The 134,436-nt window shown below is 43.3% G+C and overlaps 1 long non-coding RNA gene across 1 annotated transcript; it reads left to right on the top strand.

The window, feature by feature from the left end:
• The first annotated feature begins 37,465 nt into the window (after nt 1-37,465).
• Nucleotides 37,466-99,118, top strand: LOC134516672 (uncharacterized). Its single transcript, XR_010071397.1, has 5 exons — nt 37,466-37,605; nt 84,035-84,136; nt 84,215-84,555; nt 94,080-95,020; nt 98,491-99,118. It is a non-coding gene; the product is annotated as an uncharacterized LOC134516672 (long non-coding RNA).
• The last annotated feature ends 35,318 nt before the right edge of the window (nt 99,119-134,436 follow it).

Raw genomic sequence — 134,436 nt, 5'->3', positions numbered from 1 at the left:
AGCATCGTTTCAGGGGCTGGGAGTTCAGGGCGTGCTGAAATCCACCCCTGCAAGCTTTGAACTGCAAGTAGTCATGTAAATTGTCGGGCTCTTGAACGTTTAACTGCATTGTTTGGACGGGGGGAGTCAGGACAGACCGACAGACCCCCAAAACAGGGTTTGTGGGGACCTGGGGGAAAGCTGCTCGTCATGGTGAGACGTTTGCCGGGGAGGAAGGTTGTCTTGGACAGGCAGGTTGGTAGATGGGTGTCCAGAGCCAAAGGAAAACAGTGGATCGTGGATAGAAAGAACAGAAGAGAGCTGCCCTTTAAGAGGTTGCACCAGGTTTGAGCGCTGTAACCCACAGAGGAATTTACTGCACTTGGCAGCAGTATCGGCTGCGTATAGCAACACTTTTAAGTGTGCGGTGGGTGTTATTCTCCCATATTCTTCCCATCCTATATGCTTCAGTAACTTGATACATCTATCGGATCCTCTCAGCCCTCTCCTGTCTATGCCCTGGAGCCGCTGTTGGGGGGGAAACCCCATCGGTGTCTGCAGGGAAGAGGTCTTTTCCCCAGAAAGACCCCTTTGCAACTTCTCAGGTGTCTGAAACCAGACTTACTCTCCATTTCTCACTCTCTCACCAGAAAATCGGTGCTTCTCTTGGTGTTAATTCTTGCAAATAACTTTTACTGTCTAATTTTAATGCCTTTTGCAAGTAGCCCATCTAAATATTCAACTGATTCCTGTGGAGATAGTTCAGGCTATTGGGAAAATAATGTGCCTTCCTAGGATGTCTTTACTGTCTGCTAGAAGCTGTTCAATGTTTTGGGTAAAATGTGTTTAGAATCACAATTAGTTCTCTCTTCCTGCCCCCCGCCTTTGTAGGTGGTTAGGTGATTAGATGAAGGAAATTCATGACCATAATATGTCCTGGCCTAGACACTCCATGCAGCAGCCTGCACTTTACAGACTGGTAGCAATTCAGCCTCCTGGTCATCATTTTTTGCAGCAGGGATGAAATACCTTTATTTCACCGACAATGGGACTGCCGGGATGATTCTGGGCTGTGGATAGCACGGGAAGACTTCCTCCAAGAAGCCATGCTTTCCCGATTACACCCGCTCAGACACTACAATATCAATGCACACAGTTTCTGCTCCTTTCTTGTATGCTCTGGAGTCTGTGCTCTATGAAATCATTGGGGCTACACCTTAAAACCGACGAGGGAGCCTGTGGTGGAGCTGGGGATGGACACAAGTCTCCCTCCCACGTTGCTGCTCTGCTGCGTGGTCCTGGAGAAGCTGGTCCTCGGGGCTCTTCACATCAGACATGTTCTCTCACCTGGTTTTCCCAGCAGGACCCATGTGCTAAAACACCCTGTGCGTCTTGGTTGACGCTACTTTCTATAACAGCGACGCAGCGCACCCCCAAATGGATTTTCTGCACCGTTTTGTAGCCTGGTTTGGGGGTTTTTTTTTTGGTGTTTTTTTTTTTTTTAATTTTCCCGCTGCGGCTGGAGGCTGACGAGGTCTGTCCTCTTTATTACGCCTGCTCGGCCTCAGCCGGGCAGGGATTTCAGTTGGAGCAGTTTAACGAACCTCGGCGCTGGCCTCATTGTGCTGCATTGTTTTTGTGGGTGTCTGCACCTTTCAAGCGAGCTCCAATTAGAAGAGAGCTGGGGGCGGCGGAGAAGAGAGGTTGAAAGAAAGGAAGTAAATAGAGGCAAAATGATTCAGCTTTCAGCAAATCTGCAGCCTGTTTGTCAGCCAGATGGAGCCACGTAGTGGATGGCTTTGCTGCAGCCTGGCCCCCGAGCAGGTGGGTATTTTGGAAACGATGAGCAGTTTGCCCCTCTAATTTGCGGCCGCGCAGCTTACACCGGACATATGTTGATTACAACTCGACTCGGCTCCTGCTGTTGCAGGAATCACAGCGCGTTCGCCTTTCCCCACCGGCTTTAAAAAGAAATTGCTGGAATGAAAACAAAGAGGAAAAGTTACAGACACTTGTTGCGCTGGAGTGGGAAGGACAAACGAGGGTTCAGAACCACCCGGGCACCATTTCGCTTAAGTACTAATTGCTGAGTGCCTTTCATTAAGAGACCATCGTGGTTGTCCCAGCAGCGTTTTGAATGTATATGCAGATGGGCAGATGGTCCTTTGCTGTAGTACAGGCAGGCGCATCTAGTGTTACAGATGGATTATTACGTTGATTCATTGCTAAAAGAAAAACTTGTCTCACAATGGGGCATTCGTTTGAGCACGGTTCCTTCTCGAGCTTATGTTTCTCCTCAGTATTGCCAGCTTTCACTCCATGAAACAAAGTTTTCAATCAGCAAGTCTAGTGTTTCCCCTTCTGTGCTGCAGAGAGAGAATGAAAAAAGTTAAAGAGCCTGTCTAAGAGTAAAATGGTCCTTTTAGGAACCTAGAAGGTGCTTTATAACTTCAACTGCCGTTGGGCAGGGAGGGCACCTTTTGTAAGTGGTGTTTACCCTGCATCTTTCTAACCTGTGCTGAACTGTGATCCTTCCTAGGTCAAGTCCTCCAACATCACTGGGTTAGGAGGAAGATCTGGGACAGACACATCGTGTTGTCCTCATGGAAGAGGAATCAGTCTGAAGCTCAAGGTAACTTGCCCAGAAGATATTTTAGCTTCAGGCAGTGGCATAGCTATTGGATTGATAGATATGGGTCAAAATGATCCACCCTTGTGGTGGTGGGATGAATATGGTACTTCCACAATGAATACTGAGAAGGTGTGTTTGTAAAGACTGCATGGTATCTTGCCTAGTTATTTAAAAGGATACATTGTGCAGTGCGGGGGCAGAGGCAATGTGAGGCCTGCCCTGTCCCAGGTCCGAGAGGAACAAGACAAAGAAGCAAGTGGATGGTTGGATTGTGGCACACCATGGCTCTCCTTGGGCTGGTGCCAAAACCAGCTTCTGGGTCCTCCCACGGAAATCTTCCCGGGCTGCACATTTTGTCACAGTCTTGTCAAAGGTAATTCTTTTCCCCGGGACATCTCCATGGGACGCTGGAGCCATGGCGGGAGGAAAGTCAAGCAACAGGCTCTAGAGCCACTTGTCACCAGCTGCGTTGCAGTTGTGACAAGAATAGCAGTCTTGTTTCACCCTGGTCCCAAAAAAAAGGAGGGAGGGAAAAGAAATCTCATTTTCTGCTTGACCCTTATATCTTGATGCTGAATTTGTATCCATTAGAGAAACTCATCTCCTGCTCGTTATCTATCCAGCCTTTGTAACATGGTGTTGTCATCCCGAGCAGAGCTCTACCAGAGGTTTGGCCACCGAGAGAAAAATAAATAGAAGATGAACTTGCAGATATGAAATCTGGAGCTACATCTGCTGCTAACAAGGTTATTCTAAAGCTGGCTGGCGTTGCCCGCTTTAATAATGAAGCAGCAGCAGAAGGTCCCAAGAGTAAGAGCAGAAATTGCCCCACAGCTGAGATATGTGCCACTGCGGTTGTGTCAGCCTCCAGAAACAATCTGGCCTGAGATCACACCTTTCTTTCCCTCTTCACAAGGTGTGGTTTAACACAGTCATTGCCCCAGGGAGGTCTGGGGAGTTAAAAAATGCTCTGATCAATGGCTTTTCTCCAAATAAAGGGGGGAGTTGTGTGCTAAATGCTGAAAATGAACCTCAAGTGATGGCTTAGTTTTGCCAGTTGTTACCTGGGCGGATGTGCCTTCCACCCAGGCTTGATGCAGGATTTCTGGGTTTCAGATGTGTCTGGACAGTCAGTAAACACCCAAGTGTCTGGTTCACAGCTTGACCCAGTGATACCTGCTTGAAATTTGGGTCCTAACGGTCCCCTCCCGTACCTCTGCATGGGCCTTGGTGGTGGTCTGTAGGGATGGGAGTTCCTGGGGACTCCAACCTGTGATGAAAGCCTGCAGATAAGGGGAATCTCCAATGAATAAGCAGAACACTTACCTGCGGTTGCAGAACAGACAACCATGGAAGCCAGCAGGATTTGGGATAAGCACACATACAAAATACTGGGAAAAAAAACTTACTTAACATGAAGTAGCGTTACACAATACAGGGAATGGGATAATGTCCTTAAACCAGAAAATGACCTTTTGGTTTTAGTTTCTGAATGATATGGGCCGGCATTATGCAACAGTTGACCTGTCTGTAAAACAGGGGAGTTGATATTTACCGATGTCCTCAGGACGTGAGTCATCGATTAATATTTGCGAGGCGGTTGGAGGACTTTGGATGCGTGGCTTTGCAGGTACAAAGATATGCGTTACAGCCTCCTCACCGTCAGAAAATGCAGCAGCGAGTGCCTCTACGTCTCTGCCCACAACCACACGTGCCCACAAACAGCTTTCCTAAAAGAACGGTGTGGTTTCAAATGGGTGAGAAACACAATTCATTGTTAATTAGTTAGCCTTACCCTAAAATGCCTTACGCCTGGGAGACTTTGTGGTCACGCTACGGATGCATTTGTCATATTCAAAGCAGGAAATGGTTTCTGCACTGGACATACGGGGCCAGGCTGGATGACTGCTGTGCATCTTCTTGGCCTCGGTTTCAGTGAATCTGTGTATCCTATCAGAGCATGAAAATGTATTTGCTTCAATATGCTAGCTATATGTAACACCACTAACTTCGGCGGTCCCCACCTCCTCCAGCTGTCTGATGCTACCGGTGTGACGTTATTCCCCGAGCTCCGTGGGAGGCTGTGAAGAGCAGCGATTCTGTAGACAAAGGAACCTGTCTGGGGCAAGGTTTGATAGAAGGTCTCTGCCTTCAGCAGCTCCCGCTGCGGCTTTTATGACCTGATTTTTCAAAGAGCCTCTAAGTTCTGGGGAAAAACCAGGCCTTTTATTTGGTGTGCCTAAATGGGATTTGAACTAGTCTTTGAAAACCTGGCCCAAATATTTCTTCTATAATTAAAAAAGGGGAAAATTCTACTTCTTAGAGTTATAATTGTCAAGGAAATTCTGGTGTCTTTGTTATCTGAGGCATAGCCCTTGAGACTTCTCACATCTACATTTTGCTGAGAGGCAGTATCTTCCCATATGGCTCAGGAAAACAAGGCAGTCAAAGCAAAGACTGAGGGAATCACAGGACAGCAGTGGTAATATCTTCTGCAGAGCTTATAGTGATCTCATTGCTTTGCCCTCTGATTTAGTTGACTGTTTTCTGAAAAAGATAGAGTGAATAAATCAGGATTTGAGGGGGGGAAACAAGCAGCCCATCAGTTTGAGAAAAAAAGGCAGGAAAACCAGCTGTTGCTAGAATCTTGTTCAGTGCTTTCTCTGTAGGAAGGAGACCCCCAGCTCTCTGCAAAGGACGGGCTTGAGCTGGCAACAAGCTGGGACGTCTCTGTGAAGGTGGGAGAGAGCACTGGGGCTCCGCTGCCTTTGAAACCACCTTTGTGTGAGCAAGAACTGGAGCTTTCCTGCAAAAAAGGTAGGTCAGTGTTTCACAGAGAGAGCTGCTGAGAGCAAGTGGTTTGCAGCTAAACTAGGAGATGAGTAAGTAGGTGTTGAAATTGCCTTATACGTATCCAGGTCAGGATGCGAAAAGGGGAGATATTTTCTCCTCTGCTGCCTTGTAAGATCCAGAAGCAACATCTGCAAAGCAGCAGTTATGGTCATGTTTGGTAGGGTCCCATCCACCCTGGCTGAGGTCTCTTTTCCTCTAGGTGATTCACACCATCTAGAGCTGCCATCCTGCTTTCCTCCTTGCGGAATCCCGGTTTCCAAGCTGTCGGCCTCATTGCATAAAGGAAGACGCTGGCTCAGTGCGTTAAGACCATGCTGAACATTTATAATGTAGAATAAAAAAAGTAAAGGTGAAATGTGCAGCCCAGGGCTCCCGGTTCTTTCTTGTGTGCTCCTGGGAATGGAATTTTTGTCCATTGGACTCGAGCTGCTCTAAAAAGCACAGAACAAAAGCTGATCTTAAAAGTGATCCGCAAAGGAATAAATGGCAGGCTCACTCTTTGTTATTCATGTATGGTGCTCAAAGAGCACTTGAAATGGTTGGGATTTTCTGCTGAACATTTTCTTTTTTTTAATTCTGCTTGGGTTTTGGGGGGTTTGGGTATTTGTTTTAGCTGTGGCTCAGGCATATGTCCCTCCTGAAAAACATTATGGCTGGGCTGGGAAACCCATGTATTAGTGACGTCAGGGGGCACATGTGAGTGAAATGGGCATAAATGGGAAAAGCTGGATGGTTGTGGGGTGATACTCTCCAAGAGGCAGCCTGGCTTTTGTCTCTTACTTCATTTTATTCCTGCCTGCCCCGTGCTCTGTGCCATGCGATTTACGCACTGAATCATGCTCAGCAGCCGTATTCACAAGCTGGCATAAATTTATTTTCGTCTGCTGGCCAATTACACCAACTGCCTCAACTGTTGTTTATTTTCTTCTGTTGCATCCTCTTGAGTTACTGTTAACAGTGTCCCTTTTGAGAAGAGATGAGCTTTTTGGCAGGGGGGCCTGTCGGCCTGCCAAACTAATGGACCATATCTGTTATCTAACTAGTTGTAAAGGCTCCAGTTTCAGGACAGCTTGCAGTTGCTGTGGCCACCTGTAGTGCATTGGCAGGGGTGGAGACCACTGCCCATGTGAGACGTGTCACCCCATCTCAAGAGTGTCCTTTGGCACCAACCTGCTGTCTGGGGCACACTTATGGGTTTTGCCTTGGAGAACAACTGCCCTTCTGTGGCTAAGAGTCTCGCCTCCCTGGGGCCGGGTGGCACGAGTCCGTCTGTGCCAGGGGAGCCTCGCTGCCCACGTAGGGGACCAGGAGGTCCTCTGCACACAGCTGCTCTGGAGGCTGCTCCTCTGGCAAGAGAGGGACCTGATCACAGGGAGGTTGTGGGAGGGAAGAGCCCTGCAAGGTGACAACCCTTGGACTCCCAGGGCTGGGGAAGAGATTAAATTAAATGAGGAATTAAACAGCCTAAAATCCAGATTAAGGTAAAGATGTTTTTCATGCAGTGCAACAATAACTCTGTCCTGTTTTGAGTAGCACCTTTGTGTACCAGTGGTGCCAGCAAGGGTGGGGTCCTACCTTTGAAGGATGCTTTGGGGGTGCAGCACTTGCACCCTGCAGGATCTCCTGCAAATCCTTCTCTTAGCTTTGTAGGACACGCTGGGTTTTGGCCAACAAAGGCTATTTGTGCCTTGTCTGCATGCAAACCTGGGTCAGACCCCGCTCACATCACCCCTGGCTTGCAAAATACTTCAGCTGTCTGAAAATGGGTCTGTCACTTTACTGTCTCTCTGGTGCCATTTGCTCTGTTTGCTGTGGGTTGTTTACTGCCTGCCTTGGAGACTCATCTGGGAATTGGAAAGCTGAGCTGTCTCCTTTCTTTCCCGACAGCCGGGGTGTCCCTGTGCCAGCAGACGTGGCAGGGTGCTGGAGGACTACAGCCTCCCTGAGCCACAGCTACAGCCAAAGGGACACTGTGCTGAGACCATGTGCAGATGCTGGACCTGGGAGGGGGCTTCAGACCACAGCCTGCCTTTGCAGGGCTCTAATTTGGGAGGAAAGCATTGTCTTGCTGGTCAACAGAGCATCTTTGAACTGTGCTTGCTCACCCACGCACTCCTTGTTGCGCCACGGGGGTGGTTTGTGCGTTCACCTTTTACACTGGGGGCCTCAGAAGGGCTTTTCCTGGGCATGGCAATGAGAATGTTTTAGCCAGTTATTTTGAACAGAAGCGTTCTGGACAAGGAAAAGGTTCCCTCAGCTTCACCTGGGGAAAAGCCTTTGCTTCCCTCATGGGTGATGGCTGTTGCTGAGGCTGTGGGAACAAGGCTAGGGCTGGTCCTCGGGGTCTCAACTCTGCAGGTTCGCGCAGCAGCAGCTTTGCTGGTAAGCGGGGAGATGGGGTCTGTGCCATGGCCCATTTCCATTTCCTTTGGGTGAAATCTTTTTTCTACCTTTTTCTCCCCCCCCCAAGCTATTTGACCTTTTGTTCACCACCCTGAGGTCCCTGTGAAGAGCACTGGTGCACAGGTGCAAGTTATCTGTGCATCATCCTTTGCAGCATCATTGATGGATCAAATCCTGACTTGCCCCTGTAGAGAAGGAGCAGCTTTGCACTTTCTCCCGAATTTTCTCCCATACCCTGAGAGAGGGAGGATAGACATAAGGTTTGGTGGCCAGGTCCTCTTCTCTCCAGAGGCTCTTGGCTTTTCTCTCACAGGTGGGCAGCCCAGATAGGTCCTACCTAAGACACTGACGACAGTCATGGCTGTTTGCCCATCTGCTCTGCCCAGTGTTTGGTGTTACAGCGACAGGGGACAACAGAGCTACTCCACCAGGGGTTCCTTGTTGGGAGGTGGGGCTGTGGCCCCTTACTCCATGGGGGGACACAGTCCAGCCTGCGGGGGGAAGTGTTACTCAAGCCCAGTGTCTTGCATGGGGCAGTGCTGCTGGCAGGGCAAGGATGTGGATCTTGGTGGCCAGTTGGGCTGGTATCCTCTGCACTGAATGAGGGGGGACCATCTTCCTCAAAGAACTTCATTATGCCAGGCCTGGAGGGGTGGGTAGGGAGACACCACAGGCAAGTGATTTGGTTAACGTGTGGATCTCCTCGCAGAACCTCCAGATCCCTGCACGTGCTCCAAAGTCTGCACTTGTGCTCGTAAGCCAAGTCATCACGAGCAGATTTGCCTATTTTGAGGGCAGAGTGACTCCTGGGTTTGCAAACCAAGGTTTGGTTCCTATTAACAGAAGATCTAAACCCAGAACCCAACGGGCATGTCTTTACTGCAGGAACAAGGGCTCGGCAAGTGCCGCAGCAAACGCTACCTCCTTGCAAATGCAAATGGGACAGGGGAAAAGTCTTCCCATAACTACTTGGCAGCACGCCTGAGGTTTATAGGCTAAAAGCATTCACATGTGAATGTGACAAGCAAACGCGGCAGCCTTGAGGTGTGAGATCTTTGTTCCCTTCGAGTCACTTTCACGAGAAACCCTGCGTGATCCCATGGCAAAATCGCCCCATTTCTAGGTGTGCTGTTGACTCGACGACGTTCATAACTCCACTGGACTAGTGGGTTCCCTGCATCCTTTTAACTGGCAGCTTTTCAGTGTGCATTTGCCTTCACTTTGAAGGCTGTGACAAAAAGCAGCTCTCTGTATGCCTCCTCCGAGAGGTTTTGCTATCTGCTCCCCAGCAAGTGTCAGGACGTGCAGGCAAAGATGGGCCTCGCGTTGCCAAGTTTGGAGTCATTTCCTCCTCCCAAGTGCTCGAGGCTGTCTGGAGCAGAGGTTGTACTTGAGGCTCATCTGTAGCCCTCAGCAAACTTTTCATAAACAGGAAAGAGCCCCGGGGAGGACAAGAAGACAGAAATCAGTCCTGCTCTGATCTTTTGTTCTTCCCCTCCCCTTTTGTCTTAAAACTAACAATGCGTCGCTTGATTTGCTGCACTGAGAGCTGCCAGATGGAAGTAAAACTCCTTTCTCCATGAGCGCGTGGCGGTCCTCGGCAAGGCCTGCGGCGCGCTGCTCACTGCACAGCCATGGCCAGACCTTGGTTGCAGCTGAGGAAATGCCACCTACTGGACCCACTCCCTGATTGCAGCAGACATGCTTGCAAAAAGACTGTGTAAGAGAGGAAAGTAGGTACAACCACAGCCGCTGCCTGGGAGAGGACTCCTCCAGCCATCCCAAGGTACAGGGGTGGTACCATAATTCTCAAGAGCTTACCACAGCAAGTTCAGCACAGATTAATTAGGGGGAACATAAAGGTGCTACCAAGTGACAAGGACCTTCGCTCTGCAGCTGGGACATGTTCTCTTTCCCAGGCTTTCCAGCCTGGAAGAGCAGAGGGAACCCTACCAGAGGGGTTAGACAGCAACCAAGGCGTTATCTCAGCCCTGTGTCACTTTTTGTTTTGTTTCCTTCCGTAATGTCACTGCTGTGAAGGGGAGGGAAGCCTTTTGTTTATCAAATGTTCTATCCAGATTTTCACTGCAGCCCACCCCCCCACATGCTGGCAGCTTCCCTGAGTGCCAGAAGGCAGTCGGGAAATCTTCCCAAGCTAACGAGGCTTGTCCTGCTCTGAGGGGGCAATGGACCAGGGACTCTATGGCAGAATGCAGCTCTCTCAAAGTAGATCCCTTCAAAACTGGAGAAAAGGGCTGGTCCTCTCCTGTGAGATCTGTTCCTGGCCCTTCAAGGCTACTGAAAATATAGACAGATGAGGAAACGAGTGGTGCAATGCAGTTTGTCCTGGAGACAGGAGGCATAGTCTAATGATAAGGTTACCCAATGGGAGCAAGAAGTAGGAGCCAGCTCTCTGCTGAGTGCCTGAATTACCAAGTCTCATTTCTCTCCACCTGGCATCTTCCTAGCCCCATGAGCCTTTCCTTTGTGGCTACCTGTTGGGCCAACTTCAACAGGACATGCCTTGATCCAGCAGTGCCAGTACCCTTGTGCTCAACACACCTTCCTGCTACATGGGGATTCGAATCTTTTCCAGGTAGAGGAGGAACTCTGGTTTCTCACATCCCAGGTGAGCTCCTGCCAGTGAGCAATACCGCAAAATGAAGCTTCCAGCAGCTGTTTTCAGGTACAGTGATGCCTCAGGTGGCTTTCTGTAACTCACCTTTGTCACTTGGGGCTGCACCCACAGAGGATCCTGACTCCTCCTTGGCAGCTAGAGTACCACTGAAACCATCATGGGAGTTTCCTTCCAAGACTCTTTTCTTCCACTCTTCCCCAAGACCCCAAAGGGGTTTGTGAGGGTTTGGATCCATTACACGTCTGCAAGGCACTTGGCTGTAGAGAGCCACATCATGAGGTTATTATACACTGTGTGCGCCTCAGTGGGGGTGAGGTGGTTAATGACTAACTTGTAAAGCTGCTCAGTGCATGGGTGAACTGAGTAGGTGTTCTCAGAAACAGCTGTGCCAGTTTCACCTGTCAGGATGGGCTTGGGTGCTGGCCAACTTTCCTGTCACTCTCTCTGTTTGCAAAGCTTTGCGGGGTTGAGTTTTGGTTTCTGAAACCCGTCAGGCACAAATGATGAAACTCAAAAGCAGCATTTCTTGGTTTTGCAGGACTCTATACCAGTGCTTTGTTATTCTGTAAGATGCTGAAGTCATAGTACTACTGCCAAGAAGCCCCGATCTGTGACTTACACATTGATTACACCAGGAGGAGAAGCCCAAATCCATTTGGATGATCCTCATCATACCAAGAGCTCAAGGGTCTGTATCTAGTGCCTGGAAAGCTGGGCTTGAGTATGGGTGGGAGCTACTAACTTGGCCATTTTGTCATTCTAGCTTTTAATCTCCTACATCATAAATTTTCCAGTGTATTTATCACTTTGCATGAAAATCTTTCTAGACAGGACTGTCCACCAAATATTAATATGTTCAGCTGTCACAAAAACATTCTGAGGCCGAGACGTGCAGAAAGTTCTTTTTGATCCCAGGGGCAGACTGCTTTTCTCTCACTGGTCTCATGACCTGGGAGCAGTAACAGGCGAGTCAGGCTTTGTGTACCAGCCCCAATTTGGCACATGCAATATAGCATCCTGTCCACCGCTCTTGGTGCCCAGACCTTGTCCTCTAGGCTGCTGAACGTGTCGTGTCCCCGACACTGATATTTCTGGAGAGAGCAGAGACTCCTAGAATGATTTGTTCCCTTACAAAACTGGAAATAGGAGTTTCCACCCACTCATACTATTTATAAGTAAATAGTAACAGCATTAAACTGGAACCCCTGCTGTTCCTGACACCACTCAAAGACTATGTGGTTGTTACAGTCCCATCATGGGGCCTGCGGGTGTGAAAGACGCAGCTTGTTTTGAACCGTTTCCCGTTTATTCTTACTGAACCTGAGCACCTGTGAGCCAGAGGTCTGTCTCTTGCTTTGCTTCCTTCTCTCAGTCTACCTCTGCAGACTAAAATGGGGGGGTTTCTGGTAGACCTTGTCACATATGTGTAGTTTGGCCATCTCAAAATGAAATACCTGCTTGGCCTCAGGCTCCTAATTTCCCGTCCTCAGCACATGTTATAGGTGGCATCTGGGTTCACCGGTATGAATTGTGAATAGTCATGCTCTTTGCAAGGGCCAGGGGAAACTAAACCTAGAAATGGAGAAGCCTATTTCTGGTGCGATTGCGTCTGGGGGCCTATCCCTCCGTCAGCTCTTTTCAAGCTGAAAAGTTGATGCAGTCACTTGGCACACAGATGCTGCTGCAGGTCTCTGATCAACGTTGCCCTCCACGTTACCTGTTGTAGTTTTGCTGTTGAGAAATATTGACCAGGGCTGTCTAAAATTTCCAAAATTTGAGGGTGTGCAATGGACTTTTTATTTTGTTCTCTGTCTTCTTCTAATAACTCCTATCACTCTCTTTTTCAAAGCTATTGAGCTGGAATTTTCAGACAATTATTCACAATTACTTCAGTCCTTTTCCTACGCATGGCTAGGATGATTTTTACCACATACATTAATCTGTGCTAATTGACACTGACTTTTAACTGCGGTTTCATTGCCTGGTTGCTCAGTGTCATGAGATCCTCTCACAATTACTCACATTCAGGCTTAGATCTGAAAATCCTGGATAACTTTTAGTACTTGATCATTGGTCATTTCATTGCTCATCCCTTTTTCAGATCGCTATAATTGCACGAAACAGCTGAAATTTCAGCACAAGTTACAAGGTGTTGGGGGACTTTCCAGAAGCTCTTCTTCTGTTATATATGTCAGAATGTGCATATATACAAAATATGCACACATACGTACATACGCATATACATGTGTGCATACTTATTGTTACTTATGCCTAGTTTTAACTTCCTATGTTTTAATCTGATGTGAGTTTATGATAATCCATGAAAATAATTTCTTTAGAGCCTTTACCAGCTGTCAATACTTTTCAAAACCCAAGCGCAGTGAATCAACCAAACTACTCTGGCCCTCATGCCTGGCAATCCTTCAGAAATATCTAACAGATTTTTGAGGTATGACTTACCTTTACAAAAGCTATGCTGATCTCTATTGATTGATTCATTGGTCCATTGATCTACCTCTTTACAGAATCATAGACACGCTGGTTGAAAGGGACCTCTGGAGGTCTCTAGTTCAACTGGCCATTCAAAGCAGGGCTGCTGCCAACAGTAAGTCAGGCCAGCTCAGCCTTTGTCTGACCAAGTTTGAAAACCTCCAAGGGCGGAGTTTCTACTCCCTCTTAAGTTACAGGTCCCAAAGCTGCCAGTCTGAGCCTCCTGGGCTGCAACTTGGGAACCTCTTCTGCTACCCTTTCTTATTGTCCCTTGCTCTACCCTCTACCACTGTCAAGAGGAGTGTGGTTCCATTATTTATTGCTCTTCTTCCAGTGCTTTGAGTTTGGGAACACTCCATCCTTGAAGATATTCAAAACTGGAGCAGACAGCACTGAAAGTGACCCTATTTCAAGCAGGGGTTGGAGTAGGCATCTCCAGAGGTCCCTTGCAACCTAAATTATTCCATGATTTTGCAATTAGGCTGGACTCTAATAGTAGGTTTCTCCGCAAGGGACATCAGTCCAAGGTGACATATTAGGAGGTGTCATCTACTAAAGCACAATTCTGGCATCCCAGGTATTTTTTGGAAATTTTCCAGGCAGGTATACTTGAGAATCCTTGGCATGTTGGAGAAAAGTGAACAAATCAGCACAGGAAGTGTTTTTCAAGCTTTTCCTCCATGTGTTTGGTTGGTGTTTCTGGGATGTGCCAGTCTTGAGAAAGGGGCTGTGAATTGACGTTCTGCCATTCTCCTATCTTGGGTTGTCAGCCCATTTTTGGATCCAGTGCTTGTTATAATAGAAAGGTGACTGGAAAACAAAGCTCACGTCAGCCCTTATCAGCAGAACATTCTCTTGAAGATAAAGAGCTGGAAGGCAGCATGGTAGGAGCGGTGAATCATATCAGAGCCAGCAGCAAAACACTTAAATGCTGAAATAATTCAGCATCTGCTCAGAGCAAGAACCATCCATATGAAAGACACTAATCTGTCATAGACTTCAAGGCTGGAAGGGATTATGATGCTCTTTCAGTCTGACCTCCTACATGATTCAGACCATAAGATAGCATTTTGCATCAAGCTCATAGCTTCCAAATGAGCTTGAAAAAGGCATCCACTCTTGACTCTCTCTGTTTTGGGGAGATCATGGTAAGGTTATCCTCACAGCTAGGAAAAATACTGTCTATCTCAGTGCTTTATTTCAACTTTCACCCACTGGGATTTGTGATGGTGGTAGTTTTGTTGGGGTTTTTTTGTTTGTTTGTTTGTTTTCTGGACTAAGCATTCTTCTACTGTCAGGAGAAGTTTAGTTTCCAAGAACAAGTTTGACTAACTTTGCCACCTTTTTCAATACCTTCAGTAGGACCCAGAAGAACTATTTCTGGCTGGGTAGTAGGTATTTCAGATAACCTTGACCTTATCTTGTTTCTGCTAACAGTGATCCTCTGTAAAACAGAGATAATACTACTGCCCTCCCTCTCACAGGTGTTGGCTGGAAAAAAAAAAGACCATTAACATTTCTCAAATGCTATAGTGGGAGGCAAATATGAAGTCAGTCAGAGATCAGAGGCTGGATATTGCATTCCAAAATATGGTTTAGTGCAGCAATCTTATCTACTGGAAACCAAGTCTTCTGATATTGCCAGAAGATATGGTCTGCATTTTCATATATGGATATTGGTGTTCTGAATCAAAAGACATCATCTGAAAGCATTTGTGTACCGCAATAACTGGATACACATGAAAGAGAGAAGGTATTTGGGGACAGTATGGATTAATTGTTTCCCTTGGAAGGGGCCTTGGGATAAGCAATGTAGACCTTGTTAAGAGTATTTCTCATGGGAAAAGACTTATAAAGGTGTAAAAGCAGAAGCTGGTCTATTTGAGTCTGTTCATCTGTTTACTCTAGATGGGGCTTTTACTTGTAATGGAGCCAGTGGTCTCAGCTATCAGCCGAGCCATTTACAGTCAAAGGCTAGACCAAAATAGCTTCCAGGTCCTTCTGATTTTCTATTTTTGTCAATGATCTACTTAAATGCTGACTACATCCCATTTAGGACACTCAGATCAATCTAATTGGCTAAGCATCAGTTAGCTGCACAGTGGCGGAGGAGTGGGTCGTCTCTCTATATTTAAAATGAATGTATACGTGATGACCTTGTGTGGATGGCTACAGGCACGCCTGGCATGGCCAACTGCAGAGTCATGGCTGAGGGCTGAGGACTGAGGAAGATGCTTCACCTGAGTACGAGGCTGGTGTCTCGTGGTGCTCAAGACGCAAAGTGCTATCCACATAGGGATGAGTCAAGAAAGTGGATGCTTTCCCTCCATTGCCTCCCATGCTGGAGTCAGCTTGTCCGCTGAGAGGTCACCAGGGCTGGATTCAGCTTTCCTGGTGATGGGGAATGACTCGGTGGTGTGGGAGTGCTCTCAGCCACTTGTCATGGAACGTCTCTGCTCCGCTCAGCTATGACCTTCTCCTGAAGGCCCAGGGAAGTTCTCCCCTCTGTCCTCTGTCTTCTGTTATTTATAAGTGATGTAAGTGGCTTTATTTATCTAGTGCCCCAAACACACGTGGTGCTGAGCTGGTACTTGTACTTGACCAACCGCCCAGAAATCCATCCATATTTTCATATGCAGGGACTGAAAGGCTAACGCAACTGTCCCTCTCTGCTACCCTGTTGACAAGTTATCATAAGCAGAGCTGTCTCCAAGTCTGTATGACAGAAATCATTTGTCCTCAGTGGAAAAAAGAAATACTGACAAGAAATCTGAGCCTTCTTCCAGAATATTCTGGAGTGAAAGCTTTGGTCACATGCCTTGTGTAGCTGCTCTAGATCATTTGCAGGTTCACAGAGAGCGGTCCTGCATTAACCTGCAAAGCAGAAATGCAGAACAGGTTGGGTCTAGCTCTCAGAGGGATCACTCTGCACACTTGCCTGTGTGGTGCCAAAGTGTCTCACCTTCTGATTTTCAAATCCTGGATACCACGCAAGAGACGATTTTTGAAAATCCCCTTCACCTTGTTGTTTATGAGGCTACAAAGACTCTAAAGAAAACAAATGAAAAAAGGAAACATCCTCTCTTCTCTAACTATTTTTAAATGTAAGCAGCTAAAACCGATGAGTCCAAGGATGGAGTCATCAGTGGGGAAAGGACTGGGCCAATTGCGTGTTTGGGAGCTGTTGGGCACATCAGGGCGGTTGTGCTCGGTGGCATTGGCTGCTCACAGCCTTGGCTTTGTTTAGAGAGCACATGCAGTCTGTATGGGGCTATTTAAAAATAACCCAAACTCAAGATCACAGGACCAGACACAAGAAAGTCCTGGTGGTTTTGCCACAGCTTCGAGGTCAGGCCATAACTGACCATGGCAAAACCAACAAATTCTTTAATGTTGTTATGTATTACTTCAATTAATTAAACACTAGGAAACCCAAGTTATAGCCCAGGTCTTTTCTGGGGTAGTAATTACAAAAACCGCTTTGGTAAGATTATACGTAGCTAGAATGGGTTGTTGGTGGGTTTTCTTTTTTTTTTTTTTTCCCTCTTTCCTTTTATTTTTCCTTTTTTAGTAATTTTTTTTTTCCAGTGAAAAAGGTTTTGTAAATTATTATTTCCTTCCAGAAATTTTTGAAGAAAAAATAAAAGGGCCTGGCATTTTCCCCACCCACACCTCTTGGATTTCTTTCAGAAATGCTATGATCATGACGATATTTTGGCTTTGACAAATGGGAAACTTTTGGATGCCAGTGTGGAATATAGGTGTGTTTTGTCTCTTCCTCCTGCTGAGGACATGCCCAGTTGTTTTTTTGTGCTAATGGTGTTGCTCCTGTTTTGGGCTTTTCTGGTATCCTGTTAGCAGTACACCACAGAATGTTTTAACTAACAATGTTAGTTACAGGGAGTATGCAAACGTATTGTTTCTCAGGCTCCTAAAAGCTCTACTTCTAATGCATGGCAAAATAAATATATTAAATGGATAATAACCCCCAATCTAAGCAGTATGCAAACTAAACCCCAGGTGCTTACTTTACAGCAGTAACTTTCCTGGTGTTACCCTACACGTCATTCCAACGGCATTAGTGCAGTTGAAAAGGAATGGAAATTTCAGTTTTATTTGATTATATGATATGGGGAAAACTCGTGTGGCATTGCTGGTTTGAATTTAATAGCATGGGCTCGGTTGATTGGGTGTTTCATTGCTCTTTGCTGACCTGTTGTGCAGCTGAGGACACAGGAGCTCTGAGCAGCCGTTTCCTCCATCTCCCCCCTCTCAGAGAAAGGAAAAGCATTTGCCAAGGTGATCTGCTCCCAGAAAAAATTGCATTTGTGAACATAGCCTGTCTTTGGGAAGAGCTATGGTTCAAACGCAACCCTTATTTTTAGTGGAGAAGGTCCGTTGCCCCATGCTACATGAGAGCTGGACAGCATGTAGATCCTTATGCTTCCTGTGGACTCTGGGTGCACCGCACCAGGAACTTTATTGCATTTTTCCGTCTTTTCCCATGCAGTGGCGGCTGGGTGCCCCTGGCACCCCTGCTGCCCCTGAGGCCATGGGAAGTTCTGGAGGGACGGGTGGTCACCAGGTGAACAGGCTGCAAATAAATAAATAAATGCCTGGGGGGTGTATCAGGTTCAGGTCGGCTTGTGTGACAGGGAAGAACACGGCATGCAGAATGGACGGGAACAGATTTTGTTTAAATTTAGCAGCAGCGTTGTCGTTGGAATAGGCTGATGAGAACTTGGCACCTAACTCCTCACCTCGTACTGCTCCCCCCAGTAGGGTTGTCGGCCTTCAAAGAGAACATTGCTGGTGCATAGCCTGGGCAAGCACCCTTTAAATAACCTGTTCCTTTCTGTGGACTATTTTGCTGAGCCATTCTGGTTTCTTAGCATCCACAACAGCCTTCGTGTGCTAGCGCTCCAGTCCATGGAGGGGTTTCAGTCCCACAGCAGGAGCAGGTGGACTGTGAACTGGTGTGAACTTCCCCATCAGACCACCATCACCTGCATTTTTGGGGTCTGTGCCATGACCCCTCTCCCACCCCATGGTCCAGGTAGCAGATGCATCTGGTTGGGCTGATCTGCCATCTCTTGAAGACGATACTTCCAGGTACCACGAGACCACTCTATGATGCCCAGGAGCCAGCACCTTCTTCCTCTTCTCCTCGCTCTCTCCCAGCCCTCTCCCTGCACAGGGTGAGTGGGATCTGGGTTTGTTGTCACCAACTGCTCATCATCTCAGCACCACTTCTAGGCTTGTCCCTCCCATGCCAAGCCCCACTGTTTGTCTTCTGGGATGTGATGCCTCCAAGCTGCCCTAGTGCAACCTTGGGTCAGGGGACACTGGCACAAGATTTTGGCATCTGGCGACCCCAGGTCTCCCATGACTACCTCCTTAAATGAATCCCATGCAGCTCTGTGAACTTTCTTAACTCAGCAAGTGAGGGAGCCTACTGGAAACTGGGCTGCCATCAGCTTCCTGTCTGTACGGATATTGTAGATCTGTATTTTGCCTGATATTTTGCCAGAAAGTTACCAAGGAAATTGTATGCCTTTCTCCAAAGCTGGGAGAGTCCCATGCTTATTGACAGGTCCTGCTAGACTGCTGGAAAGCCAGCAAAGAGAAAAACCTTATGCCCTATCCATCCTTCCCATCCCAGAGGAAATAGCCCTGTGCATTTTCTTATGTTGGCACATGATAAACACCAGTGCTGTCCTGTTTTCTAGTTGCGTCTTGATCCTCTCACTTTCCACCATGAAGATGCCACTGCTGTCCCTGTCACCGCCTTCTGGTCCTTTGATCCTGCTGAACATGGCTGGTGTTCCCGTTGCTGGGATGGGGACAGGGCTGTCCACTTCATGTAGCCCTACAGAAAGCACGTGCTGGCTACAGTGGAAGGGAGCAATGGATGTCACTGGGGAGGAGTGCTGCAGACTCTGTCAGCTCATCAGGGCTCATTTCAATGCTGCTGTGTTTGCTTTATTTTGGGCAGCAGAGTTAATGACCCCTTAAATGAGTATTTACAGCTGCCTTTTTTCAGCTTAATTGGAAAAAAAAAAAAAAGTATTTTCAAAAAGTTGAGTGCCCCTGTTTCATGAAGCAACAACCTGGCTTTTTCCCCCTTTGCTTCCAGATCACAACCACCAGGAGCAATGTTTGTTTTCTACCCTCAGGATTCAATTGCAGAGTGTGTTAAGCACCCTGAAGAAAGAACCCTTGCTCAGTGTCCGTGCTGCTTAGCTCAGGTCAGCAGCATTTGTAGTAGAGATGGCCTTTGAATGTCCCTAGTGCTGCAGGTATCTTTGGACCCTCTTCCAGACATGGAAGAAGAAAGCTTTGTCTCTCCTTTCTGTGCTTAGATGAAATCAAAATGGTGCACTGAAAAATCCAGAGGAGCTTCTGGACAGAAGTTTTTGGAGGTCTAATGCTGAAAATATGAAACTTTAGACCAGCGTTTTTCTGCATACTGCAATAGCCAGGAACTATGTCCCCACTGAGGCTGTAGAACCGAACACTAGTAAACTGTGTGTTATAGGAGCTGTGGGAGCTGGGGATGTTGCTATGCTCACATTTTAAAGTCTTTTTCCCTATCCTCCTCCCTGCACAAGAAACTAGCCCAGGCTGTCTGGGGAGAAGACCTCTGTCAAGCACTCTCATTGACAAAATAAAGCCCCCTGCACTGAGATTAGGAGGAACTTTCTGGTCGTGGGAACCTTTAGACAAGGATATATGAGCCTCCCCCTCCTGCCCTGGCGGTGACCCCAGCTCCAGTCACAGTTCTGCAGCACGCAACCATGACCAGGGCAGCTCATGACTCTTGGCCATGGACCACAGAGCCCATAAAGGCAAAATGTGAGCTCCAGAGGTAACCTCACTTTGTGTGGTGGCCCCGGTGAGCATAAGGTGGACAAAGCTGCTGGAGCATCCTCGTGCCACGCGTCTGTCGAGGAGCAGCATCATGGTGCGCTGCCTTGGCACAGCGGGGAGTGACACCGAGAGCTGTTGGCCGCCGGGAAGGGGACAAGGAAAAGGCGACCGTCTTTCCAAAACAGAGTGTGTTGCAGCTGCCCGTGGAGCTGCCTTGCAAAGTGATGGGGTATATGTGTGTAAGAGAAAAAACTATAGAAAATAATAGCATAATTGGCACTGTCTGGCAGGCTAAAACTTCAGCAGAGGCTGTGATTATACTTGTCACTATCTGTTAACCTTCAAAACAGGTGTTGCGCGTTTAAAGTGCCAAAATGGTGCTCAGGCTGCAATCTGTGTGTGTGCGGACTGTGGTGATAGGAGCGTGGGCTGGGGGAAGGGCCGGGGGGCTTGCCAAATGGGCACGGGCACAGAAAAGGGACGGTCCTGGGCAGGCGGTGAGAGTGACGCAAATGGACTTGGCTGGTTTTGAAAGGTGGGGTACTTCCCGGCGGTGCTGGGACCAAGCAGGACATGTCCTCAGCTGATGGCAGACGGTGCTCCAGTGAGGACACCCAGGCAAGGGGCTCCTCTTTTGTAGGCTGATTTAACTGCTGAAGGGCTTGGGCCAGGTTTATTAAAGTTCTCAGATTACTGAAATTCAGCTGGAGGAACCTTGAATCCTGACAAAATCCTGAATTTTTACTTGGTTTAAGGAATTAGGATTATAATGCTTTGTTGCACTCTCAGTCCAGCTCAGTGTCTTTCTTTAGTATATTTGTGTTCTGTTTCCTTTTTATAAAAGCCATAAAAACTGTAAAAATGTTGCTTTTAATAATTTTTTGGGAAAAAAATTAGAATGCAATATTTCAGTCAAAAATAAAAAAAAAGCACTTTCCTTTTTCTTCCAGGGAATATTTATATTATCAAATATTGTGACGACAAGTGTCTTGGGATCTTGCAAGGCTGTATTGCTAAGTAAGTCAACAAGCAACGTAACACTTGGCTTGTGTGGAAGGTGAGTGAACGATATTCAAATGGGAAGATTAGGGTAGGGCTCTTAAGAATACCTAAAGAATCTGAAATAAAAGGCTTCGAAGAATAATGTCAGAGGTAAAGATCAGAAGATTGCAAGGTGCTAACAACCGGTAGCTGGCGTGACTTGCAGAGCAAAAAGACTGTCAACGCATGAAAAGTCTCCTTATTAGCTTTAAAATCCAAACTCAGACGGGGATGAAAATGTGCTTATACTATATGTATGGACAAGATAATCTTGTGTCCAAGTTCCATTGCGAGATTCCTTTTAATGCAATCCATAAGTCAGGTCATCCGACTGCTTTTTAAACTTAGCATACACCTGTCTTGTGCCTTGTCCCAAATGAGAACGGATGAGAAATACATCTCATCCGGACGGGCGTGACTGTCGTCGAGCAGAAATAGCTGATTGTTGACATGCTAACAGATTTTTCTCTAATTGTTGATGAAACTCCAGAGTTGGTATTTTTTTTCCTCCCCCTAATGTTTATTAAACAGATCTTGGTTTGGGCGTGAAGTCAGCAGGTGTGGAAAATATGTTTCTATCATCAAAGGTGGTGCTGCAGGGTATTGTCTCGGTTTGGGGTCTTTTTTTACATGTATTCTGGAATATTGCAAATCACGATGTGATAACCAAGTACCTGTAAACAGTCGCTTGGCAGCATATCTTGATTATCAGAGATGTGATGCAAATGTGTCTTCATACCTTAGGCGTTCTCATACCGTGCACCTCCTACCCTGCTCCTGCAAGCGGGGGAGTTCGCACCGAAGGCTAAGGCTTAGGGTGACCTGAGCAAAATTGCTGGTCGTTTCTTAGCTCTCCGCTGCAAGACAGAGGCAGGTCTTGTTTGTCTGACTGGGGAGGACAGTCTTGGTACAAGGGATTTGCATCCCCTGCAAGCCTGGCTCGGATGCAGTGTTATTTCCCAGCTGGAGCTGGAAGGGCACACACAGCATTTGGGAGAACGCCGTCATTTTCCTTCCTTTGAAAAAGTCAACAGGCACATCCAAAAGTAAGGAAGAAAAAATTCTCACAGAGAACAAAACGCAGAGAGAAATCAATGCAAAGCTTTGGTTTGTACTTGCTCTTGAAAACAGGCACAAGTGTTTGCAAAAGTCTGGGGGTAGTTGCACCCTTCAGACATCATGCACCAAGAGGACAGAGCCATGAAGCAGAGAAGTTTCCATAAAGTTGAGGAACAATGAGGTCTTTGAAAGATGATTTGCTTTAAAGCAGTAAGCAATGCCTTCTCTACAGTCCCGAGGAGAAATTTTATTACAGAGAGAAACACATATTGAAAAATTTCCTTGGAAAAGAGAGGTCTGTTTTCCTGCTGCAAAGTGTTGGAGCATTTTCTCTGAAAAAATTAGATGTTAAGGGCGGGATTTAACTTTCTGATCAAGGTGGGTGTCTTCTTCAGGCAAATAACTCTCCAGTTTTCAACGACTGTGTTGACTACGTTTCCACTGATTGCAGCGGGAATTTGGACACCCCGCTATGCTCCTGTGTCCTAATCTGGGATTTCAATCCCAACCCTCAAATCACGGACAGTTTTAAAGCAGGTGTGATGGTTTGGAGATTGAAAGTGAGTTTTGCCTCTGTATGGTGAAAGGGCTGCTGGAAAATGCAGAAATGACTGCACAAAGCAACCAGCAACGCGAACCCCAGTCATTGCCTGAACTCGGTACCCTGTCGTTGAATGCTCCATCTGCAAGTGGTGAGCACGTGCTGGGATTATTTCAGAAAGTTCAGGACAAAAAGGGAATTTGTTTCTTCACCCCAAGAAATTCAATGTGCCTTATTTCAGCAAAGAAATGACAGATTAAAAAAAAAAAAAAAAAGTGTTTCAGTTATTTACGGAGACCGTGCTTCATGCCTGTTTCTGACTTGAGTAGAAATTAGATGAGGTTGGCTGTTTCTCTTCTACTTATCTCCCAAATACTTTATTTCTTTCTATTGGAGGTTAATAACTGAAGCGTGTGTAAAAATAGAGGCGAGAAGAGTATCTCATATCAGCCATGGGTTTCTGCAGCTGTTCTGGATTGCGCTGCTTCTAAATCTTTATACCATTGCTAAAAGACGATACTAACAAAACCCTAATACTGTATCACCACAACTAACCAACATTTACAAATTACAGCTGGTAATTTTCAATGAAAAAATATATCAAATTGTACCGGCCCTAATTAGGACCTCCTCCATAAGTTTGATAACAAACAGTTTTTCAAGGAACGTACGTCTGAATTTTGTGTCACGTTTTCCTAACCCGCAAGTATTTCTTACCTGGGGGATAAAGTGAATATTTTACATCTTTTCTGGAGATGAGAACATGTGAGAACAACAGGTCCTATCTGTCTCTGTCTTTTGCAGTGATTATATTAGCAGCTTTTAGGAGCTCTGTTTTCCATAAATTTTTGCAAAACGTTATTATTTAAAGTACCTGCTTGAATTCTTTAGCAGTTAAATCTTGTACCAAATTTTCTGTTATTACTACCCTCACTAAGTGTCAGGCTGACAGACGTATACTTATTTGATCATTTCCTTTACCGTGTCCAAACACTGCCATAATATTTGCTTTCTCTCAAGTTTCTGCCGCTTCTGGACCTGAGTTATTAAAATCAGCATCCAGAGGAGCTTCCTAACCTGCTTTTTTAGTAATCCTCGTACAAGGCACCCGGTTGTACTGATATTAAAAAGTTACTTTAGTAGTGACTCTTTTACATCAGTGTTGATTATGGCTAGAGTGGAAAATACTCATCCTTTCCTTATGATATGAACACAAGGTCTGGGTTTCTCCTGGGCAAGGAATGGATGTGTTTGTTAAACGCTTCTGACTTTCTGCATTATTACTGACTATTCTGGTGCTTTTACTGTTCATGGGCTAATCGTCTTGGTAGGGTTACTCTTGGTCCCAATGGACTCAAACATCTGCTTCTTACTGCCTTTTTCTTTGGCCATATGTATTTCTTTATGTCCCTTTGCTTCATTATTAATTTTATATAGCTCCAGGAAGTATTTTCAGTGTTTACAACATCTATCTTCTAAACATCCATCCATTCATCTTTATTATTGCTCTTTTTGCATCTGTTTCTATCCTAGATTGTTTTTGGAACCATGTTATCTTAGCTACAGTTTTAGTTGTTTGGGTTTTTTTGTTTTGTTGTGTTTTGTTTTGTTTTGTTATTTGGCTCTTTTTACATCTAGCTAAATAAATTTAAACTATTCATTACAGGCATCACACTTAGCCTTCAGTTCTTCCTTACAGCTGACTTGTACTTGATTCAGCTTTGTGAAACTGGCCGTCTTGAAATAACACGTGTTTTTGACTGGCTTAGACAGGAATCAAACATAACCAGTTCCACCTTAGTTACCGTTAAGTTTTACTGCTTGCTGAGAAAATTGTCGTCCATGATTTGTAGAAACTCCAGAGAAGACAGTGCTGCTGGCAGGAGATTTTGATATGTATCATTCAGAGTAAAGTTTCCCATGACATTTCAGCACCCATGGTAGATAAATGGCTTTGGAGCTGCCCCACCTAATTTTGAGGGTGGCTTAGCATTTTGGAGCGGGCAGCTATTATAGCCTCCTTTTGTACTGCACCCCTTTGGACATGACCCACAAGCAGCCAAAATCATTCACTCCTGAGTCATCACTGCTACAAAAGAAATTAATGCCAGTCTCAGTCTCCTTTGCACACCTGATCCTCCTGTGGGAGGTTATGGTCACTGCTCCCACCCCACTCGTGAAAGCAGATGTTTTCTCTGGGTTTCATTAGAACAAATCAATCAAAAATAGCAATTTGACAGTGAATTTTGAGAAATATTTCACAAACGTTGATGAACATTTTAAATTGTTCTTCAAAGGTTATAGTTTTGATACTAAAACCTGTGTTTCCCCATCCCCAAAATACAATATTGTTCTCTCAGCACCTTTAGGTTTAACATCTATAAAATGCCTTATCTTTTAATTTGAGTTTCTTCTAAAAGCTGTGAATGAGGGAAATGAAAGTCCATTGCTTTCAGAAGGCTACTTTCTGAACTGTGCTCTTGCACACCTCAGAGAAAACACATGGTAAAGAGGGAAGCAATGACAAGAACTTCAGAGGCCAAGTCATAGTTGATGTGACTTCTGTGCTCATCAGCAAAGCCAAGAAAAACTCTCTGTAATCAGAAAAATCGTGTTAAGAAATTCAAGTGAACCAAAACAGGATACATCCTTTTTCATTCTCCTTTTAGTTATTCAAAAAGCCAGGCTCTCACCATCTTTTTGGGTCCAGCAGACCTCGCATGGAAGAATTCCCAGTATTTCAGTGTCAATTTTCAGCATTCAAAAGTGCTGGTCCAGAAGGGAATACACAGAAGGGTAGCGACGCCCCTGGGGGGGGGTAGGAGGCCCCATGGAGACATTGCTGTCCTCGAGGTGGAATCTTCCAAGCAGCATGCCCAGCACAGGGGCAAAATGTGCCTGAAAGACAAATATTGACCTCTGACAGAGCTTGAAGAAATTAATGGGGGTGTTTCCAGGAGTTTATGAAATAACCAGAAATGGAGATAAGTCCCAGGCTATCTATTTCAGCTAAGAAATTGTTGACTGAAGCCTAGCGTGAGCCAAGTACCTACATGTGCAGGGTTTCAATGAATTAATCATGTCTTCAGATGTGGAGCCTGCTAGTTAGAATCATAGAATCATAGAATCATAGAATCATAGAATCATAGGGTTGGAAGGGACCTCTGGAGATCATCTAGTCCAACCCCCCTGCCAGAGCAGGGTCACCTAGAGCAGGTTACACAGGAACACGTCCAGGTGGGTTTTGAATGTCTCCAGAGATGGAGACTCCACCACCTCTCTGGGCAGCCTGTTCCAGTGCTCTGCCACCCTCAGGGTAAAGAAGTTCCTCCTCATGTTTAGGTGGAACTTCCTATGTTCCAGTTTGTGCCCATTGCCTCTTGTCCTGTCCCCGGGCACCACTGAAAAGAGCCTCGCCCCATCGTCCTGACACCCACCCTTTAAGTATTTATAAGCGTTGATAAGGTCACCCCTCAGACGTCTTTTTTCCAGACTGAAGAGACCCAAATCCCTCAGCCTTTCCTCATAAGAGAGGTGTTCCAGTCCCCTAATCATCCTCGTAGCCCTCCGCTGCACCCTTTCCAACAGTTCCCTGTCCCTCTTGAACCGGGGAGCCCAGAACTGGACACAGTACTCCAGGTGCGGTCTCACCAAGGCAGAGTAGAGGGGGAGGATGACCTCCCTTGACCTGCTGGCCACGCTCCTCTTGATGCACCCCAGGATGCCATTGGCCTTCTTGGCCACAAGGGCACATTGCTGACTCATGGTCATCCTGTTGTCCACCAGGACTCCCAGGTCTCTTTCCACAGAGCTGCTCTCCAGCAGGTCAGCACCCAACCTGTACTGGTGCATGGGGTTGTTCCTCCCCAGGTGCAGCACCCTACACTTGCCCTTGTTGAACTTCATAAGGTTTCTCTCTGCCCAGATCTCCAACCTGCCCAGGTCTCTCTGTATGGCGGCACAGCCTTCCGGTGTGTCAGCCACCCCACCCAGCTTGGTGTCATCAGCAAACTTGCTGAGGGTGCACTCTATCCCCTCATCCAGGTCATTGATGAATATGTTGAACAGGACTGGACCCAGTACTGACCCCTGGGGAACACCACTCGTCACTGGTCTCCAACTAGACTCTGTGCCCCTAATCACAACCCTCTGAGCTCTATCTTTCAACCAGTTTTCTATCCACCCCACTGTCCATTCATCTAACCCACACTTCCTAAGCTTCCCTATGAGGATGCTGTGGGAGACCGTGTCAAACGCCTTGCTTAAGTCAAGGTAGACCACATCTACCGCCCTCCCCTCATCTATCCATCTAGTCATGCCATCGTAGAAGGCTATCAGGTTAGTCAGACATGATTTCCCCCTGGTGAATCCATGCTGAGTACTTCTGATAGCTTTCCTTTCCTCCACGCGCCTTGAGATGACACCCAGAACGAGCTGTTCCATCATCTTTCCAGGGATGGAGGTGAGGCTGACCGGCCTGTAGTTCCCCGGCTCCTCCTTCTTGCCTTTCTTGAAGACTGGAGTGACATTGGCTTTCCTCCAGTCCGCAGGCACCTCGCCTGTTCTCCAGGACTTTTCAAAGATGATGGAGAGCGGCCCAGCAATGACTTCTGCCAGCTCCCTCAGCACTCTCGGGTGCATCCCATCAGGGCCCATGGACTTGTGAATATCTAGATGATCTAATTGGTCCCTCACTCGCTCCTCCTCAACCCAAGGGAAGTCGTCTTCTTTCCCTGTTACTTTATTCAATGCCTGGGACTCCTGAGGGCTGGGGAGTTTAATTACTGTCCTGTGTTTTTGTGTTTGTTTTGGTTTTTTGGGGGTTTTTTTTAGTAGCTATATGGATCCAGTGACAATGAATCTTATTTCATTTTTTAATAGATGAAAGAGAAGCAGGCTTCAAAACGGATAATGAATTTCTTCTAACTCGTCTGGAGACTGAAGAGCCATAATTCTGATTGATCAGATATAGTCTGCTTCAGAGAGGCACCAGATGTGATCCAGATTTTAAATAGATGCTGCTACTGTCAAAATGCATTCGCTCCCTCCTGGTATAACAAAGTGAAGTCCATCTGTCTGGAGTTGTGCACTTTTTTTAGTGGTAATAACAGTTAACATCAACAATAAGCTTTGTCTCATTAGTATCACATAATCCCTACTACCAAGTCCCCAGTTTCTGGTCCCCATATTATCTGCCATGGAAAAAATAAAGACCACAGCAGGAGCTAAGAAGGTCAGTGCATTCTCAGGGTAATCAGCTGTAGTAAATTCAATTCTGACAAGACAAGGCTTGCAAATGTCTGGGGAATTAAGGGATCATCTATAATTTCATATGTTGAGTGGGAAAGTGTCCTTCCAAACATTTATTAATTACAGATGAGGATGGTATGGTGGCCATCCTCAGAGAGATTTCTTCTGAAGCAAAGCAAGAAAAATAGATTTAACTGTTTGCTGCTGCTTCTAAAGAAAAACTAATGATCTTAGCAATTGGCCTTGCAATAGTTTCAGTCAGTATTCTTTCTCTCCTAGTTTTTATTCCTCTGTCTTAGCAACTGATGCCTGTCACCCTTTATGAGACTTTTTGCATTAAATTCTCCCAACGTGATCAACCGAGAAGTCTTTCCTTGGCTGTAGTCTGGCTCAGTGCCATCTCTCCAGGGTTTGCAGTCCTTAAGAAGTAACAGGTAAAGAACAACAGACAAAAGAGCTTCCCATTTAGAATTGAACCTTTCACTTGAAGATCTCTGAGCACTTTAGAAATTTTAATTACTCCTCTTTGAGGTCTGTATTGTCTTTTCTGTTTTACAGATGAGGAAATTAAAACACAGGAAGGTTAGAACTAATGTTTTCCAGCTTGGGCAACTGAAGGTAAGCACTTACGTCCACAACTTTCTTCCTCAAGAGGAAGACCTCAACACTTTCAAACTAATTTTTGCACCATTTTTTGGAATGTGTTGGCTATAAGCTTACCCAAGAAGTCACCAAAAATCACTAGAATTTCTGACAAAGCCATTAAATTATCTTAAAAAGAAGGGATTCAAAGTGTATGGCTTTTTTATTTCCCTTAGTGAAACCAAGGCTGAGGAGGAGAAATGAATGCTAAATCCATTGGGGGACTAAATATCCAGGGAGGAAAAGAGCTGTTTAAGTAAAAGAATAAACCTGCCATGAGAACAGATTGATGTCAGTTAATCATAAATAAGTACGGACCGGAAATTTGGGGGAGGTTTGTAATAATCAAAGGAGTGAGGTCTGCGGACAAATGGGTAATCTGGGGGTAATAACATCACTTGGGTTGAGATGGGCTTGCACCAGAGTCCAGGAGGGATAAGGGAACACTGTACTGGCACCTCCAAGGGACTGGATTTGGTGGTCCAAAGCGTCCTTCTCCATGCTGTGTTCACAGGATTGCAAACCAGTTTCCTAAGCCCTGGACACACATAAATGGTGGGACAAACTGGTCTTTCTCCCTGCAGGGGACCCTGGGTATTTCTTGTTTAGCGTCTACATCATTTGGGTAGGAAAATGCTATTGATGCCGCAGGAAGAAAATGAATACCTGGTGATATCAAATACTGCTCTCCTTTTCAGACCTGTGGTGCCTCGTATGCCAGATTGCAGCTATTGTATGAAGAATTTTCAGTTCCTTTTTGTGTCTGGTGGCTGATTGAATGTTCATATTATTTATGGCAGAAAACAGCAGTGTACTTTTGAGCCTGAGGAAGCTGGGAAAGTGCAGTGGGTGTCAATCAATTAAGCTATTCAACTTATTTATGAAACAAGACAAAACAATGTCTAGGATATGAATTCCCATCTCAATAGGATCCTCCCTGATATAAAATGTCAGAGCTGAAAAAGGGTCAGCTTGTGACCCTTGAATATTCTTTTAAACTATTTGCAAATCAATACCTCTTCTCTGGGTTTGTTCAGGGACCATCGTTCCCTTTTATTATAAGTCACGGGGCATAGACTGCTTATCAGTGAGTATGGAGACAGATCACTACACTAAAGGAGCAGCTGCCTTTGGAGACTCGGTCTGACTCTCATTTATAGGGGAGGCTAAATTCACACTACCCTGGCAATACAAAGGGTTTTAAAGTTAGTGTAACTATATTTTTTGCTGACTCTTGGGCTCCTTTACAGCTGCTGAAAGAGCAAAGAAGTCCTTCTCTGTGCATGCAGTTGCGATTGTCGCCCTCTTACTAGTGCCTTTATCAGTCATGACCATCATCTCCCATTTTCTCTTCCACGTGCTTAGTGTTAGGAGGTCCTTCTGCATCCCTGTGTAGCTGGGTTTTGGGATTCTAGTCCCAAATTGTCTCCCTCTCTCTCTTAACAGTTCTGCTAGCAATAACCTGTTTGGTACAGGTAGGCCTTGAGTGGACAGATGGCCTGATCCTCAGCTGAGCATCTGGCCTGTTAAGCTGTCTAAAAAGGCATCATCTTTACAAATCCTGGTCTTAATCCCATTGCCCACTGTGTGACCTGTGGGGGTTTCAGATCAGTGCCAAAGAGGGGAAGAGGAGGAGGAGGAGGGCAGCTGGAGGATCCACCGAATCAAGGGGACAGAGGGAGATGCCTGCAGGGCAAGTCGACTGGCTGAGCACTGGGGATGTGTCTGTTTCTCATGAGGAGATGGAGAAGGTCAATAGTCCTGCTGGACCAGAGAGTCTATCTTGATCTCTCCTGCAAGGAGAACATACACAAAACAAATCCTTGAAACAGTCCAGGCCTTTGGATAGGTTTGTCTAAGGGACCTCCCATTGCATCTCCTTGTGACATCTTCTTTCTCCATGTGAAAACATGGCATCATCCCAATGCCTTTCAGCAGCATTTGGGCAAGCTGAAGCCCAAGCAGGTGAACTGAGGATAAAACAACAGAAGAAATGCCGTGTTGTCTACAGAGTTATATCAATAAGAAGAGAGATTTTTGCACTAGATGACCTTTAAAGGTCCCTTCCAACCCAAAACATTCTGTGATTATATGATTCTGTGATAAAAGGAAGACGATGGTTTGCAAGGGAGTGAGTCGTTCATGTCAGTGATCCTGTCTACTAACAGCATGCCATTCGTCAGAGGAAATCAATATACACATTTTTTGGCTAGATGGCCAGCAATGTGGTATATCCACAAAACACCTGTGAGAAAGGAACCCTTCCTCTCATTTATCCCTGTTAGAGAAAGAATCTTGAGACAGATATTTGGTAGTGGTAATAACCTGAGAAAAAGTGAGGAATTTAAAAAAAAAAATAAAATTTGAACTTGCATAGTGCTTAGTGACCTGGAAATGGTATTGAATTCAGCTCTGATTCCTCCAGCTGTAGGTTTTGAGGTAGATCCGAATTTTACAAATTTGTAATAGGCTACCCCAAAACCTCAGGCCCAAATATAAAATAACTTGGAGTGCCTTGGATCAGATTCTTTTAGAATTAAAGATATTAAATTGACTAGTTGAATTCCCTGAGATTTCCCCAAAAATTGTTCACACAAAATTCAGAGGAATTCTTTAAAAATAAATAAGCACACAGAATCACAGAATGGTAGGGTTGGAAGGGACCTCTGGAGATCATTTAGTCCAACCCCCCTGCCAGAGCAGGGTCACCTAGAGCAGGTTGCACAGGAACACGTCCAGGTGAGTTTTGAACGTCTCCAGAGACGGAGACTCCACCATCTCTCTGGGCAGCCTGTTCCAGTGCTCTGCCACCCTCAAAGTAAAGGAATTCCTTCTCATATTTAGGTGGAACTTCCTATGCTCAAGTTTGTGCCCAGTACCTCTTGTCCCGTTGCTGGGCACCACTGAAAAGAGCCTGGCCCCATCCTCCTGACACCCACCCTTTACGTATTTATAAGCTTTGAGAAGATCCCCCCTCAGTCATCTGTTTTCCAGACTGAAGACACCCAAATCCCTCAGCCTTTCTTCAAGAGAGAGATGTTCCAGTCCCCTAATCATCTTGGTAGCCCTTTGCTGCACCCTCTCCAGCAGTTCTCTGTCCTTGAACCGGGGAGCCCAGAACTGGACACAGTACTCCAGGTGCGGCCTCACCAAGGCAGAGTAGAGGCTACATTAAGTTCTTTATGGTAACTAAGTTTAGAGACGGTCCCCTTCTGTTTTTCAAATCTACAATATTTTATTTTAAAATGTATTTTTAAAAGGTCAGGATAGTAATAATTATTTTTTTCAACCCATTTTAATACCTCATCAAGTGAGTACTTGTGATACGTACAGTTTGTGCTGCTGGAAAAAAAATAAATCAGTGAGTCTCCCCCACGTCTATAAAAGGAAATTTGGACACTGCTTCGCGTGCAAGTTTGTTTGCACTCACTCATTCTGGTGCGCGCCTGTACTGATGTCTGCACAGGTAGGAAACATGAAATAGAAGCCCGCAAAGAGTCTCTCATTGTTGTTTGGGGCTTTTTTTACAGGATTTTCCCTTAATTAAGGGATCTTGGAGAAATTGCTGTTCACTTGGATCTAGGATGTGCAATAAATTCCTACATCAACACAAAAGGTTCAAAAAGAAAAGGAACCCCTGGGCATGAGCTGGACTGTAACGCAAGCTTTCTCTATTTATTATAGAGAGCCAATCTTCAACTTTATGCCAATCAGTCCAAATTTTTGTTTCAGGCTTCCATCTAGCAAAGTGATTTAAGGACATTCTTAACTTTAAGTGCATATAGAGTACTATAAAATACCATTCAAAAGGCCTACTCACAGGTACAACTTAACTTTAATATGCACAGGGAAGTGCTGCAAGCATAATATTTGCCCCAAAATAATAAATCAAAAATGTTTAACATCAAAATAAAAACCAAGCAGCTCGTTAGCTATCAATTCACAATTAAGGTAGAGAAAGGCAGTCCAACAACAAGAAAATAACATCTAACTATGGGCACGAAAGCAATATATTTAATATGGCACTCACTGGAAAACTTTCTAGACAGCTCTGTCACAGAAAAGTAAAATTAAATTGGGTGAAAACATCTCGAGGAATGGAATATGAATGTTGAAAAAGGAAATTTCCAGTCAGCCAAAGGTTTGTTATTAATAGACATTTGCCACACAATACTTCTTAGAAATAAATTTGGAGTTGGAAGTTCACCGTGATGTAGCTATTAAAAAAAAAAAAAACAAAAAGAAAAAGCTGATGAATCGCAGTTGCTTCCCTATAAATAAAGAGTAACTAACCAAGGAACCATCTGTCGGTGTATGATTACCAACTTTCTTTTTGTCTTTCAAAACAGCCTGAGAAATCAAGGGCACCGGGAGTAAAGCGGAGAGCACACACACACTGCAGGCTCGCCGGCAGCCAGCCCCAGAGGATCCCATCCCATCCTTGCCTTTTTCCCTTGGTGCACTAATTTCATACTGCTGGTTCTCATCTGGCGCGCCTGTATATTTCAAACACACGCTGAACACTAAAAGGGTTATTCTGCAGTAAATGTGGCTAATTTTCGTACAGTTGAGATTTGCAAGGTAAAACTTTTCTAACAGAGGAAAATCCTTAAGTCCTCTCTCTCAGTTTGTGAAACCAACAGAATAATATTAATTCATTTTTTCCCCTGCTATTGAATAGTAAAAAGCCTGGGATACCCTGGGAAAATATATTCTTAATGGTTTTCTTAAGGCTGAATGCCCTACTAGCAGTAAGAAAGACAAAGCAGTAAGATCTAAGGCCTCTCAGTCTCTAGAAAACTGCAGAGGTTTTTATGCTGGAAAAATGAGGGATTTATTCCTTTTTTCGGTCAGATGAGTTCAGGGTCAATGTACAATTTCTCTTTTTGTTTCTATTCCAATGACCACCTATTTTGGGGTGGTTTATTCCCCCAAACTCCATCTGACTCCGATCAAACTCACCGCATCTGGCTCTTTGTTGGTGAAGGCGCGTTACAGTGTTTATAGCCACATACCCGCAGCTCACATGAAACCCAGCACCCCTCAAACCCCTTTGTGAAGGAAGAACGAGGGACACCAATAGATTTGCCAGTGAAAAGCTGCTCACATCCTACCAAAATTATATTTTCTAAGTTATTTTTTTGCAGATCTCCCCATCCCTGCCCATGACTCCATCCCTTGCCCTTCCTCATCTCCTCCAGCCGTTCTCATGCCCCAGGCACCCGTGCCCCAGGATCCCTTCTCAGCTTCTTTCCCAGCTGCATTTCCCCTTGTCCCTAGCCCTTAATCCTTGCTTCCCACCTCCAGCCCAGTGGCTGAGAGCAGGTGGAAAGGCAGGTGATAGTATAAACATTTATGTCAGGAAGACTGCACCTAAAAGGGTTTCCTGATGGAGTTGTCACCCTAAAAAAAAAAAAAAATAGTGAAAAAAAATCAAACTCAAAAAGGTATGTACAAATCCACGGAGAGGCATCTTTCCTTTGCACGGCCAACAAAACAAAGACTCCCTTTGTATAAGCAGTAGTAAACCCTAGATGCATGAAATTAAACAGACCTGAAGTTGCCAGGATCAGACCCTTGATGTATTTCTAAAGGAGGCTTACAATGGGAAGCCAGACAGCAGTAACTATCCTACAATTACACGAGTACAGCAACTCTTTACATGTACATCTTGCCAGTTTGATATGTTGGTTTCTGACTCTTGTCAAGTGTAAAAAAAAACCCCTCCCACTGCAGTTTCTGTTTCTTTACCTAATATACTTATTTACATGTTAGTGTTGCACCAGCCAGTGCAGCATCTAGGTGCCAGTGAATATCCTATGGGCACAGAATTAAGCAAATAAAACAATTTGGAAGCAGCTCTAATAAGCACCATCCCATTGCATGCCTGGAAATTCTTTAAGACTCATTAAGCAGTCAGCAAATAAGACACATTTGTCTCCCATTAAAGAGTAAATTGGAAATACTGAAAGGAAACCTACGCAGGGCTGTGATTTGTCAGAAAGCGTATTAGCAGGAACAGCCACAGTATGTTTAGCAGTTGGGTATGACTTAAAGCAGGAACTGGAGTGAGAGGAACTATTTTAAATCAGCTCTATTAATACTCTGAAAGTACATTTAAAAGCATCAGCAGTTACAGCCATCTTTGACTCTTCCAGGAGGAAGTTGCCATTTGTTGCAGAGCTGCTGTTGCCTTAATTTGACACCCAATATGTGTTTTCCCCACAGTATTAGATATCTTGGGCTCCATCCAGGACACATTTGGAAATGAACTGATCCCTGTAGTTCCTACGCAACGATGAGATTTACTACTTAGGTCGACACGTATCTTCGGTGAGTCAAATAAACATAAGGAGCATTAATTAGGGCTGCTTGCTGAATTTAGATTGCATTCACACAACCTGATACGGTAGCTGGTGGGGCCAGGCTGGTTCAGCCAAGGTCACATGGGGTGAGATAGGCAGTGACAAGGGCCTGGGTCAGCTGCAGGCTGAAAAATAAACCAGCCCTGCTGATCTCCTACCCAGCCTCTAGGCTGACTTTGGGAAACTCCTTGGAGTTTACCTGAATTTAAAGAATTAAGGCTTAAAAAACCCAAACAAACAACCTTGCCTAGATAAAGAAAGGTTGAGATCATTTAGGGACATGTCAGCGGGAGAGAACTACTGTGATATTATAACTGATGCTTTGGCACACTACAGTAGTCAGACATATATGTGAGTAAGTGAGTATTATAGATGGTAAAAATGCATCTTTAAAATATTTTAAAATCATGTTTTAACCTAGGAAGTTTGGAAGAGGGGCCCATGAAGGTTGTTGATTTCTGTTTTCAGCCCTGCGTTAACTGTGGTCTCTAATGAGGGAGGTGACACTCTGGAGCTGTTTGCCTCCAGGTGCACTGAAATAAAACACCCTGGGCTGCTGGGTCAGAAATCACAGCAGTTTTCCCTTTCCTCGGCTTGAGTGCCAAGTCCTTGCAATCTCAGAGAGGAAGAATTTTGAGGAGGTACATGCTGGGATTAAGGTGTGTCCCAAAAAACATGCTTGACCTGTGGAGCCAGAATGTATAAATACAATTGCAAGCATTTTGCAAATTGTTTGACATCTTGTGCTAAGGATGAAAGCTGCCTGGTGAGACCAGGTCAAAACTTAGCACAATCACTCTTGTTTTCACCAAGCCCAAACTGGACAGAGGAAGTCTTTGGTGTCCTACCTGGAGGGTTGTGATCAGCTCTCTTTGGTGTCTTAGCTGGACTGGGGCTGTGATCAGCTCTTTGACTACTTTTTTTTTTTTTTTTTTCAATTGTTCTCTCACCAGTGGTTCCTAAGGCCACCTCTGGTGAGGTTACAAGAAGCAGGGCTGGAGCCCACCATCACTCAGGAGGCGTTTCAGCCTGCTGCTGGGTACAGCAGAGCACTGCAGGGACTCCAGCGTGGGAGCTACGGTGCTCAGCTTCATGGAGGCAGCAGGTAAGCTTGCAACCCCCTTGTGTCTTTGGGAAGTCAAACATGGGTGCACCTCTCTTGCTCAGACATCCCCCTTCTGCAGTGTGCATAGGGACTAGCAGGACAGACGGAACACATCTAAACCTCCCAGTACTTCTGTTTGCGTTCTCCTTACTGTGGGGCAGTGATTGATTTGGCATTTTTACGTCAGAGGTTTTTGCCGAAGAAGATATCTGTTTTAAAAGTATAAACATCTTTTACAGCTTTACTTTTGCCGGTGTCGTGTTAATTCACTGCAGACTTTACAGAGGTGGCTTTGGGAAGTGTCAGTTCCTGTGTGCAGCAGGGAGGAGGAGCCGAGCAAGGCAGACCTGCATCCTTTTAACCTTGCCACAGTGGATCTGCACAGGGAAATGCTCATCCCTGCTGCAGAAGAAGACCAAATAAATCTCAAGCTGACACTAAGGTCTCCAGCAGGCTTGAAAACTAGGGTCAGATTGCCATGACTTTCCCTCACTAATGGAAGGCAAAGACCTTTCTGTAATACCCTGTTCCCTTCACTCTGGATGCTCCTTTGTCCTTTGCTGGTGGAAATGAGACATGGGAAAGAGGAAGCCCACAATTTCCCACCCATTGCTGTCAGAGCATGTCAACGACATAGGACGCAGATATGAGGGTTTCATCTGGCATACCCTAGGTATATGGGACATATCCCATGTCTGTGAGTGCTGGAAGGATTGAGAGTAATTCAGGTGCTGCATGGTTGATAAAGACTTGCCGTTTGAGTGAGGTCCCACATCTTGGCAGGTTTGTTCGGCATGGCCAGAGGTGAGGAACTGCAGCTCCCCTTGTGGGCACTAAGTGCTTGAGCCAGGCTATGTCACTCATGGTAGAAGATCCACCTCTACCCACTGCAGGTAGCCACAGGATAGGGATAGGGATAGGGATAAGGACAGGAGAGTCCCAGAAGAATCATTTAAACGAGGAGAATGAGGTCACATTACTGAGGATGAGATCAAGGAATAAAATAAGCATGTAGGGCAGAAAGGTTGCTGTGCTAAATGAATTACAACCACTGAGGAGTGTTAGGAAACAAGGAGAAAGGTGCTATAAATACGGTAAAGTAAGAGAAAGACAGCAGCAGGCAGAAGCCCATTACCTAATGGGGAACAGGAGAGGTACAGATGACCTAGAGAAGGCTGACGTATTTAATGCCTTTTTGCTTCAGTTTTCTCCAACAAAAAAAGGGCTTCACTGTGATATAAAGATGGCAAGACACAAGACAGAAGAGGAAAAGAACAGACAAGCGAGAACATGGTTAAATGGAATATATTCACCGGAGGGTGTAAAGGAAAGCAGGCAGCTTGGGGGGGGCACAGATATAATCTCTGTATTCAAAGAAGAGAGGAAGGTGGAATTAAATAAAGCAGTCAGCCCCAACACTTCCAGGAAAGGCACTGGAATAAAACATAATCAAACTGTACATACCTAGAGATTAATGTGGTGATAAGGAATAGCCAGTTGGATTTGCTGAGGAGAAAATATTGTCCAACCGACCTTGCATTTGTCTGTAAGAGGGTGGGTGTCTGAGAGACACAGGCAATGCAGCTGCACACCTCAACCTGTACAGGTCTGGGTGTAGGAAAGCTTTTGGTGCAATGCCGTCCCTGAGAAATGTTTGTCTGAAGTAGGTCCGGACAGGAACCGAGGGCACCTGATCTTACCCAGTGGCTCTGTCACAGCTTTCTGACGTGGCTTTGGGTAAGTGCAACAACCTTATTGTTCTTTGTAGAGAAGGTGGTATAATTAGCACGCCATATTACATCAAGGAACAATGAGATTTTTGTCTCCTTTGAGTGTATACTGTTTGGGTCGGTTATGTGTCTGCAAACAGGACAGGATTTTTAGACGCCCCCAAGTGCTATTAATAGGGACGGGTGTCCCCATACAGGGTGCGGGATGCAGTCACGTGAAGGACCTTCTTGGAGGGTGCCTCCAGGCTGCTACTCTGAGATGTATGAGGGAGCAGAGGAGGACAGTTCAATTAGATAGATCTTGCTTTTATGAATGTTAGGTGTTTCAAAACACTGAAAAAGTAAAAGGCTGAAGGTCACAGATGACTTGGTGGGAAGGATTTTGCTGTTAGGTTTGGGTGAGAAGAAACAAGGGGGAGTGAGACCTGCCAGGGCCTCTGAACACAAAGGAAAATGAGACAGTTTTTAGGATTTTAGGATTCCCACTTTCTAGTACTTCTTCCATCAGTACTTAATAATCCAACTACCAGCTTTCGATTTGCAGGTTGAAAAAAGTTCAAAACATTCTCAGATTTTCATTCCAAGGGCAGAATGCTGTTTGGGCATTATGCAACAGGAGATGCAGGCCACAGAAAGACAAGAATCTGCACATTCAATCTTGCGCAGGATTAACGTGCACGTGACACCCCGCGCACGTGACAGCGTATATGAGTTTCATGTGTTGCAAAAGGTTTGGTGTACTGATCAGAACCTGGTGTATTCAGCTTATGGGCTGGCGTTACTCTTCTATTTATGTGGCCCAAGAAAAGGAAAAGAGGGAGGCAAGCCTTCAGGGGCAGTGACCCTTTCTTTATTCAAACCTGAACAGAAGGAGGGTCTTTACTTCCAAGAACTCATTTTTTCTTTCTTCTTGCCACACAATGAGGGCTCCAAAAGAATAGGTCCTTGGAGCTAACAAGGTTGATCATCAAGGAAATCTCTGTGCCTTCTGAATCCTAGGGCTGTGGAAAGGATTTAGTGCTTCACTGAACCAACCTTTGGAAGCAGAAGTTATGAAAGCCCAATTTAAAGGCTGATTTTAAAACTGGCTCTGCGCAGACGTTTCCTGCTCTTCCCTGAAACAACACAGCATGGACCTCTGTATGCCTTCATCTCCTGAAGAGCCAAATAATGCTCAATATTTCCCATATGATTGCAGCAGATGCCTTTAGCAGTCAATAGTGGGCCCAAGGTTAATGCTTAACACTGGAGGGTGTGTGTGGGGGTGTGTGTTAGAAATACAATGGCACTAAATTATGGTCATTATAATGGTAGGTTAAAACCAGTGTTGCTGCAGAGAGGTCCTGCTGGGAATTCTCCTCTTGCAGGGTGTTAAGTAGAACAGCCTGCCGGAAAGGACAGCATGAAGAAATATAAATAACTGCGCACAAGGAGGACAGGATGTGCTTCAGAGGCTAGAGCGGTGCAAGGGTAGGGCTGGGCTTTGAGTAATGCTAATGTGATGGTTTTATGCCCACTTGTTTTTCACACATGTAACATGGTGATGACAGCAAGGAAAAAGGCTGTTGGGAGAACTGCCTGTCCCTGCTTTGAAATCTCTGGGTGAAAGTAGCTATGCTGTGGCACTGACTTAGTTCATTTTGCCTTGAAAAATACATGAAGGCGCTCTAAAATACATAAAAGTGCTCACATGACACTGCATTTTAGCCACCAAATTCAGCTCTTCCTATGGGCCTTTCTTAACACAGTGGCTGCCTCTATGATGCTCTTGAATGTGTCTACCAAAAGGTAGCTCCAGCATGGCAGAGCTGCCTGCTTAGACACTGGTGGAAATGCTACCAAGAGCCAAAATAAACTAGCTTAGAAAGAGTGTAGTCAAGAATGGCTTTTCTTGATTCCTATGTTTGTTCCCAGCCGAACTTCTTGCTGTCTGGCTTACCACTGCTTCATAGCTGGGTGCTTTGTGCATCTGAAAATGACAACCTGATAATCTACCACCCTGTGCTCAGCTATAGGAGTGCAAATCACGAAGGAAGCAGACTCATGGCCTCTGTCTTGAGCAACGGTGCTTGGAAATGCGAGAGACAGCGAATGCAAAATGCGTGATATAGTTGCTGATGTTGTTGCAAACCCTGGAAATATGTCACTGACATCCCTCGAGAGTCAACAGCATAAAATTGGTGTGAGAAGAGAATAAGTTCTGTCAGGCTTCCTGGTTGTATTTATTTATTAGTTTTAATTTTTAAATTTTCCCTCTGCTAAGACCTGACTCCTGTTGGTCCCACTGGAAGAAACAAGGTGAAGTTAGTTGACATCAGGTTACTGCAGTGTCTATCCTCACTCGCAATGGGCAATACACCACCACCACCACCACAGTCACATCGGGATGCCAAGTATGTGCCAAGGTGTACCAAAATGAAGTAGCATTGGGATTAGCCCATCAGGGAGGTCGCCAGGGCACTAGGCACTCTCGTGTGAGCCATGCTTGGTGCTATCCCGCTGTCCCAGAGCTGGTGTACCCCAGATGCTCTCTTCCTCTTCTACTGGGCTATATTTCACAAGTCTCACCTTCGTCCTTCTGTGCAGCATCTCTGACCCTGTCCCATGGAGAGAAAGGATGGAATTGACCTCAGGTAGGAGCCGTCTCCACACTGATGCCTGGTGACCACGAACCCCAAAGGCCAAGGGCAGGAGCTGAGTTTCACATCTTTTTGGGCCCTCTTAACAGCACAGGTCTTCTGCTGCTTCTCACATAGAGATGAAGCAAAGCAAGGGGTCTGCAGGGGTCATCGGTGCTGTGTGTAGATGGATACTAATGACGTTAGTGGGCACTGAGCAGCAGATTTGGTGGAGGCTGCAGTAACACACACCTCCTCAGAAAGGTCAGTGGTATGTGGGGCTTGACCCCACATTTCTTGTGCGTCCCCGACCCCCACTGAAGTCAATCAATCACACACCTATTCTGTGGCACCATTAACTTAGAAGATTTATGTGCTTCAGGCAGTGGGAGGAGAACTTGATTTCATTTCCAGCATAGTTTTTTGCTTTCCTACCCTCACTCATGTTAATGATAACAGACATGAATTCATCTCAAGTAGCCAGGGAAACAGCTCAAGCCTGACTCTGTTCCCAAGCAGATGTGAACCGCTGGCTTGTTATTTAACTAAGTTGTTGACAACTAACGGTCTAATTGGGGGAGCAATTGATTTTGGATGACATTTTAAAACCGCAAACTCAGCTCAACCATTTATAACCCCCATGGTGGTTTATTGCTTTGGCAGAGTTAAGTGGATTGATTGGTTATAAACTTCTATTGGTTTCTTGTTACCATGAACCATGTTTAATGCTCTGTATTGATTTATCATTTTCCGAAAATATAAATTTTCTTTAAAAAAGAAAGCCTTGAACGTTACAAAGAAAGGTGTTCTGTAGCACACACATGCAGTTTAGCTTCAGGAAATGCTGGTTCTCATCTCACCTGTCCTAATTTTGGATAATGCTAAGTTGTTATGCAGTTTATTTACCTGAGCATGCTTCATTCCTCCTGCAGCAGGAACAGGAGGTGTTCAGCACTGGATGAGCACGAGCCTGCTCTTTTAATCCAGGAATTATTTGGAGGGAGTTGAATCTGCCTGAAAGACGTGAAACAAGGGTGTGAGTGTGAGACTGTCATGTGAGAGGTGCAGTGAAAAGCATCCCAGGGCAGCCTGTGGTCTAAGTCTTCCTTTCCTGAACCTAGATTGATCCAAAGGCATCCTATCTTGCAGATGACTTCCAATTAAGCCCATTCTTTTAGAAAAAGTGGGATCTTTGGCACCACTAAGAAGAGCTAAAGGAGAAATTCTCTCTGTGGAAAAAGACAAGTCACCCAATTTTGCTGCCTGAGCTCTTCCTTTCTGCAAAATAAGGACAATGAACCTGGCTGCTTCAACAGGTTTTGAGGATTAATGGCTTAAACAGGTCCGATCCTGCATGAATTGAAGGTTACCAGTTGCCAACTGTGTTGAACATGGCAACTCTACATGTTGGTAAATATCCATTCATTAATTCTTAACTGTTATTTGGAATAGTGAGGCTCTTCTAAATATCTCCCAGGATTCACCTCACAGTCCCTGGGACTGTGCACATAAAAGGAACCAGGACAAATGTAGTCCATCCTTTTTGTCATGTGAAAACAGTCGGTACTTCAAACCTTTGGATGTGTCAATCATCTTCACCACTTTACACCAGCTGAAAGGTCTCTGGCAAAGGGCATTTTTGTATCCCCTGTTTGGGAACATCTCCTGGGGAGCTGGCCTGGTCCTTCCTCAGTGCCTCCCAACACAGCAGCAAAATAGCAGTCTGGACAGAACAACCTGTGTGACTCCCAGTGGGATGCAGGCAAGGAGGAAGGGTAACTGGATGGGCACAAGGCACCAAGGTTGTGGGTCACACACCGTGAGACTTTACACCCTGAAACCCAAAGCAACAACACGAGGAGAAAGGAGGTGGGTAATGAATGAACTAACTAGGAGTAAGTGTCTTCTTTGGTTGTGGTGAGTGAAGAAATGCTGTGAAATCTGAACCTCTGTGCAATATCTTCCCTGGCTAATCCAGCTCCAGCAGTGACTCCAGAAAGCTGATTTCCTGGGAGCTTTGACTGATGTTGCAATCAGCTCTGGTGCCTGGTACAGAGCCCAAGACATGAGCATGCGCACCTACTGGAGCAAGGGATTATCCAGAGACACACCAAATATTCACTGCAACACTATATGGTATCAGGCAGAAAATGGCAGGCCAACTATTTTTGGGGTGACTTGTATAACTTTTCCAAGCTTTGGTGTATTTTAATTTTAAAGTGCTTGGCGGCATTGAGGCAGGATGTTTTGGATTAACAATTATACAACTCAAGTGCAAAAGCAAAAGAGCCTGCTAAAGTACATGAGGGCTTTGCTTTGAAGTTTATTGGAGAAAGAGCCAAGTCTATAGGATCTAAGGATACAGTCCTGAAAAACTGGTTTAGTGTGGAGAGCTTGTGAGAAGAAACAATAAAATCAATGAGGCTTTACAGTGACCTTAGCGAATCTTGTATTATCTTGTTTTAAAATGCACTTTTCTGGGTAAAAGAGAGAACATGTACACAATGCTGTGTCCTCCTCCTACTTTGGACATGAAGTGTAATCCTAGTCATCCTTACGTTCAGAAAGATATAGGAGAACTGGGAGTAATTTTCATGCATAGGCTGAGACCCTTCAGCTTAGAAGTGAGGTGGCTGAAAACAGTGCAGTGAAGACGCACAAAATCCTGAACCGTGTGCAGAAGGTGAATACAACCCAAAAAGTCAAGGACACCCAGTCGAACTACCAGGTTTAAAAATAAATTATACCAAAGCACTAATTTTTCACCCAGTGGAATTCGTTGCTAGGGATGATGTGGAGGCCAAAATTATAAACGAGTTCAAAAAGTCTTTTTCAAGGAGGAAGAGTCCATGAGCAGTTGTTAAATGCAATGTTCTTCCAGCTTGGTAAATCCCCGGATGACTGCACTTTGGGAGGGTACATTATGGAAACACTTGATCTATACGTGCTGTATTTCCTTTCCCTACAGGTAGGGGTAGGACTAGGTGGGTCATTACCCTGTCTTGAGGTGGTCTCTTTTGGTCTTATTCCACATTTTTGCCCAGAAATGTCTGTGTATAATGAGAAATGAATGATTGTATGTATTTTAATCTAAAAATGTAATGTCCTGATACTAAGTTTTAGCTACCTTAAACCAACTCCTGCTTTACCCAGATATTTAGGACTATTTTCACATCTTTAGCAGAAGCAGGGCTCTCATACCTCATTAGCAGTGCCCTTCTTTGTCTTTTAAAAAGACGTGCAAAATTAAAATCCCTTTTCCAGCATACCCTCCAGAAATATGAGCAATTTTTTCTTTGTAAGAACTAAATGTGATTGTCAGTGCATCACTGAGCTATGACCTATAGTTATCTGAGAGGGTTTCAGATATACTGCTCCATTCTGCCACTCTCTCCTTGGGTTTTCAGGTCAGGGAGCCCAACTCTGAACACATGCCTACCTCTTTTCCTGAAGATCTGAAACCTTTAATGAGTAGTCCAGATCTTCATCTTGTGCAACTGGCAGAGATCCACTGCCTGCAGGAAAGCTACCTTGCCTTATAAAGTATTTCCAAGTACCCACATTCATGACTCTTTGCATCCACCTCAACCATTTCCTTGAGTTCCTATGTGCAAATGTAGCCAACATCTGTTGCAAAAGTGATATTAAATAGCTTCGGGTTAACATATTTACCAATGAAAACCTGCTTTTGCATGGCGGAAGCAAGTATCCTTCAAAATTATTTGCTTCTTCTAACAGTTATCTTAAATCTCTGGGGTGAGAGATGGCTTTTCTTCTGCTGTTTCAGATGTTTGCTCTCTGACCTTTGGAAGTTACGCTTCTTCATCTTTCCCAGTGTTATGTTCTCCTGGAGCTGGTTCTGATATCTAAGGCACTTGCAAATTTTTTTCTTTCTCCTTACCTTTACTGACAAAGTCTAGATAGACTGTTGAAACCAAGCCTCTCTGAAGGCAAGGATTTAGCAAGGTTCAAGTAGGAATTGGACATTCTATACTGATTGCAAGTGCAGAGAGCGCTATAATTCTAAAGCTAACAAAACTAGAGATTTGGAAATATTATCAGACCTCATTCTTCAGGGTTTAAGTGTTTAAGTATAAAGATTCAGGAAGAAATTGTCCTGGCAGGCAGATTATCCCACAGCTGCGTGAATTTCCTCTAAAGCATCTGATGCTAGCTTACACGTTAAAAAAGGTCTTGCATGGATGTACATTAGGCCTGATCCAGGGTGTCCCTGTTGACTACTGCCCGATTCACTATTTTAATCCTCTCCGTAGGAGCTTGTGGAAAATCACAGTGGGACTTCCTTATAATCTGAGGCAGACCTCTCTTTTTAAGGAATTGCTTCAAGATTTTGTAGTTGAGATTTTATCTCTTTTTTTTTTTTTTTTCCCATCTCTTGAAGTTACTAAAGCTCTGCTATAACAGACACCAGGCAATTTATTATGGTGTGATCTCAGTAAAAACCCTTTCCTACCTGGAGCCATAACAGAGCTTGCTCATCTTTTGTAGAAGCCAGTACAAACTAGTCTGAGATGGTTAAAACTGAGATCCAAACACTAGATACTGCTGGTTTGAAATGTATAGAATAAGTGACAATGTAAAAGAAAAATCAAACAATATTTTTTCAAGTTAGGAAACCTCCTTTGTATCCAGTTATGCCTTAAAGATGCTTACCCTTATTTTTTCACATTTCAGATGAAATTAAGATTAACAAGGGGTATTGTAGGGTCTCCGTCACTGCAGATTTGGCAGAACAGCTCAGAGAGGCATTGGGAATGTTCTAGGCAGATGGATTATCTGATTTCTGCCCATAGGACTTCCAGTCCTTAGAAAAACTGGGGCCATTGCTTCCATGGAGAAGCAATGTCAAATAGAGGTATATTGCTTAAAGACATTTATTTATACATTTTATTAAAAGTTTAATAAAGAAAGAGGTGTCATGGTGAAGGCAATAGGTGTGGATGATTTGTATTTCTCATATTTTCATGAATTGGCTCTGTAATCCTCAGGGAGATCAGTCTAAATCCCTGTGCCATACCTCCTCAGTCGTAGTGTTAGTGATCCTATTGAAGTTTCAGTCCTTCTTTGTTGTGCAAAAGACTCACTGCCAAGGCATCCAGCACATGCTAAAATGGTTGTTTGGGACTTTTATCTTAGTAATAGATTCTCTGCTTCTTCGCTAAAGCACTGAAATTGCTAACAGCATTTCAGAGACCATCCCCGTATAGGGAGAATTTACTGGGGAGGGAAGGAAAGGGAGGAACATCGGGACAAACACACATCTAAAATCTCATAAAACGAGTTATCTTTACAGCATTTCTCTTTAAAATGCCATTCCGCTTTACCATACCTACTTTCCTACTGTAGGAACATTAAGTGTTTGTTCCCCAAATCTCCCCTGTGGCTTGGTTTCGCAACAATCTTCCCTCAGCGTTCTCTTATGCTTTTCCTACACTAGTAATAGAAGTTGCTGGAAGTTTTATTTGATTGTAGTTGCATGTTTAGGGGCAGATCCTAAACTGGTAAAACCTTGATACCCATCAGGCAACTCTGGCAATGCCCATGATTGGCCTCTGAGCACCATTGTGGCTCCATCCCATTCTGGGACTGTGCTGGAGAGGCGGCAGCTTTTCCTTGTACAGATACAGCAGTGGCCTTTTAACACTGACATGAAATGGCAATGAAAAAAGGTACCTAAAACTAGGGGTTTCAGCAAGTCGTGGGTGTCCTGGGGTGAATCGTGTTTCTGCCACCATGGACGCAAGCTGCAACCTGAGGCAGAGGTGTCTTTCCTGACGCTCTTCTGCTTCCACAAAGAGCTTCCTTTTCCAAGAATAAGCATTTTATAATGAAAAGGATTTCACTGAGAAATTTCTATAGGGGGAGCATTTTACCCCCTACTTTCTTTGAAAACTTGGGGAGATTTTTTTTTTTTAGATGTAGGTAAGAATTCATATTTATATGGCCATCATCACCACAGCATTTGCATTTTGTGCTATGTGAAGCTCTCATTCATCTTTGACTTGAAAAGTTCCTCTGCTTTCATTAACTGAATTTTGCCCAGGCAGAGATTTTTGATCCTGCAAGTCTTGAATTAAAATTCCCCAGTGTTGTGCCTATTTTCTACCAGCTCATACACTACTCCTCACTAGTCTTTACTTTTATAACAATTGTATATTTTTGCCACAGGGTCTTTGCGCTGAATTCTTGCCAGGCCTCTCTCCTCAGCATTAACAGCTTCCTTCTGCAGGCTGCTAAAACGCTTCCTGCTCAGGGCTGACGTAAGGCAAAGCCACTACAGGCTTGTGCCCAAGGCCACTGCTCCGACACATGCATCTGCATCATCTTTCAGCTCTCACTTATTAGGAAAAACCAGTGCCTAGCTCTTATGTTTGTAAAGAAGGGCTGAAAATTTACTCCAAACGCATTTACTATCATTAAATCTTGACCTCTTCTTTCATCGTTGAGGACAGGCTTGGTCACAGAGTGGTGGGGCTTAGCACGTCCCCTAACACATTGCAGGGTACGAGGACGAAAGCTGCCCCATGCCTCGTCAAGTCTGACCGCTGCCTCCCCTTTCCTGTGCCACTCTCTCCCCTTCAGGCATAACCCCCTCTTTCCTGAGCTTTATTTTAAAATCTCCACCCCCTTGCTTTTATCTGAAACATGGGCCCTTATGAGGCTTCTCAGGACAATTTCCATGGGAAATATTTGTCTCACAATGGAGTCCTTTCCCATAGTTTTGGGAGCAGAGGGGCAATTTTTTTCTCATAAACTGGACTATGCACCATTGTGCATACTGTAAACTTCTGTCAGAGGCCTGAAGAAGGACCGGTTGCCTCCAGCTAACAATACCACTGGGCTAATTGGTAGAAATAATTATCCCAAACGCTGGAAAAATTCAATTAGAAGAAAAACACATTAAAATGTTGTTCCCAGATACTCTATCTTCATTATAAGAGACCACCCATGTGAGTCCAGTCCTCCTACTGTTATACAGAGGTGTTATTATTTTAAAAAAGTAGCAAATTTCAGGCAGCGTAGGGAAGCAGGCTAGGGGAGTCTTTGGGAGAGACACAAATCACTCCGTCATTCTGCACTGAAGAGACAGTGTTAGAGGAGTAACAAGCCATTAGTGAAAGCCAAGTGCCCAGACTTCATTTTTTTTTTTTTTTAAATAATGTGTGGTCCAAAGCCATTGTATTAAATGTAAATGGAGAGGGAAATTATATTCCATATACTCCACACTGTATTGTAGTCGTGCAGACAGCTGGTTGCAGCGCACAGAGCCTGAACCACCTCTCCGGCAGTACATGCCATCCTTACTGAGGTCAGTATTATTTCTTGTCCTGACAAGGATTCTCTGCTCAAAAGACTTTAATTTTTTTTGTCTGCTTCAAGCAACAGCGGGGGGTATGAGCAGGGCATTTTTCTCAAGTGATGAAGTCTGTTCCCACGGCTGTGGGAAGGAAGATGGAGGGAGAGGGAGCACGAGGCAGGAGCAGGCAGAGGAGTGGAATATGCGGGGAGATCCGAACTTTGGCAGGAAGATTTGGGTGAAGGCACTGAAAGTGGGTTTAAACCAGATATGTTGTTTTAGAGGCAGCTTCCTCTGCAACAGATCTGCTGTCAGCAGAGAGTTTGCTCCGGCCTGTGCCTAAGATGCAGCCAAGGAATTATTTCTTCAGTATTCCTAAACTTGCATGCCCACATGGAGGCAAGGAGGCATGATGAAAACCTGCCTCATCCTCCTTTTGTTGGGTCAGCAGCATCCACGACTCTGGCCGCTCCGTAAATATCACTAGGAGAGATATTTAGGAGCCCTGATGCGCGTGGTGTGAGCTAGACAAGAGGCAGGGCTGCTGCCTGCCCTAACTGCTCACCGCTGCTAATCATTCGCATTATTGTTGTGCCTGGAGGCCCTGGCTGGGATCAGGGCTCCCACTGTGCCCTCTTATCTGCAAAGCTGCAGCCAGATGAAATCCCTGTCCAAATGGTTAACTAGCCCGGACAGTCCAGGCGTGGGAGAAAGGAGATGGTATTCTCTCTTTATAGAGGGGGCATTTGTGGCGCAGAGGTTTTCCTGATGTCAGGAAGGACGTTGTGGCACAGCTGGGAGGAACATCCAGGTCCCCAAGTGCTTGTGTTTGGTCAGTAGGACACCCTGACTTTGTACGCTGGGCTGGTCTCAGTGAGGTGGCTGCATTTCTTCATCCCGCATCGTTACACTTGGCAGCAGAATCACCTGGAGACTTTACTGGTTCTCAGATTGCAGGGGCTGTGAGGATGCTCTGCTCCCAGGAGCCCGCTTGCTGCTGAAATCCAGATTCTGACCTCCAGGAGAAGCAGCACCCATGTGTGGTAGGATGGTTGTGTCCTCTGCTCCTACCGGTCCGAGCCAGCAATGGGCAAAAGGATGTTTCTGATAATGCCTCTTCCCCTGATCTCAGACTCCAGGTTAACTTCCAACATTGCCTTCTTTGAATGCAGCTTCCCCTTCCTCTCCTGTACCTCCCCCACCAGGTAGGTCTGGCACCCAAAGCTCCAAATAGCACTTTTCTCAGGTTGTGGGTAACATCTGACCACTCCCCCTTGTTCTCAAGGGTTAGCAAAGCTCCTTGTTAGTGAAACGCTCCTCTTTTTCTTCTCTTCATGCAACTTGCAACCTCGAAGTGCATCTTACCTGTGGGAGCATCAGTCAAACCCCTGGTCAAAAGCCCTGTAGGAAAAGGTTGTGGTCGTTTATTCAGGAATTTGTGCATAGCTGGAAGTGAAAGAGGTAGCAAAAAGTGTGGGAGGTTTTTTTTGAGATATGGAATTTAAGAAGAAAGCATTCATTCCTCCTGCTTAAATCTGATCTGGATTCACATTTTGGATGCCCATGCTTGCAGATAGAGTGTCTGTAGTCGTGTAATTGCCTCGCTCTGTGACCAGTAATGATGTATTGGTATTGCAGTAAAGAACAGAGGTGTTGAAAGACGTTTTACAGCTTAGAAAAGGGGAAATTCTTCCCCTCTTCCTCCACACATATATGCCATAATGTGAGCAAATATGGCAAAGTGCAACTATGTGGCACATGTTGAAACTGAAATCTGTCTGGTCTTCTCCTCTGGGACTGAATTTGACAAGGCCTTACTATTTCAGGAGTGCTAAAATGAAACAGTAATATACTGCTGAGTTTCATCCAAACCCAGTTTTATTATATGAACTACTTTCATCTACTGCCTATGCCTCTTCCCATCCAAATATGGACAGAATAAACAAAGCAAACCCACAAACTTTGCTGCTCTGCTCGAAGCACACAGCAGCTACCCAGTACACTCATGAAAAAGTTACGATATCTCACCTCTGTAGAGGAATTTTTATCTATAGTTCTCAGCCTGCTTTATAAAGGAGAGAAGGGCTGTATCTCTGTTTTACTGGTGAGGAAGTAGGATGAATAAGAAATAAACCCAAATTCTTTGGAAGTTTGAATCTTGACTCCAGGACGAGAAGATGTAAGTGGCTGTAGGGAGAATATAAAGATATACTCATCTATTCACATATGTCCAGTGTTGGGAATCTTTAATAAACATGGCCCAGCCTCTCATTGTGTGGAGATGCAGCAATTTCACCTTTCTCAGCTCTGGGGAGAAAAGTGCCTCTTCACCCAGAAACTGGGAGTTTTGTTTTAGTAAGCCTGGTAGGAATGCTGGCAGGGTTCAGCAACATCCCCAGCGCCTACTAAATTCAGTGGGAGTCCTTCTAACCGGATCAGGCCTTAGTTGTAAAACAACGCCTTGGTTACTTTGAAGAGAATTTTCAAAAAGCTCCCAGTTTAGGGATTTCTAGATCTCCTCCTTCTTTCACGACCCTTCTGTAGGACAGCTCTCCTGAGACCCAGGTGGAGGGCAGCCAGCTGAGCTGGTGGCTTTAAAAGCAAAAGGACAAATATGCTCACAAACAAGTTCTAATAGTGTCTGATTAGTAGCATAAATAAATAGGAAGAAAGTAACAGCAATATTACGCAGAAATGCATTGTAGTCATTTTAGCTGCATGAGCTCATTCAGTACCATGAAACAAAGTTTTATAATTGCCTGGGGGATATAGTGGGTGCCTTTAAGGGGCAAATGATATTAATGATGTTATTCAAAAAGATTAATGCCATCGTATCACAGAGTCCCCCATGACTCCAAAGAGCACATCTATTAATGAACTTACTTATGATTAAAACATGCTGAGCAAAACAATAGTTAATTGAGCTGTGGAAAAAAATACAAGGGAAGATTTTTATCTTTTATGAAAGCAGATTTATACAATTTAGCCTGTGACTAAAATTGTCTTTGAGGTGCGTAGGATCATGTTTGCAATCAGAGAATGTCATCGCTTGTTGGACAGGACACAGGAACTGGCCACTGTGGGCTTCTTGCCATCCCAAATTAACTGGTGCACATCTGGCATGGAAGAGCTTCAGCACTTTCCTCCATTTTACTGTTGCAATATCTATGCCGTCACTTTGACAGGCCCACTGAGAGCTACTGAAGCAAAAGGACTGAGGCGAAGTGTACAGATATCAAATGTCTGTGGTTTTGGAGAACGCCCACAGTGAGAAATCCAGGGAGTGGTTAACTGAAGGCAAGTCAGGGTGTTGCAGGGCATTTGCTGAGCATGATAACTGCTTGTGTGCCTGCTCCTGCTCCTTGGGCGGAGGCAGGGAGCGTTGGCCATGCCAAAGAGGGTCCCTGCAGACCCCGGCTGGAGGGACCGATCCCAGAAGGATCTCAGAGCTGTACACCTTGGTCTTGCAGAGAGACCTGCTGCAGGGTTCCCAGGAGGTGTCTGAGGTGAGGAAAGGGACCTTTCAGGAAAGGTCATTGCCGGTGTCCCCTTGGCAGCAGACAGAGGAGGAGCCTGCCTGTGGAGGCCCATCATAAGGGACACACACTTCCATCTGCACTTGCACTCCTGGAACAAAGAGTTTGAAGCATCTCAGGGTCTATTTGGGTCCATTATGCATTTTTCTTGCACATATAAGGTGTTATGTGAGTAAACGATATAGCTGGGAGTTACACGCCCCCTCCATCAGGCAGTTGAATCTGTGAAAATGTTGGATGACCTGAGTTGATGCAACCTGCTTTTCTAGGCGAGACCTTTTTCTGGGATCTTTCAACTCTTTTTATGAGTAACAATCTGGCAAGATCTCCACTTCAACAAGCTACCTCAAGAAGCACTTGAAGATTTTACTGAAACCTTCTAAAATCTCTAGACCTGTCCTAACCTGCAGCTTCTCAAGTGGTTTCTATTATTTCAAGAGCCATGTGGCTGTACGGAAATTTTTCTTTCACTTCCTCAGGCTTAATTCCCAAAAGTCATCAGAGACACCTTGATCAAAGCACGGCTCTGGCCCTCTGGTCTCTGGGAACCTGCTGCCAGAGTTTACTGCCCTCTGATTTGCCCAGCCCCAGGGCCAGATATGGGATGTCCATACCTCGGGATGGCCATTCCTGCAAGGGGGATGTTGTTTGTTGGGAGTGGATCAGGGATGCTGGTCCCTAAGCCTCTTGCTGACTCTGTCCCTGGCTGTCTGCTGTGCTCTCAGCTGGAGGCTGCCCCTTCTCCATGCCCGCTACCCACATCTCAGCTGCTTTGGTGCAAACTCTTCCATCTTTATTTGAGTGCTCAGGGCTTGAGGGCCAGCAAAACACACCCTGCTCTTCTTTATAAGCAAACAGCTGCAGTTCATTTTTTATCTCACATCCTCTTGTCCCTTACAGGCCACACTGTACGTTGCTTTTCCTTTAAAAAAGACACACATCCCCCCACCATGCACATATTTCCATATACATGTATCCCTCCAGCCTTTGTACGTGCCAAACTCCCCATGCGCTCAGTGTGCTTGCCGAGCCCTGCCTTGGCACCGCGGTGGGGCTCCTCATTCTGGGGCAGCCGGTGTGATCTCACCCTGGACACAGGCATTTTCCTCCTGCTGGAAAAAGAACATTTGGGCTATTAGCAGAGAGGAAGCTCACAGTGTCATGCAAGTTTATATCAAACAATTGTTGTACCAAAGGAGCTGGAAAAACAACTTTTTTAAGCACCACTGTATCATTTCCCTTTTTTTTTTTAAACAAAAGCTCAAATTTTTTCAGCTATAAAAAAGTGGGCAGTGTATTAACTCTTTATATTGCTTGCTTACAAAAAAAAAATAACTGGAGGTTTAAGCGCAGAACGCCGTGTCTCTAGTCCTTCATGCTGGATCCTTATCTTAAAGTTGTGATTCAAACTAAGCACTAATAAAAATTATGCACCAGCCAAGGCAGGAAATACAATACTTGCCCTACCCTTTCTATCTTGTTCCCCATGATTACAGCCTATTGAGTGTGCCATAAGGAAAAACACAATAGAATGAGATGAAATAATAAATGGAAGCAATACATCAGCCATATAGTCCTTTAGCCCAAAACAACTTTCACCTCCAATTTCAGTCCATAAGGCCATGAACAGAACAGCACGTATTACCCTTTATAGGTAACAGGCGTATTATGGGCAAAGGAAAAAATGTCAGTTGATTTTGCTGATGATCATAATAGAGTTTCCCAAAGGAAACCTAAAGCTGAAAAGGTGTGTGGATTCAAGTTATGTATCACAATGTTGACCTTTATTTAGTCATTTATTTCAAAAGATAGGTATTTTATTGATCTCTGTGAACTTTTTTTAATTGCGGATGTGAAAATCTCTGGTAGCCTGAACCGAGTGTGTTTTCTCGTCTCTGGGGACACTTAAGGCTCTACTAAGTATTTGCTCAGAATTGTCTCAGAATTGGAGAGAAGGAAAACGTCCTCCCATGGTTTTCATCCTGACTAAGCTTTGGTGAACTTATTTTGCAGAAGTCTGTGCTCTGTTCTGGTCCCCAATCCACAAGAATTGTTCTACCTTGCTGCACAAAATCTGGGTTGACTCAAAATTATGAGATGAAAGACCAGTGATTTAATCATAGGTTTATTTACTGTAATACAGTGACATGTTACTTGCTGTTCATAAAACTTAACGGGGAACTGAATTCCATGGTGTAAGCAAAGTTACCCTATATGCTGATGCTAAACAAGTTATGTCTTACAATGAACTTCCATGATAAACAACTAAAAAAAAGTTACAGAAGGCTGTCTCTGTGAAATTCTTTATCTATTTGTAAAGCTGCAGTACCGTTACGCAACTTCAGCATTCATAGTAGTTTTACTGCTAATACCTTACTAGATTTTGCAACCTAAAGGTCAATATCATAGCCAGGGCGAAACACCATTTTGTCTGTAAAAGATTTGGCAAAGGCTAAATTCCTAATATCCTTAAATTACACTCATGGCAGTATAAATGTTTTGAGTTCTTTTGCAATCACAGTTTTGTTAAGCAGCAGAATTACTTTTGTTGAACTTGTAAACTTTCCAGTACAAACTTGCTTTTGTTGACAGTGTGTTTTTTGTAGCATTTTCAAGATAAAAAAACTATTTTGATGATCTGAAAAACCTGGCACTTACTTATAAGAAAAATAGGAACAAATGTTGACATTATTTTTGGTTCCATTGTAGTGGGCACTTGCAGAGCATAAAATCCATTAGTGCATGGGAGCTGATGAGACATAATGTTAATAAGAATGATGTAAATACATAAGCAGATAATTGTCTGGACAGTTGCATGGAGTTAAGAGTTTTAAGCAATTATCTGTGTTTATGGACTGGTCCATAAGCATCTGGGTCTGCTACACAATGAGCATTACTAGCTAGGAGAGTTGAAAAGCTGATGAGAAACTGTGATGCCAGGGACTGCTGAAAGCTGTGAACTGGGGACTCGGCCTGGGCTGACATGGGGATGTTTCAGAGAGCTTTGACGATACATTAGGGCTGGGGTAACCCTGCCGGCTTGCAAGGGGAGGACTTGGTTTTCTCGATTTCCAGTTGTGTCTTTACTTTGAAACTTCATGAACCAAAACTATTGCTTTCAGCCCTCTTTAGCAAAAGCCATCTCAGTGTGGCTTCTTGTTTGCAAAGGGGATGTGGACGCAGCTGCTGGGGCATGTAACAGTTGGTAGCCCTTTGCTGTGTATGTTGGAGAGGATGAACTAAATGCTCACAGCCTGTGTGCAGGAGGAGAAAATGACACTAATGCATGTGGAAAAACAAAAGGAGGCAAGCAGGAAATAAATGAAAAAAAAAAATCCATGAGAAAATGGATTTTGTGGTGTATTTAACCATGGCTGGAAGGGGGGGTGCCTATAAAATGAGAAAGTTTGCTTGCTTGACTGTAGGGTTTATTTGTTTTTTAAAGTTTCTTTTAAAAAGAGCAGGAAAAAGTCAAGTTTTTCATCAGCTGGTGACTCAGACGGCTCAAGCTGTGAGCATCTCTGTGATTTCTCACTAAGCAGCATGTGGTTCTCAGCCTTGGTGCAGAGACCCCCTTGAAAGACCCATTTGGATGAGCTACAATTTATGCTGGTGTCTGCTAGGCAAGCAGATGGATTTTTATTGGAAGAAGAATGCCCTGAATGAAAGCAGGATTAGCTTTGTGGAAAATCACCTGTGCTAAATACTAGTTTGGGCCAGTGACTGATTTAGTGGTAGCGGATGGAAGAAGCCAAACATCTGTTTCCCTCGATCCTTTTTAAATGTTTCTCTCATCCTTTCATAGCACCAAGCCTACAAGTATTTCAAGATCAAAGGGTTCAGCTTCCTGCGCATTTCCTATATTTAGCAAATACCTGAATGAAGCAATGACCTTTCTCAATAAGAGATGAGTTGGCAACTGAACTGTGATTCCTACATGTGTGCACAGCTTTCTTCTCTGTACCCAGCCTGGTCACGAGTGCCAGAGTTACACGTCCCCGTAGTGTCAACTCATCTGGCATAAGGTCTCAGATCTGTCAGTCAGTGATGGGCAGCACTAGGATCTCGTTTACCAAAGATGCCACTGATCTGGGATGTGTAAGATTAGAGAAGGGCAAGACTTGGGTTTCCATCCCATGTAAACTGCCAAAATTTTGACATTTTTTGACTTGAATCCCTCCTTTAGCATTTAATGCAGACCACTTGAAATCTTCTACTTTGATCATTTCCAAGGATTTTATTTATGAGTCAAGCTACTATTATTTTGTTACATATTTTATAGATACATATTATAGAATACATGTGCATGTATCAATATGCACTGAATTTTTCTTTCATTGAAAAGGTTAAAACGAGGCATTCTGACAATCCTGAATATGAAATACTTTCCAAAACATATTTTTTCCAGTTTCTCTGGAGAATTTCCCACCAGTTCTATAACGAAGCCATTCAAAATAGACTAAACAGGCAAAGTATTTAAATGACAATATTCCAAATGGCAGACACTTCAGAGAGAGGCATTGGTACATGCTATGTGTTTTTCGGCACATCTCAGTTCTTCGGTACAGTACGTATTAAAAAACATTTCTCTTTTTTCCATGATACTCTTTGAGGAGGGTGTGCTCCTTGGAACAAACTTGCTATCCAAATGCACTCAGGATGAGGGCTATTACAGTTGAACAAGCTGTATAATTGGGCCTTTGTTCATAAATGGCAACATACCATGCATTTGTTAATAGTTGTGTTATGTTGCAGGTTGTGGACATTTTTTTTGAACTTCATTTTCTATTGTTAAGGCGTTGATTATTTTTTTGAAGAATAAGGAAGTTGAAGCTACCTGTACTCGTGTGCAGCTTCTAGGAGGGCTTAGATTGAAAAAACATTTCCAAGAGCTGACTGAACTGGATAATTCTTGTTTTGCAGACTTTTTCTCTCTTCTCCCTCTCTCATCCATACTGACATGACTGTCATTTTAATTACATAATATTGCACTTGTTCAAATTGCATTTCCCTGTTGCTGATGGAATAGCAGTTCTCCCATCAAGATGCATGAAAGCGTATACAGTTGTGGGCGGGAAAAGGAGTTTAATATATTTTTATGCAGAACTCATCTATACTGCAAAAATGAGCCAATTTCCATGTGGAAACAGATTTGGCCTCCTTTAAAAACTGGCTGACTTCCCTGGAAAATGTATCCATTTCGGCCAACAAATCTCTAAACTAACAGAACTTTCTTTGCGAACATTTTGAACCCAAATGCAGTACAGAAAACTTTTCAGGATGAGTTTGTTTGCTGTTTTATCCTTCTTCAGTTGTCATTCAGCTATGAAATTGGCTTGGTCTCATGGTGAGCAGCTTCAGTCTTTCCAGAAGTGCAAAACAGCAACTACAGCCATAAGCAATTGAAAACCTGAGTTTATCCTCTCATCTGGAGTGTGGTATTGGCCACAGCATAGAGCTCCCTGGTGCCATGCTGGGATATTCATTCTGCAGTCATGGAGAGGGACAGCCAGCTCAGGCCAATCCCAAAAAACAACCTAGACCCAATCCTACCTCAGGGTCTGAAACATCATGATAAACCATCCAGACACACTGAAAAATAGAGAAGAATGTATCCTTTTGCTGCTGTTGTGAAGCTGTGTGAGCAAATTCCTCGGCACCACGCTAAGGCTTTACTGTAGAGTTTGGCTTGTGCCAAGGATGGATTTTGACACATGGCTTTAGACTTGCTGAGTGCCTTGCCTTTGTCTCTAGAAATGCCCAGACTGGTGGGGTACAAATACAGTTTTGCACAGTGTCCTCTTGGCTCATACAAATAAACGAGGTAGGAGTATCAGTAAGAAAAAGGGCATTTCTTCCCTTTGAGAAAAGCTATTCTGTTAGTGGAGGCTGGCGGAATGAGCAGCCTAATACCTGATGTTGGTCTTATTTTTTAGATCATGAATGATCTTACCTTCTTGCCTATCATCCCAGTCCTGTCAAATTTCTCTCTGATTTTACTCAACTGAGTAACTGCCTTTTGGTGTCTGGCATTTGTTTTGCACAACCCAACTGTCACAAACTGGGCTTCGCTGTCAGAGTATGGCAGGGTCTCTACAAGGTACGGAGCTGGATGACGCTGTCATAGAAGCCCGAAGCTCTAGCTCCAGTGCCTTGTCCCTGTCAGCAGGCCCACCACAGCCATCCCTGATGTGGCCCACTGCTCTGGGTGTGTCACCTGCCTCCAAAGAGGACACAACGAGGTCCCCTGGCTCCCAGATCAAGCCAAAGTCTGCAGCTTTTCTCCCCTTTGAGCTGTTCTTGGACTGGTGACGAGAGCAATGAGGTTAAAGTGGTTTGTTGTAGGTTGCACAGCAAGTGAATGGGAGAACTTGTTTTACAACAGCTTCCTCTCGCCTTTAAAGCACACAGTTCAAAACCCGCTCACTAGCTGCTTATACAGGTAAAGAAAATACTTTTTGAGGATTTCTACCTTCATGGTGAGGTTTAACATATGATCATATCTTTCCCTTCTGAAAATGTATATTGAAAACTCCAACACCATTTCTTTTCTTGCCAATGTCAATGTAATAGGAGGAAGAATATTGTCATTTGGGTTTCTAATGTGCTTTTCTGGGTTGTCATAGCAATAACATATGATTATTTTGTTCAATTTTTATTTAGGAATTGTCTTTAAGCTTCACGTTTAAACAGAGCTAACAAATTTTCTCAAGTGATCGGTGTCATACTTTGGACAAGAACATACTTAAGTGGAAAAGAATGGCCAGTTCAGGTACTCTTTCATCTTTCTGATAATTTTACGTCTCTTCTTGAGTTTACTGTTCTTAATACAGACATCCTGAAGCCGGTTCAGCTAATCAATATATTTATGCAACAGTCAGGAGCTGCCATATGGTGACATTCTCCTCTGAGCCTGTTCCCGACTCCTGGCTGGGTCTATTCCTGGATTTACTGAGAATCCTCTGAGAATAACAGCTGGGTGTAAAACGATAGCCTGAGGGTGCTGTCCAACACACCCTTCAGATTTCGGATTATTTATATATTTAGGCAGAGAGTGATGAAGTGGAGCTCACTCTTCTTGTGGCTTCTGATTATAGGAAGCAGGTTTCTGCACAGGCCCACCAAATGCTCTGTGACTGAGGGAGGGTGACAGCTTCCTGGAGGAACGTGGTCTTGGTATAGGCACGTCTACAAAATGAACCCACTGAAACACGTAATTGTGGGCTTAAGGAGATGCTGGTTGCTATCGTAAATACCGAGACCGCTGGCCAGCCCCGAAGCCTTTAATGGTGGATTGAACTTTTTGATTTATCCAGGGGGAATTCCTGGAAGAGATGATGGAATTGAGCTCCCTGACCTCAATTACACCTGCCTGGGCATCTCAAGATTATTGATGTGTACTTTTGGTCTATTGTATTGGCTCCATAGCCATTTCTGCATATGCACAGAGCAGCAAAGTACAAACTAATTCACTCTATGTTTGACAGCACCTGGAAAACACCTGTTTCCAGACCTTCTTAGAGCCGCTTGTGTCACTTACCTCCAGCACACGCTGTTCAGAACTATGGCCAAAGGCAGCTGAAGCCTTCCTCAGTGCAGATTTTCCCCTCTCAGTCTGTGTTATGTCTACATTTCATGGGAAGTGAGCTGGTTTGCAGTTCACTCTAGAAGCAACACAGCCTGTGGGGTTTGTTCCCACCCTGTGTGCATTTCCGCAGCATGTCCAGCCTCACCACTGGAGGCCCACAGCACATAAGAACCAACAGTCCCAAATGCTTGTCTCTGGTCTGGGAAAGTGTTGTCTGAGTGGGAGGAGTTGTTTGCAACTTACTCAACAAAAGGCTTCAAATAACCCCAAATAACTCATCTTTGGAAAATTTTGAAAGGACCGTACAATTTAGGCCAGTCTTTTTTAAGTGGATGGGCAGTATGGGGTGTGAGGGCATCAAGTAATGACAAAGAAGAGGAATCAGGTTTTACAGATAGCATAGTAGTTTAGTCTAGATGATAGGTCACCACAAATTACTTGGCACTCGGCAGCTGAACAGCTCACACCTCTTCCGTGAGGATGCAAACTGCAGTGAAGCACTTGGGATGAGGCGGTGCTGGCAGGGCTGGATTTCTCCCCCCCAATAAATGTGTGCCTGGCACGGTGACCATTGCCTCATGTGCTTCGTTTTTGTTATATATTAACCCCATTTCAGTCCAGGATCTTCTCACATTTGTAATTGTTTTCAAGCTTGAAGTTGTAGGCACCACCCATAAATGATTCGCATTTCAAGAGGCAATTGTTCCCATAAAAGAATGAGTTATATTTTGTATGCAGGAGTGAATGGCCCTATGGAGAGTAGAACATTTTCCTATCCGGCTTATTTCTATGCCGGAAAACACTACCCTAAGATTAACTCATCCGAGGATTTCCAGATACAACTTCTAATTGACTTCAAAAGTAAGATGGATTTTCCAGGCAGACAGAGGCCAAAGAATATTTTTACCTGACTAGTCATTGGTAACAGAGAGATGTGCATGAACTGATTAGAAAATAGCGTTTGGTATGTTGTATGTCATGGTAGGACCCCATTGTTCAGTATTGTGCTCTACCATTAGTGGAAATAAATGACTGAATGGATAACATCTACTGCCATTTCCCTGTCTTAGAGCAGAAGGCAAAAAGAGAGAGGAACCAGTTTTAAACACAGTTTCATGCAGACCTTTGAAGATTTATGCTGGAAAGTGTTTTGACATTTATAAGGCACATTTAATCACCACAGGTGGTGTAGGGTAGATAGATACTTTACTGCTGACGCTAAGAAATTGCAGGAAATATTTCAGTGTGGTCATGGTATCATGGGAGGTGTTGGTATCTCTTGAGGCTACGCAGTGCAGTTAGTAGTTCATGGATGTATTCCTGTATTCCTGGTATTATTCATTGAGCAGATACGTGGAGTTTGAGCTGGGTATTTTATTTTAGCCCTCTGTCCCCATCCCCTCCTGGAATCCAGTTGCTGCCTTGACTTGGATGTTGTCTCCTGTCTCTGCAAATAATGCAGCTGTAAGAGCCAGACTGAGTTATCAGAATTCCCAGAGAAAGTTATACTCTATACCTTATTCACCTATATGACCCAGAAATGTTGCTTCCTACACATGTAAATAAGCAAACAGAATAAAAGCCAGCAGCATGCAGTTGGTTCAGATCCCATAAATGGGATCAGTCACAAGGTTGATCCCATTCCTAACTCGCAGGAAAGGATTGAGCCCAGTCCTTGTCTATCTTCCCTCCAGCCACTGAATTATCCCTCTTCAAGGTGGTTTCTGAATAGAGATTCCTTGCTGCTCTGTCATTCAGTAACAATGGCCAGAAAACAGAAACAACTCAAATGTAATTGAAAAAATTTGTTTCATATTTTAGGTAGCCTGGTATAAACCCAGAAAACACTAAACATCTTGTTTGGCCAGTGCCTGCCCATACTTGGAATGAAATAGCCACCTTCCCCGTATGGGGAGAGGGGGCACGAGGGGACAAAGTCCAAGGTCCACCCAAGGGTCCAGTCAGGAACAAAAGGAGACAGGGCTGGAGACAGGGCTACCTACGGTATAATAGGGGCTTGAACTGATGGCCCAGGGCTGAGCTGAAATGGGGCTATGGGCAAGGGTGTGAGGGGGGGTCTCAGGAGAAGCTGGGTAGGGACATTAACACCTACAAATGCCCCCAGGTCCTGGAGTCTCCCTGCTATTTCCTTAGCATTTCTTAAATTATCTTCACAAGACCAAAGGATAGGGAGCAGGAGCTTGGCAAGGTAAGCAGGAATGTGCATTCAGAGGTGTCAGCTTGTTAAAGACTTCTCTGAGCTTAGCAGCCCTTGCCGGGGGTGGGGAGAGCGTGAACTAAGGAAGAGAAATTATTGAACCGAGCCAGTGTCCGAGGATCTTTATGTTATGCATAGCAGTTTATGGGCCTCAAGTAACCTCAAAGAAAGTAACCTATAAATTCTGTAATTGATTTCAGCAACAATAAGGTTAAGACTGAATGTTTAGAGACTCCTGTTAGGAAAAAGATTCTGCGACTCCCTTTGAAAAGAGGAACTTGGTGTGATGAGGACTTTCACCGCTGATGGATGTTTATTCAGAACAAGAACAACAGTTACATACTATATGAGTATGGCTGACCACATAAGAGGGTCTGTCCCTGGGTGTTTCATGGATAAAATCCAAATATAGCTTCATCCAATATACATGCCCAAATAAACACAGGCACCTTGCTCACATGTGTAAGTTAGGAATGAATTTGCCATAGGCTCTTTTTATAGTAAATGGGGGTAGAGACGAATCTATGACTCAGATCTCGGTGAGCCGAACTAATATCTAGAGGGAGAAGTCGTCTTTGCTTTGCTCAGGCTACTGCTTTTTATGCGAACAGGCAGACTGACATCTGTATTTCCTACGCCTAAACCAAGGTCAGATGAATCCGGGCTAGAGAGCTGGTTCTTCCCGTCTTCCTCCCTCACCTAATGAACTGTACATATTGTGATCTTCTCCATGCAGCCAGCTCCTCTCCTGGGAGGGGAGGTTTGATTAACGCCCAGCTACCTGTGCTGCTCTTCTGTTCTGCCCATGGGGCCAGCATGTGGCACCTGTGATTTTAAGTTAGTTTGCACCCTTAAAATGGAATCCTAAATCCATATTTCTCTAACATGGGTGGTGAGGAGAGTGTGTCTTAAGTGTACCTAAAACAGTTCATCCCCTTCCTAGGACACTTACTGGGGCAGCCACTGTTCGTGGAGAAACATGCCTTGGAAATATTAACTGGATATAGTAAAAAAGATCATATGACAACGGTTTTTTAAAAGCTGGTTTAACTTCCCATTAATGCATGCTAGTTGTTAATCAACCAAACAAAAGGTGATCTTAGAGCCAGGAGGATCAACATAGCTTTAATTTCTTTTCTATTTGCTCATTCACAGCACATTTCCAAGAAATCCCTTAGGGCCCAACTATTTTATTGCCTAGAGGGCTTTAATTTGTGGATGGTTAAGGGCCCTCCAGGCCACGAGGCAGAACTGCAGCAACCGGCTCTCCTGATGCGACTGCATTAGTAACACCGATGGGAGAACACTAATCTGGGAGAAATGCGAGCCTTGGGTGGGAGATACAAGCCAGAGCCCTATAGCTGGTCTAAGTGTAGGTGTTCAGCCTAGACAAAAATGTAGAAGTGTGTCTGTGGTGCCTATGGTTACAGGGCCCTTGTGGGGAGTCCTAAGTGAAACACTGAACACCTTTGCTCAGTGTTGAAGTCCGTTACTGCACTTTGACAATAATGAGACAAAAATATTCTTCCCCCCCCCACCCCGCCAAAATGGCGTGTTTTGTTTTCTGACAGTTAATGCAGTGAAGCAAATTTCCCAATTGGCACCAAAATGAGATGCTGTAATTTCCGAAGTGTTTGGGTAGTTTGAAGGGCTTGGCAGACAGTGGAAACTTTTTCAAGAGCTGGAGGCCAGAAAGTTGTTTGGCTGAATAGAAGTCTCCCCTTGCCTCTCCACATGCCCCCCATATTTGACCTTGCGCCCAGGGAAGCTGGTGGAGGTCTGGCCCTTGTCCTCATGGGGAAAAATAGCAGACAGAAGTGGAAAAACACCTGCATTGGGCCCAGCCAGCCAGAGCTGCCGGTCTGAATGAGTCCAGTTAGGAAATAAAGGCCCCAGCTGACACCCTGTACTGCCAGTAATATTTCTTTTTAGTCACACTTTTCACATGAATTTCATTGGGCCTACTAATTTTCATCAACATGCTGTGTGGGTACTTACTTTGCTATGCATTTCTGTGAATGAAAAAAAACTGCATTGGGTCTACCAATTTCCATCAGTCTGCTGTCTGGGTGCTTTGATGCACGCTTCTGTGAATGAAATCTCAGCAGAAAGCTGATTCTAGCATCCCTGAGTATTGGCACTGCTTATTGCTTGTATCTGAATTTAGTCCCAGTCTAGACCTGGCACGTCACCTTTGCCTTGAACAAAAGCACAGATTCAAGCACTTTTTGTTCTTGCAGTGTTGGATTTCTCACCAGGCTTCTTAGCTCAAGAGTTCCTTTTTCTTCTTCTCTTTCTCTTCTTGCTTTCTTTTTAATTCTCCCTCTGAGTTACATGGGGGTTATTTCTCATTTGTGTAATTTACAGATGGTGTAATTTACAGATGAGAAGCAAAGGCAGTCTCAGATGTTACATGCCCTCCTTATTATGTACTTAGTTTTTGACCTTTTTGGTCTAGCTTTGCCATAGTATCCCTGGTATTGTTCAGGAAATGTAATGAAATAAATCAGGTCATATAGCCAAAGACTTCCTAATACATTTACTAGCAAATATTTTCCCACTGTTAGGACTGGTATGAGTAATGATATTATTACTGTCTGTTATTAGTTGTCTGAAGTCAGCACTGATTTTACAAAGAGCAGTATTGATAGGTAATCTGTCAACCTGAAAGCAGCCTTCATCTGCCTGATCTTACTCAGCGCTGATAGGTTGTTTAGGCTATCTCTGGGCTGGCATGTAGTTGGAAAGTGCGTAATTATCTAATTGCAGTCATCCATCTTTGGTCAGAGTCGCATCTTGTGGTATAGACAAAGCCATATTTGAAAGTGGAGGAACCTGTAGTCTACGAAACAGCCACTAAGAAACTGTTACATGCAAAAGGAAGAAAAAAGGGTCTTAGTGGCCTCTATTTCATTAAGAAGGGGTCTGCTGGGTCACCTGTGTCGCTGTCTTTTTCTAAGTGCCACTGGGAGCTATGGCGCACTTTGCCAAGGCACAGTTACTGGCAAAGGTTTGGCGTGGGGTGGCATGCAGATGTGTGATCACTTTTTTTTAACTTCTCATTCTGAGATCTCCACCTGGATCAGCATAGTTAGTTTGAAGTCAACTGATTAGAAGTCAATGAAGCTGCACAGATTTCTGTCAGCTGAAGATATGGCAAGTAGTTTCTTCTGCCAACTGGAAGCAAATGCAACTATCTTATACTCATGCTGGGCTTCCCAGTGTGGAAGCTGTTGAAAACCTCGCTGCTCCCTTTGGTGCAGCATGATATTTCTGTTCCCTTGTGCATAGTGTGCTAGAAGAGTATCTGCTGCCTGAGCAAATGTGAGTAATCCAGTGCTCATGTATGACCCTTGCGGGGATTCAGACTAGATTATGGCTTGCAGATGTGAAAAAAATGAATCACTAAATCACACAGCCTTTATTTGGTAATTAATCAGGAGACAAAATGCCTCAAGGAAAGAAATCAACCAGACTATGTGTGTACATGTATATATATGCATATGTCTTTCTCGCTCTCTCATTATATGTATGTGCAGTTATTTTAGTCACATAAGCCATATATGCAGCTAAATTTATCCTTCTATGAGTCTGAGATGCTCCCTGAGCAGACAGAAGGTCTCAGATTGTGGAGGACTGGAACTTCTGCAACCACATTTCCTCAGTGCTTTGCCAGGTGGCCCGGGGTAAATAGACACAGCCTAGAGGCTGCTTTGGGTACCCAAGGAAAAGTGGGTCCCAGAGAGCTAAAAGATGCAGTGAAGCAGAACATTTCCAGAACCACTTCCTCAGTAAGACTTTTCTGGGACTCCCTAAAAGTGTGACAGCATTGATGCTAATGTTGTCTGCCTTTCCCAGAGGCCAACCCCCACTTGGGGAGTGAAACACCAACCATGGACCATCCAAAGGAACACAACGTCATGGAAAATCTTTGGTTACTTTATTGTTATCCAATTAACTTAATCTTTACAGAACGGAAGGACTATACAGAACACATTTTTTGGTGGAATGGTACTGGTCTCGCTCCTAAGGCATGCACTATAACATTTTGCGGTGATTTTAAAAACGTTAAATAGGTATTGAAAAATTTACAAAAACTACTAGGAAAAGTACGCTAAAAATCCTGAAAGCCTTAGTTTTTGTTCATGCTTAGCCAATCAGACTTTGAGATCAGGTTGCCAGAGGTGGGCAATGTGTTTTTAATGTCCAACAGAATCATTAATATTTTTCTTTGACGTTGTCCTGAGGACCAGGCTGAGGATTCCATTTTCCACTGGGATCACTGAAAGTTATGGGCACACAGTAGTCAGTGCACTTTATAGAGCATAAGGACCTTCTCACACTGGCAGTTCCCCAAAAGCTGTTGTCAACGGGGTATTATTGAACAGGGGTGTTTCTGGAAGTGAAACATAGCAATAGGAACCATGTGAGTATTTGTCAGCATTTTTATCAATGAAATTAAAAAAAAAAAAAATCTAAAATTATTGCTGGTAAGATTTGCGGAAAACCCTGAAATTGGTAGTGCAGCCAGGAATGAGAACTGGATGGTCAACCAGAAGCAGAAATGTCTTGATAAATTATACTGTAATGCAGATGAAAGCAGTACATGAAGGAATTAAGAGAGCAAAAATTAATTCAGAATTATCCAGAGGCCATTGTGGAAAAAACAATCAGCCTGAGTTCTGCTGTCATGGTTTAGCCAAGGGGTTGGTATGAACCAAGAAATGCTTTTGAGTTTATTATGGATTTGACCTAAACAATGAAAGCCATACTCGGTTCGGGTGCCTATAATTGACAGAAATACCATTATAATGATTTGAGGATTAAAGAAAATGCCTTCATAGGCAAAACATTTGGGACTTATAAAGTTCTATGTGTTCAGCCAGCCCAAAGAAAGTGAAGTAGCTGAACTGGTTACAACATCTACTTGGAGAGTCTCCACATGGAGAAAGTATCAGCTTTTAAAGTGTTCTTCCAGCTTGTGGAGAACATTATAACGAGGATCTAAGCACTGAAGCCAGACAGTTTCAAGCTAACAATGAAGCATGAGTTTTATCAGTGTTGATCATTAACCTTTGAAACAAAAACCGGCAAGAGAAACAGCCATTTCTCCATCTCATATTGTCTTCAGATCAAGACTGGTGGCCTTGCTAGAGAGAGTAATGTACTTTGGTGTTGCACGAATGAAGATTTTTAGCCCAGTATCAGGTAATTGTGTGAAATGTAGTGCTCTGAGAGAAAAGAAAAGTTATGCAAAAAGGCCCTTTTTGGGGGGACCTATTTCAGGTTGAACTCTCTGAATATTTTGGACTAACAAGTTTTCCAAAATTCCATCAACTAGACAGTGGCAAAGACTGTGAAGGAATCTAAGGGCACATCTCCACCTTCAGGTACAAACAGATCTCTATGAAATGCTGGTTTGGTGTCTGGCTTTCCAGACCACACCTAGTGCAATGGAACTAGAACTCTGCATCTACCTATCAGATGCATTGTAGGTATCCTGGTTGTCCACACCCCCAGATATAATCACCAGCAATATCCAGTGTAAACTGCTAGTGAAGACACTGCTAAACAAATGTAATAGGGTAACCCACTAATAAAGCTCTGGCATTCGCAGAACTGTATAACCTCAGTGCCAGGGAAGTTTATGGAGCAGATCATCTTGAGTGCCATCACATGGCACCCATGGGACAACCAGGGGATCGGGCCCAGTCAGCATGAGTTTATGAAAGGCAGGTTCTGCTTGATTGACTTGATCTCCCTCTATGACAAGTGTCCTGCTTAGGGATAAGGGAGAGGCTGTGGATTGTCTACCTAGACTGTAGTAAAGCCTTTGACACCATTTCCCACAGTGTTCTCCTGGAGAAACTGTCTGCTCATGGCTTGGATGGGTGTATTCTTCACTGGGCGAAAAACTGGCTGGATGGCGGGGCCCAAAGAGTTGCTGAGAATGGAGTTAAATCCAGATGGTGGCCGGTCACAAATTGTGTTTCCCAAGGCTCAGTACTGGGTCCAGTTCTGCTTAATACCTTTATCAATGACCTGGATGAGGGGATTGAATGCACCCTCGGTAAGTTTGCAGAGGACACCAAGTTGGGCAGGAGTGTTGATCTACTTGAGGGGAGGAAGGATCTACAGAGGGATCTGGACAGGCTGGATCAATGGGCTGAGACCAGTGGTATGAGGTTCAACAAGGCCAAGTGCCAGGTCCCACACCCAGGTCACAAAAACCCCATGCAACGCTACAGGCTTGGGGAAGAGTGGCTGGAAAGCTGCCTGGCGGAAAAGGACCTGGGGATGTTGGTCCACAGCTGGATGAATACGAGCCAGCAGTGTGCCCAGGTGGCCAAGAAGGCCAATAGCATCCTGGCTTGTATCATAAATTGTGTGGCCAGCAGGACTAGGGAGGTGATCGTGCCCCCTACTTGGCACTGGTGAGGCTGCACCTCAAATACTGTGTTCAGTTTTGGGCCTCTCATGACAAGGCAAACACTGAGGGGCTGGAGCAAGTCCACAGAAGAGCAACGAAGCTGGCGAGGGGTCTAGAACACAAGTTTTATGAGGAGCGGATGAGGGAACTGAGTTTGTTTAGCCTGGAGAAAAGGAGGCTGAGGGGTGACCTTACCGCTCTCTACAACTACCTGAAAGGAGGTTGTAGCGAGGTGGGGGTTGGTCTCTTCTCCCAAGTAATAGGCAATAGGGCAAGAGGAAATGGCCTCGAGTTGTGCCAGGGGAAGTTTAGATTAGATATTAGGAAAAAATTCTTCACCGAAAGGGTTGTCAAGCATTGGAACAGGCTCCCCAGGAAAGTGGTTGAGTCACCATCCCTGGAGGCATTTAAAAGACATGTAGATGTGGTGCTTAGGGATATGGTTTAGAGGTGGACTTGGCAGTGCTCTGTTAATAGTTGGACGATGATCTTAAGGGTCTTTTCCAACCTAAATGATTCTATGATTCTATCTGCTGTGCACTGAGATCAGGCTGAGGCTTCAAGGTAATGCTTCAAATGAGGGCAGCGAGTATTTAGCACCTTCCCTTGCCGAGGCCCTCACTGCTGATCCTTGAATATCTTTTCTAGCCAGCCGAGTCAGCTTGTGCTTGGGAGAGATTTAATATCAAACGCAGTGTGAAATTCAATCTCTCCTGTTAGACGAGCTCTGACAATGGAGCTGCCATGTGCTTGGTGGGTCATGTCAGCATTAATTTACTGCCCCTGGGTGCTGTAGAAATGTCTCAAGACTGTCACACTCCCACACTGCTGAGCTCTTGGCTTGTGCACAGTGACCAGGCAGAAGGTAATCACAGAGATGGGGCCTTTAAGAGGGGAAAAAAAACATTCAAAAGCAGCCACAGACACCGTCCAGTATTATTAAACCTGTTTAAATTTGTGTGGACTGGAACATTACTGACAACACAGAAAGCCACCAAATGACAAAAAAAAAAACAGAGCTGGTGAAAGAGGAATGCATGGGACATTGAAGGAAAAGAGGGGGGAGGGAGGAAGGATTAATCTTTAATTTATAATGGGGGAGACTGAGAGTTAAAAAAGTGACAGATCACTGCCCCCTCAAGTGTCAAATCCACTTAGACTGCAACAGAGGAGGTTAACTTCTTTTGCCACACATAAAGCATGCACAAAACTTCAATGTTTTCTGGTGGGAATAATAATAATAAAGGGAAATAATCAATAGCACCTTTCAGCTGAGCCAGCTTCAATGTCTTTCTCATGCCCTAACCCAGGCGTTATTGCTGCTGTTTGATTCAGGCTGCGCTTCCCACAGTGAACAGAGTTACAGCACATATGAGGTTAATTCTGCAATTTCAGCTCCATTTCCCACTGAACATTTTTTCCATGTATTTCAAACAGTGCAAGCAAAGAGACATTTTTTCACTTATAGAAACCGAGCATAAAGAAATCAGAAGTGAAATAGCAGGACACCCTCATTAAAGATGAAATACCGGTACTGCATGGTACAGTTTAGCAGGCAGACTGCGCAGAGTTAAACTCTCCTAGACTGTGTAAGCTCAAGGGCCCAAGCGGATTTGCCCGTCCCCACACTGTCCCACTCTGCCATTCAGAGATACCTTGTTTTGTGCTCAGTTCTTTGGCATTGCATGAAAGTCCATGTACTTCTTTATCTCAGATTAGTGGTCTGAATGGGAAGTCAGGTTTAAATAGTTTAAAGACAGAGGAAATCTTTCTTTCTAAATAAATACCACAAAGGCCAAATACTCATTAAAATACTGTTTGTGTAGGAAAGAAGCCAGTAAAATCATGCATAAAGGTGATGAGCCACGCTGTAAGCTTATTGAGTTTTCTGACCTAGACCCCTCCGATGTAGCCGGCGGAGGCTTCCTTAGCAACAGCCAGCAGGACCTTCTTCATCAACATTAGTTTGTGGAGAGAAACTATGGTTTTTGTGATAGATGGGTCTGCCAGAAATCCAGCTTTCATTGTCTGCTATTGGTCAAGACAGTGAAGCTTAACTCAAAGGGGATCTGGTTGGTACATTGTGAGGGTTCATCTCTCCTCTGTTCCCAGGACTCGGATGCAAAATATGTAGGTGGCCCCTTGGACACAGATTCTTTGTCGTCTCCCTGAGAAAAATACATTATCCTCAGAACTAAAGGTTCTCTCTGGCCATGTCAATTTTTTGGTCCCTTGTTACGCAAGGTCCATGGAAGGCATGGTGTGTCTGAATCTGACTCTCCAAGGATGCAGGATCTGAACCGCCTCAAGCAGAGCTGGGAATAGAACGCAGGACTCCCACAATCTCTTTTCCCTGCTGTTTCTCAAGTAAAAATGCAATGTTACTCCCTCTGGAAATGAGAGGGACAGGTCCTGTAGAGAACAAGGGGAGTCACTACACCCTTGAGGAGCACGTGCTGTCGTGTCTCAGAGGAGTAGCAGTACTCTTCAGCTCACTGGTGGTAACTCTGTACTGCAAGGTGACTGAAGTTGAGTTTATCTGATTGTAAGCATATCTGATGTCTTCCCAAAATGTGCAATAAAGTGACTTTCCTAAGGTTGCAAGGAGAACCTGTGGCCCTAAGGGCTCCATTTTTGGGTGGAGTCTTACGTCAGCCTCTAGCTTGCTTGAAACCTCATCAAAAACTATGCAGAGTCCTGATCAGTCCTGGCATGAAGTTATATTGGTGCAGCCTCAAGTCGGAAATTATCTCACCACCCTTTATCCATCTAAGCATTTGCCCTTCAAGTTATAGTCATGTGCAGTCCTGCTATGGCCAGTAAAGACAGGCACCTCCAGATGGCAAATCACCCTATCCTAAGAGAAATATTTAAGCAGTTACCTGCCTTTCCCCGTGGACTAATGACAGACTGGATGACCGGTTCAGGCTAGATTGCTAAGGATGAATTAACTGAATCCCAGCTTAAGCCACAGAGTCTTAGTCTTCACAGAAAAGCTGCTTTGGCTAGGTGAAAACAGCATTTTCTCTAAGGCATGCATTCACTGTGCACTCACAGCTTCTCTCTGGGTAGCCCTGCAACATGCTTCTGGCTTCTTTGAGCTGGAACAACCTTTAGATGTAAAGGTTATATTCAAAGCTGCTTTCCAACTTTCCATTTCTGCCACAAACAGGGCTGTACAGTGGTGAGAGGGTGTACTTTTTGTTATGAGATAGCATTATTCTTGTTTCATGGGCTCCATTACTGGGGCAAAGGTTTATGGAAGAGGTGTGTCTATCCCTCATTTGGCACCCAGTACTGTCAGGCTTGGAAACGGTCTGATATTTATTATGAAAGTGTTCCCTGACCTCACAAATTACTGGGTAAAATCCTATAGTTCATGAAGAAAGTCATACTAAACAATCATAATGGTCCCTTCTGGCTGTTCAAGAACTTTTTCCTCCTTGCATTAGCTTTATGCCTGTTTGATCCCTCTAACTTTATGTAATTTCAAAGGAGAATTGGACCTTCTGAAACCATGCCTTTAAAGCTGTCTCCGAGACAGCTGTGGAAAAGCTCAGACTCACTTCTTCTGATGAGGGTTTACTCAGAGGATCAAGGTGCAATGTGTATAAATTCTTCCTGTAAAAGAGCAAAAAGTTACAGAAAAATTAACGTAAATCCTAAACTTAGCAGGGATCATTGTGCCTTGTGCTGTGTATAAAATCACTTCCTTACACAAGTGCAACAGCCCTCTGTTTTTCCACCAATCTTACACAGGCAGGTTTTTTTTTCCCCTACTTTTGTTGTTGCTGCTGTTCAAATCCCACCACCCCTATGTGGCACTTTCTAAGTGTGTAATTCTGTGTTGAATGGGAGGTGAAGTCACAACCCAGACCATGGAGAGGTGACTCACAAACAGCTCTGCATCTCTCCAAACACCTTCTTCCTCTCCCCTCCTGGCTTGCAGGGCATGGAAAGGTTTTGTCATGGAGGACATTCATGGGCAGGAAGGAAGAAAGGACTATGGGCCAGGAGCCATTGCAGCCACCTGCTTGGATGTTCACCTCAAAGCTCAACCAACTAACAACATCAATGTGCAGTGAACCAAGCTGAGCACATCTGCACGCAGAGTTCGCCCACTCTTTGGGGTTGGGGGCTACAAGACCTTTGCCTTGGCCACGTCTGACCCGGGAGCCTCAAACAACAGCAGCAATAGGATGGTGTCAGCAAGAGCTGAGCCAACATTGTGCTGGATGTGCTCTGTGCTGCATTACGTCTGAGACATGCCATTCTTCCCACATACATTGCTGTACCCACCCAATTATGAAAGAGGCCTTGGCTGCCTGCCCTGCTGCTCCAACATTTGCATCTTTATCCTGAATTAAACTCCAGTCCAAACTCTGTTAATATTCCTTTCCATTATTGCTGTTTGGAAGAAGAGGATGCTAATGGTTCAACACCCTGGAAAGACTCCTAGGCAAGTGTCAGCACAGCAAGAGAGAGGTGGGCTTGTTGTTCCTGGTTGAGTCTGGCTTGTGCAGGTTAGGACCAGCAATGAAAATGCTAAGACAGAGACATTAACTGATGGTAACAACCACACTACTAAGCCAGGCTCTCTGAAGATTTGTTTTCTGGCTACAGCCATGTGCTGATGTCCAGGTCATGCATTTCATGCAAAACTGGATTTTCTGAAGAGAAGGGTCACATCCAAGCAGGAGGAAGGAAAAGCTGATTGTGGGGGACTGCAATAGCAAAGGGGTCGAGTATCCTGGGTCCTCCCAGGGAAATGGCAAAGGGGTCCCTGTCCCTCCTGGGCAAAGGCAGGATGACTTGACCTGCTAAGGTTAAAAGAGCAGCCAAGTGTTTGTGTGTGCTGGTCACACCTTCCTTTTACCATGCAGATATTTTTCCTTCACGGCTGATTTCTTTGCAGTTGCCCTTATTGTCTTTGCATGCAGACTGTAACCTAACTCTGGGACCTGCATCAACATTCTTTCTCTCTGGGGGCCATTTACTTAGAGCACAGCAAGTTGCTGCATGAGAATACCAGAAAAATGGCCAATGTGAATGGACCATAGTACCCAGTGCCTTTACGGATGTGAATTCACATGGATCTACAGTGGATTTGTATTATTAAATGAAAGTGGTAAGGAAAAGACAAATGGAAATCAGAAAACCCTCTGTAAATGTTAATTCCTGTATGTGTTCAAAAATCAAGGGAAAGATGGCTGTTGTCAGCTCTTTGTATGCATTTATTCTAAATAGGGCAAAATATCACTGAAAATGTTGGTTCTTTGTGTTTTTAACTATGGAGGGGCTTGCTGTAAAACCAAGGTTAGATTGTATATTTCTGGGACACCCTCACCTGGGATGTGTTGAATAGTGCTACTCATTACAGTATCTGCTGCTCACCATGGTCTAGGGTGCCAGGAGCAGGTGACCGAGGTGCGTAAAATGGACATGACCTTCTCTGAATATGCTTGGAAGCAAAATTTATTCAAAACTGAAGTAAAGTGTAGAGAAAGACCTATATGCCACCACCAGGGGCTGGTGAATGCCACATGAACAGAGGGTGAAGGGCCTTGCATGTCAAATGAGAACATCATGAATTTGTGAGAGCCTATTTGTATTAGCTAGGTGTGTTTGAGTTACGAGGTGCTGCATTTGGCTCTGGATCTAAAAGTAATTGTTTATTGTATATTTTATGACTGTTTACAAAAGCGGTTTGAAGAAAATAATGGAATACATAACACATTGTCTTTCCCCAGGTCTTTAGTCCATTAACTTTGTATTATTTTAAGTGGCTAGACTAGAGATTTAAGTTATTTTTATTTATATTAGAGATGCAACTAAGGATTCAGCTAAGCTCCAGGCTGCATTAAGAAAGTTGCTGTGTCAGGGTTTGAGGATGGGACAGGTGTTGTCTTGATCTGAAATACAAAAGGATCAGGACAGGTTGGTTAATCCTGCAATTAGAGCTTCTCACAAACCTTGTAAGAACAGGCCTCCCCTCCTGGTCCTGCTGAAAACCCCTTATATGGCCATGGTCAGTCTTTTAGGGTTAATGTTTTGAAGGTATTGGGAGGGTGGGGGAGGGAGAAGTATAGCCATTTTAGGTCTTAGCATTTAAGGAGACCTTGATCCCCTGGTAGATTTAAGTGTCATAATGTTGAGTTTAATTTTTAGATATTTTCTACCATATATAGTGTACCACTATGAAAAGACACTCAGGAGTTCGGCTAGGTCAGCCTGTTCCTCCTTCCCACGTCAGTTCAGGTAGCCCTATACAGCACTGCCTTGTACGGGGTAAACTTCATTAATTCCCACGTGCTGAGATCTGCAGTATTCAGTTAGTCTTCCTAGTTCACTGTGGGAGATTCAGTCCAGGTCTGTAATGACTGAAAGATGTCTGATTGATGTTCAATGGCTTATTTGATAACCATTGCTACTGAAAGATCGCTCATGTTAGCAAAATCAAAAGGGAGAGACGTTTGTGTTTAAGGAACAAAAGAGTGATGCAGAAATGGTGGATGCTGCTCCCAGCTGTCCTGCGGGCTTGCTGCATTATTGGGAGGGAGCCTGCTAATCTCTTGGTACATCAGTTCACCACTTAATAATAATCCTTCCTTCTTCCTACTCTTTGTGTTGTCTATTTAGCTTGTCAAGTCTCCAAGGCAGGAAACATCCTTGTGATGTGCCTTGGCTGGCGGCGTCACAAGGCCATTGTCAGGTGAGGAACTTCTGGGGACGTGTGCGTTGGAATAGTTCACGTACATGATAGCCAGAACCAGAACCTTTGTTGAGCAGAAAGAACAGATGTGCCACAGCTGGAATGGGCAGAAAGACTAAACTCATCATGCTGAGAAGAGCTGCCCTAAGGCAAGATGGGGGAATTGTTGGGGAGTTTGCCTTGCCAATGCTTACGCTCTACCTGTTCATAGAAGACTGTATACCATGCTCTGGGGCTGGCAAGCCAGAACTTATCTGCTTAAGAACAAATTCTGGTAGGGACTGGATGCCATTTCTATGCCTCAGGCTGCTGTAAACTATTCTTCTTCAGCGGCAATTCTCATAGGATCCAAATCCAAGGTAGCATTCTAGCTATCCTGAAATGTAGGATCCATTGCAAAATCTGCAGGCAACGGTGCTGGCAATTTAGGAGTTGCCTCTGGGCCTGGCATGTGCTTAAACTACTCATAGCTATCTGGGCTCCACAGCTTGATTTCCATCCTTGTTTGACTCATATTTCAAGGATTGTTTGCATTTTTATACCTCTGAGACTAGGTCCCGTGGGAATCCTTCCCAAAGTCTCTACGTTGACCTCCTGTACTTCCAGCATATAACCCCTTCTCTGAAGAGGTCATTTGATCCTCCACCATAAATACATGAAACAACACCTTATGCTATTATGGGGCTTTTCCTGAGTTTACTAGGTTCCCAGCACTTCTGAAGAGTTCGTTTTGACCATGAAAGGCTCCCAAGACGCCCTTACTTTGCTTGTAGGACTATATAAGGGTCACAGCACAAAATGCTTTGCCTATGCACAAGAGACTGACTGTGAGCAAGTTGATCTCGGTAACTAGTCAACTGGATTCTTTTGGTACTGCAAGATTCCTCCAGGCTGCCTGGCTAACACCAAGAGATATGTTGTATATCAGATCACTGGGCTATAGTGAGGTCAGAGGGAAGAGATCAGAGGAGAATTTTGAGGAAGCTTAATCAACTCTTCAGTAAATCATCAGGCAGTTAGTTACAGGTGTTAGCTTAGCCTCAGCAAGTTAATTAGCTCAACACTCATTATCTAAAAGATATCTAATCTAACCAAGTAGTCTATGGAGATGGATACCTCAGAGGTGGGTAACAGGACTGGGTGAAGGTACTGCTATAGTTCTCTTCTGGCTCTGTGGGGAGGCCAAACTTCTACCTCAGGTGTTAATTTGTACATGACTGATATGAGTTCAGTCCCACCCTAACTATAGAGGGCAGGCTGTGAAAGCCATGCCTATGTATTCGCAGAAGAGTATCCGTGAATCAAAAAAATCATATATGCATAGGAATTCATAACTAGTACCCACCAAAGCTCATTTTAACTTATCTGAGGTTTCAAAATAAACAATACATCTACATGTGTGTACTCACACTAGTAACAAGACCTATAGTTTTTCTATAGGAACCCATAATGTCATGGACTCTTCAGGGGAAAGGTCAGTGCAAGTTGCTGGCAGTCTTAATTCATTACGCTTCTGGGTAGATATTACTTCCTGTGGCTATGGACCAGGACAGAGTTAGCAATACCCATAGATGCATAACTAATTTATAGATATTAAAGGCCTTTTTGCTTGTTATGTGGTCCACTAGCTGTCTTTATGATGATATGTCTGGACATGTACCTGATATGCCTGGTTAACTATCAAAGAATGTATATGCCCCTGAAAATAACACACAGAAATTATGCTTCCACTGAAATGAGGTGGGTGTGCTGGCCAAAGTCAGAGTACTCCTCCTGTCCCTCTGATCTGTGCAACCTATGAAATATGTAAAAGAATATACCCTTACAATGCTGGAGTAATGGGCGGGTAAATTAACAAAATATTTGCAAAGACACATGGAAAATCCTCCAGGGTGGTGAAAGATGAGTCGCTGGGGACGTCTGGAGCCAAATGTCCATGCTGGCCCTTCCTGCTCTCTCCCTTCTCCACAGGCTGCTGGGCACGTACATCAGCCTCCGACTAGGGAGAAAGAGGAGGCTCAGGAAGGACTCTCCTCTTGGGCACCAGCCCCAGCCTTTCACGTGTTTCACTGCTCCGAAGCTTCAGGAGTTGAGTGGCTCTGGTGGGAAAGGACGGCTGCTCTGTGCTGCTTGGTGGGAAATGAACGGACGGGGCAACACCTCCCAGCTCCTTGGCTAAAACTAGGGTGTCTCATGCTCCTCTCTGATGTGGTTTGCACTTTACCAAAAACGCTGCAGCTGCTGGACCCAAAGAACAGAGAGCTCTAGATGTTAGGGCAAGAAAAACAGAATAGAGTCTTGCTGATTTGCAGTAATGTTGCTCCATCCTGGGTGTTATCCTGAGAAACTTAAATTCCTCAGTCCCTTAGGGCTTGTGGTGAAGTGAATGGCAAAGCCTCAATCACTTCAAGAGCAGCAAAATTGGGCTTTTATTCAGGTAGGTGGTTTTTTCCCCTCCCAGAAATGCTATGAGGCCATATCCTCTACTGTAATCAAACAGTACTTGTACTTGTCAATCACAGTTTCCCTGCCCCTGCTCCACTACACAAACCAACACACACATATACATGCACAGACTCCAAGTAAAAAAAAAAAGTACTTTCCCTGAAATCATTTTGGCCAGACTCCTTTTATTTAATAGGAAAGTTGTGATACAGTGCAACAATACATTGTGCATGCCAAAACAAGAAGAATGCCACTTTTGTGTAGGTAGGGAAATCGTTGTGATGTACAAAAGAGATACTGTTTTTCCATCACTCTGGCCAAACTTTACACTTAGCTTCTCATGTCGGGAGAGGGTGTGACAGTAGATAGGATATAGCCTTTGAAACTCCATCTCTGCAGAGAAAAGACAGATGGAATCCAGCTGGCGGATATCACACACGTTTTCTGTTCTCCTCGATATCACAGATCTGATAAACACGGAAGAATAACAAGTCTTTATAGAATGCAGATGAACCGAGGAACCTATCTGTATGTAAAAGAGAAGGGCCTCAGTTGGCTGAATACTTATTTCTGCTAAATGAAAGTTAACTCCCACGATCTCATAAAGCGAGAATCTACCTGTTTGAGGCACATATTTGATTATATACCATACGAATTTATTGACCTCCCATGGCTGTTGTTATCCTGATTTCATTTAACATCATGTCATTTCAGACTCATATTGATAGCAAGGAAAAGCAGTGCAGGGGGAGGATGTTCAGTGGGAGTTCGCCAGCTTGTGTGAATCTTTGTCTGGGAGAGCATGATTGGTAGTCTGAGATCATCCAAAGTCTGCACTCTGGCTTTTAAAATAAAATCTTAGAAACCTGGGAATAATGTGCTAAGACAAGTGTTGTCTAGTGATGGGAACCAGGAAATGGTAGCTGCGAATACCTGAGTGCGAATGACTCATCCAGTGACCTCCTTTGGCTTCGCTGTGTCCTCCTGTAACCTCCTCATCTTTCCTGCTTCAGACAGAGATGCAAGGCTTTGTTACCCAGAGGATTTTGTGATGCGATTTTGTGCTCCCCAGCAAAACTGCTGCAATTAATAAGAGAAGAGGCCTAAATTAGGATCTGTTGTTGCACGAGCTACTACTGTTGGTTTCACCTGTATAGATACCGGGTCACATTCTAATATGTTTTTGATTAATAGAGGGTGAATTTTGATCTCCTTTTACCCATTAAGGCAGCACTGTCTTAATGGGAAGTGAACCCATGACAGAAGGTGGCATTACTTTTGTTTAGATTTCCTCCCTATCCAAAGAAGCTGATGTTGACATGAGTTCCACAAAGAAGGAGATTTTAAGTGTATATTCATTTTATTCACCCCTGTACTGGGGTGGTACTCACACATCTTTCTGTTTTCTCCTGTACAAATTGCAGAGAAGTGTTCCCTTCCCTCCCTGCTATTTCCTTATGGATTAAGGAGTTGGTGTCACACAAAGTAAATCCCAGAGGATGGACCCTCTATCAGTATTAAGAAAAGTCTGAACTGCATCTTAAATGTCAGCCCTGAGCTTGGCCCACTGCTTCCATTTCAATCTATTTATAACTTGTGAGGTCTTGGCCGTAAGTGTTTCTTTTATTTCTACTTAAAGGGGGGAGTGAAACCTATTTTCAAAAACTTTGGGACTCTTGAAAGTCACTGAAACACATAGAAGATCACAGGTTGTTACAGAAATGTAGATTATTGGACCTTAAACTCCTGTCTCCAACAGTGGCTACATCTGCTGCTCCAGAGCGTGTTGCAATCTTCTCTTACCCCTACATCCTATGGAGCCACTCTGCTTTTGGCTGCTGGATTTTAAACCAAGAAAATAAGCCCACAGTACTGAGATACCTAAAACCAGAGGGACTTTTAAGAAGATTTACCCAAAGCCAATTGTACTGAGTAGGCAAAATCTACTCATAACTTTCACCGAAGGACTTTACTTACTCCTCATGTATTTTTTACCTCAGCCCTTCAAACTGAAATTCTAGTTTTGTACAACCCTAGCTCCTGCACCTGCAGGGAGGTACTTATATCAATGTCCATTCTGAAGCATGTTAGTAGTCTTAGTGAAGTCAAAATTTTGCTTGAAGTTAAGCATACGATGTATCTTTACCCTAAGCCTAAGTCCCCAGTGTCTTCGCCTCCCGTGCACTGTACTGCACACTGGAAACACCTCCCCAGTTCCAGCTCTGGTTTTCCTATTCAGAGTAGCAAGCATCTGCTGTATTTTCCACCTGAAGTCTGAAAAACACAGATCAGGGAAGAACTGCTTCTCCCTTGAAGAGCAAACAACTTTTTGCAGATGATAGGTTTCATCTGTCTGATAACAAGATAACCACAGAAGCAGAAATTGAATTAGAAATGCATTTTTAGGGGGAATTGTTTCCTGTATCCTTTAAATTTTGTTTTGTGTTTCCTGAAGTCGGTATAGTGAGTTTCCTAACATTATTTTCCTATTTTCAGCCAATAAAAATCACGTTGGTTATAGCATTAGTAGATAATACAATATACTAAGGGCTTTGGGAATATTTTGGAGCTGTGGATGCTTTCATTGTTTTCCTATTAAGTTTTCAAGTGTCCTTGGTCTATCTGCCCTCTTACTTCTTACTTTCACCCAAGTTTAATTTAGATTTAAAAGGTTCTGGGAAAGAAAAGGGCAAAAAAACTTCCCCACTAATAATGTCTCTTAATGCATGGAATGGTTTTCCAGCAACACATGCTCTATAGAGAATTTTCTGGTTTATTGCTTTAAATAGATGTGTATCATTTGGGAAGCCTGAATTCTACATGTCCTTTCTGTATAAGCACACAATATGGAAAAAAGGAAATCCTAACCTATGCCTGTAAGAAGAGAATTTGGCACCTAAGAATAACAAAGACTGAGTCGTGACAAGTTTTGCCGTAGTCATATACAACAGATAAGCTCTTCTTATGCAATGGACTAGAGGTTTATCAGTTCCTAAACTAGCTGATTTGGGAACTTTATTAGATTATGTTTCATAAAGTACCAGGTCAAGTACTGACACTTTCAACTTGAAATCACAAATGCCACACTGCTGCAGCCAATAGTTGTGCTGTTTCCCTGAGGAAACAAGGGGTTGAAGTTTTGCTTTCCAGCCTGCTTTCTTTGGGATTCAGTTTTTGCACTAGCAGCTGTTACACGGATTAGGTATCTTCCGAGAAACCTGTCCGGCAGTCTGAATTTTGTCCCAGACTCAAAACTGCCGTGAACATGCACCCCTTGGCACAACCTGTTAACAGCAAAGAGATCAGAAAGTGCAGCAGGATGAAAATAAAACACACCGAAGCTCTGAGTAGCCGCAAAAAAAAAGCGTTATCTTGTTCTCGTGCAGCACACAAGGTTGTAGACTTACCATTCGTGTCACCTTGAACTATAATAGCTGTTGACAGTGAAAATAACAGGCTCTACCAACAACAGATGAGAAAGAAAACCAAGGAAATGAGTGAAAACAAGGGAACATCACCTCCTACATTTCTTCCCTACATTCTTCCCCTCTCTGTAGGCATTGTGTCCTTCCATTGGGGGTGGATAGCTTCTACACTGTCCTTTGGTTTGGTCCCAGATGAGATGTGTTGGGCTGAACCACAAGCTCCGCAAACTGGAGTTGATCCTTTGGGTCCCTGAGCTGGTGGAGGCTGAGAACAGTTGTGTGGGATGTGCAAGCTGGGAATGCTCTGTTAGCAAAGTTTAACGGTAACCAGTATTTCTGCTCCTTGAACAAGGTGGAAAACATGAGCCTTATGAAAAATGGCTCTTAAGGTTTGGCTGAAGAAAATAGGAGCATTTACCCTACTTTGCTTCACCAGGACTGTTAAATAGCCCTCAAATCTTTGTGTCACTTTTCTCTGGGTGCCTTTCACTGGGCTTAATAGCACTACATAACTTACAAGCATGAAATCACTATTTATTGCCAAAACACGCAGTAATGGATTGGGACTAATTCGCTAGTAGGCTAAACCTTCATAACATTTACCACGTACTGTTGCACTGCATTCCCCCCAGTGAGTGTCTGCTGGAAAGGCAGATGTCAGTCACTTGCCCTTTTGCTCTTTGGGACAGGTTAAACCTTGATCTTGATGAGCTCCTGCTTCTGCCTTTCTGCCCTTTCTCTTAAGGTTTTACATCTTCTAATGTTTCTGGCTTTTTCTCTGAAGGTTTGATGACGTCACATCTTTGTTTTTAACAGTGGCTAATCAGTATTGACTCATTTCTCACCGTTGTGTTCACACTTTGCACATGTTAGTGGTCTATATACTCACACAGACTAATGGGCTCTGCCTCACAGGTAAAGCAGAGGATTTTCTTGAAAGCTATAGATCTGAGCTATTTTCTTGACAGAGTAAGAGGCCTTAGACTCTACAGACACAAACCACAGTCTATCACTTCAACCTAGATAATATCCATGTGGGAAGATGGGTCCTTTTAATGCCCTAGCCACTTACACATGTACTTTATAGACAAAAATGCAACATATTATTCGGTTCCTACATTTTTTCACCTTCATGTACCTTCCCAAGTATTTTCCCAACTATGTACTTCATATCATTCCAATGCCACCCATCCGGTGGCCACCAGGCCCACAAGAAAACACTGCTCATGTAATATCAGTGTTATATTGTCAAGTAAATGGGAAAAGGACAAAATCTGCAGTCGTGGGACTTTCTTCTTATGAAAAAGAGACCACAATATATTCTGTGCCCCAGAATGAGAAACCTCATTGCAACACTGGCTTGTTAAACCAGGACTGAAGTCCCACATAATCACTATCTGGTAGCAGATCTTCTATTGGTATTCCCATCTAATGTAAGGCAGCTCCTTGTAGCAATACCTAACAGAAGCAAGTTTCAAATGGTAACACTCAAAATACGAATGAGAGCAGAGTTTGGCATCAGCACTGTCAATTCTCTTGCTTTGGCTACAAGTTCCCCACTGCACCTGGAAGAAGAGTAAAGGATATCGCTTGCTGACTTCCTTCATTCTCACCCTCTCAGTTTTCTTTATGAAAAAGGGGGGGGAGGGGCAGAAATATAGGCACGAGGTGAAAGAAAAACATCCCCAGGATTCAGCAGGTAACTTGTCAACCCGACTGCTTTTCCAGACACATGAAAAAATGGTCTGTGAAGTGGAGAGGAAGAAAACACAGATAGTGAAGGGCTCTTTAATCTAGCAGAAAAGAAGCCTCACAGGGAACAAATTAAAGCCAGACTCACTCATATGAAAAATAAGTTAGCAGCAAAGATGATTAACCATTGGAAGACAGTACAGAGGGAAGTTGTAAAATTATTCCCTATGTCCTGGTGTCTTCAAATCAAGACGGTATTCTATCCTGTAAAATATGCTTTGATCAAAGAAATTCTTGGACTTGACACAGAGGAGGTCAGACTAGATAAGGTGATCATGCCTCTGACCTTAAAACTCTACAAATATGTACCTTCAGAGAGAAAGGCCAGACTGTGGTTGCAGTCTGGCACAGGGACACCAGAAATTTCGGTTCAAGGCCTGGCTCTGTTACATATTTCCAGAATAACCACAAGCAAGTTGTGTAGTTTATCTGTGCCTCTGTTCACCATCTGTAAAGTCTGGAGAATAATCCTTCTCCTGTTCAGCTTGTTAGCTATTTGGGGTATGGAAAGCGACTTATTAGGTGTGGGTACAGACCTTTCCTAAGGTCTGCAAAGGAAGGTCTGTAAGCATCATTGCAAAGCACATGTATCCATAAGGAAACCTTGATGATACAGAAGGAAAATATATTGGTGGAGAGGTAAGGAAATGCATTGCTTTCATCAGTAGCCTCCTGAGTGCAGTTAAAAGACAGCACATCAGAGCGTGGGGATGGTCACTCAGCCAGAGAATTATGATTTCATCTCAGGATGCTTCTGGATACAAATAGCATCCAAGGCCTCCTCATGGGGGAGACTCTCACTTCCTCCAGTGGCGTTTGCAACATTGCACTCATTTATGTTCTCAACAACAATAATCAAATGACCAGTGTCTGTCTCTCTGCATGCACAATGAAGACTTGTGCTCTCTTTCCTTAGCTAAGAAACTTTGTGAGCTTCTGCCAAGAAGTGAAAGATCATTTTGAATGGCTGGAACAAATTCAAACCATGTTCCAGAGAACGGGAAGGCTCGTAGGCTTGTCCACTGCCCAGCTGCTCCTCCCTTCCTTACATCTTCATTGTGTCTATCAGTCTACATCGCTGCTGGAGCTAAATTAGCTGACTGCTCCACCTGGTAGCTGGACACGCTTCTAGCTTTGCCCTTTGCATGTCACCAGGACTGAAATGTGAATAGCCTTTCACAGCATGTAGGAAGTAGGTTTTAGTAAATGAGCTGAGCATGAGCTGTGTTTCTACTCGGTCAGGGAGAAAAGGACTGTATCCCAGCTGGAATCTCGGAGCAACATCTGAATGAGTCCTTATGTGAGCTACTGTTACTTACGTCTGCTCCAGAGAGAATGGGAGCTTATGCAGCAGTCTGCTGCTATGTTTGCAAGTACACATAAGATGCTCTTTGCTCCCAAAGCTTCTGGTTCAGTCCCTGATGGTCGCTAACACGGACCTGCATATATAACATCATGTATATGTATATATATAAAATATGTCATGTATATAACATACATACCAACAGCACTTCATACACATAAGGGAAAGCACTGATTTTTTTATCTATGAAGATAACTACTTCAGCAGTGAGATACAGTCCTACTAAGGCATCTTCTTTAAAGAGAGAAAACAGAGCTAACAAAAGAAAGCAATAGCCACCAACACATAGATTTTCTAGGGCTACTCTAAGGGTTGCATGGAGAATAATAGGGATCATTGTTTCCAGTTCCCCACTACTCCTAACCTGCAAGCGTGACCAGTGTCAGAATAAGGCACTGAAAGATATATGAAGGGTTGGAGAAGGAAAAGAAAAGACAGCTGTTGGGATGAGTGGAGGACCATATCAGAAATACAGTAAGACACAGCTCCACAGAGCGAAAAGATGCACTTGTGTTATCCTGCCAATCCCCCCTTGGCACAATGTCTCTGTATGTGATCCTCTTAGACTATCACTGGTTCTCTGTGATATGTGTCTATCTGGTTTCTCATGGCCACAATAAACCCTTCTACTGCACTAATCTCATTTAACAGTTCCACTGACTTGAAAAGAACCCGAGTAAAATTGCTGTGCAATTTCTGCTGGCATTATTATAGCTGTATCACTTGTCAGCTTTCATAAACAAGATAAATATAGTTAAACTTAAAGCATCAGATATGAAGAAATTTGGCATGTTATAGCAGTCCATCAGAAATATTTTTTGACAGGTGCCTTATAAAAAAGGAAACAAGAGGATGCCAAAAAAGATAATAACTGCAAGTTTTTCTTTTGCAAAATTCTTTTGCCCAAGGAGGCTGCAAAAACTTAATGTTCGCTACCCTACCTTTTCAGCACCATTAGCCAATGCTGCCATCACTTTCGGATGTACAAAGATTGACTCTCTGAAACCAGTGAGTTTTGATATCAGTTTCAGTATCTTACAGAGCCTCTCATCTCCAAGTGCACCACTGGAATCCAGCTACCTGGAGGCTGAAGGATAAAAGGCAGAACAGCAGGAGGCATGCAAACCTGGAAGGTAAGGGGGGGGTAAATGTTCCTGATAGGGCACAGGGAAAACCCCTACACACAATTGATTTCTAACATGTTTGCACAGCAAGAGGACATCCCATCTGAAGGGCCTGTGTGAAAGATCATCCCCCACTCTTCCCCACACAAGTTGTTGGTTTGTGCCCGCAGCTACTCTGTGCTCCAAAGACAAGAATCTCCCCTCCAGCACCTGCATGAAAAGACCAAGCCCAACGAACCTCCCCACACCCAGGAAGTACCCACGCTCCCTTATCACCTCCAGGGGAAAGTGGATGAAGAGGTAGAATGGGGGAAGGTAAGCTCTCAACCCCACACCGTGCTGACCAGGGAGGATGAACAGACACGGTGCACCAACGGGTGCTGCAGCATGAGACACGGGGAATTACATGCTCAAGGAGAGTCCATGGGGTAAGTCTGAGTTCCCCCCTTGCTGCTGAGTCCTGATCCCTCTCAGACTGCATGGAGGTCAGATCAATGACAAAAAACATGAGTTAGCCGTGCTGAGACCTGAGCCCATGGTAGGTGCTTCCTAACCTGAGGTCAGGACATCTTCAGGAAGAGAGTTAGAGTTCATGGGAGAGATTGCATTAGCTTCTAGCCAGAGAGGAAAAAAACAGCCCTAAAAATAACTGAATTAAAAAGGTCGGTGACAGAGGTCAAGACATTGATGCTCAGAAGGTAAAGTGGCTGGTTTCTACGCTTGTCTGAGTGCTATATAGTCAATAAAGAACTCCAGTAATGACACACAGCTCTTGTCTCTTGTGCAACTGTAAAATATAATGGGATAGATTTTCAGCATTAGGACAGTTTAGGACATTTATGATGTCACCTTATGTTTTTTTCAGCACACGTGGAAATATCGGACATCAAAGTCTTCACAGAGATGTGTGTGGGAAGAGGTGTTGAGATTTGAGGGTGACAGACTGGGCAGACAAATCAGGATGATATGATCAAATATGGAGCTCTTTGCCTTATGACACCTTGCTTTTGAGGAAATAAAATTCCCATCTCTCCACACTTCTGGAGAGAGAGTGTTTTAGAATTGCCCCTCCTATTGCGGTGAAGAGTGAAAAACATGCAGTATTTCTGGTGGAAGCTGATGGGAAAATGTTTTCCTGACTTAGACTGGGGTAAAGCAGCTGATTATGTTGTCTCCAAAACTTTCAATTTCCCTCAAAGAAATATAGATTCCCACTAGAGTTGTGTCTAAACTGTTTGGCACATGTGAATTTGGGCCTCATTCTAGACTCATGCTGAAGGTCACATCTGGTTGGTCCACATGTAAATAGATATGTTCTCCTTCAAGACAGGAAGATGTAGTCAGTCAAGGGTGATGCCAGCTTCTTCTGGGCTACAGACTATGAAACCTGTGCACCTTTAACTCTGCAGGTCTTACCACATCGGCTCCAGACACGCTTTGGGCAAAGGAACATCTGCAGTGCCAAATGAGTCAGGACACATACAGTTCTGACACCCCAAATTATTTGATGCCCAGCAGCAATCAGGGAAACTAAGTGAGAAAGAAACTTCTAGCTGAAATGAGCTCACCACTCTTCTTATCACCTTGGTTATAGCAGGCTCCCTACTGACTGCCCAGCAGATCTTCTGACTATGGTTTTAATGGGCGACGTATGTACGCAGAGAGAGTATTTTCCCAATGATTAGTTATGCTAATTTCTGGAAACACCAATAGATGATCTAGAAAAAATGCGTACTTGTACATTTGTGCATGAAGACAGCTATGACCTGTCGTATATCAGCCAGCCAGTATTGATCAAAATATTAATTTTTTAAGTTTATGTACTTTCTGAACACTTACAGCCTTCTTTCAGCTAACTAGAAGTCACTATCAATAATAGACAATAATCTATTTCATAGAAAAATTAGTTTTGGGAACACTGGCGAGTAAATAGCCTCAATCTGTCCATGTTTATGTAGAGTTTTACAAATCTTCAAGGACTATAAAAATGAAACTAACTAATTGAGCGTGTGTCTTGGAAGGATAAGAAAACTCTCTCTCCTTCGTCTGTGGCCATTGTAATAAGTCATATGCCAAACGCCTTGTCATTAAAGGAGAAAGGGAAAAAGGACTGGTATAATTCTCCTAGGAGAACAACCTTCGCTACTTTCTCGTACACCACCTCAGGTCTTAGCAATGATCTTATTAACATGACTGCTACTGTTGTTCAGAGCTGTCCTGGAGCCATGGAGAGCAAACTGGATTTAAACCAGTTCTGCTTTCCTCAGCCTCTGACCTCCCATGTGGATCACAGCTGGGCTGGACCTGAGCTGGCTCTGGTGGGACAGCTTCAGCTGCTGCTGAAGTTATTGCAATATCCGTGACAAACCAATTGTGTGTGTGAGAGAGAGAGACAGAGAATGTGAGTTGAGAAATGTTATATCAAAAATATAGTAAAAAGGACAAATAGAGGCTGGTGGTTAGGGAAATACTACAACATTAAGCCATGTCTCCCTTTGTTTCTCACCTCATGTTGTAGGAACCCTGGTAGTTGTTTTGTCCGTGGTTATCAGAACAGCTCCTGAGCTGCATAGGATCCTGCTCATTCTGGTTTTCACCACCTGCAGCAAGTGGACGTGAACCCACAGCGTCCTTAACTGCATTCCAGTCCAACCAAAACACAAGCGCTAATCATACGGTTACAAAGTCCTTCGGCTGCCTCAAATGGAAAGATTTATGTCCTCTAAGACTTGGCTAGCCCATTATTGCTCATTCATTGTGCTTGCCTACAAGTTATGATTACTCTTTCCATTTAATTTTTAAAGCAGCTGTAGCCTTGCCTCACTAAGCTCTAGGAAAACTGTAAAGGCACTGGCTGTTACTGTGAACTTATAATCTTTTGGCAAAAGCAGCATGTGCAAATGCAGTCTCCTCTCATTGCACGACAGTTCACAACATCCTGCTCTGACTTTTATGCAAGAACCACCTTTTTCTTCAAAGCAAGTGTACAGTTTAAATTTGCTTCAGTCAGAGGCCTGAGCCAGAGAAAAGAGTAAAATTTCCCAGACGAGGCATATGAACTCAGTGAACATGTCTGAATCACACATTATGGGTCTAGATGTGGTTTACTGCTATTCGTAAAGCTCATTGCTGTTCTTATCCAGTGTTTCTCTTCTGTTTCATTTTTGCTGAGTGCTCATCATCTCGTTATCAGTAGTCTAGGTCCTGAGGGGAACTTTAATATTTCGATTCCTTAGATTTTAACCCAAATCAGATTATATTACTATGATACTGAATTTAGTGACTCAAGATGTTTTCCATTCCAGCTGTTTCTAACCAGAGTTTGTCCCTTGGAGCCCAGGTTATTCACCCAAAATGCAGGAGATTCTTGCATTCCTCTGAACCACCAATGATTTCCAGAAGGAATCAGAAGTGCTCGACAATGCCTTAGAAAACACAAGAATGCAGAGATGTTATTGCAAATCTGCATGATCTGGGTTCAGTTTCCTTTCCCAAACAGCTGCTTTAGACCCAGCAGTGAAAAAGTGCAAACCAAATCAGAGGGGAGCATCAGACACCTGGTTTTAGCCAAGGAGCTGGGAGGTGGTGCCCCACCATCCATTTTTTCCCCAGAAAGCAGCCCCAGCAGCCATCCTTTCCCACTGGGGCCACTGCCCGGTGGCCCCCTCTAAGCAAACGCCAAACAAGGCAATTCTGCTGACCATGCCATGAACGAGCTGCACAGCAAGAGAGTCCTCTGCCAAGACGCCAGGATCTAATGCCATTTAATATTGCATGGGGATCACAACTTGCTTCTGTTGCAGCAGATGTTGCCCCGTGGCAGACCACCCTTCACTGGCTGCAAGGTGCCATAGGGTTCCCCAAAGCCTTCCCAGGTACCGAGGGCTGTGTCCTGCCCAAGTGCACGTGTGAAGCAGAGGAAACCCCATGGCAGACCCTGCCCTCGGCTGGAGTCTCCCCGCTGTCCCTCCGTTCCCACGTGAAGGAGCTGTGGAGCGGGTGACTCAGGCACTTGAGGGATCCCTGGTGCGGGTGAGTCAGTGCAGGGAATGGAGCAGCTGCAGCAGCTCCAACCCATGGCGCCCCTGGCAGAGCGGCCGCGGCGATGGAGGAGAAGGGCCTGGGTGCTGCAGCTAATGAATCATTCATGGTGGCTGGAGGACTGGCAGCTCCACGAGCGAGGGAGTGCAAAAGTGGCCTAAATTCGTCATTCCTCCTCCATCACCCTCCAGCGCGGTGCCAAGTGCATGGTGACAGACACCATTCTCCTGCTTTATGCGTTTGTGGTCACAGCCTTTGAGGCCAGGAAAAGCTGTTACGGTCACCTAGCCTGACACCCTGCCTCACAGAGCCAGTAAAACTTTAACCAACATTTTCTGCGTCAAGCCTTAACTTGTGTTTTGTGCAGCAACATACCTTGCATGACCCACAGGATCCATAGCCATCGCCTGGGGGGTATTATAGATACCGAAAGTTCAGTTGGACCTAACAGGCTTCAACATTTCCCTTCTTACTTTCTGTTCTCAGTCCCTCACCGTGGGCAGCAAACCAACTGAAGAATAATTACAACAATTAACTTTTACCAGGTAATGGGGGGAAAAGAAATCAGATGACGTTTGTGGTCAGTAATCTGGAGGTTATGGAGAAAAATCAGTGTACCCAATAAAAATTAAAGCACTGTTCCTTTGTTTATCAAACAAATTAATAAGAGTTTTATGCATCAGAGAGTATGCACTATGATATAAACTGGAAAATTAAGTAAATTTAAATAGCTTGGCTCTGTCCACATAGCAGTGGTGAAGCATGTCTTTCATTCTTTATTACGTCTTACAAAGTATTAGCTTGGCAGAAAAATTTCCATTGAAATTCTTTTCAGAGATAGAAAACCTTTTTTTTTTTTTGGTCAAAATTATTTCCTCATGACAACTGCATACTTTCTGGAGAAAAAAATCACCTTTGTGTGAAAAATTAACCTATTGGAGATGTAAGTTAGAATCATAGAACCATAGAATTGTTAGGGTTGGAAGGGACCTTAAAGATCACCTAGTTCCAGCCCCCCTGCCATGGACAGGGACACCTCTCACTAGACCAGGTTGTTCAGAGTCCCATCCAGCCTGGCCTTGAACACTTCCAGGGATGGGGCTTCCACCACCTCTCTGGGCAACCTAATGCTAATACTTTGAAACCTGGGAGTCCAAAAGTAAGCCTCTAGATGGAAAAATGGAAAACAACCTAAATCAAGGGGTTAACAATTTATCTCAAATGTATGTATTTGTTTATTAAAAAGACACTGTGTATTAAGTCTGTAGATAAGAAGGCATAAACCAGATGATCTTTCAAAAGGCCGAGCACTCCCAGTGCATGGTTAGATAAACTGAAGCCGTAGGTCCTCCAGACCTGTGAAATTAATTCATTTCTGCATAACTACTTAACTTCAGGTTCAGAAACTTTTAAGATTGGTAGGGTTTCAAATATTTAGCTGAGAGAAAAAAAAAGGTATCATGGGAGCAAACAAGGCCCAAGACTTGGCTATAGCTTGGCGAGTCCAAGATGCTGTGTGTGGCAGACCCTTATGTCATGGTCCCATGCCCGCTGGCATGGCAGTCTTGTTGGGACACAGAGCAACCAAGCCCCCAGTTAGGTAGGGCTTTGGTGACTTTCAGACTTTGCCTTGTCTGGGCTGTCTCCAGACAAAATTCACTTGCTGCACTGACAGTGGATCAGGAATGGCTTCAGAAGACATAATCCAAGTACCAGAGCAAGTCCGCAAAGGCAACAAATCAGAAGGACTGTCTATTAGCAAGTTATAAGCTCTCCACCGCCATTCGAGAGAAGCCACATGGGTGAAGGGTGTGAAGGAGGCAGAGCATGTCACGCTTGCAGCTGGTGAAGAGACATATTGATGTCATCACATAGACTTAATATTGTTGCTGTCCAAGAAACCCAAAACTTTTTAGTGTTTCTGCAAACTATTCTTCAGTATATGCTGTCCTCTCTCTATGACATCATTATGCTTCCTCAGTGAGAAATTATTACTGAAAAAATTAAATTCTAAGAGATAATTTTGCCTCTGGGTTGTCTATATCCTGGGCATTAATCCTCTAAAACTGCTCTGAACATACTAATTGACAATGCATCATGAAAAATAAAGGACACTATATACTTATCTATTTATTTCCGTCTTTTAGATTATAACATTGTGATAACGGCTTCAGCAGAAGATGTTTCCTAAGTGTCAGGCAGAGGTTAATGGCTTTGACTTTGCCTCTGGTCATACAAGCTCCTCCCAGCTAGTCATTAATTCCCAAGAAATATCCCCTTTCTTGAGTGTTGTTGGTTTAAGTCTCCTTTTAATTCCATGCCAGCCACTGGGAGTGGTGCCTCTTGTATTACGAAGACAGTCTCTTGAGTAATAGCTTTATGCACTCTCACTTTATTTGGTACTTGTATCTTGTACCAAAAGTCAGAGAGTGGATTTCCCATGACAATAATTTGATAGCGAATGTGGCTGTAAGGGAAATAGAAGAAAGGTGGGAACCCAAAGCTGCTACACCATGAGAAGGTACGTCCAGAAGCTGAAACAGGGGGTGGAGATTGCAAACACAGTTAGGAGCATAGACTTTTCGTGCTGTTCCCCAGCCCCTCCTGGAGCTCGTTGCACATAGTTGGTTTGTCCACATAGCACAAGGCAGTGCTGCTGAGTCAACTAAGGTGTAGGCGTGCCTCTTGGGTCCAGTGGCTAAGGGATTAGGCAGGGAGAAGGTTTCAGCTCTGCAGTTATTCTGATAGCTCACTTGGGGTAACTTGTTTAGGCATATTCCTTGTCTTCGCCCAATTTACAGCCTAATGCAAAATCTGATCAGGCAGAATAACTTCCAGAATGATGGTGTGTTTGACAGTCAGATGTGCTGATCCAATGATACAGAAGAATGGGAGGTCATTGTTCAGCCGGTGCATTAGAGCACAAGTCTGAAGAAGCTGAAGTACATGGTGCTTTCAGATATCTGTTGGATACAGCATGCAGTATGCTATGCAGAGAATTAGAGCAAGGAGCATTTATTATCACTGGTATGTCTTTATTTCCTGGGCTACAGGTTCTGTTGTTGATGATGATGATTATGTATCAAATGGAAGTTGTATCCTCATTCAGATTCCCATTTTAAACAACTTTCTATGGAGCTTTTCTTCATCCACCCATTCCCAAAGGCAGTAATTAGTATCTTGTAAAAGCAAGTGGGATTTACGAAGGATTACCTTGCTGTGTAATGCTGATGCACTACTGCTTCAGGAGTTGAACAGTGTCTGTGCAATGATGGTCAGACCAAGGCGACTTGTAAATGACGTACACTTCGTAACTAAATGTGTGATGAAAGCACAATGGAGCACTTTGCGTGTCTTTCTGTGTCCTCTGATCACAGCCCTCAGAGCCATTTTGTCAGCTCTGACAACCAGATGGGAAAGGATGCCTTCGTGTTACAGTGAAAGGATCCAGCTAGGAAATGCCTGATGGAATGAAAGAAGACTGCTTTGTGGGGCGAATTAAGAACAGTTATAACTGGTACCGTAGTAGAAGACCTTGTTGGATGCAAAGTCCATGCTGACAGAATTTTGAATTTTTAAGTTCAAGTTAAGTGTTGAGTCTGAACTTTCTGAATATTATGTTAATAAAAAACAAACAAACAAACAATCAGAAACAAAAAAAAGCCACCTATCATCCAGAACTGGGCATAGTAGAAGTATCAACATATTACGTAATTAAAACCAAATCCTAAATGGGATTTTTAGGTTGCAGAATTACTCTGGACAAAGGTTAATCTTTTTATCCATGGGCCCTGATACATATCTTAGGTACTGTAAAGGGGAAAAAAAAGAAGCTTGGTTTAACTATACTGTATTTATAGGCATACATATTTGTCACTTTGCTTTGAGGAATATTTTGGCTAGAGAAAAATTGTCTTGACAAAAGCTTCCAGGGATACTTACTCAACAGCTAATTTCCCCCTGTTTTCAGCAAGAAAACACATGCGTGGTTACAGTGTAAGTCAGCTAATGCATATTGTTATCACTTGTACTACAGTAGCAACCAGAGCTTTCAGTCACGATCAAAGACTTGCTCAAGATCATGTAAAAACCTGCTGGAAAACATGATCCTTTGCCTGCTTCCCCTGAGCCTTTTTCTTCTGCTTTCCCTCTTTCCAGCAGAGTGTTTCTAACTTTAACGTTAGAAATTAACTCTAATACTTTTGAGCGGATACCAAATGACTCCCCCAAAAGAGAGTACGTTTGGGTGGGGAGGACAAGGGTAGAGGATGAGAGGTTCCTAACGAACCACACTGCTAACCCAGTCTTTCCTTAGCTGGGAGAGTTGCAGCAGCCAATTAACCTCTGGAATGTGGGGTTTTCATGAATTGCTAGAGATGGGAATGATGACACCACTGCCAAAGATGGGCCTAGGCACTGCCATGAGGTGCTGTGCAGGAGGGGCAGCTCCAGTAGTGGAGAAAATAGCAGCAGTGTCTTCTGGCCTTAAAGAGGAGGGTGGGAGACAGGGCAAGAAAACACCTATGTTAAATATTTCTATTAAAAGCAACTGCCAGATAATTTATAATAAATGCTGAAATTTAGAGTATCAGCTACGTCATGAGTTTTCCTCAGCAGAAATGTAGAAGCGTAGGAATCAGGAGAAAGTTAGGCAATTTTCTTATTTGGGATTTATATGCATAGCTCGTATTTTTTTATACCTATCTATATAGGTATAGTTGTGATGTGAGCAGGTGGGAAGACTCAGCTTAGGGGACCTTAAATAGTAGATGCTGAGCCAGTAACATCTTTCTAGAGTAGCTGGGCTAGCTACTGAGACCTTGTAATGAATAAGCGTTTTGGACCTGAAGTCTGAGAATGCAGAACTGAGAGGTCTCCTTCAAACCCAGACTCAGACATACACATCCTGGTTTAATCCACCCACTCCAGCCAAAAGCTAAATGGTGTCTGCTGACTCGGCGTCAAAGATATTGCCCTTATTTCCACTGAGCCATGAGGTTATTTACACATCTCTCCATGAGAAATTCCACTGGAACCAATGGAGTTTTTCACGCCTAGTGAAGTCGGACGATCGTGATTCTCTAAAACAAGTGCAAGATTTCTAAAGAATGTCAGTGACAGCTAGACATGAAGATTGCTGGCATCTTCTGGCTACATTTCCATCAGTGCTAACCATGACCAGGCACTGCCTTTTTCTTATGGTTGTTACCATTAATCAGCACCAACCCTCCATCCATCCAATCTCTCCTCCTTGACAATGGTCTAAGCAGAGTTCACGTGCATTATGTAGGAAAGCATTAGTTCTTTCACTCTGAAAATAACTATAATATAATGACTTTTTATGGTTCCTACATAATGCAAGATAACCATCGCCTTCCTTCTGACCCTAAAGATTTCTAAATCTATTTGAATTCAGTGACTAAACTGCATTCCTATGCAAGTCCGTAAGAGCAAAGTAATTTACCCAGTATGAATCTAGTTCCTGGTAAAATATGAGGGTACTGTCTGATAGCAACACTGTCATGGAGATGTATGGAGCAGGGAGTATTTATTCATTGAATAACTTTACTTCTGTGTGGTTTTCTTATGGATACTTAACCATTTACTTAGCTTTCGCTCAGTAGAAATGTCCCTTTTGGTATAATTACATCAAATGACATGTCTATATCTCTTGACATATTTACATGTTTTAACACCCTTAGCATTAATTTGTTTTGAAACATTGTTTCCAGCTGTCTTTAGAGTGATTACCTCAAATGACACAAGCAGTGTTAATTCAAGAAAATTTATCATTTTATCTTGTATAAATTTCCGTTGAAATGTTGTGTTGAATGTTGAATAGATTTATGGCACTAATCTGTGGCAAGTGTATGGCTAATTTTTCTCTTTTTTTCCACTGGACCCTTTTAAGCTCTCTGTAGTGGGATCTGGTTGTTCCCATAAGAATCTCGAATCCTCCATTGGTCCACTTCTGGATGGGATTACAGCACTGTTTCCTCCTGTGCTTTTTATCTGTTATCTGTCCCCCTCCACCACCCCTCATCAGTAGGACAAGCCCTGTACGTATCATAGAAGTTATGGACCAATACAACAAAGACCTCTAAGTTTTTCTCTGAGGCTTTTGAACTGTACCCAGTAATGCTTGCTGTGCAAGGAATTACTGTGTATAAGCCACATATTTTTGGTGCTTGTAGATGTCTTCCAGAAGAAACTGTGACTCCTTTATCTTGTGAAACACTCAGAAACAGCAGAAGTTGCCAAGATTCAGGGTAACAACATTGAGACTTTGTACAGAAGGCCAGAAAAGCCGTGGAAGATTGTCATAGACCAAACACGCAAATCCTAAGAACAGCATTTCCTTTAGCATTTTATTACTTTCTTTTCCAAATGCAGATGAAACCAAGAACTAGAGAGCATGCAATTGTGACAAGCTCCTTTTACCTTCAGGTAGAGTTTTGCTTTGACTTTCTGGGAGAGAGAAGCCCCAGAAGAGGCTTCAATACGGAGAGTGAGTTGAGTCTTCTGCCCATGCTGAGTCACTTTATGCTTGAGGAAGCCTTCCCCGCATCCATACATACAAAAAACTTGCTCCTGGGCCACCAAAGTTGTTGTGGAAGAGCAGAGACACAGACCTGGCTATGGCACTGGAAGGTGATCGTATCTCCTGGATATTGGCAGAAGGATTTTCCCCACAACTCTACTGATCCAAGGGCCCCAACTCAGATTCTGCAGTAGATTTGAGCACCTTGTTCCACCCATGGACACCTATGGATATACCTGCATTGCTCCTGCTGAATTTCTATACACTGCTTGGCAATCACGGCTTTTTGTCACATGTGTAGGTCACAGAAGGTATGTCCACGGCACCTTATAATGTAGGCATGGATTAATTGAGAGAATGATGCCGGTTTATGTCACTTAAGATTCCTGGGCTTACAGATGTGAAATTAGAAGTATATACTTGAATTAGTTTCATTAATATTCGTTGTTTTGCCTGCTTTAGTCTATGAGAACAGGATTTTAAAGAGGTTCTATTCTGTGCCTTATGCCAGCTATCTGCATACTGAAGCCCTAACAATGTCCCGACTCCTGCTGGGAAAATATTAAAAATGTTTAAGCCCCATTTTTGTATATAAATAGTAATATCAACAACACAAAATGTACTTATGGACCAATTCAGCAGCCAGAGCTCTCGTTCTTTCTGGTTGTCACTTTGATAATGCAATACAATCACATGGGCTTGCAGCCCTGTCTGCTTGGTGTGCCATCACTTATAACACATTATCAGAGTGACAGCTGGCAGCAACAAGAGGCCAAGTGCCAGATATGCACAGTGCATCTTACGGAAAAATGTTTCCCTTCTAAAAAGCAGATAGGTTGATTAAGAAGTGAGGGAATTCCTCCCCCTTTCCCCAGATGGCTGCGATGATTCATTGGAAACTAACCCAGACGGGGCTTCGCAGTGCACTGGCAAAACTCCATGCTCCACCTTCCCTCCTCTATTCAGGTTATATCCCGTGGGGTTCATCAGGAGAATTTTCCCTGACAAGGATTGAAAATGGTGACCTATAGGCAACATCCCCATTTGCTTTAATTAGGTAGGACAAAAAGCTAGCACAAGGATGCATTTTATGCAGTGCAAGAGTATATCCTGAGGAGCATCCTCTTTGCACTCCACTTGCTTTGAGTTTGACCAGCCTGCTTTCACTGTGGCCCCCTTGAATTCAGGCCCAACGAATGCGCTCACAGAGCTTTCCAGTCACCATAAATCCCTGCCTCTTTCTCCACTGAGACTCCTTCCCAGGCACCATCTCAGGATTTCCTAACTACTCTTCCCTGATCCAGCCTGACCTGTTGATCAGTATTATTGAAGAGTTTGAACCGTAGGAACCGTAGGAAGTAGTCTGGTGTATTAATTCCTCCTTTAAGTTTCACTAAATAGTCCTATGACCTCCCTAAAAACCTCTCAAAACACAACATAGGATTTGTGTCCCCCCACACAGGGGGCTAATTGGGAAACTGCAATGAGTTAAAGGAAGAACAGCATTAGAGAAGAGGAGAAGACTTTCTGAAGAAGTGATAGAGTTAACTGGTTTGCTATTTCATTACTACGCCCGCTGACTGTACAGGACTCCACAATGTTCTCAGGGATGTGGAGAGCGGTGTGTGTTCCCTGGCAGACACCCAAGATCTAGATTAAAATCTCCCAGAGTTAATTTAGGAAAACAATAATATTTAAAGTTGGAAGGGGTTTTTTTTAGGCTATATCCCACCATGAGACACGTGATCCCTGGGCCTCTTTCTTGTCCACATAGACCTCTACTTGTGAATTCTTGTGAATACCTAGCCCAACATTTTCAAATGAGAGAACCTAACAGGAAATACAAAAATTATTATTTTTGTATTCAAATAATTATCACTCATTTCATATTCAGATAACTATAAATTTTCAAAAAATGTTAAACAACTGTGGCCCCAATGAAAAAATGTGCACAATCCCCAATGCTTAATAAAGCGATTACTACTAGTTACTGAGTTGGTACAGTAAGTCCAGTATTGACACTAGTCTTGGCTGAAGTTTTGCAACTTGTTGTATTTTCCTTGTAACTGTTCCCCTGGGGTAATTTTCCTCACACTTCTAACATCTACTCCTGGGAGCAGAGGATGGCAAGACAACTTGCAAAGTCCTATGGGACCTACACACTTGTAAAGACTCAGGTCTCAAAATCTTATAGCTGCCGTGCTCTTACAAACCACCATGGCAGGATGGTGTCAGCCATGCTCCCTGCTGAGTATCTGTGTTTCATAGCCAGACTGATGGCTCATGCTGGGCCTGGTAGAGGGGAAAACACCCCTACAGGTCCAGCTCTGCCCTAGTGAATACCATCCTGGCGCGACACAAGCACAGAGACATAAGATAACTAGACTGCTTTCCCCAGATGCTGTGTTTGTGGTCAGGGATATTAACAGAGCCCTAAGCTGTAAGGTTTTCTGTTGTATGCCACGGTTCCTGTTTGCACCTCTGCTTCTCCACGTCTTGTTCAGTAAATACTTAAAGTTTTTCTATCTCTCTTCACTTGTCATTTGTACTTTTTGCACCCCTTGGTATGTTGCTGTGTGCTAAGAAAAGATAAGGTCCCTTGATCAAAGGTTACTTGTAGCTATGTTTCCAGTGCCTGGTCTTCATAGATCTAAGCTTTTCTATCCCTGTAAGGAGGTAGAAGAGTTAAGGGGGTAAACCAGTTTGGGAAGGCAGAGAGAAGGACTATCAGGAACCTTAATTTCAATGTGTGTACCTCCTTGTTTGAACCAGGAATGTAGTATGTGAAAGATAAGAAGCCACCCTTCCTAACCTGATACAATGCAGCTTTGTTCAAATGTCACCGCAGCTGACTGGGTGTTTTTCTCACCTCTGTTCTGTCATATGCACTGTGGCTAGCTGAGAGCATGATAGGCACCTTTTGGGGAAAAAAACTGAGCAACTTTATCCACTGTGACAGAGGGAGTTGTTCAAACCCCTTTTTAGTGAACTGTTTCTTTCCAGGTGCTTTCCTTTGTATTGTGATCTTAATTTTGGAGTGCATTCTCTGTACTGAAAGACTTTCAGTGGGTCACTACTGGATACGCGCTAAAGCACCTCTAGGAATCCCATCTGGTGATGTGTACCTTTAGGCACCTAAACCCCGTGTCTGACCTCCATTTTCAAAAACCATTTTCAGTGGAGTAGGTGTCTGCTCTACGCAAAGGTTTGTTATAGTGATATCAATTCTGGGAAACATTAATTTTATTTTCTACAGAAAAGTCCATCCTACAAAGCAAGCAAATCTATACTAGCCTAAAAATGCCAACTGCGACTAGTTTTCCTTCCTGAAGTAAAACGGAGCTGGCAGCATTGTAACTGCAAGCAAAACTGGGTGTACACTGGTGTATCTATTTGCACAACGTTAGTGTGTAGATAAGGCCTTAACAGACACTTAAGTGTCCCAATCATCTCTGAAAGTGAGACTTCAGAGGTACTTCAAGAAATTCACTTAAAGGACTTAATCAGCAAAAAACTCTGGAAAAGGAAGACAAAAGTTTTCTTGCCACTGGAAGCTTCTCTTTGAAAAGTAGCTTGTTACAAGAATACAGTTATGTTAAGAGAGCTGGAGCTGCCTCTCTGAGCTGTAAAAAAAAAGCATTTTTGTGATGCCATCATTCTTAAACCTTCCCTTTTAGCAGCTACTAGAGCATTTAGCAAATCCGCGTTTGCATTTTGCCTTTGCAGTAAAAGTATCAAAGTGATTTGAAACTCTTTCTCCTCCTCTCTCTAATTAAACCAGCACAATTAAAATGACCTCACTGCTTAAGGAGGACATTGATGAATACTCTGAGCACCGTGGCCAAAAGATGTTGATCAGAAACCATGACGATACATATTATCTTCAGAAAGCAAAAACTGCCATAGTGTCTTGAACCTTTTAATATAAGAACATTGTTTCAGTTCAGTAAACTGCTTGAAGGTATTAGAAGACTAGTATAATGTTTAAATACACTCTTCCATTGTATTCTTTTTTTTTTTAAACAAGTGTTGGTTTGCAAGTCCACCAATTTAACTGTATTGTAGGCCCAGATTGCTAATATTGTAGTGGATTAAAATAAGCATATTTTTTTTAACTTTATAAATTCTTATCTACTGCTGTTAACAGCAACTAGCCAAATTTTGTGGGTTTGGCTGGATTGCTTCCAAGGTAAATTCACCAGATCCTTCTGTTGAATATGGCTGTGTAAATCAGGAATAGCTCCAGTGAAGTCCATTAAAAACACATCAATGAAATTTTGGTTTGAAAAGATATTGAAGCACATTGATTTAAAGAAAGAATAAAGAAATTAACCACTTTTTTGCCTTGGATTTTCTGTCAGAAAACTTAATTCCAAAGAAACGTGGCTGAAGTAATTTCCAATGAATAATTAAGCAGGTTATTGGACTGATTCAAAGGAAAATGAAAAGAGCTAGAGAAGTAGTATGGGGGAAAATAGGCAGATTTTGAATTGGGACTTTGCAATAAAAATTCAAGTCTTTGCTGAAAATTTGAGCCAGCATATAAGACCATACTTTTCACTGGTACAAACAGTGCATTACCACAGACTGCAGGTAGTGATGGGCTCTGACAGTTTGGTCCATGCCACCTAACTGATGTAGGGACCTAATGGTCAGAGAGAAGTATTAGAAGAAGACAGAGTAGAGTAGAGTAGAGTAGAGTGGAGTGGAGTGGAGTGGAATGGAATGGAATGGAATGGAACGGAACGGAACAGAACGGAACGGAACGGAACGGAAAGAAGAAAATAGAATGAAATCAAAAAGATGATGAGGCAGAAGAGGAAGAACTGTTAGACCCTACTCATAATAGCATGGAAAAGTATAATTTGGAGTTACAAACTCAAAAGAAAATGAATGCAGGATGAAGACTTGAAAGCAGACCTGGAACAGTCTTGTGTCAGAGGCAGAGAATCTCCATGACACCTTCTGTCCCAACGTTCATCTCCTTCGTAATGTTCTGCTTCTCCTTGCCTTAGCTGGAAGGGGTGGTGGCTGGCAAATGGGTTGAAAACAATGCCAGTTAGTGAATCAGACCTAGAATGATGAAGGCATTTCTGTGTCTAATTCTTACTGAAATCAGTGGAAGTTAAATTTCAAATGGAAACTTTAAATTTTGGGCCTCAGTCCCTATCCAGCTTTATTTAGGTCAATGTGGATCTGTTAGCTTCCAACTTGTGCCCATTTTGAACAATTGCTATTGTTGTATATTTTTTCCTTACTGTGCCAATATTTATTCTAGCTTATGGCCCTTTGAAACACTGCTCTGATAGACGTGGGCTTCTTTTTAATGTCTTCTCTAGTCCTAACATGCTTTTCTTTCCAGTCTTTGAACCGGAACTGTGAGGGTGGGTTCACCAGTTATTACCTTCCACGGAGAAAAATACAACCTAGTTTGTTTGCCATGTAAGGACTGAACAGAAGTGTTGTACATTAGTCCCTTTAATAATATCATTATTTTCTTGGCTATCTGTGCTCTGTGAATTTTTCAGCTGTTCATTTGTTTGGTGTTAAATTACACTCTCCCATTTTTGATTATTATTGTATTCTGTTGTTTCATCTTTGCAAAAAACCCAACATTAACAACCCTCATACATGCAGTAGGTTCTTACTTAGAAGCATTTGTAAGTAACTGCCTGTTTATTGATCACTGAAGAAGAAAAAAATGACACTGGAAGAAAAATTTATTAAGAGGGTGAATAAATCATTTCTCTCATTGTCATGACATTTTCTTTACCATTTGGCATTCACTGCACTTGGAAATTCCTCCAAGCCTTTGTGTTCCTGAGCTTTGAGATTTCAGAAAACAGTCCCTTGGCCCCCGCTCCCTGCCAAGGTTGCTACTTTCATACTCCTTTTCCTGTGGATTACAAAACAGGATATTATTGTAAAAACAAACAGAAATTGCTGTTCACTGCTGCTAATCTTGAAGAGAACCATAGGGGAATGAAAGCTCTGCAATTCTTCCTTTTTTAAGTGGCTCAGACTGAGAATGGCTCCTGTTCTGCTACTGTCAGGTGAAGATCAAACACTTTTCATTGCTAATCACCAAAGGTCACAGTAGATAACTCTGCAATTTTCTGTACCTCCTTTGAAATTTTAGTGATTGAGAGGTGAATTTAAGTTTTAAACTTTCTCAGTATGTTTCATGGTAAAGAAGGGATCATTTATAAACCAAAGGCAGTTTATAACAGAAACCTAAGTAAAGATATTTTTCTGTTCTGTACATTGCCGCAGGCTGTTTCAGCACTGGGCAGAAGGGTTGCTGTATGTTGTTTTCTTGCCTTTTTCCTGTGGGTGATGTAGAAGGTGTTAAAAGACATGTATTTGCCCCTTCTGCAACTGTGAACCAGGAATATCCTATATGCCTGCTTTAAAATAAGAAAAATATGATGTCACCATCCAGAAGTCATGTGTTGATCGTGTAACTTGGGAATGGGAGTCCAGGACAACGTCTCTGGAAGAGGCACAGATCTGAGAACAAGTCATCGTTTTTTTTCCAAGTTATTTAGCCTCTTCCTCACAGTATCTGATCCCACTCCATCATGAAAGGATTTTTTTCTGCACAGCTTTCTCGCAGGATTGGGAAGTGTGAGCTATACTTTTGACAGATGGAAACTGTAACAAATGCAGTTACTTTTGCTGTGGCTCTTGCAGAAAGAGTCTGCCTGAGCTGGGAATAGTGGTTGGGATGTTTGCTTTGCAGCTGTAACACGTGGCTCCGAATTTAACATTTCTTTCAACTCTCCTATCTTTGGGCATGAGGATGATGTGCTAAACTCTTAATTGCATGTGAAGCCCCCAGTCATGCTTATTAGGCTTCCACCATGTGCCAAAGCAGGTCCTTTCACTTTGGTGAGGCCACACTTGCAGGTTGCCGTGACGTGGAGTCAGAGCAGGTGCTTCTGGGGACAACATCAGATCAGTTCCCAAACAGCATCATGGACTGTGTTTGAGGCCTGTTGACTACTGGCTGCTCATTTCCAAAGCTGAATTAGCCCCGGGTTCCATTTCTACCCAGTGGTCGCAGACAGCTCACACTGTTTTCACTTGGAAGATGCACTCCAGAGGGTTCCATTCAGCTCCTCTAGGCAGTCCCCTGGAGCCATGTGAGATGCCCTGGGGTGTCTCAGGAGGGCACAGGTCTCCTACCAGTCCTGTTCTAGGCACGTGGCCATCTCAAGTAGCTCAAGGTGTCTCAGATTGTGTTTAGGCTGAATGGAGCTAAACATACATCTGCATTCCTCCATGAGGGCACTCCCTTCATTGAACGACTAGAAAGCAAACTGGGCTTGGAAAAAGCAAACAAACCAAGACTCAAGTGTAGTCATCTCTGGGGTTCCTGGGAGTGTTTCTGGGAGAGGCGCTCAGGGTGTGGGTAATAAGCAAGTGGGTGCTTGAGGGCTTTCAGGAACAGGATTGTCTTTCTGATAAGACAGCAGTGGTTCCCAGGCTTAGATGCACTCCAGTGGATGTTTAAATAGCAGATATGCATAAACGTTGGATCATTCAGTGGGTTTGCTAATGGTCAGGACTGTTTTGCTCAGAAACTATGTGATATATGGTATCTTGTGTGGTGGCTCTCCAGATCAGTTTGCCAGCCTCTGAAGAGGTACATCCTTTATTTATTAAAGTCCGTGCTCCTTTAGACACTGAGCTAAAACAGTAACAGAAAATGAGGAAACTTTCCTGATGTTCTGTTGCCACCTCCAATAGAGTCAATAAAGCCTTAATGAAAATAAAATTCAAAGATAGGTTTCTAAATACTGCAGAATATGTTGGAAAAATCAACATTTCAACTTCTAACATAATTTCTTCTCTGTGGGCAAACAGGGGAGTTTAGGACTATCTGTTCATCATCTTTGACATGTATTGAAATTGCTACACTCTGACAAAAACAGAAAAACTATGGAAATAAGGGCTCTGAAACCAGACGTAAATCAAGTGTTCCTTGGCAGCAAAACTTACCTGGGAAAAGTAGGGAGCTCACAAGAGACAAATAGATGTAAGTCTAAGACCACGTCAAATTAAGACTTACTTTAGATATGTCATGTCACTAAATCCATGTGTGAGAACTGAAGTTGCTGGGGAAAAAATATGTAAGATTTTACATTATTGACAAACAGCTAGACACTTGGTATGATACTTATATTTTCTTATGCTTTAAGATCACAGTAATATTTTAGCCAAAAATGCTTGAAACTGCTGTTAGAATTTTTCATCAGCTTAACATACCATCAACATTGTTAAAATGTCATTCTAAGCCCATTTTCCGACTTTTCCCTATGAAAGGATTAACTTGTCGTTAGAATGTTAAAAATGCTTAAATTACTTGATATTAGATAAGAAGGTTTATCTCAGGCTCAAGAAAAGTTGGAGAATTTATTAAGAAAATATGTATACTTTGTCTTTTGCTTGGTTGGCATAAGTCAACCTCTATATGGAAAGGATTATGCTGATGCAGAGTAATTGGAGTGCAGGTCATTTGCAGTCCACTTGCCAGGTACCTGATATTACAAGCAGATGAAGACCGATTCAAATCCCAGAGTGGAGAGCTCTAATACAAGTGCAAGTCCCAGTGCCTGGTTTGGTTGAAGTCCATTTGAGTGTGACCTGTGTGACAATTATGCATGAGAACAATGTGAAATTACCATTTAATCTCTGTGTGTCCAAGACTGATTCTGCCTGGTAGTTGATATATGACCCAAATTGATGCTCAGGGCAATCTACATTACAGTTTTGGGATCTCCAGGACCGATGGTAAACCCCAAGGATCTGTGTGTGATACTCAGAGCACCCTGTACACACAATATCTTGGTTGCTTCACACCAACTCATGTTGTTTCATGGTTCTCCTTCACCCTCAAATGCCAATGCCTTCCTAAATGTAATTTGTTTTTTTTTCTTTTTTCCTTTGAGTCAGAACTGAAGAAGTCTTTCATCATCCACTACTTGCGTCCTGGCAGAAAGTTGCCCCTTGAAGTAGATTGGTGAAAAATGACAACCTGATTTTGCCTTTCTTGTCCTTCATTTAACAGTTGGGAAATGTATCACACCAGGACAACTACTGGCCACAGGAGATCAGCTGTGGTCATCATGTGCCTTTCATCCCAGAAGAGATGGTCCAACCAATTGTCCAGGAGATATGCACATCCAGTCTGTCCCTTTCTACGCAGAGGAGAGAGGAGGTGGCCATTTGGGTTGCATTGGCTGCTCACACAGCTGAAAGACTCCTTCTGGCCCCATGTCCAGTCAAGCACTTAGAATCATCATTCGCATAAAAGACGAAGTAGTGCTGGAGACACAATTCATCCTGCGTGTGCAAGTGATCCAACCCAAATGGCTCACCTTGAGAAGCACCACATTGCAGGAGCAGAATTGTAAGGTAGGATGGAGGTATAACAAGATAAGCATTATGCACGGAGAGCAGGGATCATCAGATCAAGGAGAGCAAAATAAACAAAGAAAATAACTTACTGTGTTCTGGAGGGTGATACTCATAAGCTGACCCAGCAGCATCCACTTCTAGACTGCATGTCTGTCTTAATGTCTATAGACAATGAGGAAGCAGGGAAAAGAAAGAGAGAAGAGTCACAGCTGGGCAGGCTGTATTATGGGTGGTTTGAGACAGAGATTGCTTTTGGTAGAAAGATTTAGTAGAAATCATTGTTCTGTCCAGGAAACTCACAAAATTAATCAGAAAACTTCCCAATGGAAACTGCATTTGAGAATTTTAGACTACCAATTTGCTTAACAAAGCACAGAAAATCCACAGGGAAGGAATAACCAGAGTGCAGCTCTCCTGGCTCCCTTCTGAAGCTCCCTCTCTCAAGCCATGCTGTTATTCCAAGCACATTAATCTCCCAACCTTTTTCAGGTTTAGCAGGGATCCAAGAAAGAAAGCAAGCATGCAATTATTGCATCTAATTTCAGACCTCCTTTTGCTCTTGTCCTAACAGGGCGGACTTGTCTATGTCTGTCTGCTACAGAAGAGGCTCTGTCCTATTATCTATCTGTAACAGACAGACTGAGTGAAACTCACCCTACATTTGCCCAGAAATGTCCAAGGGAGATGAGCCACAGGCTTCTCACCATAGATACAATGGGCAGATACAGTTTGTCTGGATCTCACTGAACTTTTGACCATTTTTTTCTCTTAGTGGGGGTAGTCTTGAACAAGTTCACAAATGTAGCATTTGACTCACCTCCTATAGGGCTGTTGGGAAGCATGTCCTGCCAGGGTCGGATAGCATGCTCACCACCAATAAATGTAAGGGACATTTTATACCCTTGCTCTAGCCAGCCCTCAGGTTGACACAAATTATATATGGGGCTCACTCCTGCATCCTGACTTTGTGACAAAGCAGAAATGTCACCTCTCCAGATACTTTTCCCTTGCCCTCCCCACCTCTTTTCAAGCAGGTGGGCTCTGTGCTAGGGCAAAGAGACTAAAGCTTACAAGTGGACTAAGCACGGGGTCTTGCACACTTTCCAGGTCCTTCATGAAAAAAGGCACAAACTGTCTCTTAACAAGGAAATCGTTGCTGGCAAAGGCAAGAGCAGTCTCTTTGCTGATGTCTGCAGGCTTTGCACATGTAGTTTGCACATCACACACAAGCTAGGGGTTAGGTGTGACCAGGTAATTACTCTTTAAACCCAGGGCCCTGTGCCCAGAAGCAATCAGTCCTGTGTGTTATTTACCACTTCCTCCTTGACTGCCCTTTCATTTCAAGCTTGCTTTGCAACAGCCTGATTGATTTACCCAGCTCATGCCGTTCTCTCAACACAGGTACTGGTTTAAAAATAAACCCTGTAAGTTGCCGCTACGTATTTATTGACCATTGTGCTACACGGCACCTCCTGCTTGCTCAGAAAAAAATGCTTCCTCCTTCTCTCAGTGCTGTTTAGCTGGAAAATACAGATAACTTCCTGCATTGTAATACAAATGGTAGGGTTGCCTATTAAGCTGGACCTTGGTTAACAAAACCAACCTGGCAAGAACGAATCCGTAGGTGAATGCAACCCTGCAAAACCCTGAGGATTCTCCCACCCTGAAAGAGTCATTAAAAACATTACAGAGGAAGGAAGGGTATGCCAAGTTTAAGATTAACTGCAGTTATGACTGTGAAAATCATACTGGGAACACTCCTACAAGCAGGCTTCCGTCTGAAAAGACGGCATTATCTCCACTTGGCACCAATGTGCATGTCCAAGCGATAATTCTCTGCAGGGCTCATGCCAACAGAGAGAGCACAGTGCCTTGCTGCAAAAGGGCAAATAAACCTTAAAGAGCAGAAAGAATTTCTCAGAAGTGAGCAGCATGAATCAAAAGAGTCAATGGTATGTACGGAAAGGACGTGACAAAAGATCTTCTTAGGGCCAATGAAGGGAACAAGCTGTAAGGAAGGGAATGAGCTTTAAGAAATGGAAAAGTAAGGGTTAAAGTGGCAGTTCCACCTGGGTTTGTACTGAGAAAACTAGGATCCTGTGTGTGACTCATCTTGCCCATCCTATGGCATTTCTCACACACCCATATAGATAACCAGATCCTCAACCAGGCTTGGAGCCCGTTTTCAAGCGTTAAATGCACAAAGTTCTCAAAAGACCTCAGTCTCTGGCTTTCTTTAGAGGTCAGATACCTGCTGGAAGGCTGGGACAGGGCTGAAACTTTTTGTCTTTGGCAAGATTTAAACTATTGGTTGATGCCAGGAGGAGAGAGAGCAGGGGTGTCAGAAGCCCCAGCTCTAAAGCAAGATAGCAATCAGTTGGAAATACATTTAAAAAGAGAACATGAATCTTTTTCTTAGAAACATCTTTGGCTTATTTTTACTCAGCAGAATACATAGTCAAGGAAACAAAGTCTTCTGGTTTCAGTTGTTTAAATAATCAGGGCCTATGAATGAAATAGCAGAACCAGGATGGCGATAGCAAAATGCACTCTTGCAAGAGCTTGAGGAGGTGAGCTGAGGGCAGCAGCCACCCTCCGTCAGCCTGGTTGGCTTCTCTGGGAAAAGCCCTGCAGCTTTCTTCTCTTGCACCTTTCTTCTCTTCCAGCTTTCTTCTTTTCAGATTTTTCCCCGATAGACAGGTGTGACCCCACTCTGGGGGCGGGCAAAAGGAAGGAGCTCAGCACGCAAAACTTCCCCCTTTTTAACTCAGAAAGAGCCTGCTGAGTCTATTTGGTGCCTAAATCCAAGTTCTTGTTCTGGTGGCTTCACCTTACAGTAACACCCAGCTCAGCCACAAATAGGAGAGATTCAGCTAGCATCAGGCAATTTTCAGATGGTATAATACAGATCTTCTCTTTTATCAACACTTACCCACATTCCTGGTCTCAAACACAGCCCAGCCTGGGAAAAGGGGTTCTGCACATGTCCCAGGGATTTTTGGCGGCTGTAGAAGCTCCTTAGAGACCAGAAGTACCATTTAGCCCAGAAATAGTTTTGCTGGACTCTCAGTATTGCTGGACGAAATGTCCCTCAGCAAATCTACACCATAACTTTTAAAAGACAACAAAGCATATCCTAAACTTGGAAGAAAGATGTTTTATGCATTCTCAGAACAAGACAGTTTGATAAAGCTCAAGGGAAGTTTTCCACAGATAATGCAAAACATAAGTAAATCTACGCCTGCTAACAAAGGACAAAAAAGCTACACAAAGAGACACATCTATTTATATTCAGTAAAATTCTAGACATGATTTGTATCTGTGTTGATATCTGATTTTTGTTTTTCTGTTTAAAGGGGTCACATATCAAAGCTAAGTCAATGACAAATGGCAACAGAATAACTGCTCTGTTAATGTGAAAGCAAAATGGTTAACTATGTTACTGGATATTTTTAAGCACCCAGATTTCATTAAAGAAACATTCAAAGGCAAAATAAAGCATCAGTCATCAAATGTTTGTGGATAAATGTACCAGCTTACTGCACTGAGCAGTGAAATGGGTTTGGGGCGGGGGGGGAGAAATTTGCAAGTGAGTAATGGCTTCTTTAACACTAATGTGGCTTAATTCTGAATTAAATCCTTGTCCTACAAACAGAGGCTGTCATAGAGATCAGTATTACTTCATCTCCTTTTTTTTTCTTCATTTAATGTCATTACAGAAAGCCCAGTACTCCAGAAACATTTGCTGTTACCCAGCATGTATGTATTAACAATAACTACTTTATGCTCCTTTGAAAGAATGACCAGTATGCCTAGAAAGTACATTAAAATATAAATTAGGGAAATGTTAAAGTATCCCATTGGAACTAACAAAAGCGCAGTACAGTTAAAACAGGTCAGAACTGAAGGTTTGTCTTTGGAAACGGCTAAAATCCTCTCAGAGAGAAAATGTGCTAAATTCTAATGATCCCTTTGAGATATTTAAAAATTGTATTTTATTCTGGAGACTCAAAAAGAAAAAAAAAACCCAACTGTTCTAGATTAAAATGTAGGCTACATTAATTGCACAACAATTGTACAATTGTTGGCCATGACAACCAAAGTAATTTAAATACAAACAGGTTAGCTAAAGTTGTGACAGCTCAGTTTCCTTCACGGTATGACTCAATCTTATGACTTTATCTACATTGTGGTAATTCCAGGGGAAAAAAAAAAATGGCACTTGCTAAGCTAGGCACTGAACATACCTGCACTGATAGGCAGCCCCCACTTCAGACATCTTGGAGACTAAAAAAGTAGCTGGCTGAGATTTCACCAAAAATTTGTGATACGGTCCAGTGGTTGGGCTGCAAACCCCTGGTTCATTCTTTGGGCTCCTGGTGTCTAGCAAGACTGACACTGATGGCAGCTTTGGGACAGCACAAATGATGATGTTGTGCACCAGTTTCTAAAGTATTCTGGGCACTGGGTGCCGAAAGGCCTGTCCTAGACCAAACTGCCTTCTAAAATTACTTAATGGACTTTTATAAACAGCTGAAAGTGTCTCCTGGCTATTTTGACTGTGAATTTCCTGGCTTTGTTGTTGGAAAATCGTTCGCGGTAGCTAACTTTCTACTCATCAGACAGTGAGTATTTTTGATTTTCCCTCTTTCACCTGATTTAAAGTTTGCTTGTCAACAAGTGACCTTGCTTTCTGGAGAGTATTAGAGAGCATTCTCTGTGCAGTGCTAGAAGGGAAAGAACATGAATTGTGAAACAAGATGAAGAAGGCTGCTGCGCATACCCCTCCCTGGTAGGAATCAGCAGTTGCTTGTGGCTGACAGATCTGCGGGATCCACTAAAGGAAGGATAAACACCCAGAGAGCTTGGATTTGCAGAAGGAGCTGAAGGGCCACTTTGAAATAGGCTGGAATAACCTGCTCTAGCTGAGTCTACTCTGAACAGGGGGCGGAGGACAAGGCAACCTCCAGAGGTCCTTTCCAACCTCAGCCATGCCTGTCTGTATATATATCAATGCAACCAGCTTTCATTAACCCATAGCTTCTTCCTGAGATTTGCAGGGGTCACACAGGGAAGGAGAAATATTTTTAAAACAAGTCAGCTGGCCCATTGTCATCTTTTTAGCTGAAAATTCTAAATATGAGTTTTTTCAGTCCTATCCCAGGTTTTTCTCCTCTCTTCTCATTTTGCTACTGAAAAAAAAGAATAGCGAAAAAGAAAAAGGAGGAGGGGAAAAGTAAACTATAAGAATATCAGAGTTTCAGGTTTTGTTGAAAAACCCTGGTGGTTTAAATCTCTCCCAATTTTATGAAATAGTGTTTCTCAAATAAAAGTTAGACTTTTTTCTCCCATGAAAATTTGGCTCAGATTATCATAACTGTCTCTATGAAACAGGTGATATTTAGCTATATTATCAGCATCAAGAGCACACCCCATGTTCCCACACCCAACGATTTCTTTGAATACTCTGTCTTCTAATCAAGGGTTTCATGCACAGACTCTGTGTGGGCTTCGCCCCTAAGGGAAGTGCTGACAGTCTCCATGCACTCAAAGACCAACTCTTCCTCACTCTCTTTCCCCAGGTCAAATGCTCACAAGCCCACATTATTGATGGTAACCCAGCATACCCTCAAAGCAACATTTTGGCCTTTCAGTAGAAAACTCAAGCAGATTGTTCCCTGCCTGCTGTTGCGAATGCCAAAAGTGTGGCTGGAATCCACCTTACTTTCTCTGGGAGGAATTAGAAATTACCTTATGAGGGAGGTTATAATCCACTGCCAAGTGAGAGAGTTGGGATTAACCAGAGTCACCTGATTGATCTCCGTGTGAGGTTTTTTTTGAATGAAGCTCTGGTTGTTTTCCACTTCAACAAGCTGCAAAGCAAGGGAACTTGTGGGGTGCTGTCAGGGAAAAGTTTGTCTAAGGGCCGCTCTGCTCATGGCTGCGTCCTCCCAAATCAGAGGAAAGCTGACATGCTGAAGGAAAATTCCCTGGGAGAATGCATGAGTCAAACAAATAGCAAAGATATACAATTTCCCGGCTTTGATCCCAGCCAAAACACAAGATCAAGAGCAACGTATGCCTGCTTGTGCGAGAGCGCACAAGTCAATCACAGCCTGCCTATTTGATCTACCTGAAAAGGATCGTTTATTGCCCCCCAAAATCCTATTACAACAGACACAGTAGGTGTGGGGACCTGGTGAGCATCTGGACATGTTTTCATGTTCTGGACATATGAAAACTTCCCTCCTTCCCCAGAATGAGAGCTCTGCCTTCAGTTCTGGTTGTAAACTATTGTATAGCGTGTCTGTGTTTTGATTATCATGAAAATTATATCCTGGGGGGATCTGCACTGTGGTTCTCTGTATGTTTCACTAAAGAGGTGAATGAAATCATCTCTGGCAGTCCAGTTTGTACGGCGGCTGTTTAGGCAGTACATAAACAGGATCCTTTTTATTTACGTCAGTTGCATAAACCCAAAATTCATTCAAAGGATTTGCATGTTCACAGGCCTAATCATGTTAGCCCAGTGCACATTTGCAAATTTGCTCTCTGTCAATTGCTGGAATCTGGAAATCTGTCTGATTGCTCTTAGAGGCATCACCGAGTGCCAGAGGTAGTGGAGGGAGCAGGTAGGGGTGCAGCAGCTGAGGGTGTGAGCAGACGGATGCACCCACCCGTGCCAGCAATGGAAATGCCAGCCAAATAGAAACCCGCTGCCACTGAGCTATTGTTCCTGGTTAAGTAAATAACACCAGCTTCCTCTCCCTCTGGAAGCCGTACATGTAAACTGATGTTTCATGCACCCCAGCTCTTACTGCTTAATTCTTGAATGTCCATGTTCCGACTTGCACAAAATCTTTAAATCAAGGAACAATAAAGAGGGACACGGTCTCAGAAAGGCTGAGCTCTCACTGAAGTATAGCCTAGGACTCAAAATTCTCCAACGACTCAGATGTCTACTGTTTTGAAATTACGGGCAGAGTTTCAAACCAAAACTGTATTTACTGAAGTCTACTGAAACTTTAGTCTGCCTTCACCGCACACGAGCTGAGTTTCATACCTGGTGTTATTCTTAATGGCCTCCCAGACACATTCTTCTCACCTGAATCTAGCAGAGCTTTTCTTCTGTGTTAACTGATTTACATGGAGGTTTGGGTTAGAGTCCCAGCTCCACTTCCTTGGCTGCTAACCTTACACAACCTGCACAAGTAATTTAATATTTGAATGCTGATGACCCACCTAAAATTCTTTCCACACCCCAGGGGAAACCATACACATTCCCCCACAATTCATTAAAAAGCAATCACAGAGCTGCTCGCTTTATTGAAGCGCAGCAGTCCGTCGGGCTGGGTACGTGGGCAGGGAAGGAGGGAGGAATGGCACCAAGCGCGCGATCTCATGCTGTGGCTGATCACACCTAGCCAAGCCAGGGTCTCAAGCCAGGGAGCAATCACAGAGCCGGCTCCACAGTGAAGATACACTCCCGTACACGTTTCTGAAGGAAAGGTTTAGCTCGATGGGATTTCATTCCTTAAGTGCCAAATAGAGACTAATATAAAACAATACATTCAAAAAATAATGTTTCAAGAAGCCCCTTTGCTGGAGGCTTTTACATTCACCCTCTTTTCTTTGTTTTTGTATGGTTTTTAGGTTGCACTGCGGGCAGTGTCTTGAATATATTTTTTTCTTCTTTTAAGGAGCGATTGTGTTGGTTAAGAGGGGGATAAACGACCCAGTTTTATGTAGCTGTGGTTATTACACCCTATATCACAGCTAATTCATTGTTTGACATGAGGCTTTAATTCAGTTGTCTTCATCAACGAGCTACTTTGTGTCCATATGGCTAATAAGTGTTATTCTGCATTCAAACTAATGGGAAAATAGAAAGTATTTTAACAGTGCAGCTGATCTAACAAAAAACACATCTGAGGAGGATTAACATTTCAAAGGAACTATTTGCTCAAGTGAGCTGTCTTTATTATGATCTAAAAGGGGGGAGTTGAAGAAGAAACCTGGAGTAACATTTTCATTATGGTAGCTTAGATACTGGAAATTAAATAGACCCCACTGAATTATAAAAACTCCTTGTACTTGAGCCTGGAGATAATTAAAACTATTTCACCATGTGTCAATGATAACAAATGAAAACTGGTAGAGATGAAGGATAATAAAGTACTGTAAATACTTTCTGGCAAACAAAAATATTGCTCGCTTTAACCGTGGCCTGTAAAAAAATATGAGTTACCAGAAAGCATAAAGAACAGGCTGAACTGTATCAGTATGTTTTTATGGAAGACATATGGCTCATTCTCACTTCTCAAAAATGTGTGGCTCTAGTAGTAGGCAATTGTTTTACTACAGAATACTAGCACAACTTTAGTTTAGATTAAAAACATGACAGGTTTCCAATGCGAGGCAGGCAATTTTGGTGTTTGATTTGTTTGGTTTTTTGTTTTTTGTTTTTTTAAAATCTCTATTTCTACAATTTTTTAAACCTTATTCCATTTACAGCTGTTCTTTCATTCTCCCCATCTGATGGGGAGGGGAAGCAAGCACCTGCTTGCACAGTCAAAGCCAGCATTGCTTCTCCCAAGCCAGCTGGCCAGGGTGCCATGCAGGGTATGTACTCCTTCCTCTCCAGAGATCAAATGCATCAAGCACAGTGTGAGAATGGTCTCTGCCAGCCCAGGATCCAGGGCCCGGCTTTCTGCAATTCTACAGCTGTGGAATCTGGCTGCAAAATAGCCTCTCTGCTGAAGAATTCATCAACTTTTCTCAAAGGAGTGGAAAGAGTAATTCCCAGTGTTGAGAACCAGGGTATCCAGCATGAAGGTGGCTTTACAGACTGAACATTGTATGCTGTAGCCTTAGAATGAAGAAGGATCTCAGGGGTTACAGCATAAACTGATTATTTCAATTGCTGAAGCTGTTATACCTTTCTGTAGTGTACATGACAAGTCTACGTAGCTGTAGGATGCTTCCAATGACCATGTCCCTTCCAGCAAGCTACATTTTAAGGGCAACACTCCATTGTCAGATCCTGCACGTTCACCTTAGGAATTCTCTGGTCTATGGAGCTCCTGATGCAAGTATGTGTATGGTCTTTGAGGGATACCACACAGTAAAGTCAACAACAGCCCATGGTCATATGGCGAATACAATCCCATAAGTAGCACCAGTTGGTCTTGAGCTACTCAATGGGCCATTTGACAAATATCTGTCAGGAACTGAACACATTGCTGAATTCCCCATGTGTGGCACTATTGATTGGAAAAGCCCATTTGCACTACAGGAGCAGAGGAAAGAAACAGAGACACTGCTGATGTGGGTGGGTACGTTCATACCATGGACTCAGATTTCACAGCATAAGAACTGGCTCTCGCCTTGGCTGAAGGGTGCACAGTAGCTTTCTAAGTCTTGTGGCTGTTGTACTGATGCAGAAGACCAAACAGGTCCTGAAGTATGAAAGAAGGTAACACTCCTTGCAATTATATTAACTGTGGGTCTCTGCTAATAGCCTCTATGGAAATAGAGATCTTGTCTCTGTCCCTGGCACTTTTAGAGGGAGATGTCTGAGATATCTGTGACGGCCACCAACACCAGCATATGGACTAGGGCCTTTCCAACCCCAAATGACAAATATTTCCAAGGCACACTTCCTTGTTTAGGAGTGATAGATATAAGAGGGTAATGTCCATCTTCTAGATCTGTGTGTGGGTCCCCCTGCAAACTACTGTCCCATCGATGACTACCTCGCATGCTTTCAGATGGTAATAATGATGCATGCCCAGACTTGTTATAATATGGAGACTTTGTTTTAAAGGGCAGCCCTCCAGTTTATTGGAGAGGGGCTGAGACATATGTGTTCCGGGACATGCAGTTGCAGCCTCAGAAACATGGAAGATCCAGGGTCCAGCACCATGGAAACGTGTCTGACTGTGAGGAGGGAGGATCTCTGCCAACACATCAAGACCACTGTAGTTACTGACAGATATTGCCTTATATTCACAAGAACTTTGGGAATTGAGATGTTTTGGCTGATCAGGTTAACACTTAAGAATGAAGATGAGTTTGTCGAAAGAGCACGATTTCTCTAAGTTCTGAGAAATGTGAAATCTGGTTGCTGGAGTGAACTAAATCTGCAGGTATTGAAACGCACCTCCTCCTGATCCCACGTACAACATGTAACCGTTGAGGTGCAGACCCAATTTTAAGTCCTCTGGTTTTCTGTATATGTGGTTGTGTCTTGAATATGAACAGTCATTCTCAAGCAACATAAATGTACAAATATATTTAAATGTATTTTAAACTTAAAAAATGCATTGAATATTTGACAATTATTCCTGGAACAGCTCTATACTCAGGTCACCTTCTGTCTGCCAGAACACTGTCTCCCTGTAGTCTGCTGGCTTGGCCTCCCTCTTCTATGACTCTCTCTAGAAGCTCTTATGACCAGGCGCTGCTATTGTGTTCCATGGGCAAAGTCTGATCCTTGTCTGTGAGCACGTTCCCATTGCCTGTGACAATAACTGGAGAGATAATGTGAACAGCAACAGCAAATACAAATTGCAGCATTTATTAATTTCCTTTTCTCCGTGGGTTTTAACTGCTTTCAAAATGTTATTTATTTACCACTATTATTTATTATGTGAGCTCCCTCTTGTGTCTTATTTTGCACCTGTGTAATCCTATTGTTTGGCTGCAGGCCTTTTGTGTCAGGTGAAAAATCTCATTTTCTTCCTTTTAATAAGTAAGTAATTAATTCTTTTAATTTGTTTTTCCCTCTTCAAGGCAACTTTGTTGTGTTTCATTCAACTGATGAAAAACCAGAAAGAAAAAAATACCAAAAAACTGAAAAACTCCACAATTAACAAGAACAATATTTTTTTGGCAAGTAGTGCTATTCTCGAGTTTTCATACAGGCCCTGTTGCAACCGAGGGCAATGACAGGTATTGAATTCCGCTCAGAGAAGGCTCAATACAGAAAAGAGTTTCACCTATGATCCAGAAAACCCACACAGGGTATTTACGTAGCTGACTTATTCAGAGCAAAGTTACACCATTAACCTTGCAACTGTCGGCATGTGAGCGCAAGTGCCTATCCACATGGAAACACTGGCAGGGCTGAGACCTTTCAGATCGTATTGCTCACCCATACTCCCAAGGGTGAAGTTTTAAATGCTGGGAAAAAGGAGAAACTTTGGCAGTGGCTAAAGTTTACATATACCTATTGCTCTTTGGAATGACTAACTTTACCCCAAAAATGACTCATACAGTCAGTGTCTTTGATCTGATTGCGTTCGTGATTATTATTATTAACGATAATAACAGTACTGCAGTCATGCCTCAAGGCCCCAGCTGAGATCAAGGCTCTGTTTTGATAGGCATTGAGCACACTGAGAAGAGAAGACAAACCTTGCCCTTAGGACTTTACACCTGAGCTGAAGAAGACAGACAAAATGCAGGGAGAAGGAAGTAGTGTTATCTTTATTCTGCCTCAAGACAGAGACGTTTAAGTGACTTGCCTGAGGTCAGGCAGGTATTTGGAGGCAGAGGTGGCACAGGGGCTGTGCTCAAAGCCCCCAGGAGATGGGGGGGGGGGGGGGGCACTTGGGGACACACCTGTCCTCACCTTCGTAAGTGCCTTGGCTGATGCACAGCAAGGGGGACTGCAAGTTGTCAGCAGGGCAGTGCAGGATCCCAACAAGGCTGGAAGGACTACAGGAGGGAAGTGGCCATCACTGGACAAAGGTGGGGGTGAGCACCTGGCCGTGCGCCCACTCGCATGGCAGCTCCACCATACTCAGTGCCACAACACAACAAATCAAACATCCCCCCCGACCAGGGATTTGAGCCGTACCCTGCTTCTCGCCTGGGGAAAGTAGCCTACGTTGAGCCCTGCATTTCTTTGGCTGTTTGCCCCCAGATCAGTTCCTGGGGTATCTCTGTGTTAGCTCAAAGCCTGCAGCCCAGAATGGAAGCAGGCAGTAACTGCTAACACCTCGTGCATCACCTTCCCAAACATCTTCCCTTTTGCAAGACCGTAGCAGTCTTGTGACTCAAGCTGGAGACTGGCAGCAGAGGTGAAACTGTTCTCAATTATCATTAGTGTTTTAGTGTTCTTGGCCAGATCTTCTAAAAAAAAAAAAAAAAAGAAAGAAAAAAAGCTTGAAATTAGACCCCTCTTGCTACATTTTGGCACCTAAATACATGACCTGCTTTTGCAAGAGTGCTGACAGCCGTTGGTATGGCAACTGTGATTACTGGAAATTTCCAGGGGCTTGGCTTTTGGAAAGCTGGCCAGTTATTTGGGTGCCAACATTCAGGTTTAGAAGCCTAAATTTAGACACCTTTTTTTTTTTTTTTCCCTTCCAATCACAGCTGTTTATTTATGAAACATTGATCATGCTTTTAGACACAAGTAGGACACAAGACATAAGTATGGGACGTTCCAGCATCCAACAGCTATAAGGGGCCAAGGGTAAAATATGCTACAAAGAACTATTTGATTTAGGAGTGAGACAAAAAAGGGGCAAATGTAAAAGCTATCTGGAGTACACTAAAAAAGGACTGCATATCTAAAAGTACTTTAACTCTGAATGTCCACTAACACCCCTTTAAGACCGTAATTTTTTGTCAGAGTTTAGGGCATCTCTACTGGGGACTATCCAGTCCATTGAGTTTAAGACCACTTCTCTATATGACTCTATAATCCTTTTTTGGAGATCATTTAGTTCCCGCTACACCCTGTGGCAATGAGTCCCACAGTTCAACATATACTGTGTGCACAGCAGGTAGTCTGAATATTGAGCATGGACACTAAGTTTCAGAATCTGCAGGAGCATCTGGAATATGGGTATCCATTAGGTGATACACTATGGGACTAGTTTCTAATATACTTACTTATCGATTTCCTTTTAAAGCGAAATGCTGACAAACTTCTATAAATTCTGCTAATTTAAACATATTTTTTTCGTGATGCTGAAATTAAATTAATTTGATTAGCTCTCCTTCTTCTGTTCAGAAATACAGGGACTAATTTAGCACTCACTTACACTAATATAACTACAGTCTGGATTTACACTCTGGTCAGTATTTGTCTTGTTTGGTTTTATTCTTCAAATTAGTTCACTTGCATCAATTTAATTTTGTTTATATATGGCCCATCTCTTTTAATGGGTCTTGCCATCTTTTTAATGGATAATATTTAAGAAGAAAGCCGTACTGAAGATGTTCACGTGCACTTGGGTACAATGTATATAAACTAATGTAATGTACGTGTATGCATAAACGTCTGAGTACACACATATGAAATAAATATATATAATTTAATCTATACAAATGGAAATACATGGAAAAAAAGCCACTTTGATAAAGCACTGAGAAAAGTGCTTTTACTCACACCAATAAATCCACATCCAAACTTTGGTAGGTATGTTTGGAAAGAGGGGTATGTCAATAGACTGTAATGACTTGAGCCCTTTGTCCTTCCCCAAGGACATCTCTCTGCTGCTGGAAATGCTGCAGTCTCTCTCTCCTGAGGAACCTTGAGGTAAAAGGTATTGGTATTTTATAATGACTTTATGACTGTTGCTCACTGGCAGCAAATTTGAGGCTGACACTGAAGGTGTATTTGTCAGTTCCTCTTCCCTGCTCTGATTTGTCATTCTTGGTCTGTCACAGACAAGTCTGGGGCCATGGGCAGTGGGGATTTGCTTTCATTTCCTAGACATTTCAGTAGCATAAACAAAACCTGAACCATCTTCAGTAGAATGTTAAGTATCCCAACTGGTACCACATAAGCTCACCTAGTTGCTTGGCTGTCCTGTTGGACATCAAATCAAAGGCCTGGTTTTCTCCAACTCCAAAATTCCAGCACTTCCTAAAATTAAAGAGAAAGTTAAATGGCAATTCCAGCCTGGAACTGGCTGACAGAAGTCTACCAGGCTCCAGGAATTAATCCAGAGGAAATAGATACTTCTAAGATTGCCTTTATTTTCTTCCAAGATACCCAGGAACTAATATATACTCAGCTCAGCTCCATTCCAAAAAGCTGGAGAATACTGCCCAAAAACGAAGAAACTGAGAGCAGGGATTAGCCCACATCTGCTTATTGTTGTGCACAAAGTGTCCTTTCATCTTGGTTGAGAATTTTTTTTCCAAATGATTTCTCTTATGCCAGTCATGTGGCTCTTGTGGCTCTATTAGTTAAACTGCTATTATAAAGGGGTAATTAAGTTACTGTGTGGTGGAATGTGCATTCCCTTATCCTTATCATGGGTAGAGGTTTATGCTCTGCGAGCTAGCAAACACTACAGTCAATGCATATTCTCAAAAATTTATACCACCGATTACCTCAGTAAAAAGTACTCCTGAAGTTCAGCATCTTAGGTAACACTAAACAAACAAAGGCAAGTCACTATAGTTCAGTGAAGAAGATTCATGACATGGGCAGAGAGGTGAATGCCCCAGCCCTGGCTCTGCTGCCAGAGCCTTTGGAGACCTTTTGCCTCTCTGTAATTGAGTTCTTATTTGGAAAATGCTTCAAAATCACAATGTGAATATTTCTTTGTTCTTGCACTTGTAATGACTAAAACCATTACAATCAGCACATGAAATTATGCATTGAAAAATCTGTTCTCCTTTTGTGTTTCTTTTTAGAAAGATGGTTTAAATTCTGTCTTCACTAAAATAGTGTTTTTCATGTCTGTCCACAGGCCACCTGACCAAATACACTACATGGCCTTCTATCAAAGTAAATTAAATCAAAGTAAAATATATTAAAAATAATTTAGAAGGTAGTAAAGCTAAAGAGAGGGTACCTATGAGTGTAGTAAACATCAAGCCAGTGTTCATTTCCTTGCAAAAATTCAGTACGAAACAAATCCTGAAATGTTTATATATATGGAAATGAACAATGGAGAAATACAGAATGTTGCCTTTACTCTGTAACTTTTCTCTGTTTACTGTCTCTTCCGTTCCCTTCTACTGCTTTTTCACACCTGCTTTTATTCTAAAAGATGAAAAACATCAGACCCGATTTCTTATTTAAACAGTCTATTTGCAGCCAAAGGTCTCTGGAGCCATTGAAGAATGACCATGTGAAGGGGCCAGCTTGTATTCATACTGCTCAGGAACTGCTCTGGCTCTTGGACCTCAGAGAATTCCAGTATCGTATTTGCTTCACACACTCTCCAAAGAGAGAGAAAGTCACGCCAGTCCTTCACTTGATATGGCTCTTGTCCTGCTCCTAGCTTGCTGTGGGAATGGAGCTGGGGAGCTGCGGCTGTTTTCTGGCGTCTCGGTGGCTCATAAACTGAACAGCCCATGTGAGGGCACGTGTTTGAGGGCATGCAGAGGGCTGTCTGTTCACTAGGGACATGCCGTGAGCTGCCTTCTTGTGAGATGCCACCTTGCTAAACATCCTTGCATAAAAGTTCATCAATGCAGGTAAAGGTTGAGCAATCAGCATGCCTATTTTCTCACACAGATACTGTACCTTGAAAACAACATCTGCCCCCATACGTAAGACACTTTTAATCTTTACTATCTTCTACTAAAGTTCTTAGAATTCTTTCTTCAGGTCTACAAATGCCTGTTGCAGTTGTATGTTTTAAGTGATCCTCTGAACTGCAATGTTTAACATTAACAAAGTTAAAGGCTCTAGATACGTAAAGTAAAAATATCTCTTGGTTGACAGCTGTTTTATTTCAGTAGTGGATAGGTATCGTAGATTGAAAGTTGAGGTTAGAACAACTCAGATCAGAAGTGAATTTCATGTCCTTTTTTTTTTTTTTAATAAGATCATAGTTGAGAGTGTGAAGGTTTGCTCATGTCAAATGAGAACTAACTTTTGTAAAAGGCATGGGATACAACATCAGCCGAAAGTTGTTTGGCTTCCATCATATAGTCAGGGTTTTGACTTTCCGTGCGCAAGGCCAGACCAGCCAGCCTGGGTCATAGTCCAGACTATGAAAAGCATCTGATACACAACGGAGGTGTGTGCTGTTAACTGCTCTCATTATGAAAAAAACAGCTGTATGCTTTATAGCTGTATCCAATGTCCACCTATCGTAAATACAATCCAACTGCTACATACCTGGGGAAAAGACCTACAGCTGTCTGTTCTTCCTATTCCTTGGGCAGCAAGGTAAGACAGCTAAAGGTAAACCAGTAAATAATTTATTGCTTTGCTCTACTCACCTTTTGTATTAACAAGAAACATAATTGTGTGACTAAATGTTTTGATGTTTTGCCACTTAAAAGCTAGCATTTAATTTTGTTCTTCTTCGACTTAGAAATTTCTTCCTTTTTTTGTCCCCTTGTCTCCCCTCTGGCTGCCAACAATGCATATTTATAACACTATGCCATGCTACAAGTGCCATGAAACACAAATACAATGGAAGAACATGAGCACAGTGCAACTTCTCATTTCAAACATCCCCACTAATTCTTTGTGGCTTAAAACCAGCAATGAAAGCAGACTCACATGCAAAGGAAGGTCTGCCTATTACTTATAGGACAGAGATCCAAAAAGCTAAATCCCTCCAGGCATGTAAAAACACTGTTATCAAAGGAGCTGTTCATAGGCACTCACACAGTGCAAGGACAACTTGGGTTTTTCCATGATTAATGATAAGTTTGGAGGAATGCAAGCCACACTACACTCAGGGATTAGCTGTTTATCAAGCAAAATATATTGGGAACTGGGCCAGCTGGGGCTGCTGAGCTACACACATTCATTTATTAGGTGCTCCTCTCCTCTCCCATTTCATAAGCGAATGCAAAGGGTGCGTGTATGTGAACCCTAGCAAAGTCCCTTAAAGAATAACTCTGCACAGAAAGTCTGTTTTGCCTTGAATGTAGTCTCTTCTGTCTTCCGAAGCACTTGAGGTCAAGCTTTTATGAAGACATAATGTCTCCCCTTATTTTTTCCACCAGCATAAACTGGGCTTCATAGACTGAACTGGTACATTGTAACTGATATGCTTTCACTTAAGGCCATTTACACTGCTATTATTGCTTATTTCCTCTGCTATCCAGCTTCCTAGAGGTTATGCAAATCAGAGATGTGGGATTATTTGTGTCAACAGTGGCTGTTTTATTAGAAAGCCTGTCTTTGAAAAGGTGGTTTATATATAAATTGCGCATGAAGTCCCAGGCAGCTCAAACAGCGGTGCCAGAGTCCTACCAGGTATTAAAACTCTGGGGTCACACTTACGGCTGCACTAGGGCCACTGACTTCAGTGGGACTGCGCTGACTTGGAGAGCCATTGAATCTGGACCACGTATAAGAAGAGAAATATGTGATGATAAACAGCTTTCCATTAACCAAAGTTTTGAGATGGGACATGAGTAAATGTCCGTGATGCCCAATACCCAGGCAAAGATACAGATCTTGCCATGGAACCAAAGATTCAGTGAATATCTTTTATCAAACTAGACACGTTTAATGCCAGGAAAAACATGTAAATTGCCAGACTTGGCTATAGCAAATCATAGGTAAAACTGCCCAAGAAGAGTGCTTGGTAGAAGAGCTCAGCCCCATCAACTTTTGGTTGCTACCCAATCAGTTAGTGGTCCCTCTGCTGAACTTACTGACAACAGTAACACCTGTGACAGTGGTTTTTGTGGTCGGGGCACCTGTCTGCTAGAAACTGGGTCAAGGCCTGATGACTCAGTTCTCAAAAGCTTCCAAGCAGCTGTCAGATGGTGGGAGTTTTAACTGTCTTTCAGCTTTGCTGTGTGTGCTATTTGCTGACTTGGAGATATGCAGTTGTGAGTATCTACCATCTTCTCCAGCCTTTCCCTGTCCCCTGAGTCCTCCTTTATTTTGACCACTAGAAAGGCAAATGTGGTTGCTATTTATATAGTCAGTGTCCATTTTTAAGATGGTTTCTGTGTGTGTGTGTGAGAGGGCATGTGAGTGATTCAATTGACTTGAATTTCATGGTGAAAGAAACTTGCTCCTGTGCAGAAACCTAAGTACGCTCTCTGCATTGCCACAAATCTGTGGGAGCCCTCAATGATCTTTTGGGAGGAGAAGTTAATGTTATCTTATCACAACAAAGAAGACAGGGACCCCTGATCATAGGCTAGCATCTTTAACAAAGTAGCATATTCTGCTCAGTACTTGAAAACTTCAAGAAAACTCCCAAATAGATTCTCAGAATGGGAACTTATCTTTGGCCATCTAAAAACCAAGTGTTTGTTCTACCTCCCCTATAACCAACGGAAAGATACAGACGTCTTCAGAAGGCAGTTCACCGAGAGGTGTTTAAAACAGGCAGTGCTTCTGCTGTAGTCTCTCTCTTTCCTTTGACTAAAGAGAGCCTGGGAGACCTGTGTAAGACGGAGCATTCATTTTTAGTTGGCTAAAGTTAAGTGAAGTGAATCCAGCCTCAGTGTGACCAGCTTATGATCTTATATGGAAAATAAATAACACTGAGAAGAAGGGGTGACAGAAGAGCTTCCCACACAAGAAAGGCAATTGACGCTAGAAGAGTAGTCTTTCTCACTATTTCCCAGACCATTATTTCCCTTTTTCCAAGACACTGCAACCTGTTGTCTTCTAGCAGGCAAGAAAATGCGGGTCCATCATTGCAATACTGAATATGCAGTATTCATAATACAGAGGAGGAAAATAAGGTGTAGAAGGTAAACCTTTTGTCTGCAGCTACAAAATACATCAGTATTAGAACCAAGATTATTATTTAGGGGTTGCTGGTTCTCATGGCTCTTCCAGATCAAGCTAATACCTTATTAATGCTTATCCCTGCTGTATTTAATACGATAAATCTTCATTTAAGAAGCTGCAACTCCTATAACATTTAATTACTTCACTGTGCAGCTTTAAGATGTGAGTGGGCTTGAAGGAAAAAAGAAGGGGTGACTTAATTTAGATTTAATTAATTTTCTCTGTGGTTTGCTTGGTAAAAGGCTTCTCTTCTAAGGCAGGGCAGCTGTGACATAAGAGAAACCATGAGATGGAGACCAAGAGTTTGAAACCAGGTTGCCACCTATGCCGAGGCCAAACTTCCACTTGCGTTGACTGCCCACAAACCCTGTTGAAATCAGAAGGATCTGAACATGTTCCGGTCATGAACACGACTGGAAATACACAACCTGGCGAGAGGGGACACTAGGTATATGTGTTTTATTTATTTAAAAAATTCAGCATTCTTATTTAGGTCAACATTTTACTGGCAGAGGTTTCTGGGAGACCCTGCTGTGTGAGCCACACAAACTGCTCGGGCCCCGTGAGCCCCCAGGGCCATGGTCCCCTCGGTGTGAGTGCTGACCTAGCTCCCGTGTGCCACTGCTGTGACCAGCTTCACCAGCCCTCCCTCACCTCAAATTCCTCCTTTAGAGAAAAAAAAAACGACCAGCAACAACATGAGCACTGTGAGCCAGATTGCTCCTTTGGCTAGAGTGGTTTCCCTCTTTCGTCTTTGAGGGACAAAGTATGTAGACCTGTTTACAAAAATACCGATATTTAAAAACAGGGAGAAGAATGTATAAATGCACAGGCAAGTGTCCAGACGTGGAGCTGCACAAAGGTTTAGGGATGTGGTGCACAGCAACTGCACATGCACACTAACACACATGCACACTAAAACACACACGCGCACTAACACACACACACACACACTAAAACACGTGCATTTTACACAAGCAGGGCTGGAGAGCTGCATTTGTCATCCATACAACCAAGTAAAGGGGAATAAAGTGCCCATCTACACACAGTCCCCAGTTTTGATACACAGGTAGACAGAAGGAGGATAAATACACGGGTGTCCTTCCCTGAGCAGAAACAATGGAAAAACAAAGTCTTTTTAGTCTGGTGAGGTGTCTTAATTGCTCCCCTCAGCTATGGCTGTGCTCAGAAAGATTTAAACTCTGGTTTCCTTTCAGTTTCACGTTTCAACAATAACCATTTCATGGCCAAAAGCTGCTCAGCACATCAGGGTGCGTATTCCCCTGTTTCAGCTAGCTGTTACTTTTGGAGAGGAAGAGACAGTTGCTTACATGACTGAGAGGGTCAGGATCTACTTCTCCTCTGACCTGCGCATTGAGTACCTATTGTAAGCAGATCTGAATGAGTGACAAGGCTTGGTGTCTCATAGGTTTTGAAACCCTCAGGTCCTTGAGTCACCTGATTGTAAGATATTCAGCTATTACTTTAAACAAAGAATGTTTCTAGATGTCTTCATCGAAGAGAAGAATTTGAAAGTGTGGTCACAAATGGCCCAGAAACAGAAAGTAATCAAAGAAACCCAAAATTTATTTATTTACTTATTTAGCACAACACAACTTAAGGATAATTTCAAGGTTTTGGAGGCTGATTTGACACTTCTGAATGCTTGGTATTTAACACTAAGTTATATGAACACTGGATGGGGCAGTCCTGTTTCAAGATGACTTTATATATCTGTGGGTTCTGTTTCAAGTCAGAATCGTAGGTTTCCAGGCTTACATTTATTTTTGCAGGGGAAGCCAACAGAGTTTAGTGCTTGTAGGTTTTATAAACTCTACAGGCTCACATGGAGCCAATTCTCCAGCCTCCCAATATACAAAGAAAACTTTGTGTAACAAAATCCGTGAGCTGATAGAAAAGCCTCTATGTCCCAAAGAGCTGTAAAACCACTGATTAAAATCTGCCTCTGCATCGAAAGATGAACATGAAAGTAAAGAAGATACATTTATAGTGAAAATGTCCAATTTGATTATTTTCACAAATGTTAAGACTCCTAGGAACTTGCTTTTGATTAAGGATTGATCAGGAATACTTCTGGGTTGCAGTCACCTTGTGCCATGGAAATTTATAGGATTTACTCATATCTACTCGTACCTATATCATCAGCCCTAAATAAACGCTGCAGATTTCATCTTCTCTTTCATGGTTGTAAACCCCAACGTACGCTTCTTCTCTTTTTCTCAAAGAAAAAGCCTTTTCATTCATGCCGCTACACAATGATGTTGTTCTTCAGATGGGCTATAACTCATTCATATGAGCCACGGCTTGGTTGCTGGCTTTATAAATGTTGGCTGTCCCATGATGTAAATTTGTTCTTCTTCTCCCTAAGCTGCACACAGACAAACACATTGGCTTCTCATTCCTAGTCCATGTCACTACCTCTGTGGCCAACCTTGAACTCTTATTTTCTATGAAACTTTGGGACCCAGCCACAAAAATCTTCAAATATACCAGCGTGGTTCTCACTCTACAGCTCCTGCTTTTGGGTAGTACTGATTGTGGTTGATGCTAACAGTGCGTCTTCCCAGTTGAGATGGGACGTTTGAATCCAAAAAGAGCTGAGCGCTCTCTGTGTGATCTCAACGCAGTTGGATGTCCTCAGTCGAGTTCATTGCTTCTCATTTCTACCAGTGTAACACTCAGGATCTGCCAGCGAGAACTGAGAGCAATTCAAAAGCAGAAACAAGGGCCAAGCACACCACAGAACTCAGTTAATAAATGCAAAAGCCTGGTAAATACATTCAGCAGAGCACATATAGCAAGCAAATAGTAACTGAAACCCAGTGCAAACATTTTCCCTCAGCGATGTAGTCAATCACTTTAGTCCATTAATAGTAACTACTGCTACAGGTATGGAAGCAAGTTTTGGATTATATGAGCATCACAGTAGGCAGCAAGGAATAAAAGTTGGTCCCTGTTTTGATGACATACAAACAAGCAAGTGACCTTTGAAAGGAATATTCACTAGAAAGAGGTAAAAAGGAGTTGGCAATAAAGTTATTTTTTGTGTCTCGACACCTAATAGGTGCAGAAGCTGACAGGCTGAAATGACGTTCTCGATAAAGATCATCTCCCACTTGTGGCTGGTTCAAGGATTGCATGAAAGAATATTCATAAAATAAATGCACCCAGTGTAGCCTTGTAGACACAAGAAGCTCAGATTAATCCAAAGTAAGTTTAGAGAATTATCCCATCTACTGGCCTCTCAAACACCAAAAATTCATCCCCTCTCTACCTGCCAGCTGAGCTCATCCTTACCCGCCTCTTGGCTTTTATAAACACTGCTTGCATGGAGGCATTCATTTGATATTTAAACTGACAGCTCAATTATCTTTTCAAATTTAGTGATATGACAAGCCAGGGGTTTTATCCCCTTACAATATTTCTGAGTGACAAAAATATTTTATCTCCCCTTGACAGTATTATTGATCTGTAATCAGCAGACGAATGGGAGAAACAGAGGTCATCTCAAAAAGAAAAAGCCAGTTAGAAAACTGTTTGGCCAATTATGTCAGTCATCTTGACTTAATCTTGCAGCAGAACAAGGAAAGATTTGTTGCTATGAACCTTGGCCCAACAAGCCCTACATGGAAAGCCTTCCACTCATTTGAAGGGGGGTGTCTCATACGTGTGACTTCTTGCGGTGAGGTCAGTGGGCCCCAGGGGTTGATGGAGGATGAAAAATAGTGAGAGGTCAAGGTTTGTAAAGCAAATCAATTTTCTTAAAGAGAAGATTCTTCTTGGAATCAAGAACCCTGTGGCTATGTTATAGGTCAATTTTCACAAGGTTACAGCTGCTACCGAGCATCTGGGCTAGGCAGCTTTTTTGGCTGTTAAATCTCTTAATCAAGTTGGTCAATGTTTTTCTTTGAAAGCATGTTTGCTTAAAAAAATACTCTGAATTTTTTTTAATGAAACATAAATGGTTATCACACATGCTTCGTTTATAAAGCTGTCTCTGACACAGGAACATATAAGCCATCTGTGTGCTGCTTAATCGTTTTAGCAACATTTGTTTTTCAGTTGGGCTTTTAAGCTTCATGGGGAATAAAATATGCTGCAAATCGGAAAACAAAAATATGTTTAATATCAATAATGCAAAGTTTTCTGCCAACAATTTGAAGTGGCTTTAAATTAAGATCTTCCAGATATTAGGTCTTTGAATGTGGTATCAAAACCTTAGCAGAATAGACTGTTACCTATTATTTGGCATTAAATATAAGCTTTCACTGAACTAGACAGGCCCATGCTACAGATGAGATAAGCAATTGCTTTGATTTCCCTTAGCTTGGCCAAGGCTTTTGGGTCAAGTCTGCACACAAAGCTGGACAATTCCTCTATTTGGTAGCTGGATGAGGTCAGTCATGGACTGCTCTTCTTTAGGGCATTGAACATCACTCATACAACAGCCACCACAAAGTCAGTGTGACAGGTATATCTCCTTTGATATCCATGCAAGGCCACCAGTGGGGGTAAACCTACCTGAGTCCTTAAGGCTGCTGCTGCTGCAGTGTCCAAACAAAGGAGCTGCAGGTCCTCACCAGATGGGGTGAGCCAGGCACAGGCATATTAGCAGTTCAGAGGAGCCTGAAGGCAGAAAGACACATAAGGTGGCAAAGCTAAAACTCTGGCTTCTGCCAATATTATTCCTTTGTTTATTGATTTTGATTGGTGTATGGTGGCTACAAGAGGAGACTTGGGCCCCCTTGTAGGAGGAAATGAAAAAGAGTGGGCACCTTTTTTCAATTGCAAACAGAGAAACAGACAGTTGTATGTAGCAGTCACATCAGTCCTCGAGATTTGCCTGACCCAGAAATACGCAGGCTTATAAGGAACAGCAAAAAGAAATTATCTGTTTAGAAGAAATGCTGGAAGATGAAGATCCATGCTGTTACCTAAGCTAAACTATCTGCTTCTAAATGTAAGTCTGGGTCAGGTTTTTTCTGTGGGAACTGGTGGTGCATTGTGAAAAAGGATCACTTAACACTAATTATTGTCATTTTGCATACTACCAAGTATTTGTATAAAAAGACACTGAAAAAACAATGTGTCCCAAAAAGACAGTCATATAAAATAACGGGAATGGAAATAAGAGCAGGAGCAAAACCACTAGAATTTTGGGACATCTAGACTCTTATTTTATAATTTTGCAATTAGCTTTGACCCAGAAAATATTCATTTCTTAGGAAAAAAAGCATGATTCTTAACAGGGTTTTGGAAGCATGTCTACATTTTTGAAGGCGATGTTTTTCTTTATCTTGATTATGATGGCAAGGGCTTCATATTACCAGATAGCCTGTCAAAACCAGGAAAGAAATCCACACAGCTTCTATGGAAGCGCCTGAGAGTTAAATGTTTGTTGAACAAGCACAGAAAACTGTAATGGACAATATAAACCTGATGTCATAACAAGAAACATATTTTCAAAGTAATTCATCCAGAAAGAAGAACAGTATCAGGCATGTATTTGGTAATTTTTTACCCTATTTTCTCTTTATAGAAATGTTTTGGGAACAGCAATACCGGACACACAGAAATATAAACACTTCATTTAGTCATACTGCTAACATGTGTTTAAACACGTCTGCTTGCTATAGCTTATTAAACTTTATTATGTAGCTTATTAAAAATTCTTTGGACAGCAACACTTGTTCAAACAAAATGCACCAAAGTTATGGATATTCACTGGGGCTGAGAGACATTGCAATAAACTGAGCTGAAATCCTTTGGTTATCTCTGTCCTGAGTAAAGCTTCAACTTGATGGACAGCCAAAGCATGGGCCGTATCCAAAAGGCATCTGGGTCACTCATATCATGACATTTTGCCACGTATGTGTCTGAGTGACTCCTGTTTGGTAGCGTTAAATAATGAATTGTTTGAATGCGGGGTAAGAGATTGCAGTTAAATTTAAGGTGGATTTGACCCTCAAGTTCCACCTCAGATGAAACCGCTCAGTGTCATCTAGGATGACACAAAACCTCAGATTTCCCGTTTCACTGACCCTAGGTTACTCAAAACTGGTTAGCCTCAACAAAAAAAGTTGTTTTCTCTGCCAATACTTCAGAAAGAGTAATCTGAGTTTCATTTTCATAGCGTTACCTGCAACAAAGCAAGTTTGGCCATTCAATGTATTCCCCCACTCTAACTGCGAGACAGGCAATGCTTAGCTTCGAACAAGGCTTCTTGTCAATCAGTCTGGCCAGGCTGAAGAAATTAGTCTTGCAAAAGTCATAAAGCAAATGTACAGGATTTCCCTCACCAGAAGGGACTTCAAAGGAATTATTCAGAAGAAATTAAGTCTTTACCAAAAAAAAAAAGCTTTTTAGCTTTTTAGCTAAAGCTTAAAAAAAGCTTTTTAGACAGAAGGTTGTTTGCTTTCTCTCAAGGTTACTCTGTTATTGCCAAGAAACCATGGATATAGAATTATGCCTTATATATAGCTAAATTAGGAAAAGAATAACTAGGGGAACAGGTGACCAGCTCCACTCTAATTCATGCCCTCTAGAAACTTGAGTTCAGATCAAAGCTAGCAAGGAGAAATGTTTTGCTTTTCTATTACGTAATGCTCAACCACCACATGATCTGTCATAATTAGCAGATTAGGATCAACTAAGAACTGATCCTCAGCTAGACATAAAGACAGAGAGTGTAAGAAAATTACATAGTCTGGGAAAACATGAAAATTTCAGTTGCTACTGGATATTAAGATAGTGGGGCTATCAAACATTAGATAGGGAGCTACAGTTTACTAATTTGTGATGACACAGAGCAATTCTTCCGTGGCCTCAGAGAGCTTTGTTTGTGTTTTTTTAAAATTATTTTTACCACATTGACAAACTCTGATTTTTTCCTCACAAAAATGTAGGTCACTCCTCCAGTAAAAAAATTAGCAACAGCTGAAAATGGAATAGCCAAGCTCAAATACATATTAAAAAACAGCAGCCAATGAATAAATTGCCGTGAGGTATTTCCTGCTATGTGACATTAGGTAATAGGGATCAAGACTTCTAGAATTAGAAGGGGGGGAAAAAAAGTTAACTTGTGCAGAAAGAAACACGACATTGTCTTTTTATCACACAGTGGAAAAACTGGGAAAACTGAGCGGCACGAACAAGTTTACGAACAGCTGTCAGAGGTGTTCCCATCTCATTGCGCTCTTCTGTGAGAAAAGAATTGCTACGCTCAGTACAATGCCAACAAGTATGATGCATTTAGCTCTGGATTTGGTTCTGCACATTTTTTTTTAGGAAGGGTTCCAACTCTACCATTCTGTGATTCTGTGATGCAGTTGCCTGCAAGCTGTGGGCTTCTCACCGTGAAAGTCACTGCAGACCTGCCCTGGCACCAGGGCTGCGATAACATGTGTGGGCGCCTGTAGCTCCCTGGGGGAATGCAGGTGAGAACTCGAAGAACGCAAGGGCTTTCTCCATCGTTCTTGTACCTTGGCCACCAGCCATGCAGAAGACACCATGGATGGATACCTGCCATGGGGACAACATGGGTACCAGGTGGCGTGGTGGAAGGCACCACCACCTCAAGCAGGCAGAGAGCTGCCTCTAACCCTCTTAGTTGACCAATTATGCACAGATTTTACCCCTTATACTGCCAGTGAGGCTGGGGAATGGAAGCATCTGGGCTATGTGTTTTCCCTCTCCTTTTGTGGTAACACTCCAGGACACATATTATTTCCTCCAGTGAGTAGGAAACAGTTCATGTCCTCATCAAGTTATAACATCAAACAGCTAATCACAAATGCCGTTCTAATCTGAACAAGGCACTCTCTTCTGAAAATGGACCAAGAACAACAGAAACACTCATGAAATGTAGCAGCTCTTTCGTAAGAGCCATAATCACCTCCTGGATCCTGGATCAAAATCTGTTTATCAAGGATGGGTCTGTAGAATGCCTTTTATAAGAGCAATTCCCATGTTTGCTCCACCAGAACCCAGCAAGCTCCCTCCTGCTAAGTTAAAGGCCCTAAAAACGAACTATGGACAGCAAACTTACTGCAGCTGAGGTGAGATGATGTGGGAATGGCAGTAGCATGAGTTTGCTTGGTGCGCACTCAGCCCTGGGCAAGAGAAAAGATGGGGGTGGAGGAGATACACCATCTCCTCCCACAACAACTTCTGTCACTCATTTATAGGCATTTATGGGATGAGCACTTGGATATGTTTCATCTTGGAGCCTCAGCCCTCTGTGAGATGAGTCCTGCACCGTAGTGGTCTACTTTACATTGATCAGGATTTCAGGCAGACCTAAACATCTATGAGCCCAAATCTGACATTGCTCTCATACAATTATTTTCCCATGCAGGTGCTGCAGCATTTTGACGATGTACATTGATTCTGATGGCAAATCATGCAACATGTTGTGTTGGATTGCACTGGACACCTAGCTAATCTCTGGTTTTGTGTGTGTGTAGGGGAGGGGAGCCTCTGTACGTGTTGTGCTCAGAAAGTAAGGTTAGCAGTAGGCCAAAAAAATACAAAGTCGTATCTGAAAGATTTGATCCTTGAAATGTAGAACAACCAACTTTAAAGTGCCACAGAGAGTGATCAGGCATCGAGAATTTTGCACTGATTTACTTGAGTTTGGCTTGCTTTTATAGGCTGTTTCAGAGGGAGCTGAAGAGCCAAAGGTCGCTGTTTTTAAGAGAGTCTATGTTTCCATGACTGCAAGAATATGACAATCACACCGTGTATCCTTTGGCTTTAGAAAATATCCCCAGACACTGAACAGGCAATCAGCTTGCCTTTTCATACTTTGGAGAAGGCTTGTTTTTCCTTCTTGAAGAGAGTCGTGACCTGTCATTAGTTCCTTCCCCTGAAACACATCACATTGCTGACAGTAAAATGATGTTTTCATTCTAAGAATTCTACAGGGAAAAAAGGGAGCAGCCGTTTTCTCAAGGAAATAACCTAACAAGACCATAGTGATTACAACAATTGGCTGGAACATATCAGAAAAATAACTGCTATGGTTACTCCAAAGCAAAAAATTCCAAGAAAGGAAATTTCAATTGCCTGTTTTATAAACAGTTTATGTGGAGAGATATTTTGAAGTATTTTTCTTCAGTCACCAAATGAAATCTCTGTGTATGGTTAATGAAGAAAATGATTTTTACGTTTGTGGTATATTTTTACATTTGTGGTACATACGTGGTATATTCATGTCAAAGACCCATATGTCATTTGTAAAGGTGATAAAAATCAACAATCCAGAGAGTTTCATTGCAAAAATAATATCACATCACATAGAACGTACATAACATAACATAACATTACATTACACCCCAACCACTCAAAGCCCCAAACTTAGCTCCTGAAGCATGAAAATCCAATTGATATCAGTTAATTCCCATTGATACTAGCATATAGAAAGAGGAAAATGCTTCCTTTGAGTACAGTTAGGAAAACCTGAAAGAGGAACTTTGTTTTATTTGGAGAAGTTGCAAATTAGCTATGCAATGCTGGTTCTGAATACATAAACCAAACCTTTATAGCCCACTTCTGAAATATTTAAGGGACATATTCAGAAAGTTACTTGGGCCAAGAACTAAGAATGAGCCAGAAAGTTTCCAAAGGGGGAAAATTGAATTAGCTCAATGAATATCCTCTGTGCTACAGTGATTTGTGTTAGATGAAGTTCTCTAGTGTGTTATAAGACAGGTTATGTGTCAGCAAAGTATTTAGGAAAAAGTATTCTAATTGTTCAAGTAAATTATTTGTGCAAGCTTTGAATTTTTCACTTCATATATAAATAGAGGTTTGTGGGGTGGGTTTTTTTTCAAAAATGGGAAAAATCTGTTCACCTTTTATATTCATCTCTTATTTGTCTCAAGCCATGAGAACAAAAATTCAAAGGGCCTAGAAAAGATCTCTGATTTTGCCATGAAGAGCCTGAAAATACTGAGGGTTTTGAAGGCTAGACAGCAATAACAAAGGTGAGTGAATAGGCAATTTCTTACTGAACTTAAACGTTGGGAAAATGACAGCTAAGGAAAAAGATAATATCATAATTTCATCTTGTTTGGAAAACATTTTTAACCTTAAAAAAATAAATACATGTAGATTTCAATATGAAAGGTTATTTTAAAAGGACATTTAAGTTTCACTTGCAACATGTCAGAAGCAAATGTTTGAGAAGTTTTTGATTGCTTTCAGGTTTTCCTTGTATGTTGCAAGTCGGGAAAGTTCAACATAAATTTCTAGATTGTTTCAGTTGCCTCAGCTGTTTTGCTTGAAGATTTTCACGTGGTCTCTGTGCTGTCAGATTACACGGTTCACAGGTTTTGCTCAGAAAACCATGTATATGTATAAACTGCAAGTAGTGTCCAAATAGTCCATAAGATTAAATGCTAGCCTTTGTGGGTAAAAAAGCAAGCAAAAGCTACAGAATTTTCTTTTGTATGAAGTCATGTGTTTCTGTGACAACTGAAAAACAAAATTAAGCAAACAACACTCCCACCTTCATTCTGTAAGATCCACCTGCAATGCCCTAATGACTTTCAAGAAGCGGTGGGTACTTACACATCAAAACAACATCACGTCTAGAGATTTAGCTTTGCAAATGTGGGTCTCAACAGTAAACGTGGCCACTCAGCAGCATCATTCTTTACAACCCATTTTCCAAGTTGAAATAATTCAGCATTTTTCCCAAACAATCCAGGGAAATAGTAGCCCAGGAAGCCAATGCTCAAACTGTATAGCACCAAAATGAGACCTCAGGCTTTGATAGTACACTAGTCTCTCGTGCTTCTTTTTTTAACTTTTTCCTAACTTCTGGGTTTTAAGCCCAAATATTAGGGTTAGTAAATGGTCACATAAACATAAGGAACTTCGAGCCATTTAAGAAGTCCTAAGGATCCCATTTGATCTCCAGGTGCCCCTCTACATGCATGCTTCTACCAGAGGTCCTGGGTGAACATTAAATGGTGGTCTTGGATGTACTTGGCGATTTCAGATGGCACAAGACGTATATGTTTAGGCAACTGGATAGAGCCCGCAGTGTCTGTGTCATGGATAAAATCAAAGTAGATTTTTACATGGCTTCCCTGCCCTGAAGTACCAAGAGGATTATGACACTGGAGTTACGTTTTGTATGTCTAGTTTTGACCAGGCATATACGAGGCTCTCGCACACTGTAGGACAGTTACTTGCTTAAGTATTTCTCATGATGTCATGTTTTGATAAGGGCTCAAAAATTAGGAAAAGGGTTATGTTCATCTTCCAGTCTCAAGTCTAAGAGAAAGAATGAAGGTGGCAAAGGCTCAACACTAAATCCCTCACTGGGATGGCAAAGGTGTTTCTCCAGAAACCCTCTGGAGGGAACAGAGCAAGAGCTGGGGCTTTGTCCCTGCAAGATGCACACAGAAGTACTCAGCCACAAAAGCATGTGAGGTTTTAGTGGCAGCCCCTACAATAAATAGAGTTGTTCTGATAAACATAGGTGGAACACAAATCCCTGAAAGAGTATGGCCTTCGGAGGAATCAATCTACTCCTTCAGCGAAGATTACCCCTATAATGCGGTCAGTGTTATG

The sequence above is a fragment of the Chroicocephalus ridibundus genome, chromosome 5 (genome assembly GCF_963924245.1).
Source record: "Chroicocephalus ridibundus chromosome 5, bChrRid1.1, whole genome shotgun sequence".
Taxonomy (NCBI): Eukaryota; Metazoa; Chordata; class Aves; order Charadriiformes; family Laridae; genus Chroicocephalus; species Chroicocephalus ridibundus.
Note: the sequence above shows the minus strand (reverse complement) of the source record. Positions and strands in the feature narration are given on the sequence as shown.